The 142,525-nt window shown below is 53.0% G+C and overlaps 6 protein-coding genes and 1 non-coding gene across 16 annotated transcripts; 4 read left to right on the plus strand and 3 right to left on the minus strand.

Moving 5' to 3' along the window:
• Window positions 1-14,151: 14,151 nt before the first annotated feature.
• Window positions 14,152-27,199, minus strand: LOC133344740 (cyclic AMP-responsive element-binding protein 1-like). Of its 9 annotated transcripts, none has more exons than XM_061554854.1 (8): window positions 27,070-27,199; window positions 21,577-21,667; window positions 19,759-19,836; window positions 19,458-19,558; window positions 19,164-19,303; window positions 18,665-18,832; window positions 18,058-18,208; window positions 14,152-15,336 (listed from the first exon to the last, which is right to left on the minus strand). In XM_061554854.1, the coding sequence occupies exons 2-8, from the start codon at window positions 21,646-21,648 to the stop codon at window positions 15,180-15,182; spliced, it is 867 nt and encodes a 288-aa protein (XP_061410838.1). In that variant the 5' UTR covers window positions 21,649-21,667; window positions 27,070-27,199; the 3' UTR covers window positions 14,152-15,179. The 9 variants fall into 9 exon arrangements, with proteins under 9 accessions (XP_061410838.1, XP_061410839.1, XP_061410833.1 ...); XM_061554855.1 differs by having other exon boundaries at window positions 18,764-18,832; window positions 19,693-19,836; XM_061554849.1 differs by having other exon boundaries at window positions 19,693-19,836.
• A 2,393-nt stretch (window positions 27,200-29,592) lies between these two features.
• On the plus strand, window positions 29,593-49,914 carry LOC133344741 (ankyrin repeat and SOCS box protein 4-like). Of its 2 annotated transcripts, none has more exons than XM_061554858.1 (6): window positions 29,593-30,049; window positions 32,152-32,451; window positions 45,963-46,174; window positions 46,605-46,883; window positions 47,064-47,177; window positions 47,929-49,914. In XM_061554858.1, the coding sequence occupies exons 1-6, from the start codon at window positions 29,869-29,871 to the stop codon at window positions 48,115-48,117; spliced, it is 1,275 nt and encodes a 424-aa protein (XP_061410842.1). In that variant the 5' UTR covers window positions 29,593-29,868; the 3' UTR covers window positions 48,118-49,914. The 2 variants fall into 2 exon arrangements, with proteins under 2 accessions (XP_061410842.1, XP_061410843.1); XM_061554859.1 differs by having other exon boundaries at window positions 29,929-30,053.
• A 1,078-nt stretch (window positions 49,915-50,992) lies between these two features.
• On the plus strand, window positions 50,993-62,161 carry LOC133344742 (eIF5-mimic protein 1-like). The gene is made up of 12 exons (XM_061554860.1): window positions 50,993-51,148; window positions 53,850-53,922; window positions 54,555-54,731; window positions 55,071-55,180; window positions 55,580-55,645; window positions 55,787-55,922; window positions 56,098-56,207; window positions 56,625-56,795; window positions 56,921-57,067; window positions 58,658-58,796; window positions 60,431-60,553; window positions 61,126-62,161. The coding sequence occupies exons 2-12, from the start codon at window positions 53,859-53,861 to the stop codon at window positions 61,152-61,154; spliced, it is 1,272 nt and encodes a 423-aa protein (XP_061410844.1). The 5' UTR covers window positions 50,993-51,148; window positions 53,850-53,858; the 3' UTR covers window positions 61,155-62,161.
• A 1,694-nt stretch (window positions 62,162-63,855) lies between these two features.
• LOC133344743 (tetraspanin-31-like) lies at window positions 63,856-87,649 on the plus strand. The gene is made up of 6 exons (XM_061554861.1): window positions 63,856-64,165; window positions 77,262-77,429; window positions 78,929-79,009; window positions 80,685-80,801; window positions 81,279-81,371; window positions 84,205-87,649. The coding sequence occupies exons 1-6, from the start codon at window positions 64,094-64,096 to the stop codon at window positions 84,277-84,279; spliced, it is 606 nt and encodes a 201-aa protein (XP_061410845.1). The 5' UTR covers window positions 63,856-64,093; the 3' UTR covers window positions 84,280-87,649.
• Window positions 87,650-97,554: 9,905 nt separating this feature from the next.
• LOC133344744 (anterior gradient protein 3-like) lies at window positions 97,555-104,013 on the minus strand. The gene is made up of 8 exons (XM_061554862.1): window positions 103,863-104,013; window positions 102,894-103,101; window positions 102,209-102,272; window positions 101,652-101,704; window positions 100,447-100,523; window positions 99,788-99,851; window positions 99,012-99,095; window positions 97,555-98,255 (listed from the first exon to the last, which is right to left on the minus strand). Exons 2-8 carry the CDS (start codon window positions 103,087-103,089, stop codon window positions 98,206-98,208), a joined length of 588 nt encoding a protein of 195 aa, XP_061410846.1. The 5' UTR covers window positions 103,090-103,101; window positions 103,863-104,013; the 3' UTR covers window positions 97,555-98,205.
• Window positions 104,014-109,292: 5,279 nt separating this feature from the next.
• LOC133344745 (anterior gradient protein 3-like) lies at window positions 109,293-119,085 on the minus strand. The gene is made up of 7 exons (XM_061554863.1): window positions 118,797-119,085; window positions 117,519-117,582; window positions 117,297-117,349; window positions 116,087-116,163; window positions 114,385-114,448; window positions 113,255-113,338; window positions 109,293-110,022 (listed from the first exon to the last, which is right to left on the minus strand). Exons 1-7 carry the CDS (start codon window positions 118,987-118,989, stop codon window positions 109,973-109,975), a joined length of 585 nt encoding a protein of 194 aa, XP_061410847.1. The 5' UTR covers window positions 118,990-119,085; the 3' UTR covers window positions 109,293-109,972.
• Window positions 118,496-118,567, plus strand: TRNAA-CGC (transfer RNA alanine (anticodon CGC)). Its single transcript has one exon. It is a non-coding gene; the product is annotated as a tRNA-Ala (tRNA).
• Window positions 119,086-142,525: the final 23,440 nt, after the last annotated feature.

Consider the following 142,525-nt stretch of genomic DNA (forward strand, 5'->3'; position numbering starts at 1 on the left):
TAAACCCTCCCCTCGCCATGCTCTCACTTCCGTGGTAGCAGACGCTTTGGCCCGGGTCGTCGTTAAAAAAATAGCTCCTTAGCCAAACGAGCCGGAACCGACGTGAAACCGACCGAGAATTGGAATCACGACGCTCAAAGGGAGTGTTCGGTCATGTTCACCTCGATTGGAAAGTCCTCTGCCAGTGGTGGGAATTACACATCGCCTTTGGCAGCAAGCAAGCGTGGTGGCCACACTGGGGACTACTCAGTTTAGCAGCAATGAAGAGATCGATTATGGGGCTGAATTAACCCAGGCTGGGATGTGAACTCGGTATCTTATGATTGAGTGTGAGCCCTGTTCCCAACGAGACCAGATTCATTCCGGCTACGGCACTGCAGAAATAAAATAGCTCAAATGCTTAATAATTTTAGCCGTGCGTGTTTGTTTGTCTGCGTACGTATGTGCTGTATTGTCATCTCGGTCATCTCAGTCAGTCGACCCGTGGCACCTGGGTCTGCCCCGTGACTTCCTGCCAGCGGGCGTTCGACACTTCACGTGGCCTCAAGGTGCACATGGCCTGGCACAAGCGTCGTGGTGACATCACCGCCACTTAGTGGCGAATGGCGGTTGTTGTTGTATTGTTTATTATGTGGGGTGTTGAAACCAAATTATGGTCTCATTACCGTCACATCTTCTCCTTCACTCACCTTAAACTCGTTACATTTCCAAAAACAGAGACGGATGCCGCAGTAACCGGAGGCAACGCTTAGAGCGGCGTTTTTTGGAGATCGGAGGGAGCGGGCAGGAGCGAGGCCTCTCTACCCTCACCAAACATTACGAAGCTGCAGCGTGCGTACAACATTATTTTGGCACGTGCCATGACGGGTACTGCAAGTTTCGATCATGTCACATCCAGTGCTCCCTGAGCGGCAATGGCTTCCGGTTTGCCAAACGAAAACATAAACTCGCAACGCATTACACACAAAGCGCTTGCCACAAAAGTAACCACACTACCTCGCTAATCTCGTCAAGGAGCATAAACCATCACGCGAACTCCGGTCCATCCTCGTAGCGGCCTTTGCATAGCCATCGAACACAGATGGTCACCACATCGCAAGACTGGCAGCTGAAGTTGAGTGGAGCGGATGTGCATTGCGGACACGTAATCGTTGCACTGCGCGCGTGTGTGTCAGGAGGAGTGCGTGTGGCCATAGGCGTGAGTGAAGCTCTGGCTTTACGCCTCATGCATGTGGCTTCATGGGTGGATCTCTCTGTGAACGGCAGTGCAGCGGTTAGCGCGCTGCGTTACGAACCTGGCGACCCGGGTCAATTCCCGCTCACGGCCAACACCAGCGACGATTTTCTGAACCGGTCCTGCGCCTCCCCTAGGTCGACTCACCCCTTCTTATGAGTACTTTGTGCGGTGTGCAAACATCGTCACTGGGGACAAAGGCAGCTGGGCGTGGTGTTGGCCACCCACCCCCTCGCGTGCCATGCCGGCCTTCATAGGTGCTCGCTAACAGCACTTGCCACAACAGCCTATTATGGCGATATGGGGGGTCTTTGTCTTTGTAGCTCTCTCTGGGGTGTGTGGCACCGTTTGAGCTTCTCCCCACATCTCCCTGTGTGTGAGTCCGTCACGTGTGTGCAGTTACAGCGGCATGACGCGAGACTTTTTTTCTTCCCTCAATTGTCTATTTGCTTCCAAAAATCCGGCCAACTTCATGGTTCACCGTGTGAACATTTGAAGGAAGTTCAATATAAGATCGATCACTCACAGAGTAAAGTTAAAGATGAAGTAAGACATCGGAATCCAGGGCCGCCCTCGGGAGGAAGGCTGTGCCTTGGGCGAGCGAGCGAGCCGCTTTGGCTGGAGCTCGACATCGCCACCCCAAGCCCCTCGCGACCACGCCAGCCGTCGCCGGCTCGGGCATAGGGGGGAGGGGAATCCTCAAAAGCCATAGACATCGGCGGGTTTTTAAAGCCAAAAATCACAAGTAACATTTGCCAGCAATGTGTAAATTGGGCCCAGTATCTAATGGGAAACTATGAATTTCAACTTTATTTACGGTTTCTAAGGCACTGCAATGTAAAGTGTGATAACCATAATTCCAATCGATTTAATTACATTTTCTGTTATAAGACAATGGTAATGATGAATGCAGTGTTTTTTGTTACCTGATGGTTGTACCCGTGACACAGATACAGCTGATAGTTTATGCAAATACATTGCTAATGACTTGCTGGGTGCGTATCGCTGATCTCACGACTGCTTCTGTGCTGCGTAAAGCTGGACTAACTCCGGTGACAAAAGACACAGCGGGACTTGAGCCAGTGGTTTTACACCATGTGCCACTGCTGTCATGCTCTATCCAGACATGCAAGACCAGTCAATAACACTTTGTTTATGTAACTTATTAGGTCAACTTCACAGATCCCGATAATAACTTGAGAATCAATGTTGAGTCTGTTGCTTGATTTTAAAACAAATATCTATCACGTTGTCATTTAATTCAACGGTGAACGTCAAACGTCCATTCAACCACAGTGGCGAGATAGGCGCCAGGGTGGCGAGATGTTAACTACCTCGCCTAGTATGCAGGAGGTCCTGGGTTCGATCCCAACCTTGACGCCTGCTGTATATTTGTAGATCGTATTTTCTCCCCGTGGTGGCGTGGATTTGTCTCCGGGTCCCTCCGGTTTTCCCCTCCAAATTTAGAAACATGCATTTAGAGTGTTTGGCTGCTATGCACTTCCACGTGTAAGACACTTCGTTGAACTATCATTTGTGAACAGGTCCCTTCTGAAAAAGAGCTATATAGCTCAGTGGGCCTTACCTGGTAAAGATAACAAGTTGTTACATGGCTGTTGATTCACGTATTTCCCCCCAAAAAACGGTGCAAACGACACCCCACATTGAGGAACCCAGATTGTGTGCTCGCGAACCCCGTGTTTGCGTTTTGTGTATGCACGCACGAGCCCACCCACCTGTGTGGCAGAGTTTCTTCACCGTACATTCACTCGAATAAAAAGAGCGCTTGATTATAACGCTTCGGACCAAATCACTCGGAAGACATCGTCAGATCTCGCCCGCTGAGCAGTGGTTGAGCCTGCGGAGTGCTCGGATGGGCGACCACCGTGCTTGCAATAACAGCGTGAGAGGCTGCAGCGATACGAGGTGGGGAGAAGATGGACACTCATCAGTGGATTGACAGAGGGCTGAGCATGCACACGATCAAGCAAATCTGCAATCCAGCTCAGGCACCACACACAGCCCCCCCTCCTCAACCCCTCACCATCCCTCTCCGTTTCTCTCCACTTCGGGCACGTTTCTAGGCCACGCGGTCTCTGCTCAGTGCGGTCCCTGGCTTTCAGAAAGGGTCGATGGTGCCTCCTGGTGGACGCGCGGCGGAATGACAGCGCGCGTGGCAGTGGAGTGGATGGTTTAGGGTGGAGTGCAGGGCGGAGTGCAGGGTGGAGCGCAGGGTGGAGTGTGGGCAAGCTGGAGACAATTGAGAGTCGTAGCATAACGTTTGCCACGGAGCAGGAGCAGAGCGGGAGATATGAAGAAGGGCGAGGTGTTAGGACAGGGGACTTTATTATGCGCGTAGAAGAGCCACCTCAACCTAAGCCGCATTCACCATCATCAGCCATGGTCGATCCACTGCTGGATGAAGGCCTCCCCGAGCCGCCGCCAATTCTCACGATCCTGCGACGTCGTCATCAGAGGGTCCAAGGGATTTCATTGCCGCCGTCGCTGTGGTGGTGGATGCCCTCTTGGACGTGTTCCGAGAGGCCGTCCACCCATTGCTTGGCTGCTGCCACTCGCTCGTGATTGTCGATCATCGCCCCTCGTCCCTTCTAAGCCACGACGCGCCCTTGCCCAAGCCTCCCGCACCTCCGACTAGTCCGATTATCACGGCTGGCTACGTGCGGTGCGAAAGAAGTTCAACATACATCCGCACACTCGTCGTCTTCGTAGTTTGAACGATGACGTCAACACGAGTAAAGCATATTATAAAACTGCTCTCAAGAGCGACTCTTTCGCGATAGCCGCGACAAGCGACACCGACACACAACGACGTTCTCGGCTCCGCGTGCTCCCCTCTCTCAGTGCTCAGTATCCACCGGCTCCATGAAACGAACGCACGCCCTGCCACGCTCGCACGCCACCCGTCACGGCTGCGTCCCGCGAGAGGTCCCCGGTGGACATTCCATCTCGTGGCAACATTCCATCTCGTGGCAACATTCCATCTCTTGCCAACATTCCATCTCGTGGCAACATTCCATCTCGTGGCAACAGCCGCGCGGGGCGGTGGTCGCTACGACGCGCGGCCTGTGAACGGCACCGTGGAGGCAGCAGCGAGGGTTGGCGGATCACGGCACTCGGCGTTGTGGAACTCCGTCGTGCGCGTCGGGGAGGTGCCATTCCCTGGCTCGCCACGAGGAAGGCAGCGCAGCAAGTGGGACAACCGCCGGCTGCTTACAGCTGGCCGAGTGTCGCGCCCTCGCGCAAGGCGTCGGCTGTCTCGGGCTGCTCCGCGTTCCTCCCCACGTGGTCAAATAATCATCATCACGACTCGTCATTAATTGGCCAAAATAAAAACCCAATGCAGGAGCCACCTGAAAAGGCGTCCTAGGACTCGGTGTGATTTTGCTGGGGTCTCCGATGAACGGGAACGCTGGAGAGCGCCTTCAAGTTGAGATGGTATTCGGCCTACTCTTCCACGCTCTCCCAGACGTCTCGGTCAGAGGAAATAATTTAATTTGGGTAAAAAAGTTTAACTCCGTTTACCGACTGCGCGCAGCCGCCAGATGGCGCCACGGGCCGTCACGCGCGGCCCGGGGCCTCTGGCGGCGTCCGCGCGCGCGTCCATCAGCGGTCGACTCCCGCACCACGCTCGGAATGTGATCATCATCAGCAGCAGCATCATCATCGACGTGCGTGTGTGTGTCCTCGAGCACACACAGGTGCTATAGGCTGCGGCTTGGCAATGTAATGAGCAGAGAGGTCAGTGCAGCAACATCAATTGTTGTACTGCACGATGACCCCCCCCCCACCACCACCACCGCGTCTATGCTCCCCTGGGCAGCGTGCTGGAGGTTGACAGGAGGGGCTCGACGCGGACTTGCAGCTGTCTCGACTGCGGGGAGGAGACCGCGGCGTGGGGGGCGCGGGAGGTCACTCGGTGTCGGCCCGCTCGTGTCCGCGTTGTCACCGCGAGTGAGAGTCACGGCACCGCGCGGCGGGCGCGAGGAGGCGTCTCCGTGAGTGAAGGTGGCCGAAGGCTCCGGCGCAGTGACAAAGGCAAAGAACGCCCGGACAGACACGGGCGCCGTTGTGGAAAGAGCACAGCGCCCTATTTATTGATCTATTTCGTTGGGTACAACGTATGGCGCTTTATGAGTGTAATATATTATTACGAGTAAATATTAAGGCCAGCACGTCGCACGAGGGTGTGGCGTGGCCAGCACCACGCACAGCCGCCTTTGTCTTCCTCCGGTGTCGGTGTTTTTACACGAAGCACCGGGTACTCGTTTGAGACTGCGTCGGCCTCGGGCAGGGCAGGCCGAGTTGAGGCACGCGCCACTGATGTTGGCCGTGAGCAGGAATCGCGCCTGAGCTGGGTGCGTGGCGCAGTGCCGCTCACCGCTGCGCCACCGCCACACACCGCGTGGAGGGCACCCGGAGGACCCGGAGCAACACCCCCACGCATCACGCTCACGAGCTCCACACGGATGGGTTTACGAACCCACGTGCTGTCGCTCCCGTCGCCTGATCATCTCACATCCCCGAGGGGCGTGAGAACGTCACGCAAATCACTACGTGACCCACCAACCCTCCTTACCAAGCTCTTTATCGCAGGCGCGAGCCACCAAGGCAGGCTAAAATAAACCCACACACGCGTGCGACACGAGGGGATGGTTTACATCGTGGCCGCGTCTCCCTCTCGCCCAAAACCTTCTGTCCCAGGTGAGCCCCAGGTGAGCCCCAGGTGAGCTCCAGGTGAGCCCCAGGTGAGCTCCAGGTGAGCCCCAGGTGAGCCCCAGGTGAAGCCGCAGGGCTCCGTGTCACTGTGACCCCCCACCCCCCCCCACGGGGGTTGCGAATCGCTCAGTGGCGACCCTCGGGGTCACGTGGCGGGGGACGCGGCTGGGGGTAATGAGTACAATCTTCTAGGTGAGCTGCACGCGAGAGATTTGTGTGTGGGGTGGGTGGGGGGCACGCCGGGGCTGCGTAGAGCTTGAACGCTCACAGGGCGCGGTGTGGACGCGCCCTGCTTGGCTTGCGTCTTCTCACGACGGCCTTCTCGTCCCACGGTCTTCTCGACAGCAAGTTGTACGTCAAGGCCGTCTCCCACCGGACAACTAACCAGGGTCAGACACGCTTTGTTCAGGGTCATTTGGCAATGGAGTGTGGGCAGACAATGCCGCAGTGCGCAGTCCTGTCCCAATCCACTGCTAGGTGAAGGCCTCCCCACGCCTTTGGGACAAGGCAGTTGTTGGGCTGCACTTCGTCTCGCTGTTCGGTACGGCTGCTTCTGGGGGCAGTGGGGGCTGCCAATAACCGGGTTTAGATGTCACTCGCCGTGGCTGGGAATCGAACTCGGGTGGCCGGGTCCACAGCGCCGTCGCGAGGGGCAATGGACTTGCGTCCAGCCTGAACGTCGCCGTTTGTTGCTGCCGGGCGGTCCCCGCGTCCACGGCGCGCGACTCGTCACGTGCTCGCACTCGGGCGCTCGAGTCACGGCCAACCCAAAGGAGCCCTTTGTCGATTCAGTTCTGCCCTCATTTCGTGAGCTCCGCGTGGTCCTCTAAGAGGCCGGCTCTGGGCTCTATTCTTGAGAGCAGCCGATGCACACACCCGGCATCACGGCACGTGAGTTACACCCCCCCCCCTCCTCCATACACTCTGGGGGCAAGTGCTGTTAGCGATCACCTATGAAGGCCGGCACGACACTCCAGAGGATGTGCGTGGCCAGCACCACGTCTTTGTCTCCCCAGTGGCGATGTTACACATCACCCCAGGTACTCATTTGAGGCCGAGTCGACCTAGGGGAGGCTCAAGACCGGTTCAGATAATCGTCACTGCTGTTGACTCGGGTCGCCGGGTTCGTAGCGCAGCGCCCTAACAGCCACACGACCGTCCCCCCACGTCGCACACGACTCACACGACTCGCGCACCAGCAACACCCATAACAGAAGCCATGAATGTTGATAATTATCACAACTACAAGAGCACGCCAATCAACACTCTCTCTCCACCCCCCATCCCTGCCTCCACCCCCCCCCCCACACCCCCGGGACGCTATTAGTCCGGCACTAATAAGAATCTAAGGCAGCGCGCCGGGCGCTCACGGGACGCGCCGTCGTCACGGCCAATCGCCGTGAGTGACAGCTTCCCGTCAGCAGCGCGCCTCCCAGAGAATCCGAAATCGCTTTTGAAATCGCGTGACGGGTTCGTCGATGTCTTTTATGGTCGCTGTTGTTGGTGTTTGTGTCCTACAGATCAGCTCTGACCTGCAGCGCGGCTACTGAGGCTGAGAGAAATTACAATCGCGAGGTCAAACGCGCGTGTAGGCTCTCAGTGAGAGGTCGCTACTTCTCCGCTGCTGCTCCTAAGGTCTGGAGATTCTCCATCCACTGCTCGTCCTTCTATTCAACAAAAAATTACTTCCCCCCCCCCCCCCCCCCCCCCCCACCAGGAGAGCCACACGGAGTCGTGGAACTCTTTTTCAGGACGGTCCTGTTTTATTCTAAGACGTTTTGAGTCGACTCAGGATGTGTATTATGCACGTGGGAGGAAAGCCATACAGATGGAAACAGATGGCGATGAGTCGACTTGTTGTACTGCGAGCCAGCACAGGGCACCTCCGCGACGGCCACGGGGAGTTTCACAACGAAAAAGAAGAAGAGGCTTTACCCTTTCTGGCAATAAATGTTGTGTTAAGATGTTCAAACACCACATAGATATTGGCATCAAGTCTACATTAACCACACGTACTGGTGGCAAAACATGCTGTGATAATCTACGGCGTTGTCTTTGAAACTGATTGGCCTACCCCAGAGACAGCCTTCTCTATGGCCTTGTCTCACTACCAGTGTTAGAGCAGAGAACGCCAAAAGGCGAACACCAGTGCAAAGGCAATGCAAGTGTAGGGGTGTTGTGGAAGAAGCACACATCTCTGACAGCCGTTAGGATGCTACGGGACGAACACGGCGGTTACAGCGACCACCCTGGGGGGCTGTGGGTTTCGGATCCCTCGCGCCCCTCCCAACAGGTGAGGGACTGCGGGGTGTGTTTCGATCCCTCCCGTGCATGGATTGTGAGGGTGTGGACGCATTGGTAACGGAACAACTTTTGGCGCTGGCTCAAGAGTTGAAAATTGTTGTCCTCGCGGCGGACGACGGGGACATGTGTTCCTTGCGGGCTGCAAGGAACGTCCACGCACACCTGCTGTTGCAACGGCGACCGCCTCTCGTCACTAGCGCGGCGGCTGCGGTGTACACCGGGACGTCGAACATCCCCTCATCGGAGGAGATCTTTGCTGCGGGCCGCCCTGCAGAGTGAAGGTCCGGGGGAAGACCGGCTCGGACCACGTCGAGCCACCGGGAGCAACCCAAGACGGCAGGGGCAGTCGTAACCTGCTACAACTGTGGCCTCCGGGGCCACGTAGCTTCGGGGTGCCGGGCTCCACGACAACGCACGTCGGGACCCCGGGCGGACGGCGCTCCATCTCACAAGTCTCCGCAGCAAACTCCGGAAAGTCGCGGCACCACACATGCTCGGCCTGCACATACACCTGTCACAATCTCACGCACTACAACGAACGGTTCTCGAGGTTCGGGCATCGGTTCGTCGAGTCGCGGATCTCCGACCGGGCCAGTGGTCCGAGTTGGCTCACCGAGTTGTTGCTGCGTCGGCGGGCTCGTCGGTCGTCACGGGCCACATCGATGGGGTTGAGGTGCGCATCTTGGTCGATACGGGGGCGTCAGCAACGATTGTATCTGACCTTGTTTATAATATCCTCCCCGTTCAGAGTCGCCCTTTGCTTCCGGTCGACATTCCGTGTTATGCAGCCAACGGGGGCCTGCTGGGTATAATTGGGCAGATTTGAGCCCAGATTTGCATTGGGGATATCTAGTTATCTCGGCCGATATTAGTCTCATCCTCTCTGGCGGTTGCGTGCTTGTTGGGGACAGACTTTTTGGCCAAAATGCCAATTAAAATATTGATCGACCAGGGATGCATTGAACTCCCTTCGGGCCGACGTATGGCGTTCTTGCCTTCCCCTACTATCTTGCGGACGGCCTGTGCGACGATGCAGGCGCTCGTTACTCGAACTGTGCGTGTCCCACCGGGCGCACAAATGCTCGTGCCCCTTCAGTTACGTCGACCCTTCGCCGCGGGTGTTTCGGACCACAGCGTCCTGTTGGAACCGTCAAAGGCCGTGGAAAATGGGTTGGATTTGGTAGCTGCCCAGTGAAATGGAGCGATGACCCATTCATCATGGTCCTTTATGTCAGGATTGCAGACGGCTGTGGTTTCCCAAGGGACCGTGCTTGCACACGCGACGCCGGTACCCTTGGAGGAAACAGTCAAAGGGCAGGTGGGTGCCGCTCCTCAAACGAAGCCACATTCGGACCATGGTGAAAGTTGGCTGGATGCGCTTTGTTCGGAGACAAATGATCTGTCCGACTCACAGCGTCCCAGGTTACGGAACCTTATGCTCGAATTTTACGACGTTTTTAGTAAACACAAATATAATATTGGATGCACCGGCTTGCTGCGCCACCACATTGACACTGGTGACAACGCCCCGATCCGTCAAAATCCTTTTCGGCTGAGTCCCGCCGAAAAGGATCATGTCAAATCGGCTGTAGATGACATGCTAGCTGCAGAAATTATATCTCCTTCCACCAGTCCGTGGGGTGCACCCATAGTGCTAGTGAAAAAGCACGATGGATCCTTGAGATTCTGTGTGGATTTTCTTCGCCTCAATAAAATCTCGGTGGCTGATGTATTCCCACTTCCTCGAATGGACGAATCTCTGGACGCTCTGGCAGGCGCACGATTCTTCTCCACATTGGACTTGCTGTCAGGGTTCTGGCAACTCCCTCTGGATGACGAATCCAGGCCAAAGACTGCGTTCCGTACACCGCATGGCCTATTTCAATTTAACCGGTTGCCTATGGGGCTCCACTCAGCTCCAACGACGTTTCAGCGCCTAATGGAGTTGGTTCTTGCTGACTTACAATGGGATGTTTGTTTGATCTACCTGGACGATGTTATCGTCTTTAGCAAAAACATTCAAGGAACACCTTCAAAGGTTGCGAGCCGTTTTCCTCAAAATGCGCGCCGCAAATTTAAAGTTCAAGCCACAAAAGTGCCACTTGCTCCGTGAATCTGTGTGGTATCTAGGACACATCGTCAGCCGATCAAGTATCTCTACCGATCCCGCCAAAATGCAGTGTGTCAGCTCCTGGCCGACTCCCACCTCGGTGGGTGAGGTCAGGAATTCTAGATTTGAAGCTTTCGTGACTGCAAGGATTCATACTCTTAGGTTTTTTCGGTAAAGTCGCGTAGGTAAAAATAATAATAATAAAATAATAATAATAATAAATTAATAACTCAATTAAATCACGACGTTTCGGAGGCAACACAAGTCTCCGTCTTCAGGTGGGCCCGTCACAGCCAAATTTACTGTATCAAGTGAAGAGAAATTCAGGAGACAAGATCTTAAATACTGGTTAAGGGGAGGGGGAGGAGCTTATCTAAATGTGGCAGTTATGGACTGGGAGGGTGGGGGGGAAGTGGGCGGGGCTAGAAGAGAAGGTACAGCTGATACACCTCGGCAAGAATTACGGCTGATGTTGGCTGCCAAAACCAAAAAAGCAGCACTGTTAAACGCTGGGGATGTCAACAGCTCGGTAAAATAGACGAGTACCTGTCAAATAAGATGGTACAAATTTGCGTAGTTGGTGGCGTGCTCTCGCATGTTGTCGGGGGAGTGGAGCGCGTTCTGGCCTACGGCAGTAGGGTCTTGTCTCCGGCGGAGCAACGATACTGTGTCGCCCGTCGTGAGCTGTTGGCCTTTGTTTTTTTCAAACAACAATATCGGCCATATCTGTACGGCCGGCATTTCACCGTCCGTACAGACCATGCGGCATTGTAATATGCCTTGAGCGTTGAACAGCCATCGGGACAATTGTCTCGATGGCTCTAGGTCCTTCAAGATTTCGATTTCACAACCACATATCGTGAAGGTGTTCGACACACAAATGTGGATGCTATCACGCCTGCTACCCACCGCGGAGTGCACCTGTCTCCTGGGGTCGGGGCGTTGTAAACTTCCTGGTGACAGCCCTGCTTTGGTTCTTGCTGCCGCCACCGAGGAACTTTCGGCCGGGGGCCCTATCGAACAGGAGGGGAAGGACTCTTTGCTTGGGATGTCCGTTGCGGAATGGGGCCGCCTCCAGATGGAGGACGCATCCCTCCTTGCGTTGCGGCGTCGCGCAGGGGGACCCGTTCAGGGGGTGGCGGGGATCGACTCGTTGGGGTTGTGTCAGTCTCATGCATTGGGATGGTAAGACCCGCCGCAACAAGCTGGTTGTACCTTCTATTCTGCGCGGTAAGGTATTGTGGGCTGCTCACGAGCGGCTCCTGCACCTGGGAACCCACAAAACCCTTGCCACGCTCCAGCTCGATTTCCTCCTGCGGGCATGTACCCAGTGCGCCCAACGGAAGCCGCCAGCGAGGGGGGCCTGTCCGCCCCTACAGTCTATTACGGTCACCCGGGTTAATGAGCTCGTTGCGCTCGATATTTTGGGCACATTCCCTGCAACACCTCGGGGTAACAAGTACCTACTGGTTGGCGTTGAATATTTTACTCGATGGCCTATGGCTTGGCCCCTCGCCAACCAGTCGGTAGCAGCCGTCACCGAGGCCTTTGTCCAGGGCTATGTCCTCGACAAAGGTGCTCCTGAATGGCTGCTGACCGACTAGGGAAAGAACTTCTCTAGCTCCCTTCTACGCGAGGTGTGTGAGCTCCTTGGTACGAAAAAAGTTCGTACCTCCCCGTATCACCCACAAACTGATGGAATGGTGGAACGTCTTCATAGGACTCTCACGTCCATGTTGTGTCACCAGGTGTGTGACTCCCAGACCGATTGGGACCTTAAAATTCCGGGGGTTTTGGCTGCCTACAGGATGGCTCATGCGGCTACCAGATCCTCACCCTTCTCTTTGATGTATGGGCGCGATGTTGATCCACCTATTGAGGCCCAGCTGTGGGTCTCCAAGTCACACGCTAAATCAAAACTGGCTGACCACGTCAAATTTTATATCTTAAAATTGTCCGAGGCGCGGGAAGCTGCCGTTCAAAACTCGAACTCTCGCCAAAAAGTGAACGAAAGGTTGCGAACGCGCCAGTCACATACGCATGGCATGGAGCCCGGGCGACAGACCCTGGTTACATTCCCCTCAAGTGCCGTTGGCGACCTCGTCAAAATTACTTTGGCCGTGGAGGGGTCCCGTGGAAATTGTACAGGTCATGCAGCCACAATGTGTCCGTATTAAGTGGGGAAAACGTCGTTGGTACGTGCACCCCTCGCGTCTAAAGCCGTTCGTTGCGCCACGCGCTTCGTCTCCACATAACAATGGCCGAGCATGTGATGTGTCCGCTGACTCCCAGACGGTGATTTCGGCGCCTGCTCCTGGCCTACCACTAACTGTTCCATCTTCAGGTGCCTAGGGAATGACGCCCTCCCGGGCGCCCACACCACCCAGCGGGGACAGCGACTGCGCATCCAGGAAGCCGGATTTTTGCACGCCAGAACGGAATGCATCCACCACCGGCCCAACCGGTTTCGTCCCCTATGATAGACGGCGGTTTTTGTAATGTTGCCTTCTTTGTTGCAATCGTTCCGTTGCCGCTGTAATCACTTACCTGTTATATTCCTTCTTGCTGCGGGCGACGGGCATGGCTGTGCTGACGGGTAAAGCCGGTTGAAATGGGGGAGGGGGGGGAAATGTATATTGTGTACATAGTGTTTTTTGTATAGGTGGTTTGAGTTATTTATTGGGGCGTTCGGTTGCTTTTCCTGTTATGAGGCACGCACGGTTCGGGTTCTTGTTTGCATCTTTATTGGAAAGTATTGTTGCAGCCGGGACGGCTGTACAGGGGGGGGGGGGGGGGGGGTGATGTAGGGGTGTTATGGTAGAAACACATCTGTTACAGCCGTTAGGATGCTACGGGACAAACACGGCGGTTACAGCGACCACCCTGGGGGGCTGTGGGTTTTGGATCCCTCGCGCCGCTCCCAACGGGGGGTGGGCTGCGGGGTGTGTTTCGATCCCTCAGAACCCCGCCACTCGGTGAGCAATTTGTATAAAAGATGGAGAGCCAGAGAGCTCGGGGGAGTGCTCGGGAGCCGAAGAACGAAGAGCCAGTTGAAGACTGAAGGCTGGCAAGATAGACCCTGGAACTCCTCTGACTCGCTGTCCTTCTCAGGGGCGGGCAGAGCAAGCCAGTGGTGCGGTCGCAGAGACTCAGAGCCGATGTCCTTCTAAGGGCCGGGTCTGTCTGGCTGGGTGTCATGACCTGTGCCTCGGCTGCGCCAGGTCAGGTAGCCTCCGCTAGTGCCTTTAGCGGAGGACCTGGGAGCATAGATATCTAGGCAGAGAGCCTAGGGGTGTATCCCAGTCTAGTACGGGTGAAGGAGCCGTTACCCCTTCTCAGTGTTACCCTGTTGAGTTATAATAGTGCTGCCTCGACTACACCATCTCTGTCGCTTGTGAACCCACTACACAAGTATCAAAACATGAATAGCACGAGTTGAGCAGTTATATCGATGGGACTTTTTTGCCAGTATCAAAATTACGGCAGCCAAGTCTGGCATTACTGGACAATAAGTTCCCAGTGAGCATCGTGACACACACCCCCCGAGACAAAGGACCCCTCAATCGAACACTCGAACGACACTCATTCACCGAGACTTTACCGCTCTCGTCACCTCTGGTCTCTCCAGTTACATATACACATACAAACTACAATCCTCTCACTCTCACAACATGATGAAACTGCTCACTTCCACATTCTAAGAAGACAACTGTTGTTTGCACACTCCAAGCACTAAACCCACCCGCATACCGCCAGCAGACTCCTCTCATCACAAAAAGGATTGTATTAAAAGCAATACGCGGTACAAAATGGGTACAAGTTAAGCCAGGTTACAAAATACAGCAAAAACCAGAAATCGAGAATAAAATAAATACGAGTCTTTAACGTAACAGGTCATACGTTCAGTTAGCTACTGACAAAGGGAGGAAATTTTTTACCAATTCCAGTGTTTGTCAACACTTAAAACGACACCAAATTTTAAAAGGTCACCGTGGACATGAAAGAATGCAGAGCAAGGGCAACATAGAACCAAGCATTATCCTCCCATTTCTATGCATGGCTTTGGCTCAACGGCCATAGTTTAGCCCCCCCCCCCCCCCCGCCAGGGAAAATCATGAGAATGTAGCCTAGAAATGGCTACTACACACAGGCCAGGCATATGAATGTCCAAAAACATCGCACATTGCAGCTACAATTGCCACCAACGATCGACTGAAATTATATCACTGCCCTTTTGGCCCTAAAAGACAATTTCCACCCTTTGCGCAAAAAGAGCTGTCAGATGTTTCAGGACTCATTTTTGGCATTCTGTAAATAGATGCTTTGGAAACTTTACATTTACACAAATAACACAAATTAAAATCAATTCATCGCAAATGCATTTTTTTTAATCTTTACTGGCTCTAAAATGTATACAAAAAATGTGCACGAAACAAAGTGTGCTACGGGTAAGCCTCACACGTAACCAATTCCTCAGAATAAAGCCAGGAAACCATAACGCAGCCGGCACCCCTGTATCCAAGCCGGGAATGTTTCTTATCCCACATTCTGATATCTGTACAAGAATTCCAGTCAATTATCAGGGCCAAACCACATCCATAGAACCCATAATACACACGTATATTGATTTTAGGCATTCAAAAATAATGATTGTAATATTTAGGGTCAGTTGTTTACTTATACGATATTTCTAATTAACTCAATAAATAAAGTTCACACTTGACAACTGGAAGCGTTGTTTTGGACTCCGGGTGATTGCGGGCTCGATGCGAGGCCGCGCAACTACGGACAACTTCACTGCCCAGCGCTGCCAGGATTCAAACGGAACTGGTTTTTGAGCCCCGACAGCTCATCCAGCAGCTGCTTGTTCTGGACCTCCAGCACTTCCACGCGGTTCTCCAAGGACCTCACATACTCTTTCTTACGCCGGCGGCATTCCTTGGCCGCATCCCTGGGTAGCAGGTGGCACGTGCGCGGACACACACGTACACAAACACGCACCACGGACATGCTGGGGCTTGGTGGACGCACAAACACAACGGCACGGGGCAAGGACAAATCGACATTGGGCCCGATGGACTCCAGGAAAATACACCAAAATATACATACATATATACATGCCATTGCAGCAGAGGCTTCCATTATGTGGCTTAGGTGCATCGTATCTACATCAACAAAAAAAACCACGTCGTAAGAACACATCTCCGTGAGCTAGGGAAGCCTTCCTTGGAAAAGCAAAGTGAACTGTCGCGCACACACAAGCCATGCGATCTAGCACTTTCCTTCCTCCCTGTCAATCACAGACGTGGGGACGTGCTGGGCACACTAACACCTTCCTGTAAACAACCATGCGGGATAGCACGGGCACGCAGAGCAAGCAGGGTCTTGGATGGTGCGCACTGGGACCCCGAGCTAAAAGCAACACGGCTACACGCTACTACAGGGAGAAAACAAAAAAGTATTCACATAATCAGTGCCATTGTCTACTGTGAACAAAGTTAACACTAGTTTTTTTTTTCTTTCTAAAAGCACACACGATTAAAGTCTTGAAATAACATTGCATGTTTAGACAAGGCAGAAAAATGGTATCCATATTTAGCAAATATTAACAACAATGAATAGCCGAATTGTTGCTAATATTTTTAATGCAGCTGATAAATATGCCTTAATTAAAACGTACAATATATTAGGTTATGCACAACTGATCACTAGGCTAAAGATTTATACGAGTTTTTGCCTCGCCAAGTACACCAATTTGTGTATATGATCATAATGCAGTAACAGAAAGATCATCGTTGCAATAACTACCATGTATTATTTACTCTGGATACAAAAAAGCGGGCTTCAGTGCCCATGATCGGATATAAAAAGAGCTCTGCCCCACGTTCCCCAGCTTCTCGGCCTAGCTACGGGCTACTCGGCTTTGTGGCAGTAAAGATCTTTGAGGGCTTTCAGCTCCTCGATCAGGGTTTTGTTTTGATTCTCGAGAACAGTCACGCGGTTCTCCAGGCACTTCACGTACTCCTTCTTCTTCCGGCGGCACTCACGTGCCGCCTCCCTGCGGACACAGAAAACCGGAAGTGCTGCGTCAGGCAGCACTCCTGTGCCGGCCGACACCACGATAGGGGCCCCCACCTTCGCCTTGAACCTACCGCCCACTGGTTTCGGATAAGCATGGCTGGCATTAGAGCGCAGTCAGGGATTAATTTCAGCCAGGTCAGCAAGCCGCGATATATTTCTGCGCCTGGCACACCACATCCAGAATACCTCTGGCTATGGCTACGAGCCACATGCCTGCACCTCCAATCTACTTGAAATATTCAGGGAGAAATTGAGCCCTGAGAACAATGACTTATCACCTATGGCAAGACTTCTAAATGTTAAAATACTGCGTCGCATAATAGTGTTAAACCAATCTTGATTTGAAGCTTTCATGACTGCAGGAATCCATACTCTTTGGTTCTTTCGGTAAAGTCACGCAGGTAGAACTAAAATAAAACATTTTACAATTTTTGTGATTGTTTCACCCAATTATCTTCTGATTGTGCTATGAGATAAATAATATCATATTCTTTGGGTCTTTTGGTAAAGTCATGTAGATAGGTTCAAAGAAAATAACAAAATAACAAAAGTAGTTTTGTAGTAGTTTTTTGTTATTTTCTTTGAACCCATCTACGTGACTTTACCGAAAGACCCAAATAATATGAATTCCTGCAGACATGAACGCTTTAAGTCAAGGAATAAATAATATCCATTTGGAACTCTCACAGAGCAGCGACCTTTAATGTCCACATAAGCTGACATTAGCGCTGCCTATGACATCCCTGTAAGTGGCATGGGTCCAGAGTCGGGTGCAGCAGCACTTGCCATGAGTACTTTTTGTCGCATGACAGTCAAACTGATAACTCAATTCAGTTCATGCTCAGACCATCAACTCACTACAAGTGAGAACCGGGTTTTATCAGTTATCCTTCTGAATTCAAACCCAGATCAGATCTCAGTGGTGCCAGCTCAATGCTCTGATGTCTGAGCGTCCCAGTCACTCCAATTATATTTGCCTTTTCATTCATTTACAAACTTTTTTGGTGAGTGGCCTCACGTTACCCGCAACATAATGGAATAAAATTACAGGAATGGAAGCGAATATTATACTATGCTCAGCCATACATTATCTTACGCCGCTTACAAGCAAGGGACAGACGCTTTCTGTGAGGCACATCAGGCTGCAAAGCGGCAACACACATTTCACAAATTTCAAGAAAAAAGGCATTAGAATGTTAAGTCAACAAGAATCACAAGAGGAAATTCCCAGCATGACAGTTTGGGGGTACTGCACACATTTAGTGGAAAATCAGTAACAAGACACAGATGACATGGACACACAGAGAGTTATGCACCTACCATCACAAGCAAATCATTTGCAACTTAATGTGAACATCTTAATGAACATTTTCTACGGTAAACGTAAAAGAGTTATTTTGTTTGTGTACACATTTAAGATGAACCTAAAAAGAATTCACAAATAAACTGCAAATATGACTGCAACGTTTCTCCAACCTGCTAATCACACAGTAGCGTTAAGAGGGGAAAAAGCACAATCACGAATGAGATGCAAGAGATCATTCGACAAAATGAATAATGAATTTCAGCGAAGCACTGCCCTTAGACGTACCTGTTTTTCATGAGCCTGACCTCCCGCTTGCGCGTCCCCTCCTCGGGCACACCCTGCGAGCTCTGGATGGAGGCTGGCGACGTTGCCACGACCATGCCCTGTGGGATGCCACCCGAAGGCGTGCGGATCTGGTACGTCTCTCCTGAGGCCGCTGCAAGTCATATGGCAGGCCACAAAAACAGGACAAAGTGAGACAACAGCCGGGAAATTCTGCCACAACAAATGCCTAGTTTGGTTGAGGTCGACTAAACATTTTAATTGAGTACTTTTTTGTGGTCGATTAATCGGGCCCCTTTAAAACTTGTGACCATCCCCACAGCTTGCCTCCCAAAGGCAGGAAACCACATGCCACAGTCAGCTTGACGCTGATGATGATGATACCAATTACATCACCTAGCCGTGCCCATCACCTCACGCTCAGCGGCACACGCGGGATAAGAGGTGAGAGTATTGTCAAATTATTCGATTTGTCGAGTGAACAAACTAATAAATGCTAAACGATTACTTCGAGAATCTGATATCCCAGCTCGACTTTCGTTGGCAACAAAAGTCTTGTTACCGTTCTCAGGTAAGCAAGGTGGCTGTGCCACGGTCGAGGGGTACGTACATTGCACCACGACCTGGCTGCCCGGCATGAAGAACTGCTGCCCGTCGGAGGTCTGCGCGTACTGCACAATGGTGGCGCCCGCCTGCTGCCCTCCCGTACCGGCCATGGTGAGCGCCTGAAGCCCCTCTGCCCCGTTGATCTGTATTGCACCACCGCCAGCAATGGCAACTGCAGGAAAACACACATGCACATGCTATAGATCAGCAATACCGGGTTGTTATCTCTACCTGACCAATTTATCTAAGCATAAGCAGGGTTTAATTTCCTACTGCATATTTTCCAGGTAACCGGTACACTGGAGGAGGTACGTGACTGACGACTAGCCACAGCCAATGAGATGTATACCGATTGTGGTGTGCTAAAAACAAAAGTATTTTCTGGGTCGCCTAACTAGAAAGACCTAGAGTTTTTCTTCTTCACACAAACACATAATTGCTATCGTCCATATACTGCAATGGTAACCTAATTTACATATTAGGGTGTTCTAACAATTACTTACAATACTGGCCAGTGCTGGTCTGGTAGATGGGTGTGGGCAGGGTCACAATGTTATTTGTGGTTGAGCCATCATCCTCTGCCTTCTCCTCGTCAATTTTCGGGACGGCCGCCGCATCAGAGGAGAGGTCGTTCAGGATCTTCCTGCATGGGGCAACCGAGAAATGAGGCAAATGCATAACTCCATGAACGCAAACGACACCACGAGAGATGGTCAAGAATTGTGCACCCCAAACTGCTAAACGAGAGCGCTTGACTGAGAATGTGGAACCGGAAGGCAGGAGTGAGGAATGCGCACCTGTACGAGGGCCGTCGAGAGAGGATCTCCCTGCGCTTCTGCGTGTCCGAGGAGCTATCTCCAGACTCCTGCGACGTCTCGCCATCTGAAATTGTGGCCACCTGCAAACAAGCAGACGGCCAGGGCGAAAGGCACACTTTGTCATTTTCAATCACAGAGAGAGAAATTCTCTTCCTATGACGAGTCACTCAAAAGATTGAGTGCTTAGAATAGGGTCCATGTTTACGCATGTCACCTGGATGGTTTGTATCTGTGGCGACTGGATGACAGAGGACTGTGCAGCCTGAATGACTGACTGCACCTGCACGGTCTGACCCCCGGGAAGCTGGACCAACGCCATTGTGGTGGTGCCTGCCTGTGCTACTTCCTCTGCTGACACCTGCGGACAGAGACAGACACCTCTTTCAACACAATACAGATGTATGGCGCATATGAATCAAACTGTGCTGAAAGGCTATGCACAAGAGATAATAAGCACATTAAGAGGCCATGCAGTAGAGCACTTTTTTCATTTTTTTTTAAGGCAAAGGATAAACTTTCGCACGTCTGCTATGTCAAATGTTGTTAAACGAGCACAAATTCAGATCTACAGAACGCAAATTAAGATCTACAGAGCACATCACATCACTGAGAGTGTTGACATATAACCTCGGTGACCCATATTGTGGAATGCTTCCTTGATGTCTGCTGGATGAGTTGCTTATCAAAAATAGCTTCGATGCCCAATGGACTTTGCTCGGGAAATAAACTTCTGATTCTTATTTTAAGCCGAATCGGCGAAAGCAAAGCAACAATCAGTGCAGAAATCAACTGTTGCAGATGTGTATGGTAAAGGAACTACTCAGGATAGCTATCAATGGAGCATCAACTTTTAGTTCCCAAAAATACTAATACGGGAACTTAATGCTCAACACTTTATGACTGCAGATACCACATGTTCAATCGTAGCCACTTAACTATTTATAAAGATTCAATTATTTTACAATGTGGTAAACGTAGTGGCTGCACGAGTCACACAAACCAATCCAATTTAATACAATGTATGTGAATTGAAAGTCATTATTTATTACAAGCGTGATTCCATGCTTGCATCCCGAGCATAATAATTTTAATCAATGTCTTGTTGCATGGTTAGTCAGTTGCCTAATAAAGCATACACACACTTGAAGTGTAACAGCATGTATGCTGTATATGGCATGTGTGTGTCATTTATGTTAGTATGTATGTTTGTGACTTTTGATGTATGAGCGCAAGTATGTTTGCCTGGACGTATGGTACAACTGCACAAGTGTAGATGTGCACATATTCCTTTTTCATGCACATATACAGTCTCTTCTCCTATAACGCGGTAGTTGCGATACTGAAGAACACCGCGTTATGGAAAAATCGCGTTATCTATAGAAATAAAAGGGAAATTTGTGAATGTGTGTCTGTTCGAAATGTTTAGCATACTTTCCAACATGCAACAAACTTGAAATTTGGCATGTGGGTAGCTTCCAGACTGTACACAATGCAAAAAGTATGAAAATAGACTTTTGTATTTTAGGGGGGGCGCAATAATGGATATATTTTGCACGGCAAGTGAGCGGTGACGTCACATCTGTGATGTCACCCGCATGCGGCAGCGTCACGCAGTGTGCCTGCTGACATCACGCATCCCCCCCCCCAACCCTCCGCGTAGGCCGTGTATTAATCCAAGAAAATAATCCAAGTCTCGGGCGAAGCTGGGTAGTAAAGCTAGTGATAAATATATATCGGGTAAAGCACATTCTGCGATAACACGTGAGATGCCTACACAGGCTGAACTAAGACTGAGGCACGTGGGTAGCATCTAGAAGCATCCAGCAGAATCCACTTGTGTCATGCAAAGCCGAGCCAGCCGTACAACCGCTTATTCCTACTCGCACAACGTAGTTTTGCTCGCTGAATCGCGTTACATCCAATTCGCATTAGTGTTATAAAAAATGTCTTCCCTCATATATTAATCGCGTAACATCCAATTCCTGTTATTAAAAATGTGTTATAGAACAGACTGGACTCTTGGAAGGAAAACCATTTGTTGACTCAAAAATGCTTCTGTAGGTTGCGCCACTGGTTGAGTGTCGCCACGTCCCCGTACCTGCGTGACTGTAACGAGCGTCTCTCCCTCACTTGTGCTCAATATCGCTGTCTCCTGCTGGCCTTCGGACATCTTAGGCTCCTTTCAATTCCTACTGGAACAGCAGCACAAAACATGTATTGTTCTTTTGCGCTATGATCATGGGTGTATCCGGGACACATTCATGTCTGACGGAATATTTTCTGGCCTGCATGTAGACTGGAGTAGGTATGCGACTCGTAACCACGAGAGGCATAATGGATGTTGGTGTACCAGGCGTGGAAATATTCTCTGATCAGGGCAGACCCTTCTGAAATTAAGCCCTGGCTGCAGCATTGCATTATGCCATATTTGAACTGATTATTATTAATATTATTTTGACGTATTTTAAATGTAAATTTATAAATGGCATACTTTACAGTTTACACTCAGCGGCACGCCCTTGGAAGTGAATTGCTCAAAACAGCTCCCCAATAATGGAGCCTTTGCATAACGATGTTTCTGCCGGCAGCTTCAGCTGCCTACTTGGTAAGAAACAAATAATTTGTATCATTTGGGGTCACATTTCGATGAAATAGTTGTCTGGCTGTTACCATCTCATTTGTATTGTTTCTCAATGTTTCTGTCTCATCTGCTTTGCTCCGACACCATCAACCAACATATAATTTGCACAAAATATAAAAAAACAATATTAACTAGTATATCAGTCGACTGCCTACATACTGCATCATTTTACATTGTTGTACCTTATCTATAAGAAAAATAAGCCACGTGCAAGTCAGACCATTAATAAGTGCTGTTACCTCACTCCTGTTACTTCCTGTAACTTGCCGAATTCCCCTTACTGGAAATCTGTGAAAAGGAGCTTTATAGCGCAAGGGATTCCTCCAGTTCAAATAATCTGATTCTGCAGTCTACAATAAGTAGCATTACAAATGAACTCCTGTTCAACGTGGTTACATAAGTAAATCGATACCATAACTTTCTAACCTGCAATATCTGACCATATCTTCGGATCAAGGTTTTATCGGGTCCAGTTGTTTCATCGCATTCCATTAGTCTTTAGCCTGACTCACCAAAATAGTGGCATTTCAGAAACTATTCAAAATAATAATTTAGTACCCCAGTGGGAAACTATTGTCCTTTTCCAATTCAGTTGTTTTGAAATGTTGTACTGTAGACATGCTCAGCCTTACATATGGGTACTTTAAATACAATGTATTACCAAAGTTTTGGAATGGCAGCTGAGAATTAATTATCCATACATGCTGTTAACGTGCCAGCGTCTGAGACAAAATGTTCGTGATGGCTTATTTCAGCCTGGTTAAACAACACCGCACAGTTTAACTGCAGTGCCAAGAAAATCTGCTACCTCTCCAAGAGAGCTATGGCGTTGTGCACTGGGCCATTTAATAGGCACAGCTTTAACCAAGCATTGGCTGCTACAAGACCGTTTTCAGAGCACCGGTATTTTGCAGCAACAATGGCAATAACGGCCGAGGTTTAAATAAAACAGCGGCACCACACTTATTTCACCGTCTTGTTTATTTTGACAAAGTGCCACCAAGTTATCAGTCCAGTTCCAGGGGTTGGCGCATGTCCTCCACGGCAGTTGTGAAGGCCATAAGTTAACCTTATGGCAGGACCCTGGGCTCCCATAAGCCCCTGGGGTCCCATAAGCCCTCGGCTCTCGCATAAATTGTGTTGCTTCTACATTTTATGTCTGTTGAAGGCGAACGATATGGCAATCTATTCCTATCGACGAGCTCTACACGATTGTGCTAATCAAAGTTTAAAAGTTTTGTTTCTTCTGCGCATTTATCCTCGCTGCGCTTGGACAACAGAATGATGTGCGCCAGGTAGGTCGCATTTGTGCGCGCGGCGGGACGGAGTCGGAAAAAAAAATTAAGATTTTAACTTCCATTTATTCGGGACCCCGGGGTCCCGCCATAAGGTTCATATGATGCGCTGGAGCATAACCTTCGGGCAATAGTTCATACCTGTCAACTCCTTATCAGTGCCTACCTTATTACAGAACAATTCAGACCTTACTGGTCACCCCGTGTCCTTATAAATCTCAACGTTCATCCTACAAAGTCCCATCAAAAGGGAGAAACACACAAAGACAATTTTAGTTTTTGCCCGTATTGAAACGGCTGTTGGCCGTATGGGCCTGAAAACTCATTTCCCTGTACAAGAATACGGGCTAAACCGTATGGGTTGACATGGTATGATGTCTTCTTGTCAACCTCTACCAGTCAGCAGTGTGGATGTGTGTAGCGAGATCCAATGCCCCCCCCCATCTCGAACTCCCCTCTCTCCCCCCCTATCTCTGCCCCCTTCCTCCCCCCCATTGTCTGCTCCTACATTAGCCCTGACTGACTGGCTGCCCTGCCCATGCTGTTTGCGAGGCACAAGCTCTCCTCCTCCCAACTCCCCCATTGTTCTGCTCCTGCATTTCCGTGTTGCTTGCGAAGATTTTCCCCGCCCACTTACTTTGGAACCCTTCTAAGCAGTTGCATTTGGAGGCTTGCCCCCTCTTTTCTCTTCGAAGACCGCTTGTGTTGCGATCGAAACGTCGTGGGTTTTGCTTTTATTATTTTCTATTTATTTTAATTTTTCATTTGATTTTACTATTTTTTTTGTGGGTTTTTAGCTTTTATTTTAAATTTATTATTTTTCTATTTGAATTTTATTTTTAGTTTTTCTATCTACGTGACTTTACCGAAAGAACCAAGAATATGGTATGATAGTTGTAGACAACAGTCACCAGCAATGGTTGTCCAAGCGTTTCCCATTGTAAAAAAAAATCCCAGTCGCTCAAAATCTAAACAAATATGATTGACGTTCCCCTGCGCGTGCATGACATCACGCTCTAAGTTTCAAAAACAAACAAAAAACAGCCTCATCCCCGCACGAGTGGCAAGCAATGGTGGAGTTATTGTGGTGGTGTGGAGAGATGTTGTGGTGGTGGTGTCACGTGTGTGGTTTGATGGTGAAGCGGTGATGTCGATGGCTTACGATGGGAATTTTTGTGCCTCTGTGCTATTAATGCATAATTTCAGCTACACACTGCTAGAGAAATCCGTTACAACAAGTTGCCACAACCGCTCAAGATTAGTAACGGATGCCTGCAACGATTTGCCATTGCAGATCATGGCCTGATGATTAACCACGCGGCCGTTGAGGGTAGCATTGATTACAGGGGGACACGAGCAGGTCGCTTTGTGGAGATAATCTGTCGTTACGAGAACACATGGCAAGGGGAACGTTCAAATGTTTTAAGTCTTTATTCCAAAACGGCGGCGCCTCGAGTCAATAGCTCCCGACTTACGGCGGCGTGAATGTGGACACTTAATAAGAAACCTCGGTCTCAATACATTTATTTTTTCTAAGGGTCCTCTTGCATGTGGGAAGATTGGCCAATTCCATTAGTATTTTATTCGATGCGAAAATCGTGAGTACTCGGTGAAATGCCACACGCTTACAATAGGGATGCGTTCCCCCAACAGCATCTTGGTTAGTTGTCTGGTAATTAATCCCACTTGCTCTACTACAATACCCTTCCACCTCGCTGCCCAGCGAGTTTCACATTAACCATAATGGGTGATCCCACCAAACCAGTCTTCGAAGTTGGATTTGGGGAAAAAGAAAGCATCGATATACACCGATACATTTTTTTTTGTTTCGGTACATCGATGCTGATCCTTCCAATGACATCGGAACATGGGGTGTTTTCAATTTAGTTTTTTCAACCAAAGTCAGAATTTGCTTTAAAGCTATTAAATAAAACCGTTCACACATTCTTCGCACTACTGCAGATCGGGGTTTAACATTAATAACCTGGGAACGGCAAGTGGACGTTAGTTTAGTGTTGACCCTGCAACAACAAATGTGTGCCATTGTACATGAAACATCTATTTTTACTTTCTCAAAAGTGGACTTAAAGATTGCGATTTACGATTGATCATTAAGCGACATCCTTGTAGCAATGTTTTTTTTCTTCTCTAAATTATGGATCCATCTTTTTCACGATATCACCTTCAAGTCTAAGTTTGTGTTGAGTGTCGACCAGGCACCAACAGGCGTATGATTGTTTCATGTTTTCCATTTCCAAACTATAAATGACGAGAAAACCCATCACAACAGTATAACAGGTTGGAAATAATACAATTTTGCATTAAGTGATGGCTACATTTTCTCAACGTTTGAGCTGGTGGTTTGGATAAGGCCTACACATTTTGAAAAACGTAAACTTTAGTGTTGTTAAATATTACTTTACTCAGGAAGAAACATTTGGAATATCTACATAATACTGTTTGCAGAAAACATGTAATCGAGGCGTTGTGGGCAATCGCCCTGGTCTCTAAAGCGCATTTAGGGCCACGTGCTATGAAAGGACATTGACCGAAACGTCGGCTCATTTTCTTCCAAGGCAGTTTTATTGACGAATGTGTTTACGTTTCATTTTACTTCCACGTTTTCATTATAAAACGATCTTAGTCTTCCAGACAGCGACACTTTTATTTCAATGTCCCATGCCTATTCCACAGCATTGAACATGCGAGCCACCACGCCAGCTTTAATCGTGTAAGAAATACTGCTTAACATCATCAGTTAACATATAAAAAACAAACCTCATACGGAACTGAAATATATATTACGGGAAATGTACCAATTTTGAGGGCCATGACCCGTAACCTTGGCCTACTGTAGGCTGTGTTGTGCAAAACTACCACGACTGGAACTACACGCTTATTAAGCCCATCTAGTTTGAATATCACTCCAAGTAGTTTATGCAACACGAGTAAACGTACGCAGCAATAAGAAAAAACGTATTTAAGAGACGACCTGCATAGTGGCAGACCAAAACATCGGCCCAATGTGCATAGTTTACAAATTACTCCGGAAAACGTAACGAAAATAAAATCCACGACTCTTACTTGAGCATGCGTGAACATTTTAAAGCAAACATTTCTTTTGTATTTTTTTGGAAAACTCGTAACACGAAACAAACCTCCGCACTCTCATCATCCCCCATTGCTTTAGGAGTGTCACAACAGGCGACAGCGAGAGATTTCGTTAACCGCGGGTTGACTTTTGTTTTGAAAACCCACAACAACGCGGCCGCCCTAACAGCACGAGGAAGACGAAAGCCAAGGTGGGCAGTGGGGGGGGAGAGTAGTGGGGGGGGGTAGTGGGGGGTGGGGGGAAGGGGGGGGGCAGCCGCCCTCGGGAGGGAGCCGTGCCCGGGCGAGCGAGGCCGCCATGACTGTAACGCGCCACCGCCGCCGCCCCAAAAGCCCCTCGCAACCGCAGCCGCCGCCGCCAGTGCAAGGCGGTGAGGGGGGGGGGTAGGAGGAGAAGAAGCAGAAAAAAATGTCGCGTGTTTATCCCGTCCAAACGCCCGCGATGGTGACGACCCCCTCCTCCTCCTCCTCACGAAGGAACCCCAGAAAATCATCGCGACGCCGATTCCGCCCCGAAGCCGAGCTCGTCGCGCCAACTACGTACCCGCCTCGTCAGAGCGACGCAGGGCGCCCACTGGCCGCCGCCGCCATACGTAGCCCAGACGTCAAGAGCCGCGTCGTCCCCGCGCGCGATCGCAGCCAACACGCCCCCTTTCCACCCCGACCACGCCCCCTTTCCACTCCTACCACGCCCCCTTTTCACTCCTACCACGCCCCCTTTTCACTCCTACCACGCCCCCTTCCCCCCCCCGCCCCCCCCTCTCTCCCCCCCGCCCTCGCGAGCGCCGCCTTCGAATTTTCAAGCTTGGGTCCCGCCCCCACGTTGTTCGTCGGTTGGTCGTCCCGAGTCACGTGCTCCGATCGCAGCCAATAGACGATAGGGCCGGTTTTGTCGGAGCAACGCCCCCCCCCTCTCTCGCATTCGCCGCCTCCCGCCCCTCCTACCCCGCCATCCCATTGGGCGGCTCGTGCACGTCACGCGGATTCCGCCAACGCGGCGAAGGGTCCACACACCCCCTCCTCCCCTCCAAATACATCCGCGACAAGCATTGAGGGATCGACTCGTCATTTTTGTACGATTTTGTTCCTCAATAAAAAAAAATCGTACGCATTCGGTCCCCGCACACACACTCGACGCGTATATTGTGAGCGTTTACGATAGATTTAAAATTCATATATCCGTTTATTCAATCCTGCTAACAAACCCCGCCCCCAATATCGGAGTGGTTCATTTGCCCCCCCCCCCCCACACAACATCACGTGATGCGATTATAGCCAATGGCCCAGGTCGCTTCGACAAATACCCCGCCGACCGACTCACCGCCCCCCTCCCCCCAATTTCTTCACCGCAGCCGCGTCACCTTCCCGCCGCGCGGATTAATCTCCGCGTTGAACGGCTGTTTTTTGGGGGCGCGCGCGCCGATTGGCTGGCCGGGCTTAAAACGAAACGAGCGCCGCCGCGTGATTGGTGGAGGCCGCGGACTGACCTCTCCGCGCACTACTTTCTGGGGAGATGGTGGAGACGCGAAGTTCATGGCGGCGCCCGAGGGGATAGTGGCGTTCGTGGAGGGACGTGCAGCGACCCCATCGAAACGTTTGCCTTCAAATGTTTTAACGAGGGCTCATTTTTTTTTAACACACGTATATCTCTTTTTAGCAGAATTCCCATTTCAGCAGAATTGTCCCCTTGCCGCCCCCCACCACAACTTCCCCACCAACCACCACATCGCTGACCATTGGTGATGGTTCAGGCCCAAAGTTGACCCAAGTCCACGTTTAATGTGGCACGCTTTAATATGTATATAATAACAACGCTTACTGAAATTGACGTATTCAAATGAAATATTTGATCTTCACATTTGAAAGCGCCCCCCACAACTGTACACGTTTCTATTCTACACAGGAACATTGCCCCCCACGAATGTGCCAGCTGATGTTCGACGCGGCGCGTTCGTGGCCAATTCGTCACCAATCTGGGCCAATTCGGGAGACCAAAATAGCAGACCCATTTATCCACGGGGTTATCGACGATTTTCCTCTCCCCCGCGGGGCTAACATCGGTGGATAACCAACACAATAGAATGTAATTGCCGTGCAATTGCTTTATCTACAATTTAAAACAATATCCCGAATTGCATGTTTGCAATTAAGTCGCGGATTACAGGAAGAGGGCTTGTGGATAACACGAGTTGTCGTTGATAATAGAGGCCGCATGTAAGCGTTTAATTATAATACTGGAATGTGAAAAAGTGAAATATGTTGCCTCTATTAATGGGGAGGAAACCTCAGCCTGCCAAGCTGCAGCACACACGATAACCTTTCCATACGCCAGTTTGGTTTGATAACACGACTGTTTTTAAAAATAAATTTCGATTTAAAGCTTTCGGAATATATTTTTAAAAAAATATATACTCTACCCCCCTTTACATCGGAATGAATCCCTTCATCTGGAATCTAGAATAAACCACGGCTTCTAAAGGGATACATTTCTGGTTGTAACTACTGTACTCACGACAGTGCTGTAATGTGTTGATATGTCCAATGGAAATACACTACGATTTTTTTAAAGTTTCATATTGAAGATGAAGTAACGTAGGAACAAAATGTAGATCACCAAGCCGTGTTAGTCATGGGTATACATTTCCTATACTTCACCACGCTGGTCAATGTGGTTTGAAGGATGAATTGGCCCGGTATCAGTTCAGATCTCACTTAATTGATGTTAGCCATGGCCAGAAATCAAACTCAGGCTGCCGAGTTCATCGTGCAGTGAAATTCTCACCTAAATATACACAGTATTGGCTGCATATATTGACTCCTATTTAAGCAGTCCTACAACTGAATGCATACAAGTTCAAGTTATTTGTTTAACCCGGTGAGAACTCGAGGGAGAGCAGGATACGTATCATTTGCAAGTGTGACCTGGGTCACCAAAGTGACGCACATAAACTTTACCGATCACCAGCTACGTGGCGATTTAGACAAACATCTTCAAGAGACCTGAGTAGAAAAACTACAAAACAGGGGTGAAGAACTCTGTCATTGTGTGGCATATGGCCCACGCAAAGCGGCCAAAATCGGCACCATGTTTATCCCCCCCCCGAGCCTTAAAGAAATCACAAAAATAGCCACACGTGACAGCGAGCTAAAGTTACTCCTCTCACCCACACATCACTGCTCACACGGCACCCACGGCCACACGCGTTCACACTGCATCTTTTGCGGATCAATCGACCGAACGCAGTGCTCGGAGGTCAACAGGTTACTACCTATTAATATAGCATCGCTGTGTATACGGCCTGATATCAATAACAATAACTCACAAATAAAGCAGAGTTGAGCAATGGACAACATCTTGCTTGCGCAAGAGGACATGTGCGGGGAGGGAAAGATCCGATTCTTGGAGGCGCTCAATGCCAACGAAGTGGCGCTGGTGGAAAATTATCTGCAGAGCGACATCGTCCACGTCGACCAAATCTTCTACGTGGAGGACGAGCACATGAAGCTGGCTGCCTACAAACCAGGCAGGTAGAGCCTTCCGCTATTCCCAGCAGAATTTCCCCGAAAAGGGTGTCGATAAAAGCACCCTTTTTTGTGGGAAGTTAATGGCAGTTGTCATATGAAGAGTCTGACAAAGGAATATGGGATTGCCACCACTGGTTCGGGCATGCCGTCTTCTCTGGCTGATGTTTATGCAGAGCAACAGCTGCAATTTTGCATTGAGGTGGTTGAATAAGATAATTGCGCCAGGAGTAGTGCGGTGGTACATCACTGTGATTGATGCGTCCTTTGTATTTGTAAATCGGGCAGTCGTGAAACATATGTATGCTCCATGGGCTGTTCTGGGTGACCACAGTCGCACACTGTATATATATATTTTTATCTTGGCACAAAGTGTCCAACATCTGCTGCCACGGTTTGTGGTGTGGGTAAGCCAATGGAGACGAATGCCACCTCGTGCTCGTGTGAGAATGGAGATGTTTTGAGTGATCGGTGCCATCTCGATAATTGGTCATTTTCATCACAATTTTGGAGGGGAAAAAATGCCAACTGTTGGTTATGAGGAGTGTGGAAGTTGTCAGATTGACCTTGAACGATTCCTCTGGCAGATGTTTTCCATTTCTCCCAGTCTAGACTGTGAGATCCCATGCCAAGAGGCCTCCCATACTGAATGTATGTATACGTGAACATTATAACGGGGTGAAACCCCAATTGTTGCAAAGAGACATGGTCCAATTTTCGTGACAAATGTAACAAAAATTACCATTTGTCAAGATGGGGCTTGAGAAATCATTAAATGTAATGTTCGTGTAGTGAGTCCAACTGAGTCGCAGACGTTGTTCTTTAGAGGCAACACATTTATTTGCAACAACACGTAACACAAAGGGGTAACTGCCCCTTCACCAGATACAGCCTAGGGTGGTGGCCACCCAGCTAACTACCCTATACGGAGGAGTTACAGCTACGAAGGGTCTGGCCCTCACTCGGGTCCCGACCACGTGTTGATGCCTGTAGAGCTTCCAGCTTGTAGGACGCAGAGCTTCAGCTTGTAGAATGCAGCCACCCCGGTTCCTCTCAGGGACCTACCTTATATTCCCCCACGGGTCGGGGCTGCTCCGCCCTTTGCCCCGCCCACCTTCTAGAGCCTTCGAGCTCCCTCTTGATCCCTCTCGATAGCTCTCCCCGGACACGTGATTACCCCCTCGTCCCCCCCCACCTGGAGGCCTCTCTGTGGACACTCCAGATCACATGTCTACGGGGTCAACCAGATTGCCATGGCCCGGGGCAAACACTCTCCTTCCCCCCTGTGGAAGCCCGCACTACACGCGATGCGTGGTGCCCGCGCTATCCCAGCGCACGCCAAGCCCCGCTAGGGCTGGTACTACACCCGGCTACGGGGTATACGCGATGACAGTGCATCGCGTGCCATGACCCTCTCAGGCCGGTACCATACAGTGACATCCCCGCTGTTGCTACATTAGTAATTGTATGCTACCTGCTCCTGATTGATGCTTACATCGAGTCTCAGCTGTCAATACTCTTACCCAACTGCCTATGCTCCAGAAGCAACTGCTGCCCCTTGTCTGTCTCACTACAATTCTGTGCCGCCATCGAGGACTCGTGATTGCTTTTCCCCCTTAGGCATGGGGACCCAGGAGGCTTGAGGGTGGCTGAACCCCATTACTTCCACAGGCAGGGTTCCTGCAAGATAAATAAGTGGCTTCCTTGGGTTCATATTGAAGTTCACTATTCAGCAACGTATATAAAACATTAAATAATACAGGAACACCAATCAATTGCTATTGTTGCTGGCCGCTTGGCATGTTGAGCCTTTTGTACTTGTGCTTGTAAATCATGAAAGAAAAATGTATCATTAACATTTACAGAGAACGTTAACATCGAAGTGAAATGCCCGTTAAAATTAGCTGCCAGGCATCATACATGCAGTGTGCGTATCAATAGTTCTAAATCTTAAAGGCCCCACATCTCTTTTGCCTGGCTTTCAAACGACACTGAGCTTAGCTCCAGCACTTCAGAGTCACGGTCATTTATGCCCATACAATATTCTGTGCGTTACAAATTGCATCACTATCATTATCATCACCTTGCTGTGTCCATCTCGCAGGCTTCTGGCTGCCTAACTACAAACTCCAGTCCTCGAGCGTCATGCCGCTGCACGTGGCTGCGGCACTGGGCCGGGAGGAGTGTACACGGGTGCTGCTCCGCCGAGGCGCAGACCCCAACGCCATGCCCAACGGCAAGACGCCGCTGCACGTGGCCTGCTTGCTGGAGCGGCCTGCCATTGTGTCTCTGCTGCTGGAGTACGGGGCCGATCCCGACAAGTACTCGACCGGCGGACTGGCCGCCATCCATTACTGCACCACTCCGCAGTCCTTAGAGTGCTCCCTGCTGCTACTGAGCGCAGGTAAGTGCAGCAGGTGTGTGTGTGCACAAAAGTGGAGGGCAGAGGAGTGATGCTTGCATTGCAACAATGAGCGGAGCGCCTGGGCGGATAAAATGCAGTGAGTTGTTGCAGTAGGGAGCACAGGTAGTGCATGTGCTAATCATCTCAGTCAATCATCCCATGGTACCTTGGGTCTGTCACGTGAACTCCTGCCAGCGAGCCTTCGACACTTCACATGGCCTCACGTGCATCTAGCCTGGCACAAGCGCTGTAGTGATGTCACTGCCAGTTATGGCGGCTGTTGTTGTTATGTACATGCGGGGTACATTTGTGAATGAGTTTAAGCTGGATTTAAAGAAGATGCTATTCAAAAAATTAAGTAGCTTTTGTGTTGTGGATACGTACTTGGGATGTGTGTCCCAGGCTATTCGACATCAGTTTTATGCATTCATCACAAAAACAACTCTCAAGTGAGGGAGTGCTAACGAGGAAATTCTCACGTGGATAGGAATACAGGAAGAAATATCTCTAAGATAGTGAGATGCAGTGACGAAGTGATGCTCATAATGATCCAAATAAAACCAGTCGATGCAACCATAATTCAACTAGTGAGGAAGAGGCGGGCAAGATCTACTACTATAAGAGGAAATTATTGCAGGAGAAAAGGGGATGTCCATCTGATGGTAATGGCAGATTGGAACACCACCATGGGAGCCGGATGGGAAAGAGGCTGGCAGCTTTAAGCTCAGAAGAAGGTATGACAAATGAGAGAAACTCGTGGACTTCTATAGAAGATTTAGGGTAGCAAATACACGTGTTTATGGATAAATATATATATAGCCCAGATTTACTTGAAAAAGGCTCTGAAATATGGAACATTACCAAAATCAAGGCTGGATTATGGACCGGGCCAGTGGGGCCAGTGCCCCGGGGCCTCGGACTGCCAGGGGGCCTCCAAGCCTCAGGCCACGTGCTGTGCGTGGCCCAAGACTTCCAAAGGAAGTTGAACGTCAGGGCCCTCAGTGCGCACAGCGCAAACTGACCACTAGGCCCCTGTGTGCTTATAGCGTGAGCTGACCACTCGGGCTCCCACACCCCTCAGTGCTTACAATGTGAGGGCCCCTTAGTGTTTAAAACGTGAGCTGACCACTAGGGCCCCTGGGCCCCTCAGCACTTACAGTGTGAGGGCCCCCAGACCCCTTGGTGTTTAAAGAGCTGACCACTAGAGTCCCTGGGACCCCTCGGCACCTATATTGTGAGGGTCCCTGGGCCCCTCTGCACTTAAAGCGTGAGCTGACCACTTAGGCCCCTGGGTGGTTACAGTGTGAGCTGATCACTATGGCCCCCAGGCCCCTCGGTGCATACATCGAGTGTAACACCTGGGGGCCCCTTGGTACATATAGTGCATGCTTAAAACGAGGGCCTCTCGGAGAGTATAGTGCTTCTGTACAACGAGCCACTGGTTGGCATGCTACAATATGCTGTGACATGATACAATATTCACCAACAAGTCAGTTCATTCTTCATAACATGACAGTTTGAAGTGCGTCATATTATGGCAAGCAGTTTGTTATTTGACTTACAGTAACTAGCTATCCCGTTATTTTAGATAGCTGCCCATTTTCCCTCGCTAGCTGCCCATATGATTCAGCTTGTTAACAGAAATTAGTTAGCAAGCTGCCATTTTTGACAGCTAGCTGCCCTTACAACCAAATTAGCTGCACTAAAAAGGCAGCTAGTGAGACCGAGGGCTTGTCGTTTGTTGAGAGCTTAGTTAGACAAATCAATTATTAAAAATACACCGTGGTTTTGTGAAATATTAAAAAAAGATGCCAAAAGCTATATTTTTTCATACACTAATGCATATATAAGAGACCCAATCCATACTTAAAGATTAAGGAAACCCCCATACATTTTTTCCATAGACCGTCTGTTTTTAGATCCACGGAAGTATATAATGCGAACGTTGACATGCAAATTGTCGACAGTTCTTATGAGGTCTTTTTTCCCCTCCTCATCGATGGGGTGTGGCCTATGTGCATAGTCTCCACCAAGTCATTTCACTGATGTATCAGAAATCCTTGTTGGTTGTTCAGTCATTGAAAAAAAAGTTATCTTTTGAATTTCAAGCAACATAATACTCTCTGTCAAGCAGTTATATAAGACATTTCTTGGTAGGAAAAGAGACTTTTTTCCATCTTTTGTATAAAAAAAACAGCCTTTTTAAAGGCCATTTCAACAATCCCTCCAAAGGGCAATTTTTTAACATCCTTTTTAAAGGGTTAGGGTTATTTTCTTTTATGTGCTTTTTTCTTTTATCTACTCAAAGCTGCCTTTAGGTACAAGTAGACTATAAAATACTACCACTTAATTGTATTTTCCAACAACAGTATTTGAAGGGTGTTGTCATTATTAATATATCAATGCAATTATTATTTAATAAGTATTGAGATATGCTATAAATATATTCATATAAATAGCTTACTAGTTCTGAAACATGGACCACAAACGTTGGAATAAAAGAGGCAAGAGAGACAGTTTCGCTTCAAAGTGTTCCACTCATTGCCAACTTCTTTCAAAAACCTTTGATAGTAATAATGATGACAGCAGCACTATTGTCAGCTGTGAGGAAGGAACTACCACTAGTTTAGTTTCCAGTAATGTTGTCACTCCCCCAGAGCCATCCTTTGAAGGCGAACCGTCAACAGCTAATGGTATACAAGAACCATCATTTCCACCTCAGGAGCAGTTTGGCAGTTCACAAGAATCAAATCAGCAACCAAGCCATTCCTGGTGCTATGAAGTCACTGACCCTGCATTATGGCAAAGCACTTCCAGTGACATTGTTACGTCAGTGCTTATTGACAAAGGAGCAGTCCCCTTCCAAAACTGCAGTGAAAAATACCTAGCTTCAGTCCGAGATAGAGTGCTTTGTGGAAAGACTAGAAGTTTCAACAATTAACTTCTGAACAGTATATTGCCAAATGGGCAGAAGGTTTCTAGACAATGGCTACTGTACTCACCCCCAACAGGTTGTGTGTGCACTGTTTTGCATGAAAACTGTTCTCCAGCAAGCTCGGTGGCTTTAGTCAGGAGTTTAGTGACTGGAATCACTCTGAAAGAATAGGGGAACACGAAAAGAGTGCAGAACACAGATCATGCATGCTTGCCTTGCACCAGCGGACAAAGGGCAGTGCTATAGATGCAGATCTCATGCAGCAACTTGATGGGGAACGTGAATACTGGAGGAACATTTTGAAAAGAGTTGTAGCAGTAATAAAGTTCTTGGGTGAAAGAGGACTTGCGTTTAGGGGAGATGATGAACGGTTTGGGTCAACCCATAATGGTAATTTCCTTGGCATCCTAGAATTGCTATCACAATTTGACCCATTCTTAGCTGAACATATTAAAAAGTTTGGCGGAAAAGGAAGAGGCACAGTGTCCTATTTGTCATCGACAATATGATAACTCATTCCGCTAATGCGTTAGAAAACTCGCCAATCAATAGCAGATGATATATTATGGATGCCAAATATTTTTCAATAATTGTTGACTCTACCCCAGACCTGTCACATGGGACCAATTGATGTTCATATTCCAGTTTGTTAACAGCAGCGGGGATGTGGTGGAGCGATTCCTGGGCTTTGAGCCAATTGAGAGCCACACTGGTAAAAGTTTAGCAGACTGTGTGACTTTGATGGTGGAGGGCATTGGGTTGGACCTCTCAAACTGTAGAGGTCAGTCATATGACAATGCAAGCAACATGTCAGGAAAATACAATAGGCTACGGGCCCACCTGAAACAAAAAAACCCTCTGATAGAATGTGCCTTGTGCACCGCATTCACTTAACTTAGTTGGTGTTAACACCTTAGACGGCAGTAGCCCAGAGGCTGACGAGTATTTTTTACATGTTGCAGTCACTGTACACATTTTGTTCTTCATCCACACACAGATGGGGGAAAGTCTTTTGGAAGACAGATGTCAGATGACATTAAAATCGTTGTCCAGTACTCAGTGGAGTGCTCGGGCAGAGTCATCCAAGGCACTGTGGAGAAATTACACCCACATTAGAGAGGCCTTCGGTGGTATGTGCAATGATGATAATGAGAAAAGAGATACTCGACTTGAGGCCACTGGACTATGTGCTAAATTGGGCACTTTAGGGATGGTGTTCATGGCACATTTCTGGGTTGTCATACTTAACCGGTTTCACGCGACAAGCATGCACCTACAGACAAGTGGCATTGACATCTCTGTAGCAGCACAGATTTTATCTTCGTTGAGGGATTTTGTGATGGGACAGCGAGACCAGTTTGAAGCTTTTGAAAGGGCAGCCTTAAATGTGACAGGTCTCTCAGTCAAATAAGCACGATCTTCAACGAAAGAGGAAACGCAAAACATTTGCAGATGAGAGCTCAGAGCCAGGTGTGACACTTTAGGGGAGGGAGAAGTTCAAAATAGAAACATTTTATGTGATCTTTGATAAGCTAGTAGCATGCCTTGAACATCGCTTGGACGCTTACAAGCGTTTGACCAGTCTCTTTGGAGTTGTGTTTATGTCAGATCAGGTGTCTAACAGTGATGTCATAGTGGAACTGCATATCCATCAGACCTGGACATGAACTTTGCCAACGAACTCATACAATTCAAGTCTTTCATGTCTGACTCTGAGGGTGAGAAGTGCCCAACTAAATTGCTTCAGACGTTGCAAGCACTTAATCTGCAGTCAGTCTTCCCCCAATGTTTTCGTGGCACTTTGGATTTTTCTAACTTTGCCAGTGACAACACTGCCAGGGTGAGTGAACATTTTCCCTTTTAGGCAGAATAAAAAATGAGCTGCGGAGTAGCATGTGCCAAACACGTCTCAGCTCATTGTCACTTACGTAAATAGAGTCAGACCTCGCCAGACAGCTATATTTGTACGATCTAGTGGATGATTTTGCGAGGAGGAAGGCAAGAAAGACACCAATATAGGAAAGCAGGGGAGGCGGTGGCCTCCAAAATACATGTGCCCAGGGGCCTCATGGGACCATGATCCGGCCCTGACATTGTGGTGAGACAAATATATTGCAAGTGTGAAAACTGCAGTATTTCTCGTGCAGATACAGACTCTGATGACCAGCTTGTGATAAAAACTACAGTATCTGAGTTCAGTTGCTGAAGAAGCTTGTGTGGGGGCCGTTGGCCCCCGGGGTCCCTCCCGCCTGCATCCCCTATTCCGTTTACGTTACCCCACCTCCCTATTACTCGCTACGGTTTCGCCGGCATTCGAATGCGACGCCCCTACTGTTACAGCCTCGCGCCGCGCTCCCACGCTGCGAGCATACGTGCGCACATCATCGTCAATCAAACGCCGTGCTCGCAGTATAGCCCTGTGCGGCACGTTACCAATGCGCATCCGTATCCGACATGTAACGAACGTATGCACACACACACACGCCACTCCGTGCACTCCAACTCCACACCAACTACGCAAGATATGATCGCGCACCTGTATCACACACGGAGTGAACACACGCGACACCCACTCTTGCGCCGCTCTGCGCAGCGCTCGCCGTCTGCTGGCCGCTTGCGTTATGATCGCGCACCTGGGGTACGCCTATTACGCACGCCGCGAGCTTACGCACACACAGTACCACACGCGTTCCCACACGCTCACACTGCACGACAAGATCACGCGAGACCACGCTTCGCTATTAATGATTTATTACCTGGTAACTGATGTTCAATCAGTGAGTCGACGAGGCGGGCCTATTCCACTAAACCGGCACCTATTCCCTATTTATCGGCTATGATTCTAATTCACCTTCTTACTCACTGTTAAGTGTCCACGGCGGTCCGCTGATCCTGGTGCTAACCGCGTGCCTCGGTGCGTCGCACGGACGTCCGGGTCGCTGGCTCGAGCTGCGTCTGGTCGCCTGGCACTGGAGTAAGAGAGCGATTTCCCCTCTGCGCTTCTCTATTTATCCTCCCTACCTCAAAGGGGATGCTGCGCTGAACAATGGGCTCGTGCACCCCAAGCCCGCGCACGGCGGTTCCCGGGCGCTGTTGATATGCTAATCAGTGAGCGACGTTGGCGGCGTACATCCTAATTACTCCCTTACCCTTCCTAACAATGGGGCCTGCGCGCTCAAGCGCAATTATCCCAACCCTCCATGACTATGCGCAACAGCCCCTGTGACCCCGCTATTCATGCTGTCCCGTGCTTCCCCTGCTTGCCCCGTCGACTCGTGGGGGTGTGTGTGGGGGGGAAATGCGCCTCAACCGCGGTGGCCGAATGCCCCACGCCGCGACCACACCATATTAAGGCCGGCAGCAGCGCCGCGGTACCACGTAGCACGGGGGAGGTCATCCAATTCCCTGATCGCCGGAAACCGTGAGAATTAATCCCGATAAGGGTCTCTCGGATAAAAACCGGTCGATCAGGTAACCTTCCCTTCCAGCTCTATGGGGGGGGGGGGGAATGCGTGCGGGTGTGTGCTTATGTGGGGCGGGTGATGGGGGGCAGTGCGGTGGGGGAAGCCGGGCGGCTCCCTGGCTCGGCAGAGCGGCCCCGTCGTTGTGGCACCACATAGCCCCCCGGGGTGCCAGTCCCCGTCCCGGGTTGACTGGAGCACCTCGCCTGGGTTGCCCCCACGAGGTATCGCCGCGGGGTCCGCGGGATTCGCCCGGCCCTTGTGGCTGGCCTCGGGGGTGGCGGCTCCGTCTCCTGGGGCTCCGGCGGTGGTCTCCTCCTCCATTCCAACGGCTCCCCTCGGCCTCTGGCACCTGCGGGCTGGGGAACAAACTCAGAGGCGGTGGGGTTTAAGGGTCGCCGTCCTCGTCGCCCCCGGCCCCGCCCGGGGCCCCTCGGAGCCCGGGGCTCCGTGGGGCCCATGTACTGCGCGAGGCCCCCGGGCACGGGGGGTGGGGGGACCCCGGGGTTTCGGGGTACTTGGACGGCGGGGCTCCCCCCCTCGGGGGCTGCTTGCCACGGCTTCAGTCGGCGGATGTTGACCACCATCTCCCGGCCCCTCTCTCCTCCCTGAATCAGCACCGTCCATGGTGAGATCTGCCGTCTCACAATCCAGGGTCCTCGCCAGTAGGTGGTCAGCTTCCCCACCTGTCCGGCACCGACGCGGGGAGTGTACAGCCACACCTCGGAGCCCGCAGTGTAGAAGGGGGGCTCCATACGGGGTCGGGCGCCCTGCTCTTGCCGCTGGTGCGCGGCCTCTCCGTGCGGGTAGGCTCGGCCCCTGGCCCCTCGCAGGGTCTCCAGCAAGTGCTCCACGGGGTGGCTCCCTTCCTCCCATTGCGGCGGAGGGACACCGAACAGCAGATCTGCGGGCAGGCGAGACTCGCGACCAAACATCATTAGGAACGGGGTCTGTCCTGTAGAGGTGTGAACGGCGGTGGTGTAGGCGAACAGGGCATAGGGAAGGTGTTCGTCCCAGTCCTGTTGATTCGCGGCCGCCATACGTTTAAGCTTCCCGGCCAGAGTCTGGTTCATCCTCTCTACCATCCCGTTCGCCTGGGGGTGATACGCCGTGGTTCGGTCCTTCTGGATCCCGAACTCTCGGCACAGCGCCTGAAATAGTTCGGCCTCGAATTCACTACCCTGGTCGGTAATGACTCGTTCGGGGATCCCGCACTTAAGTACGTAGTTTTCCACGAAGGCCCGGGCCACTACGAGGGCTGTTTTATCCGGGATAGCCACCGCCACGGGGTAGCGGGTGAAGTATTCCACCGCTACGAGAATATATCGGTTGCCCCGGTGGGATCGTGGAAAGGGCCCCTGCAGGTCGATTCCGACCAACTGATTCGTCCGACTGACTCGGAACGGCCTCAGGGGTACCTGGTACCTCGCCGGCTTTTGCCCACACTGCTGACAGGCCCGGCAGCCCTGCACCCAGGCGGCCACATCTTGTGCCAATTTGGGCCAGAGATACTGGCGACGCAGGGTCTCTCGAGTGCGTCGTTCCCCATCGTGGCCCCCGAGTGGGTGGTCATGCACCAGCCGTAGCAGCTGGGGTCGCACCTGGGCAGGAATACAGATGCACCCCGGCTGGCCGGCCTCGGTTAACTCCCGTACCACTCCGTTCTGCACACACAACCGGGCATACAAACCGCTCCAGGGTCCTGGTAGGGCGCTCTTTTCCTCCCGCAGTGCCGCCTCCACTGCCGCCAGATCCGGATCTCGCTGCTGGGTCTGTCTCAGCTGCTCGTCGTTTAGGCCCGGGAAGGCGCAGCCGACGTCCTCCTGGATCCGTCCGATCGGGTCCCGAGCCGCGGGTCCCGCGCTTGCCGGGCGGTCGACGGGATCCTCAGTGCCACCTGTGAGGGTCTCTGTGGCGCACACTGCACTCTCTCTCGCTGGGGGGGGGTCAGTGGCCGCGGCCTCTCGGGGGTCCGTTGCCTGCCGGCAGCGTCCCCCCGTGAAACACGGGCAGGCCTCCTCCGCCCTCGTCTCGGCGTACACCGTGGGTCGCCTCGACAAGGCGTCCGCGTTTGCATGCGTCCGGCCAGCCCGATACTCGATTTGCAGGTTGTACTCCTGCAACTGCGCCAACCACCGGGCCATCTGCCCCCGCGGCTCCTTGAATGTAAGAAGAAACTGCAGAGCATAATGGTCAGTGCGTACGCGACATCTCCTGCCGTACAAATACGGCCGGAACTGTTTGCATGCGAAAATCACGGCATACAACTCTTGGCGGGTCACGCAATAGTTCAGCTCGGCCCCACTCAAGGTCCGGCTGGCGTACGCGATGACTCGTTCCGTCCCATCCTGTACCTGTGACAACACCGCGCCCAGCCCGCTGCTGCAGGCGTCGGTGTCCAAAATAAAATCGGTGGTAAAATCGGGGAAAGCGAGGGTGGGGGCGTGGGTGAGGTGGTCTTTGAGAGTGGTGAAGGCCGTCTGGCAGGTCCCCGTCCACTGGTAGGGGTGCTTAGGGGAGGTGAGTTGGGTGAGAGGGCGTGCAATCTCGCTGAATCCCTTTACAAATCGACGATAATAGGTGGCGAGCCCCAAAAATGATCTGATCTCCGTCAGATTCCTTGGCCGTGGCCACTCCACTACGGCGCGTACCTTCTCCGGATCGGTGTGCACGCCTGCCTCGCTGACGCGATGCCCGAGGTACCCCACCTCGCGTTGTGCCATGTAACACTTACGTGGCTTGAGCTTGAGATGAGCCGCTCGCAGTCGCTGGAACACCTCTCGAAGCCTGGACCAATGCTCAGACAAAGATCTACTGAACACTATCACATCGTCCAAGTAAATCAGGCACTGTTCCCACTGCAAGCCCGCATCACCAACTCCATCAACCGCTGGAACGTCGCGGGCGCGTTAGTGAGTCCGAACGGCAACACTCGAAACTCAAATAGGCCCATCGGGGTGGTGAATGCTGTTTTTGGCCGATCCTCCTCCGTCATCTCCACCTGCCAGTAACCGGACGCCAGATCGAGGGTGGAAAAATACCGCGCTCCTGCGAGACTGTCGAAGGTGTCGTCGATGCGGGGTATGGGGAAGGCATCGCCGAGCGTGACTGCGTTTAGTTTACGGTAATCGACGCAGAACCGGGTTGACCCATCCTTTTTCGTTACTAGTACCACCGGGGCTGACCAGGGGCTCGCCGAGGGCTGAATTATGTTATCGCGAAGCATGTCCCCAACTGCCTCTTTGATTTGGGCGCGTTCGGGTGCGCCCACTCGGTACGCAGGGAGTTTGATGGGTCGGGCTGCACCGGTGTCAATTTGGTGCTTAACAAGATCGGTCCGACCCACGTCCGAGTCGTGTTCACTGAATACGTCGGCATACTCCCGCAGTAACTCGCGCAGCCGATCGGCCTCTCCCTTAGGTAAATCCGCCCATGGTACATGTAACGCGTCGAGCAGGGGAACGACCTCGGCTCGGGGAGTCGGGCCGACTCGCCAGGCCAGGTCCTGGTCACCCTCAGGACGCCCGGGGTCCTCAGCCCAGAGTGCGAACACCGAGTCGTTAGAGTGGCGTGCGTGCAGGGGGTGTACTGTGGCTATCGGGGTGCGCCGTCGCAGTATCGCTGGGGTATGGTGGGGGTTAAACATCCGCATAAACAATCGGTCCCCATCTGCGTTTACCAACGTGGCGGATCCCACAACCCCATACCGTTTTGCCAACTCCGGGTGAGGAGTTAGCATTACCTCCCCTGATGGTCGGAGCGCGGGGTCGGTGGGGGATGTTGCCACCGGCACCAGCATCTCGGTGAGCGGGCCGATGGTGACGGCCGTCGCCAGGATAGCGGCCACAGGTGCAAAGCGGCGGCGCGTTGGTTCTCGTCCCAGGAACGGTATCCGCTCGCCATTGCTCTCCATGGTGGCGCATCGCTGGCGGGGTTGCACGTTGAGTCCCAACCGTTCTAGGAGGTCGGTGCCTGCGATACACTCGTGACACAACGCACTCGACACGTAGAACTCCTGCGTGCACACCTGGCTGCCTATGCGGACCTCTAGGGTGGCTCTCCCCAGCAGCCCCATTCCGGCTCCGCTCGCCGTGTGCAGCGCGCGGTCCGGGGCCTGCAGGTGACGCACGTCGACCCCGATCGCGCTGCAGTGCGCTGCGCTCACGAGCGAGGCCACCGCCCCCGTGTCCAGCAGGATTCGGGTACGCACTCCGTTTACCTCCCCTTCCACCAGCGACGTGGCCCCCGTGATTCCCGCCACCAGCTCCCGCAGCCAGTCGCCAGGAGTCACCGTTTCTGTGGGCGTTGTTGCTGGAACCTGTGTGGAGATCACTCGCTCGCCATTATTCTCACAGCTTGTTTGTGTCGGGGCTACGTCGATTTCACCCCCCGGTGGTCCCCTCTCTAGGGGGGCCTTAGTGTTTGACCTTAGCTCTTGTCTAGCTCGGGCGACCTGAGGACAGTCCCTCACTAGATGCCCTCGGCGATCGCACATATAACATGCCCGGGGAGGGGTGGCGGCTCCGTAATGGGCTCTCTGCCCACTCCCTCTCCCTCCTCCAGTACGCAGTTGTCCCAAATCGGACTCTAATTGGGACACCCTCCCGGCCAGCCCCCCTACGGTCGAGCGTAGTTCCCCCATCTCCGTCTCAATGGTAGACTGTAGCTTGGCCATATTTCGGCTCATTTTATCGTCTACTTGGGTTATCATATCTCCCATGCCAGCCTGTAACCCGGCTACCCATCCCGGGGTTGTCTCGCGGGACACTGGAGGCTCTCTTTCCCGGCCCCTTACCGTCCTCGCGAGCTCCTGTTCCTCCTCCTCGTCTTCCGAGAGCAGGCTCGCAATGGCGCGCTCTCGTCCCAGCCCCCGGAGCTGCGCGCGTTCGCTGTGAATTCTTTCACACTTACGTGCACGCTCGACAAGGGTGTTAAAGGGAAGACGTGGGCAGCTCATGTCTGGCTGCCACCACGCCGTGCGAGACAGGTACCGCTGGATTTTCTCGGCGGCCAGTTCCTCAATAACATCAGTTGCGTACCCCGGGCGTGCGATCTTTGTTAACTCGCGCACATCCTCGGCGTAATCACGTAGATCTTCGCCAGGTTGGCGACGGCGCGCCTCTAAGGCCGATTTTGCTTCCTCCTCGTCACGCGTGCCAAAACGCTGATCGAGTCGGCGCATCAGCTCCTCTAGCTGTGTCTGTGCGCTCGCGGGTAACGCTTCTACAAAATCGGCTGCCCGCCCATCAAGATTCATATTAAGTTGACGTACTGCCTGCGCGTCCGTCCATCCATTAATTTCCTTGGCCCCTAAGAGATTGCGGGCGAATGCCTTCCACGAAGGGGCCCCCCGGCCGGTAAATATTAGTCTTATTTTAGCGTGAGGTAACGCGGGGGTCCGTACCGCTTCCGACACCAATTTGTGGGGGCCGTTGGCCCCCGGGGTCCCTCCCGCCTGCATCCCCTATTCCGTTTACGTTACCCCACCTCCCTATTACTCGCTACGGTTTCGCCGGCATTCGAATGCGACGCCCCTACTGTTACAGCCTCGCGCCGCGCTCCCACGCTGCGAGCATACGTGCGCACATCATCGTCAATCAAACGCCGTGCTCGCAGTATAGCCCTGTGCGGCACGTTACCAATGCGCATCCGTATCCGACATGTAACGAACGTATGCACACACACACACGCCACTCCGTGCACTCCAACTCCACACCAACTACGCAAGATATGATCGCGCACCTGTATCACACACGGAGTGAACACACGCGACACCCACTCTTGCGCCGCTCTGCGCAGCGCTCGCCGTCTGCTGGCCGCTTGCGTTATGATCGCACACCTGGGGTACGCCTATTACGCACGCCGCGAGCTTACGCACACACAGTACCACACGCGTTCCCACACGCTCACACTGCACGACAAGATCACGCGAGACCACGCTTCGCTATTAATGATTTATTACCTGGTAACTGATGTTCAATCAGTGAGTCGACGAGGCGGGCCTATTCCACTAAACCGGCACCTATTCCCTATTTATCGGCTATGATTCTAATTCACCTTCTTACTCACTGTTAAGTGTCCACGGCGGTCCGCTGATCCTGGTGCTAACCGCGTGCCTCGGTGCGTCGCACGGACGTCCGGGTCGCTGGCTCGAGCTGCGTCTGGTCGCCTGGCACTGGAGTAAGAGAGCGATTTCCCCTCTGCGCTTCTCTATTTATCCTCCCTACCTCAAAGGGGATGCTGCGCTGAACAATGGGCTCGTGCACCCCAAGCCCGCGCACGGCGGTTCCCGGGCGCTGTTGATATGCTAATCAGTGAGCGACGTTGGCGGCGTACATCCTAATTACTCCCTTACCCTTCCTAACAATGGGGCCTGCGCGCTCAAGCGCAATTATCCCAACCCTCCATGACTATGCGCAACAGCCCCTGTGACCCCGCTATTCATGCTGTCCCGTGCTTCCCCTGCTTGCCCCGTCGACTCGTGGGGGTGTGTGTGGGGGGGAAATGCGCCTCAACCGCGGTGGCCGAATGCCCCACGCCGCGACCACACCATATTAAGGCCGGCAGCAGCGCCGCGGTACCACGTAGCACGGGGGAGGTCATCCAATTCCCTGATCGCCGGAAACCGTGAGAATTAATCCCGATAAGGGTCTCTCGGATAAAAACCGGTCGATCAGGTAACCTTCCCTTCCAGCTCTATGGGGGGGGGGGGGGAATGCGTGCGGGTGTGTGCTTATGTGGGGCGGGTGATGGGGGGCAGTGCGGTGGGGGAAGCCGGGCGGCTCCCTGGCTCGGCAGAGCGGCCCCGTCGTTGTGGCACCACACTTGCAGCACATGGAACAATCATGCCGCGGTACAAGCCGAGAACACGTCAAAGAGCTGATACAGCACAAGCACTAAAACCCATGCAGTAAATTGTAACCGAAGAACATGCCATGAATTGAGCATGTGAGAAGATATAACTTTAGAGCGAAATTTAGGGAACAAGTAGAGAAAGTGGCGAACAGAATCACCAGATTTGTAGTTGAAGCAGTGGATTAAAACTTGTTTCTGTCACGCCCCCACAACTTGTTGGTGGTTGGTTGGCACACGCGTGTACGCGCGCGTGCGTGCAGGAGCAGACGTGAATCTGGAGACGGGGAACGCAGCCGAGGAGATGCCCCTCCACACGGCGGCGCGCTGCGGCCTTCCCGAGCACGCGGCGCTCTACGTGTCACACGGCGCCGAGGTGGATGGCAGCGACGGCCATGACGAGACACCGCTGTGCACCGCCATCTTCTGGGCGCTCAGCATGAGGAACATGTGCGTGAGCCCCCAGCACCACAAGGTATGTGTGCCAACATGTGCCCTCCGTCGCCGGTCACGGTATGACCCTTAGAGCAGTGGTGTAGCCGTCGAGTGTGCAGGCGGTGCAGCTGCATTAGCGCCCATGTATCAGCTGACAAACTGCACTGTATTGATGATTTATTAGTGTATCCCCCTTGTGTGTATGCAGAATTTCTCCAGGCACCACGCTACTCCACTATGGAGTAGCGTGGTTACCAGGGCCCTGGTGTAAGTAATACAATAGGGCCACCCGTCCAATTTCTCCACTCCTCATGACTTGGCGCCTGGCCTCCTCTGGCCGATGGGCCCCAGTGAAGCTGCACTGCCTGCAAATTCGATAGCTACCCCACATGAGGGCACCTGCCTGGGCTCAGGTATTATGCCCCGCCACGAACTGCCGACGCTTGACAAGGGTTTGGCTCCGGCATCAGGTGTGCGAGCGGTTGCTAACGCTGGGCGCTGACCCCAACGGCGTGGACACGGACCGCAAGTCGGCGCTGCACCGTGCCGCCTGGAACGCGGACTGCACCCTGCTCGAGCTGCTGCTGTCGGCGGGCGCGCACGTGAACCAGCTCGACGGCCTGGGCTGCACGGCACTGCAGTACATCGTGCGCGTCGTGAGCGTCCGCCCCACGCTGCAGCCCGAGCGATGCATCCAGATGCTGCTCAATCACGGCTCCGTGAGCATCTACCCGCTGCAGTTCCACAAGGTGCCGTTTACACTGCTAACATGCCAATAGACTGATGCACACGCCGCTCACTCACTGAGTCATTGCTTTTCCTGGTCACACCTGACTCAACTGGTCCACCGACTCGCTCACTCAGCTGGTTACCACTGACTCATCTGGTTTCCCCTCGTCTGATCTTCCGTCACTCACGTGGCCGTGGAGGTTCTCGAGCTGTGCGGTGACAGCCCGGCCGCCGTAGAGATCCTCGTCAACTCCTACAAGCAGCTGCGGATCACACACGCCTGGGCGCCAGCTCTTTCGCAAGACGCCCGGGAGGTACGAGACACCAAGTCCCTACGACAGAATGATCTCCCATATAGCCGTAACATACTTTTGAGGCAAGTGCTGTTAGCGAGCACCTATGAAGGTCGGTCGACAGCACACCAGGGGGTCAGTGGCCAAAACCACACCCGGCCGCCTTTTTCTCCCGAGTAGCGATGTTAACACACTGCACCAGGTCCTCATATGAGGCTGAGTCGATCTCGTCCCTACACACACACTCGTATCTCACGCCATCCACACTCCGCATCCACACGTTTACCTTAAGGATGGGGAACCAACAGCTTGTGGACTGGATACAGCTCACGACTTAATTTCACACATTCCATGGCCACATGATGTCTCCCGCTTAGAAATGGCCTACAAATGATATTTATCCATCACTGTGACCTTCTTAGCCACACTGATCGAGTAATAGAGGGAAATATTTCTGACCTGGAAACACTTTGTTTCTAATCTGAGCATGTTTAGCCACTCCTGTCACTTTTAAGTGCCTCTTTATACTGGGTTGACATGTAAGTTCTTTTTGCATTATTGGATAACACGATGTGTGAGTTCACGTGTTGTTGCCTGCCAAAGCTATTTAAAAGTCATATTCGACTCATGCACAATGTGCAGTCGTATGCGGGGAGTGGTGACGCATTGGTTTGCACACTCCACCACGAGTTCGATTCCTGGCCATGAAACACCTTCCCATGCACCCCATGCCCCCTCATGTCCCCCTCGTGCTCTTTCATGCTCTTCACAGGCACACGGGGACTTCTACGCGTCACTGCTGCACTTCTGCAACGGAGTGCCGCGATCCTTACTGCACCTGTCCCGCTGTGCCATCCGCGGGGTCCTGGGCGAGCGTTGCCACTCCCAGATCCCACGCCTCCCACTGCCGGCGCGGCTCAGGGACTACCTGCTCCTGGATCCCGAGGGGATCATCTACTGAGGCTCTGCCATGAGCACCGGAAAGTCTAAGAGTGGTTGAAACCGAAAAGGCTAAATGTAGCGATGGAGAGAAGACGGTGTTTCGGGTGGAGTGTAACCATATATTTTGGGAGGCTTAATGGAGGGCCACATTGCGAGCTGCCATCCCCTCCCCACCTGAGGCCACGCCAACTTTTATACAGTCGTGCTCATAAGGCCCCACATGATCCTCTACCAATCACGCCCACTATTCAAGTACCGCTGACCCCATCACATATCATGCAGAAGTCGAGCGTGAAGCAAGAAAATGTTCAACCGGGACAAAAACGCAATTTTCACAGACACTTTCCGAAACTGAGATTGTCCAGGACATGTTGTAGCTTTTATGTACAGGCTAACAAAACACTTGCCTTTAACTCATAATCCGAGCAAGTTTCAAGTTAAAGTTGATCTTGTTTAACCAGGTGAGAACAACTAGACAACGAGCGCTCAATGCTATCCCCTATCTATGTAAATACTTCGAGTAAACCAGCCAACCAGCTCCTAGAATTTCGATAAGCATGGTTGGCTATATACAGTGCGAAAAAAGCTCAACATACATAATAGCATTGGCCCTGATTATATCCTTAACTGATCATCAACACACTATCCATTACCCGAATACATTGCTCAACCAATGTCTAGTAAGTACCTTCGGCACTTAACAGTTTGCTGAGGTCATTTGCAACGTTTGCACAAGTACTGTACATATTGATCCATCCCTAATACTTTCACGTAACACGCCAAACTCGAACGGTGACGTTTGCAATCCTAGATTTCCGTAAATGTGTTTGCGATGCTGCATTGGTAAGTGGTGCACAAACACAAATAACAAGAGCCCAACAATGTTTCACAGCAGGAAAACCTGCTTGAATTATGGGCCATTCACCGAAACGTTGCTTATTATATATTTCCATTTAGGGAAGTGTTATTGATGGTTGTGTGGAGTTTGTTAATTTTGAAATCGAGATTTTCGGATGACAATGCCAAAATCTGCATCTGTAAATTACGAGAAAATCCACCACATTTGCACAAATGTATTTGATGGTCACCTAAGGCAGTTCTTCAGGAACGGTTGATGGTTTTTGCATAATGCTTTTTGTACAAATTGTTTGTTTTTTAAAACTGATGACAATCCCACAGCTTACGAAAATCCGTGTCTTAAGCCTTATCAGTGGCTCACTACGTGCAATTAACTTGAATGTTCATTAAAGGTTAGTGTAATTAAAATGTAATTTAAATAAACGATTATAGTACAGTATAATGAAATGCATATCCACCACAAAAGGTATTCACATACATAAAATATAGTTTAATAATTATTTGAAGTCACAAGTATGCAATCTGTAATAAAAAGTTAAAGTATGTGTACTGTCACTTGATGTATGTGTAGTGTAATAGCGCCGGCTGGTGGACGGCAGCGGCAGCTGTGGTGGACAGACAGCACCCACGCCGGTGAGCGTGAGCACGGTGTGTTGGCGGAGCAGAGGAACTAGGGCAAGGGTCACGGAGGACCCCATCTGGAGGCCCCTGGAACCTGCTAGTGGGTTCGAGATGGGAGGCGTGGTCAGGGCGGAGCCAGGCCGCGCTGGTTGCAAAAAAGGAGCCGAGAGCGGGGGCTCGAGGCTGCCGGTTCTGGAAATAGACTCATCTCGTCATTGCTGTCGTATCGCCGTCGTCCGCTCGATATTGCATTATCTCAGTCAACACCGTCAGTGTTAGACGGCTCGTGTTGTGTACAGGCGAGGCTGAGCTACTGTGGAGAGTGTGCGGACGAGGCTGTGAAAGTTGTTAATAAAGTGCCTCCTAGAAACTCTGTCTCTGAATCGTTGACACTACATATTATACTGGTTGGAATCACCTGGTTCCACCAGCCCACAGGGGATTATTGTGTCCGTCCGTCGTGCATCAAAAATGGGAGGGGTGGGGCTGGGTGAAGAGGGGCTGGGTGGGGAGGGAGTGGCTGGGTGGGGAGGGCCTGGGTGGGGAGGGGCTGGGTGGGGAGGGTGGGGCTGGGTGGGGGGTGGGAGGGGTGGGGAGGGGCTGGTCACCCCGTGGTGCCCTTATAAAACTCAACGTTTAACCTACTCACTCCGGCTTGTGCCCGCCCTCACAGTCGGGCATATTTGCGGAATACACCACGCCGCCGTTGACCCTGGCCATTGACCGAGCAACCCAACGTTCCTACCAGCTCCCTCCGCAGGAATTGTGTTTGAAATGTAGTCACGAACACTAATTAAAGCACTTGCGGGCAGTGACAGCTGCGATAGAAGCGGCGTTCAGTGCCACCTGAACCGGCACCATTCACCAACCCGCACTGCAGGCCAGCGTGGTGAACCCATGTGACCAACAGCGTGGGGAAACCCTCATCTAGCAGTGGATTGACAAAAGATCTGTACAAGGGCAATATAGTCTCCTGGTCACATTCCAACCACCCCCCCCCCCCCAAACTGCATCCACTGCACAAATCATGGCAGATGCGGATACCTGATGCACAAATTGAAAATTAATAACTCTCCGTGTGCGACTGTGATCATCTAGAACAGACCGGTCCACACGTATAACGGACGCAATGTCCAATCCACAAATACGAATCAGACATCGCAGCGATGCCCTTACTCCGCTTGCTCCCGACGTCGTTATCTGGGCATGTAAATTGCAATGTGTTGCTCTGCGTCGACGTCAGCGGCCACGTGACGACGAACGCAAAGATAAGAGACGAAGATCGCCACGCGTGTGCCTTCCGCTCGTCGCCCTTTAAATCCCCCGCCACGTGGTCGAGCCGACGCAGCTGGCCCACGTGGACGGAGGAGGCGGCCACGTGACGTCCCCCGGCATGCCGCGCGCGCTCCCCGAGTCCTGCCCCCCCCCCCTCCTCGTCCATCGCTGGGGCAGCGCGGGGACGATTCTGACACCTGGCCACGAAATCAACAACATCAACAACAACAGACGAATTAACTCATCGCAAGCGACAACTACATCGAGCAGACGGCGGAAGGCGACCGTGGGACAGGGTGAATCTCCGCCTGCCGCTCGCTCCACTCTCTTTCTCGTGCGGCATCTCGCTTCTCCTCTCGCGTCGTGTTTGATGGCAGCAGCAGCAGCTGCAGCAGTAGCAGCAGCTGCAGCAGTAGCAGCAGCTGCAGCAGTAGCAGCAGCTGCAGCAGCAGCTGCAGCAGTAGCAGCAGCTGCAGCAGTAGCAGCAGCTGCAGCAGTAGCAGCAGCTGCAGCAGTAGCAGCAGCTGCAGCAGTAGCAGCAGCTGCAGCAGTAGCAGCAGCTGCAGCAGTAGCAGCAGCTGCAGCAGTAGCAGCAGCTGCAGCAGTAGCAGCAGCAGCATCGCCGTGGTCACGAGCTGCAGCTGCTGCAGCTGCGAAGCCACGGAGCTCGCGAGAGAGTCCGTGCCCCGTTTTGCTCTTCCTCCGTTGAAGGAACGCAGAGGATAACAGGGTGGTCCAGATGTCTCGTGACCCCCCCCCCCCCCATTTAATTATCTAAAAACGTATTGTGTTTTTTTAAAAAGCAAGGTTTATTTAAAACAAATGAATATTAAATTTAGGGGTCAATTAATTGTGGGTCACGAGACATCTGGACCGCCCTGTCGAGTGGCTTTACGAGACTGTCTCATATCGTGGAACCGGCGTTGATGCAGATTCGCTCATGTGGTGACTGCTGCTACTGCTACAGCTGCTGCTGCTGCTTCTGTTACTGCTGCTACAGCTGCTACAGCTGCTTATACGGATGCAGCTACTGATTTAGCTCGTACCGATGTCGCTTCATTCATTCATGGTGTAGTTACTGATGCACCGGATGCTCCAGTACATATACTGTTGCTTACTATTAGAGTAATTATTTATCTTCATATGTTCTAGATGCATTTGTATAAGTGGCATTGCATCAGCACGAATAGCTTTATTTTTAAAAAAGAGTATTCGTGCTGATGCAGCTCCGGCTGAGAGCTATTATACTATTGCTGATGCAGTTATTCTCATCCAGATTGCAGATGCTGCAAGTCGGTTCACACGATCGTGCTGATTCAATGGCTTGTTCAGTTGCCAACATCTAATGCTGATACTGATGCAGTTACACATGCAACGTTACGCTATTTCAAGTACATACTGTGGATATTATTGGCGATACTGCTGCCGTTACTGATGCAGTCACTGCTGCTATGGTTGCAGCACTGGAACAGATTTCGCCTCTACTGCTGCGCATTCTGCAGTTCCTGGTGATGCGGCAACTTCAATAACCTCTGCAGCATTAGCAGCCACGTCTGTAAATACATTGTACTGGTAGGAACCCACTGGTTCCACCAGCCCACAGGGGATTATTGTGTCCGTCCGTCGTGCAGGGAGGGGCTGGGTGGGGAGGGTGGGGCTGGGTGGGGATGGTGGGGAGGGGCTGGGTGGGGAGGGTGGGGAGGGGAGGGTGGGGCTGGGTGGGAGGGGTGGGGCTGGGTGGGGAGGGGCTGGGTGGGGAGGGTGGGGCTCGGTGGGAGGGGTGGGGCTGGGTGGGGAGGGGCTGGGTGGGGATGGTGGGGAGGGTGGGGAGGGGAGGGTGGGGCTGGGTGGGGAGGGTGGGGCTGGGTGGGAGGGGTGGGGCTGGGTGGGGAGGGGCTGGTCACCCCGTGGTGCCTTTAAACGTTTAACCTACTCACGCCGGCTTGTGCCCGCCCTCACAGTCGGGCATATTTGCGGAATACACCACGCCGCCGTTGACCCTGGCCATTGACCGAGCAACCCAACGTTCCTACCAGCTCCCTCCGCAGAAATGTGTTACTGCTGTAGTTCCATTGCTGATGTTGCTGTTGATACTGCATTTTTGGTACTATAATTTTCCTGCCGCAAACGTGTTACGACTGCCAAAAGCGAATTTACTGTTGCAATTGTATTACTACCGTTGCTATAGCTACAATCACAAGTGACTATGGTGTCGTTTTTCAATATACAATAAACTTGTCGTTTAATCATCCAGGAAAATCTCACCGACGATCGAGACTTGTTTGAAAAGGGTCTTAGCGTGGCACGTTTTAGCGAGTGGTTATCATGTCTGAGGCAAGTTAATTGGTTTGCACAGATGGGGTTCAAGAACACATTTTGGTGTACTGAACCCATTTGGTGTCCTGGCATGCATTGGCCACCTCGCACCCGTTTTAGGTTTGGAAGTTCACCAAGATGATGCCCCAACCCTTACCTATGGATCGCAGGTGCACGCTGCCATACCTGGGCCCATCATGCCGCGGCTTTGACTCGAGCCGCTGTTACTGCCACAGAGATTACCGCTGCTGCCATTAAAACCAATTTACAGTCCGTTCTCCGATAACGCAGCGTGTTGTTTTCGTAACACGAATTGGATATAACGCGATGAATGTATTTGGGAGCACTTTTTTTTTTATAACGCGGAAGCCAATTGGATATAACGCGATCGAGTTAACGGAACTTCCTCACGCGAGTAGGGATAAGCGGTCGTACGGCTGCCTCGGTGAAGCATCGCACAAGGTGGGATGCTGCTAGATGTTTCTAGATGCTACCCGCGCGTCCCAGTCTTTGTTCAGCCGGTGTACGCATTTCGCGTGTTATCGCGGACTGTGCTTGACACTACATTACATTTTATGAATTATAACGCCATTTTTCCATAACGCGGTGTTCTTCAGGAACGCAACTGCCACCGCGTATTAGGAGAACAGACTGTACACTCATGTGACCCTGTGTTCGCAGGAAGTGTTTATGAATAATTCAAAGCAGCCGAAGCCGACGCTAACGGGGCAGCGATTCAAGACCCGCAAGCGGGGTACGTGCTGACCCGTGCGTGACACTATCGCTGACCTAGTGTTTGGACTGTGCCCTCGGTGTCTGTGCCAAACACCTGCCACTGTATGTTCTCCTGCGGTTGCACAGAAGTGACACTTGACTGTGACCTGGCAGTCTGGTGCTGATGGGTCAAAGATCTAAAGTGTCAAGGTGTTCAGATGTTGGTATGCTAAATTGCCAAGGTGTGGAAAATGCACTTTTGTGGCCGTTTTTCTTACATGAAGGGTCTGCGCTTCTCTTCTAGAGAACGAAATGGATACATAATTGGGAAAAGACAATAATTATAGGAGGAATAAATGTTGTGTTGAGATCTGAATGTGATGATGGGCTCAGGTGCTCAGGTGCTGGTGTCGAGGTGTCAGACTATGGATGTGCCGATGTGTTGAAGGTGCTTGGTGGTTGTTGGTGCTGAGGTGTATCAACGTGTGCACTCGTTGTGTCTGCAGATGAGAAGGATGTGCTGATGTGTTGAAGGTGCTTGGTTGTTGCTGCTGAGGTGTATCAACGTGTGCACTCGTTGTGTCTGCAGATGAGAAGGATGTGCTGATGTGTTGAAGGTGCTTGGTTGTTGGTGCTGAGGTGTATCAACGTGTGCACTCGTTGTGTCTGCAGATGAGAAGGAGAAGTTCGAGCCGTCTCTCTTCCGAGATGCTGTAGTGCAGGGCCTGGATGAGACGGCCGGGGACCTGGAGGCCGTGTCCCGCTTCCTCGATGTCACCGGCTCCAAACTCGACTACCGCCGTTACGCAGACACGCTCTTCGACGTGCTGGTGGCAGGCGGCATGCTGGGTGAGACGACCTTACTGCGTCAATGAACGTGAATGCCCTTGACCGTAATAGTAGTTTTATTATTTTTTTCATAGTATATTTTTGTAGAAGGTGCACGCACATCCCTTGCTGGGTAGTCTCGCCTTGGCTCTGCCCACCATGTCGATGGCAAAAACTAGGATCGGTTAGACGGTTGATGCGTCGAATCTGCAACACTCGATTAGTGTGATTTAGTATCCAGCTATGATAGTTGTAGTGCTTTAGTAATGAATAAACTGTGTTATCCACCGGGGTTTCTATTAATAGCAATTATTCGAGTTATACATTACAAAAAAAGTAACATTGATGATTCCACCACAGCGCCGGGTGGCACGCTCGTGGACGATGGAGACAAGTCGAAGGTGACACGCACAGGCGTGTGCGTGTTCACGGCTGACGAGGACATTGAAAAGATGCGGGCCTTTGCTCAGGTACGTGGCGTGCATGTCTGTGTGGATCACAGATGTATAATGTCCTTTGCCCGTAGAAGTGTCACTCGGAAGGTGTGACTAACGTGTATCCAGGTCGGAATGCGTCAAGACAATGTATCCGTCTCTGTTAAGGAAGATGTGTGGAATATTGCTCACATATGGGTCCCAGACTTATCCTAACTGGCAGCAGGATTTGGCTCATTTCCATTAGCTCTGGTGTCACACGCCAAAGGAGCTTTCTAGCTCTCTGTGACAATTGTCTGTATGTATTATATTTAACCGATAGCTTTGTTATAAGACAACTATCGTGCAAAAACATGTATTGTTTTTAAGTGTTATCCTTCTGATAGTGCATGCCACCTATGCAAGCATTTATATTTAGCGCTGGTCACCTTGCAGGTCTTTTCGAAGCTCCTTCGACGATACAAATACCTGGAGAAATACCTGGAGGAGGAGTTCAAAAAGGTGAATTTAATTTATCCTGTTGACTTCAAGTGTTATGGTCTGGACGAATGGGCGCGGTATTCGCCCCATTTATTAACGCCCATGGCATGCCTGCTTGCCGTCATTCTCTCTCGTCTGACGGTCGTGCACCTCTCGCTCCAGCTGCTCATGTTCCTGAAGGGCTTCTCCGAGTCGGAGCAGAACAAGCTGGCCATGTTCACCGGCATCCTGCTGGCGGGCGGCGCCCTACCCGCCACCGTGCTCTCCAGCCTCTTCACGGACGCCATCGTCAAAGAGGGCGAGCAAATTTTATTTTTTTAACATAGCACCTCTTTATTCCCTAAATTATTCTGCCTTTCGCCACATCTCATCGGTATCGTTGGAAGTCTGTTTACGAGTGATATGGCGAGTGTTTTGCTAAGTATGCTGCTATTCTTGCTGTGATTTACAATGATTTTGCCTTCTTGCATCAGGAATCTCGGCAACGTTTGCCGTGAAGCTGTTCAAGACCTGGATAGCAGAGAAGGACATGAACTCCGTAACGTTTGCTCTGAAAAAGGCCAACATGGACAAGAGGCTTCTGGTGAATCAAATGCAAATATTCTATTCTGTGGGCATCAACGCAATTGCTACCAATCTAAAACAACTGCTCAAGTAACTTGCGAAGCCGTTCACTGTAAATTTACATTGTTTGGTGCAATCGATCAATCTATTATTTAACGTGCCAATATCGCCCTCGATAAAGTAGGCATGAGGGCACATTACAATGGAATGAGAACAGTACAGGGGGCATGGAGCAACGGCAATGAAAAATGAAACCCGTCACGCCCTCAGCGGCTAACACCAACTGAGCAAAGTAATTTGCAACCTCGCGCAACGAATAGCGTAAATAAAGTAAATATAGTAAATCAAAGTAAAGAGAACGGAAGGTGCACAAGCCAAAGTGGAATTGATGTTGTTTATATTGGTGTTCAGGGGTTTTTTCTCCCACAAATCACAGGAGCTGTTTCCTCCAAACAAGCAAAGTGTGGAACACTTCTCCGCGTACTTCACAGCCAACGGACTCACGGAGCTCGCCACCTTCCTGCGCGCTCAGCAGACGCTCGGCACGCGCAAAGAACTGCAGAAGGAGTTGACTGAGAAACTGGAGTTGGGGGAGCCGGTGAAGGAGGTGGGTGCGATATTGGAGAAGCATCGGGGAGCTCTGATAACCTTGCCTGTGTTTGGCGATCTCAGCTTTCCGATGTTATGCAGGGGTCGGCAGCGATGCCCTCCTTGTGTCGTGGCTGCACGTAGATCGCCGTGTACGTGAAGGAGGAGATGAGGAAGAACGACATCTCCGAGCAGGCGGTGGTGAGCCTCATGTGGACGTGCGTCATGAACAAGGTGGAGTGGAACAAGAAGGAGGAGTTGGTCACGGAGCAAGCGGTCAAGCACCTTAAGGTTTGCCCATCTCCTTACAGCACAATTGCAATTGTTGTACATATGCATGTTTAACTTCTTTTGCACCGTATGTAGCCAAACGCGCTAATCGGAGGTGTGGGGGAAGGACAACAAACTAAACACAATAAGTAATATTTAAAAATACTTTTTTTATTTTTTTATAGAATATAATATTGTTATCAGTATGACATAAGTGTACCAAGTTTGCAGTCGATACCACATTGGGAAGTGGGTTAAAATTGAGTTACAAGATTTGAGAATACGACAACGACGACAACAACAGACAGAGTAAATTAAAGCGTGTAAAAAGCAGTTCTAATGAAATTAGTTATTAATCAACATTTAAAAGTGCATAGCTCCAGTGGCTTTGTAATATCAGAAGGAAGAGTGTTCCGAACGACCGCAGAAGCGCACCCGAGAGCAGTGACCGTCTTTGTTCGATGGCTAGCCAAATGGGGGCCGCGAGGACGACCGGAGTTTGCGCCTGATGGTTTATGTTCCTTGATGAGAATTGTTGATGGGTCGGTATCAAGCTGAGCTTTTTTCTTCTTATTCCTGGCACTTTACGACTCGTGTGGGAGGGTCTGCATTCCTGGTCCTCTTTTTCCGCCCATTTCTGTCCTACGCCATGTCCACGTTCACTCCACAGTCCTTCATATCCAGGCTCGTAACTTCGAGTCTCCTCTTTCTCTCGGCTTGCCTGTCAGTTTCCGCCCCCCCTCCCCCCCCATGCTTCACCTTGTTCTTCACATTGCTTCTTCTGGTGTACAGTCCGTTCTCCTATAATACTGTAGTTGCGTTCCTGAAGAGCACAGCATTATGGAACAATCGCGTTGTAATAAATATATAATATAGGGTAAAGGCCAGTCCGCAGTAACACATGAGATGTGTATGCAGGCTGAACCAAAGACTGAGGCGTGTGGGTTGCATCTAGAAGCATCCAGCAGCATCCCGCCTTGTGTGATGCTGCAACGAGGCAGCTGTGCAACCACTTATTCTTAGTCGCATCACGTAGTTCCGTTCACTCGATTGCGTTCTATCCAATTCGCATCCGCGTTATAACAAAATGTGTTCTCTAATACCTTAATCGCGTTATATCCAGTTCGCATTATAATAACACCGTGCTATAGGAGAAAGGACTGTATTTATATACAGGCGATCCCCGTTTTTACGACGCGATGCGTTTCTGGAAACTTCGTCATCGTAAATTGCATCGTCGTAAATCGGAGCCTGTTTTCCCATAACCAGTGGAAACGGTAGAAACATCACGTAACGATGTGTTTTTCCTTTCATCGGCCGTATTTAAAAGGGTTTAAAAGGTAGAAATCCACAAAAACACTTGAGAAGAACGAAAGCTTCACGCCAAGTCACGTGGGAAGCCAGATCGACTCCGTTCAAATGTGTTCGGAGTCATGTCACAAAGATGCGTCGTAAATAAAGTTTCTGCATTGTAAATCGATCCACATTGGCGTTATATAAACGTCGAAATGTGGATCGTCATAAACCGGACACCGCCTGTATAATGTATTTTATGTATTTAATAGTAATTGAATATTTCTATTGTACCGAATCGTGTCCCTGTCGCTACAGCAATACACGCCGTTGTTGGCATCCTTCACCAGCCAGGGCCAGTCAGAGCTCACGCTCCTACTCAAAGTGCAGGAGTACTGCTACGACAACATACACTTCATGAAGACCTTCCAGAAGATAGTGGTGCTCTTCTACAAAGGTGAGACTCTTGTAGTCGCAATAACACGACCTCGAAAATGGGCATAAATTAGAGTTTGCAAGTTACTCTTGAAATGGCCTCTGCCAAGGCAAAAATCTGTTATAAAAGCCAAAAGCCCGGCGTTCTGTTTATTCATTTGTTCGTCAACTAAATGATAAGAGTCTTTCAGAAGGCCTGAATAAAAAAGTTATGGAAAGTGGATCCCCCCCATCCCCCAGATGTGGGGGTAAAAAGTTTATCCAACAGGGTTACAACAATTGTTGACCCCCCCCAAAAAAAAATTCCCCCCCCCCCCCAAAAAAAAGAAATGTATTTTGTAGCCAGATCTGCTTACACACCCTACATACAATAGAGTCTATAGTAGTATCTGCACACATTGGGGGGGGGAAGAAGAGGACATCAGTGGGGGCGATGGGTGAGGTGCGTAGCGCCAAGAAGCCCTCCTCCGCAGGAGCTGGAATAAGGCGGCCATAGGCTGGCGAAATTCAAGTTAAATAAAGGTGGAGCTATATTTAGTCATTTACGGCCTTTGGCCAGGAAAGTCACTAAAAAAATTGCACACGAACGACACATTCACTCAAGCACCCGATGATCCATTTTTAAGTTTAAAAATGAAACCTCTTTGAATTGTATTATGTTTTGAATTAGATATTTGTATTTCTTCATTAAAACTTATATCATTTTACATCTGGAAGTCTTAATTGAAAACGACATTCGTGTGAATTTTCTCTAGTCGTTAAGTAGATGGCCTTGCTGGGGGTCCGGTTCGATGCGGACTTTCACCTGTTTGGGATTGCGGGATCGAGATAAGGTGACATAGAGCTGGCCGTGCGAGAAGACCGCTGTCTGCAGATCGATTCCAACGTAATCGAATGTTTGTCCCTGCGCCTCCATCGTTCATGTAGGGGGCGCGTAGGTTTGCAGCGCCCCCTGCATGAAAACGACAGAAAGTGCAGTGTTCATCACAGATAGGTAAAGTTGTGCGCTTATATAAGAGTATGACAGCTTCAATGAATGTGAAGACTTTCAAGCATGTGTCGCATACCAAGAAACCCCACTCTCAAGGGCTCAATTATCTCCTGGCCACCTTACAGTTCAAACCTACGACACCATGTATTCACAGGCATTTCCCCCACCTAACCAAGTACTAAACCGGCTCGACTCTTCTTCGCTTGAGAAATCTAATGAGTTCGGGTGTGTTGAGGTTAAGGAAAAAATCACACAAAACATGTAGATTACTTTGACCTTTGGTGGCTAGAGCACCACATTCCCCGGCGTGTGTCTTGGGAGCCTTGCTAACCTTAATGTGCACTGGTTCCTTCTGTTGGTCATGGTCAGAGCCAGCCCCACTGGGATTTTTCACCTGTAGGGGATTTCCAAGGCTGGCTGTTATACATTGGTGTGCACGTCTGTGTCTTTGTCTTGTATGTTGGCACAGTGGGGAGCACAGCCAGTGACTCTGTGAGTCATGAGTTAACCCATAACACCGAGGTCTGTCCTGGGATCGACCGGCGAGCCTTCCACACTTCACGTGGCATCAGTGTATCTAGCCTGGCACAAGCACTGTGGTTGCATCACCTCCACTTAGTGGCGTATGGTGGCAGTTACTGTCGTTTTGTGTGATCACCCCGCAGCGGACGTGTTGAGTGAGGATGCCATCCTGAAGTGGTACCGTGAGGCTCACCTGGCCAAGGGCAAGAGCATCTTCCTGGAGCAGATGAAGAAGTTTGTGGAGTGGTTGCAGCATGCAGAGGAAGGTACAACCTGACCACCAACAGTCACAACACCTCTCCCATGGCGGATTATACCTCATGTCTTTGAACAAGAAGCTTTCGTTTAAATGCAAGGAGCCACAGGCAGGGTTGTGTGTTGTACGTTTCCTGGCCTATCATTTTGTTTCACTGTAATCCAAAACCAATACTCGCCATTCTCCACTCAGTGAGGGCGACGTCACCACGACACCTGTGCCAATCGTACGTGCACTTTGCAGTACGCTGTAATTCACACCCGTCAATGCAGACAACCAGTCCGCGATGGTTACATTCAAGGTAATGATTATTTTGGAATCTATATTCCAAGTTACATCACCGCTGGCTGTTACTTTTGGTTGGGGAAAAAAGTACTTTCATTGAAGAGGAAGGATCTCATTACCTCCTACTGCCCTTTTTTGGTCAACAGGGGTTTACTTAAATGACTTGAGACTACATGTTGCAATTTGAATAGGTTTTCTGTCTATGTAAATGGTCTACCATGCCAGTGTACGGTAAGCAAAGTTGCTCATGTGCCGTTGTCAGTGTTTAACAACCGGCTGAACACGTTTATGTTGCAGAGTCGGACTCTGGGGAGGAGGAGGATTAACGCGACCGTGCACTGATATGCACTCGTCACCCCCTCGCTGAGGCCGGGGGGTGGGGGGGGGGACACACCAGATTTCGCTCGTGCCCAAGCGTTCAGCCGCAGGAAGGGGGGGACCCTGTTGACAGACGACGACCCTCTTGCTTTTGGGAGCGCCAAAACCAAACGCTGCACCTGCACGCGGCAGCGTTGTGTGTTCAAGCCAGGGGTGCTCCACGGAGATGGAGCGATTTATTCCAAAAGGATGTGTATCATCTCTCGACACTGAGACTCGCCACGCGCACACTCGGCTACGTATGTGCACACATCGGTGAATGACAACGACCCCCTTGTATTCCAACTTGCGCATTGAGATTTTTTTCCCTTTTAAGATGTAAACATTGTGCTTGGTTTTGGCTGTGGAGTGGTAATCGATAGGTTCGTGGCTGCACCCTCCCCTGCCCGAGTGTGCTCGCTGGACAGTTTTGCCCGCACAGTCGCTATATAGTCGTGTGTGGCATTTTGCTTGGTTTCTGTGCGACCTTGAAGGCACGCTCGCCAGGCTTCTGAGCGAGTGCTGCTTACCGACATGGCAAAAGAACGCTGGGTATTTTTAAAACTTTACAATTAAAACCTGGTAAATCAACGCAACCAACACGCGTGTGCCTGATCTACATTGTGACGTGTTGCTGACTTTTGCTATTTTTGTTAGCTGACAATTTATATCCATAGCATTTAGAGGCATTGGTAATCTGATGCCTCTAAATGCTATGAATATTCGCATTGGTGATGCGTGGGTCTTCACCAGTCTCTCCCTCTTGACGGGTGTCCACGTATTTACAATAAGCCATGGTTTATTGGAACACTTCATTATCTCCATATATATAAAGCAAAGTTGTGAGTATGTGTGTCTGTTCAAAATGTTTAGCGTACTTCCTGACATGCAACAAACTTGAAATTTGCCATGTGGGTACTTTCCAGACTGTACACCATGCAAAAATTATAAAAATAAATGTTTTTGGGGGAGGGGAGCTCAATAATGCATATATTTTTTTCTCGGCAAGTGAGCTGTGACGTCCAAATCGGTCACGTGACCCGCTCATGTCGAAGCGTAACACGGTTAGCGCGCTGCGCTACGAACCCGGCGACGCGAGTTCGATTCTCGCTCACGGCCACCACCAGTGACGATTATTTGAACCGGTCCTGGGCCTCCCCTAGGTCGACTCGGCCTCAAACGAGTAACTGCTGTGGTGTGTGAACATTTCCACTGGGGAGACAAAGGCGGCCGGGCGTGCTGCTGTCACCCACCCCCTCGTATAATCTTCCCAAATGGCCATACAATGGATGTATAGTTCACTTTTTCCCCCATCCACTTATCTGCCTACTTTGACACACAAGCCAACTATCAAATGCTTTTTTCCCCCACAAACACCCTTCGAAAGTCAAGTGTCCATCTGTAAGCTGCTCAACACAGATGGGGCACAGCGTTCGCCGAGAAAGAGGCTGTGTGAGCCCGGCGGGTGACAGAAGATAGTGGCACGCGGTTTTTTTTGACTCGGAGAGGCTTGAAACTCACTGAGCACGCCCCCCGCTCACTCTTTGAAGTGTACTGTAAAGGCAGACTTCGCTTAGCGCTCAAGATGCGTCCCTGGAGAAGCGTGTGCGAATGGAATCGGAGATAAAAGGGGTCATACCATTGTGTATATATGGGGGGGGGGGTCTTTCCCAATGAGCGTTATTTCTTTTGTATGAGAAATATGTGAGAGGCTTCATTGGTGAATCGATAATTGCGTTAATACAGCTGGTAAACATTTCGTAAGTGAACAAAACGAGTGTGGGTATAACATCACGAAGTAGTTTTGTCTGTATTTAGTTGAACCAGGTGCGAATACGACTGTTAAGCTCCCGCCCGTTGCCCGTATCATGAGGTTGAGCATGAGCTCGGAAACAAAGTAAACCGGTGATATCCGATTATTCACGATCGCCTCGGGGCACGGTGGAATGGTGGTCGGCGGGGATATTCTCAATACCCCGGGGCTAACTTGGGGGGGGGACCCCAGGACATTTAAAATAATAAATAGCCGTCAACCCATATGGCTTACCCCGTATTCTTGTACAGGGGAATTGAGTTTCAGGTCTATGCGGCGTACATCCGTTTACATTACGGGCCAAAAACTTTTTTTTTTGTCTTTTGTGTTTCTCCCTTGTGATGGGATTTTGTAGGATGAACGTTGATATTTACAAGGGCACGGTGTGACCAGCTAGGTCTCAATTGGTCTGTAATAAGCTGGGCAGCACTGATATGGGCTTTACAGCGCTATGGTAATGTAGACACACTGACGGCGGTCTCGTGTCCGTCTCTCTGCACGTGACGCTTTTTCCACGTGCGCCTCGCGCACCTGAACCCCGCCGCCTGCTGCTGCGGGCGCGTGCCTCGAATTACCTGGCCTCGTTACATTATTCAGTCCTGTCGAGGCTCTCCGCACGGGGAGGGGTGGCAAGAGGTGAGGGTGACGCCGGGCTGAGTCACGAATCACGCGGTGGAGGGGTGGGGGCCAGCGATGGTGATGTCGATAGCAGCGGCGGTGGTGGTCGTGATGACATCAGCCCATGCGGGTCCCGTGAACTCGTAAGTGGTGGTGGGGGGGGTCCACGTGGGCGGACGCCGCCAATCGAGTCGGGTGGGCAGGCGACTTGGCCCGGGCCCTGCCTCGTAGCGTCTGGGCGGGGCCACGGGGCGACAGGGAAGCGAGAGAGGAGACACGGGCGCTCCCCATCCGCCTCGGCTACACACACACAGGGAGACACAGGGAGACACGCGGAGACGAGACAGACACACAGGGAGACACGCGGAGACGAGACAGACACACAGGGAGAGACGCGGAGACGAGACGGACACACAGAGACAGACACACAGAGAGACACGCGCGGCTACGCAGGCGGAGACGGCGCGGGCACCTGACATGGCCAACATGGGCTTCGGGGGGTTCGCGTGCGCCAAGAACGCGCTGTGCGTGCTCAACCTGCTGTACATGGTGAGTCGCGATACGGGGGAGCAGGGGGGCAGGGGGGGTACTCTGATCCCCCTCCTCTGCGACGCCCCCCCCCCTTCCCGCACCTCATTGTTCGCAATTCGCATCCCATCGGATCGTCTCCACCACCATCATCACCACCACCATCATCATCACCATCATCATCACCACCATCATCACCACCACCATCATCATCACCATCACCACCATCATCACCATCACCACCATCATCACCATCATCATCACCACCATCATCACCACCACCATCATCATCACCACCATCATCACCACCACCATCATCATCACCACCATCATCACCATCATCACCACCATCATCATCATCACCATCATCATTATCACCACCATCATCATCATTATCACCACCATCATCATCATCATCACCACCACCACCCCGCGGCATTCTAAGATCATCCCGATCCTGTCGACCCCCCCCACCGACAGGTTTTGGCGAGACCCCGTGGCCAAATGTCAGATGAGGTCCCTGTGAGCCCCCCCCACACACACCCTGCTGCTGTCTGTGAGACCCCGGGAGAAAATTGCCCCCCGTCTCTCAGCCCCCCCCCCCCCAGACCCCGTGTCGCCCCCCATCACCACCATCCCTCACCTCATCTCTCATCGTCCCCCGCATCGCTCACCCCCCCCCCCCCACTCGTCCGGGTGTTTCTGATTGTCAGAATGTGACCCCTACACGCTAGGCCCGAGTGTCACCACAGGATGGGGGTGGGGGGGTGCTGAAATGTGTTGTGTTGGGGTAGAGGGGGGGCTGGGGGGCTGGGTGGTTGGGGGTGGGGGTTGCTGAAATGTATTGTGTTGGGGTAGAGGGGGGGCAGGGGGGCTGGGTGGTTGGGGGTGGGGGTTGCTGAATGTATTGTGTTGGGGTAGAGGGGGGGCAGGAGGGCTGGGTGGTTGGGGGTGGGGGTTGCTGAATGTGTTGTGTTGGGGTAGAGGGGGGGCAGGGGGGCTGGGTGTTTGGGGTGGGGGTTGCTGAAATGTGTTGTGTTGGGGTAGAGGGGGGGGGCAGGGGGGCTGGGTGGTTGGGGGTGGGGGTTGCTGAAATGTGTTGTGTTGGGGTAGAGGGGGGGCAGGGGGGCTGGGTGGTTGGGGTGGGGGTTGCTGAAATGTATTGTGTTGGGGTAGAGGGGGGCAGGGGGGCTGGGTGGTTGGGGGTTGCTGAAATGTGTTGTGTTGGGGTAGAGGGGGGGCAGGGGGGCTGGGTGGTTGGGGGTTGCTGAAATGTGTTGTGTTGGGGTAGAGGGGGGGGCAGGGGGGCTGGGTGGTTGGGGTGGGGGTTGCTGAAATGTATTGTGTTGGGGTAGAGGGGGGCAGGGGGGCTGGGTGGTTGGGGGTTGCTGAAATGTGTTGTGTTGGGGTAGAGGGGGGGCAGGGGGGCTGGGTGGTTGGGGGTTGCTGAATGTATTGTGTTGGGGTAGAGGGGGGCAGGGGGGCTGGGTGGTTGGGGGTTGCTGAAATGTGTTGTGTTGGGGTAGAGGGGGGGCAGGGGGGCTGGGTGGTTGGGGGTTGCTGAATGTGTTGTGTTGGGGTAGAGGGGGGGCAGGGGGGCTGGGTGGTTGGGGGTGGGGGTTGCTGAAATGTGTTGTGTTGGGGTAGAGGGGGGGCAGGGGGGCTGGGTGGTTGGGGGTTGCTGAAATGTGTTGTGTTGGGGTAGAGGGGGGGCAGGGGGCTGGGTGGTTGGGGGTTGCTGAAATGTGTTGTGTTGGGGTAGAGGGGGGGCTGGGGGGGGGTTTCTCCGTGGACCCCAGGGGGGGGGTCTCGGCTCTCGCTACAAAGGGGGGCGGGGGGGGGTCGTCTCGCTTCTCGGGCGCACAAAGATAGCGGCCCTGTGACGTCACGGTCTGCGCATTCCCATGAACACAAACATCGAGACACACGCGCACGCCTTGATTCCAGTTCTGCTTTCGTCAGCTGCTGTTGTTGTGTTTGTTGGGTTGTTGTGTTTGTGGTTGTTGTTGTCGTCAGCCTTCGAAGCGGTTGTGGCTCTCAGCGTCGGGGTTCGTGTCGGTGGTGTTGTTTGTTGTTGTTGTTTGTTGTTGATGACGGTGGTGGGTTGTTGTTGTTGTTTACGGCCTCTTGCCGATTCAGCCCGGGGTTTGGCGAATTTAGGAGGCATCACGTGACGGGTGCGGACGGCTTGTGGAAGTGCTCGTCTAGCAGTGGACTGAGCATGGCTGATGATGATGATGAAGGCGTGGTCTGTTCGTGCCTCGAACGAAGCACTGCCACTGACCAAATTGAATAGAATCCATACCCCTTTGGGGCCGTCCATAAATGACGTCACGCACCTAGACATTTGTGACGAGGGGAGGGTTTTGAGAAATGTGACGTCACATCAAAATGCGCAACTTTAAATAAATGTAGACAACACGTTCTACTTAATGAAATAGCCTTTTTGATAAATATTTTCTCCTACAACATCAGAGTGCAGCAACACATTAAATACGCACTACAATGGCAATATTTTAAAGCGATTTGAAGCATGTTTTATTGTTTTGGGGGAGGGGGGCAGAGCTTTGTGACGTCATATTTGAGGAGGGGGGGGTCTGACTTTTTTGTGATGTCGTGTGACGAAGGAGGGGGGTCAAAAATCGTCCAAAATCGCGTGACGTCATTTATGGACGGCCCCTTTGTCAATGCATGCACTGCTGAATAAAGGGCTCTCGGTCACGTGTTGTCCGACCATACTTCACCGCGCTGGTCATTACGTGTTGTTGAAGGGGTGGGTTGGTGGGGGGTAGTCACACCGGCTCAGCTATCACTCGCCACTGATTGGAATCCATCTCGGGTCGCCAGGTTCATAGCGCAGTCCACCACCCGCTGAGCCACGGCCCCACCGCAGCATTCACTAAGGACAGCACAATAGTAATACAGTAAGCTGACGTTTCGATCAGGAGCTCCTTAATGCCCTCAACTTGATTATCCAACCGGTAGTCAATCTCTCTCCGCTATCGACTCTTAAAGAAGAGGGGTTTCTGGCGCCCGAAACGTCAGCCTATTGATGATGCTTGTTGAGGTGGTGGCCGTGGGTGATGGGAGAGAGAGGGATATTCATTGATCTCTTGTTCGCCAGGGCTGCCGACAGCGGCCGTGTGTTTTGTATTCGTATGGAGTCCGCGTGGCCAGTGGTTAGCGCCGCACTGCGCTGTGAACCCGGCGAAGCTCGGAGTCCCACTCACGGACACGGCTCACGTCGGTGGCGAGTGACATCTGAAAAAATAATGAGCGCTGTCACGAAGGCGCTATGTATAGCCAGCCTGTTGGCTTGGCTGTGGGGAAATGAATCTGATAACTCGACCCGAGCCGAGAGCCACCGCCACCGCGTGATGGACATTACGTGTTTACTGGTCAGGTAAACCAGCGACAGAGAGACGCCGTTCAGGTGTCGGCTTCATGATCAGGGACTCTATCGCTACCAAGCTTGCAAGCCTGCCAACTGGTCACTCTGACCGCATCATCTCAATGCGTCTACCACTTCGTGACCAACAACACGCAACGCTGCTCAGTGTGTACGCTCCAACTCTCCAGGCAGATCCCGCTGAAAAAGACAAGTTTTACTCCGACCTACGCAGCCTTCTGCAGGATATCCCAGCTGACGACAAGATTGTCATCCTTGGCGACTTCAACGCCAGAGTGGGCAGAGACTCGGAAACCTGGAAAGGCGTACTTGGAAGGCACGGCGTGGGCAGCTGCAACGACAATGGACGCTTGTTACTTGAACTCTGTGCGGAACAGCAGCTTTCCATTACCAACACCATCTTCCAGCAGAAAGACAGTCTGAAAACAACCTGGATGCACCCTCGGTCAAAACATTGGCATCTCATAGACTACATCCTTGTGCGCCAGCGTGACCTAAAAGATGTCTTTCACACCAGGGTAATGCCCAGCGCCGAGTGTCACACAGACCACCGTCTTGTCCGCTGCAAACTCAGCTTTCACTTTAAACCCAGACCAAGAAACGGTGGCGCCCCGAGGAAGAAGCTCAAAGTCTGCAGCCTTCAGTCTGCCGCGGTCAAAGCAGCTTTCCAGAAAAGCCTACGATCTAGGCTAGAGGAACCGAGCTGCCTAGGAGACTCGCCTCCAATTCCTGAAGTGCTGTGGGACCGCATCAAAACTGTTGTTCTGCAAACATCTGAAGATACCCTCGGATTCTCCACGAAGAAAAACAGAGATTGGTTCGATGAGAACAACTTAGAAGTCCAGGAGCTGCTGTCAAAGAAGAGATCAGCACACCAGGCCCACCTGGCACGACCATCCTGCCCGCACAAAAAAGCAGCCTTCCGCCTGGAATGCAGCACCATCCAGCGCAAGCTTCGAGAGATTCAGAACGAGTGGTGGACCAACCTCGCAGTAAAAACTCAGGTTTGCGCTGATACTGGCGACTACAGGGGATTCTACGAAGCCCTAAAAGCGGTATATGGCCCCTCGTACCAAATCCTGAGCCCCCTGCGGAGTGCAGACGGGAAAAACTGCTCACTGAAAAGGACTCAATCCTGAACCGCTGGTCTGAGCACTTCTACACGCTCTTCAATGCTAGCCGCTCAGTCCAAGAACCAGCGATTGACCGCATCCCACAACAACCAGTGAAAACCGAACTGGATGTGGCACCAACATTACAAGAGACTGAGGAAGCCATTAAACAGCTGAAGAGTGGTAAAGCTGCAGGAGTCGATGGCATCCCTCCTGAAGTATGGAAGAACGGAGGCCCAGCACTGCACACCAAACTCCATGAATTCTTCGTCTGCTGCTGGGAGCAGGGTAAACTCCCTCAAGATCTCAAACATGCAGTCATCATCACCCTGTACAAGAACAAAGGGGAGAAATCAGACTGTTCCAATTATCGTGGCATAACACTTCTGTCCGTCGCCGGCAAAATCCTCGCAAGAGTACTGCTGAATAGACTGGTACCCGCAATAGCTGAATATCACCTCCCAGAGACCCAGTGTGGCTTTAGAGCCAACCGGGGAACCACAGACATGGTGTTTGTCCTGAGGCAGATTCAGGAAAAGTGCCGGGAGCAAAACAAAGCACTGTACGTCACCTTTGTGGACCTGACAAAAGCGTTTGACACCGTGAGCAGGCAGGGACTTTGGAAAATCCTGGACAAGCTAGGCTGCCCACCGAAGTTCCTCACCATGATTGTCCAGCTTCATGAAGATCAGCTTGGACAAGTCAGAAATAGCAACAATCTCTCGCAGCCCTTCCCTATTGCAAACGGCGTGAAACAGGGCTGTGTTCTTGCTCCCACGCTGTTCACCATTTTGTTCAGCATGATGCTCCAGCAGGTCACAGAGGACCTCGACGACGCTGATGGCGTATACATCCGTTTTCGTCTCGATGGGAGCGTGTTCAACCTGAGGCGTTTGCAGGCCCACACAAAGACCATGGAGCAACTGATCAGGGAGCTGCTTTATGCTGACGATGCCGCCCTCCTTGCTCATACAGAGGCAGCTATGCAGCGAATTACGTCCTGTTTCGCGAAAACAGCTCAGATCTTCGGCCTTGAAGTCAGCCTGAGGAAGACTGAAGTTCTTCATCAGTCCGCACCCCATGAGGAGCACCATCCACGAAGCATCTTCATTGAACAAACATAACTGAAAGCTGTCCACCAGTTCAGCTACTTGGGGTGCGTCATCTCGTCTGACGCCAAGATCGACAACGAAGTCGACAACAGGCTGGCCAAGGCAAACAGTGCATTTGGCAGACTATACAAACGTGTCTGGAACAACAGAAACCTTAAAAGAGCCACGAAGGTCAACGTCTACAAAGCTGTTGTGCTGACCACTCTCCTGTATGGCGCTGAGTCCTGGGTCACGTACCGTCGTCACCTGAGTCTCCTCGAGCGTTTCCATCAGCGCTGCCTCCGCACAATCTTCCATATTCACTGGAGTGACTTCGTCGCCAACACTGAAGTCCTCAAGTCAGCGAAGGTCATCAGCATCGAGGCCATGGTCCTCAAGACACAGCTTCGTTGGGCAGGGCACATCGCCAGGATGGAGAACCACCGCTTGCCTAAGATCGTGCTGTATGGGGAACTGTCCTCTGGCCATCGCGACATAGGGGCACCACGAAAGCGATACAAAGACTCCCTGAAGAAGTCCCTCACTGCTTGCTGCATCGATCACCGTCAGTGGGCAACACAAGCAGCTGATCGCAACTCCTGGCGGCACACAGTCCACCAGGCCACCTCCTTCTTCGAAGATACCCGCAGGGCCCGTATGGAGGACAAAAGGAGAAGGAGGAAGAACCATGATCCCTCAGCACCCATCCCAGATGAGACCTATACTTGCAGCTGTTGTGGCAGAACCTGCTTGTCCCGCATAGGCCTCTTCAGCCACCAGCGTGCCTGCAGAAGATGTGGATGTCCTTCCTAGATCTTCGTTCGCGAAGCCAAGCCATGATGGGGTTGTTGTTGTCGTCAGCCTTCGAAGCGGTTGTGGCTCTCAGCGTCGGGGTTCGTGTCGGTGGTGTTGTTTGTTGTTGTTGTTTGTTGTTGATGACGGTGGTGGGTTGTTGTTGTTGTTTACGGCCTCTTGCCGATTCAGCCCGGGGTTTGGCGAATTTAGGAGGCATCACGTGACGGGTGCGGACGGCTTGTGGAAGTGCTCGTCTAGCAGTGGACTGAGCATGGCTGATGATGATGATGAAGGCGTGGTCTGTTCGTGCCTCGAACGAAGCACTGCCACTGACCAAATTGAATAGAATCCATACCCCTTTGGGGCCGTCCATAAATGACGTCACGCACCTAGACATTTGTGACGAGGGGAGGGTTTTGAGAAATGTGACGTCACATCAAAATGCGCAACTTTAAATAAATGTAGACAACACGTTCTACTTAACGAAATAGCCTTTTTGATAAATGTTTTCTCCTACAACATCAGAGTGCAGCAACACATTAAATACGCACTACAATGGCAATATTTTAAAGCGATTTGAAGCATGTTTTATTGTTTTGGGGGAGGGGGGCAGAGCTTTGTGACGTCATATTTGAGGAGGGGGGGGTCTGACTTTTTTGTGATGTCGTGTGACGAAGGAGGGGGGTCAAAAATCGTCCAAAATCGCGTGACGTCATTTATGGACGGCCCCTTTGTCAATACATGCACTGCTGAATAAAGGGCTCTCGGTCACGTGTTGTCCGACCATACTTCACCGCGCTGGTCATTGCGTGTTGTTGAAGGGGTGGGTGGGTGGGGGGTAGTCACACCGGCTCAGCTATCACTCGCCACTGATTGGAATCCATCTCGGGTCGCCAGGTTCATAGCGCAGTCCACCACCCGCTGAGCCACGGCCCCACCGCAGCATTCACTAAGGACAGCACAATAGTAATACAGTAAGCTGACGTTTCGATCAGGAGCTCCTTAATGCCCTCAACTTGATTATCCAACCGGTAGTCAATCTCTCTCCGCTATCGACTCTTAAAGAAGAGGGGTTTCTGGCGCCCGAAACGTCAGCCTATTGATGATGCTTGTTGAGGTGGTGGCCGTGGGTGATGGGAGAGAGAGGGATATTCATTGATCTCTTGTTCGCCAGGGCTGCCGACAGCGGCCGTGTGTTTTGTATTCGTTTGGAGTCCGCGTGGCCAGTGGTTAGCGCCGCACTGCGCTGTGAACCCGGCGAAGCTCGGAGTCCCACTCACGGACACGGCTCACGTCGGTGGCGAGTGACATCTGAAAAAATAATGAGCGCTGTCACGAAGGCGCTATGTATAGCCAGCCTGTTGGCTTGGCTGTGGGGAAATGAATCTGATAACTCGACCCGAGCCGAGAGCCACCGCCACCGCGTGATGGACATTACGAAGATTTGCAGCGGCAGCGAAAATCAATGCAGCAGCATGGGCATCACCGGGGGGGGGGGGCGGGGGGGGGGGGTCGAGTGTCCAGTGATATCACAAGCACGGCGTTGAGCCGCTTGCATGGTGAGGAGTGTTTGAACCCATCTGTGATATTCTCGGTGAACTCCATGTTCATCATTACACACTCCCCGGAGTTGATCATCATTTGTGTAATTAACTCTTTATAATTTGATGACTCACGGGCAGTAGAAGGCAGTGCAGAATACTACGTTGTTGTACTATACTTCGATGCGCCGACATCTATGCTCCCCGCCTTCACAAACCGGGACGGTGAAGTATGGTCAATAACCCAAACGACCCGCGGGCTACCTGGCCACATGATAAAATCTCATCGATGTGGCTTATCACACGCTGGAATTTATCGTAGCAGCCAAATAATCTAAACGCCTGTTGATTCTAAATGTGGAGGGGAAAAAAAGACCCCAAAGGGCCCAGAGACAAATCCACGTGACCACGGGCAGAGAGAACACTCAAGACTCCAAATATAGAATTGGTATCGTCAGGGTCTGGGGTCGAACCCATGGCCCTGCTTACTGGCCGAGGGAAATAACCAGCGCCGGATTATCCTAGTTGCAAAAGTAGCTACATATGCTACGGGCCCCGCACTTTCAAGGGCCCTGCGCTAAATGCTTTCAAGCTATCAATTCCGGTTCAGTGATTCTGCACTTGCTCTATTACTAGAGTACTATACCGCCTTCAATGTTTATGAACGACTGGGTGTTTAAGGTTAGCGATTTATCGTATTATCTGACTGTATAGCAAATGAAAACATAGTTATGTTAATGTAACGTTCTAATTTTTCACATTAACATCACTATCCCCGCCCAGTTCGTTGATGACCCTTGGGCTACACACATTTTGATGACGAACGCTTGTGTTGCGATCGAAACGTCGTAGTTTTTATTATTTTCTGTTATTTTCTTTGAACCTATCTACGTGACTTTACGGAAAGACCCAAAGAATATGATTTCCTGCAGCCACGAAAGCTTTAAGTCAAGATTTCTGGGTGATTATCGTAGGTAACGCTACAGGGCCCGCATGAGCTTAATCCGGCACTGGAAATAACATCGCGTCACCGCGGCGCCCCTGGTCTGACAGAATGTAGCATTACAGCCGCGTCTCCGGGTGTCCGTGTTTTGGTTTGTTGTCAAACTCTGCGTAAAAAAAATGCTAAGAACACAAATTCAGTTTTCGTTCCCATCAGCCTTGGGGCCTCGTTTTGCAGCATCACGTGTTTAAGCAGCGGACCCTGGACCGGTTTTGACCTTTCTTGAGTCTCATCAGCAGTCTCATAAGCTGGCAAAAACTGATGGAATATAATGTTATTTTAGCAAATGCAAGGGTGCCTCGATTGGATTCATTAAAAATCAATGCCTCCGCTCGAGTCGTGTGTACGATTATATCCGACACGCGTTTGGGGCGGGTTAGCTATGAGGGCACCACGGTGGCGAGATGTTGCCGGTCTCGCCTGCTATGCAGGAGGCTATGGGTTTGACCCCGACCCAGACGCCTGTATATTTGAAGTTGCATATTCTCCCAGTGGTCATGTCGATTTCTCTCCGGGTCCTCCGATTTTTCTCTTCACATTTAGAGACACGCGCTTAGAGTATTTGGCTGCTGTGCATGTCCACGTGATAAGCCACTATCGTTGAGCTATCATTTGTGGCAAAGGTCGCTTCTGATAAAGAGCTATATAGCTTAGTGGGCCTTACCTGGTGAAATAAAAAAAATAGTTTATAGTTTTTACACTGCGTTACAAACCTGTTGACCTGGGTTCGATTCACGACCACAGCTAACATCGGTGTTGAGCAATTTCGGAACCGATACTGGGCACCCTCCACCCCGTTTCACCAACCCACGCTGATGAGAGTGGTGAAGTATGTTCAAACAACCTCCTTGAGACTGACAGGGTGTGGACACGTGCTGTCAGATCGGTGCAGCGATACATTCGGCACAAGCGGCACAATGAAAGGATCGACGATTGAATGGAATCGCAATGATTCATCGACTAACATTGTTGTCGCTCGCTTTGTTGCTGTTACGTAATGGAGGGGAGACCTCTTCCTTGTCTGTCCGTTCATCAAGAGCTCGCTCGCGAGGGGGCTTTCTGTACGAGTCACGGCTCTCGGAGACGGGGGAAGGGCGTGCACGCGGTAGCAGAGATTGCAGCATGTCACGAGTTAAGGTTGGAGCAAGGTTGGCTTGTAAAGCTACCTTACCTACCTACTACCTGTCTTCCTGCAATAAACACACGGGGCATGCAGGCGTTGTCGGAATGCCAAGACGTTTGCCTGCAGCGGCGGCGCATTCGCCGACAGTGTACGTGTACAACCCCTGTTGCCAATCTGCTGCTGGATGAAGAGAGCCTCCCCGATGCCATGCGGGGCTGTGGGCCTTATCTGGCCATACTTCACCACCGCCGGCCAGTGCGGAGCTGGGCGAAGGTTTCGCTGCAGTGCCCTCTGCCGCCCGCAAAGACACAGATCCCAAATCCCCCCCTCTCCCCCTGTAGCCTGGACGTACTGTTGGGTCAAGTGCTGTTCGTGAGCACCTATTGAAGAAGCGTGGGACACGGTGGGGGGGTCCACTACCATAGCTGACGCCTTTGCCTCATCAGTGCTGATGTTTAAACTGCGACAGGCACTCATTTAGGGCCGAGTCGACCTAGGAGAGGTGCGGGACCGGTTCAGATGTGCACACGAATCTGCGACGCAGAATCGACAACAGGGTATCAGTTAACCACTGTCCACACACACACAAAGACAAATATCCCCATATCGTGTGAACAGACTGTTGGGGCAAGTGCTGTTTAGCGAGCACACATGAAGGTCGGCATGGCACACGAAGCGGTGGGTGGTCAACACCACGCCCAGTCGTCTTTGTCGTCCCAGTGCTGATGTCTAGATTACACACCACTCCAGGTTCTTTGCTCATTTAGGGCTGAATCGACCTAGGGAACACACAGGACCACTGTTATTGGTCGTGAACAAGAATCGTACTTGGGTAGCCCGATTCGTAGCGCAGCACTGCACTAACTACTATGCCACCGCTCCTCGCACATCCACACACGCCGTGCACGAATCAACCTGCATGATCCAGCACAACAGCGCATATTTGCCTTGTTGTGCAATGTGGTTGTACTGCACCTGATGGCGACACGGCAGTCATGTGGCTTTCTTGCATTCAACGCCAGGCAACCACACAACAACAACAACATACGTTTACATGCCGACACTCTACTGATGAGACTCGGGCAAGTCGAAATCATGTCCTGCTCCGTGTGTTATGTCCTGTAATGCGGGGCGCCGCGGTGGCTATGAGATATTAACTCCCTCGCCTGGTATACAGGAGGTCGTGGGTTCGATCCCGACCCTGATGCCTGTTGTATATTTGGAGTTTTAATGTTCTCCCCGTGGACGTGTGGATTTTTCTCCTGGTCCTCCGGATTTTGAGCTATCATTTGTATCCAAGTCGCTTCTGAAAGAGAGGTATTTATAGTTCAGTTGGCCTTACCTGGCAAAATAAAAAAATATTTCAGTTGTAAGAGTTTAGTTTGTAGTTCTCTGTGTACGCAGTCAGCTCAAAGCCATGACGCATGTTTTTCCCTATTGCAGGTGATTATGCAATAGCTCGAATGAATTAAGGAATATCTCACAGTAGAATTTGTTTACGCAAACAAACGCTTCACAGTTGCTCCATAATAGTTTCACTAAGGATGCAAGCACCCCTTGCTTAGCTGGAATCGTCTCACTAAGTCGCTAATTCACAGAAACAAATCCCCGTCGTCTCGTGCACTCGGGCGCCAGGCGGGACAAGGTGTCTCCCAACGTCGATGGACATTGGGTGGTGTGATACATTTTTTGGAGGCTCTGAATCAGTGGTAGAAATTCCACGTTCCTATCGTAGGTTTTGGGGGGAGGGGGGGCAGTTAATCCATCATCGAGTTTCCGTTAAGCGGTACTCGCTTTCTCGGACTTGGGAGGGATGATGTGCTGAGTCGACTACCAATCGATATTTGAATTCATGACCTGATTTTTAGTCGAGCAATCTCTTCACCGTGCCTTTAACATATTCGTTACGGATGCTCCGACACTTTCCCAACCCCATGAACCACCATGTTTATTATCATCCATTTCTGCTCAGATGCGCTTCTGCGGCCGTCTGGAACGCTCTTCCTTTTGATGTTAGGAAACCACTGGAACAATCCACTTTCAAATCTAGATAGAAAATCATTTCTTTAGAATGGCTTTTTGTTGTTTATTTTAGTTTCTTGTGCTTCTCCCGCACCTCCGATTAGCGCGGTCGGCTACGTACAGCTTGAAAGAAGTTCAACTTGCACGCATGCTCCGTTCCCTCCGGCCACTCACTTCGTTCCGTCCAAAAACAACCTAAAAAAAATTACTTCTCCTTCACTGTACAAGCCTCCCACGTGGTGCTCGTGGCTTCTTCCCTGTGTCCTACAGTGTAGCGGTTAGCGTGCTGCACTACGAACCCTGCGACCCGAGTTCGATTCCCGCTCACGGCCACCTACACCAGTGACGATTATTTTAACCGGTACTGGGTCTCCCCTAGGTCGACTCAGCCTCAAACGAGTACCTGGTGCGGTGTGTAAAATCATTCCCATTGGGGAGACAAAGGCGCTCGGGCGTCGGGCTCACCACCCACTCTCTCGTGTACCCTTGCGGGCCTTCATAGGGGCTACTCACTACAGCACTTGCCCCAACAGTCTGTTATGGGCTATATGGGAGATCTTTGTCTTTGTACAGTATATAAATACTGTAATGAAGAAGACTGATGCTCTGAACCACTGTGTACCCATAGCCTCCCACCAAATATCACTCCTACACTTTACTCACCCGCAGTGACCCAGCGTGGTGAAGTATGGTATAAAAACACACACGACCTCGCACGGCGTGGCGCGGGGGAAGCCCTCATCCAGCAGTGGATCGGCAAAAAGTGCCGCACGTGCACGAGATGAGACACGGGTGACGGTGTACCTTGGCGGGTTTTCGCCTGGGTAAAAAAAAATCGGGCAGGATGGGCGTACGGGAGATGGAGCGTTGGGACCGGCCGATGTGCGGGGGCTGGGCGGTCTGTCGCATCGCCGCGGCCGTGAAGGATGGCGCGACGGCTTTGGGGAGGGCCTTCCTCCAGCAGCGGATCGATCGCGGCTCGCGGCCGACGTTGATGAGCCGGTGGGTGGACTGTGCGCAGGTGGTGGGGCTGCTTCTCATCTGCGTGGCCGCATACGCCAAGGGGATCGGAGTGGTGTCCAGCATCCAGATCATCGGTGGAGTCATCGCCGTGGGCTCCTTCCTCTTCCTCATCTCCATCCTGGGCCTCGTGGCGGCGGTGCGGCACCACCAGGTCCTGCTCTTCTTCGTATCCTTTCCACGGCCCCCTCCCCACTAACAACTACCTCGCCTGGTATACAGGAGGCTGTGGGTTCGATCCTGACCTCGATGCCTGTATATTTGGAGTTTTCACGTTCTCCCCGTGGTCATGTGGATTTTTCCCTGGGTCCTCTGGTTTTTAACTCAACATTTAGAAACATGCATTTATTTGTCCACACGATAAACCACTTCATTGGGATATCATTTGTGGCCAGGTCGTTTCTGAAAAAGATCTGTATAGCTCAGTGGGCCTTACCTGGTAAAATAAAAAAAAAAATGTTTTTTTGTACCTCCCTGACAAGCTACTAGACCACTGAACCAAACACCACATCACTCACCCATTCATCAACTCAAACACTCATCTGCACCTCCGATTAGCACGGTTGGCTACATACGGTGCGAAAGAAATTCAACATACACACTCACCCAAACACTCACAGACCCACCCGACCACTCAACCACCCAGCCACTCAAAAACACTCACTCAACCACCCACCCAAATATGAGACCACTTCACCATACACACACACACACACGACTGCACACCAAACCACTCATCCAATCACCCACTCAACCACCCGTCCACCAGTCTATCCAGCAGAGACGCACGCGAACTGTGGTCAACAGCCAACAGCAAAAGTCTGCGTACCTCGCTTCGCTGTTGCCACCGACATCTTGGAAGATGGAACGGCAACGACTGCAACTACCATGCATCTCACTGGCCTGGCCACTAGGGTTGCTACGAACCATTGATTTAGCACCACCGATTCTGAGGCTCAGGGGGAGTCCGCACCCTTGTTAGGTCAGCACGCTGACCTTGCAATCTAGAGGTCGTCGGTTCGATTGCAACTCGGGGGCCAGGGCAGGCAATTGAGACGGCGATTCACGTTTCTTAAATCCAGAATCAGAATATTTTTTTCAGAATCAGAATCTTTTATTTCTTTATTTTCACAGATGTCCAGTAGTGGCGGGGTAGCAAGTTACAACAAAAATACACAAAAACAATAAGAGTGCAAAATAGAGGAAAAGGTAAGAAAGTCATGGAAAAGAAACAAATAAATAAAGTGTATAAGTTTTATATGAGTTTTCTAAAATAAAGTAGAAAAATGCCCCCCCAACACTCACCGCCTCTGTCCACCCAGCAGGTCACGTGTGGTGGGGTAAAGTGTGGGTACTGCCACATCTTCCAGGATGTGTATCCATCGTGGAAGAGTAGACCAAAACACCCCGTAACGAGAGCGTCCTCGAGCCGAGGAGGCCTCTCCGCCACCGGTGAGCAAAACATTGCGGGGCTCCAATAATCCCTCCAGCCACTCGTGGCCGCTATGTTTCTCCACAATCGATTTTAAATGCGTCAATCGATGCCCTGCCAGAGTGAGGCCATGTGTCCTCGCCGTGTGTGTGCGCGTGGTCACGGCCTGGACAAAGAAGCTGTGTCAGCCACCCTTAACTCCTCCTCCACCTCCTCGTCTTCGTCCTCCTCATCAGTACATGCTCATCCTCATCGTGCTCTTCCTCGTGCAGCTGAGCGTCTCCTGCGCCTGCCTGGCTCTCGACCGCATCCACCAGGTGGGTGAGAGAACAACCACGGGGTCTGGAAGAGCGACACGCTCCGGAGAGTAAGACGCACCCCAAACTTGTGCCCGGCGTCAATAGCGTTATACACATCTGGTCACACACACACGCGCTTGCGCGTGGGCAGCTACCGGACTTTAAGATGCACCCCTAGCTATCGGCTTACATACAGAGAGGGGAGGAGGTGCCTCTTGTCGTCCAGAGAATAATGGTATTAGATGACGCATCAGGTGAGAGTTGTGCTGAACCATATCCCATTCTGAGACGCGCAAGCGGTTAGCGTTAATTTTATTTAGAGAGGCCTAGCACCGTTGTTATTAAAGACATTGTATTCACCGCAGAGAACCGTAGCGACACGACCGCGCTCTATGAGACTGTGCCACGTGCACTCCCACATGGCCTTGTGGGAGCCTCGGTACCCATGAAGTTATTTGAGTTTTTCTTCCAATGCCTTTCCGATGGCGTATGTGTACGTCATCGGAATGGGAAAGGGTTAATATCACGAAGCTATTTTCAACCCTGAAAACTCTATGGGGATGGTAACATGAGTTAGATATGACCAAAGCACCAATGAGATTAACGCGCAGAAAACAACATTTCGGTCACTGTTGTTTTTGGACGAGGTCAGTGGTTATCGGTCGTGCAGAGCTCGTAATCCATACCAGGGCTCGCTGGCTGCTCTCTAACAGAAAGAGCCCTTTCTTTACCTCTGCATGACGAACGTTAGCCAAGCAAGTGCTGTGGCTGTCTGATTTATAGACGGGCAGATGAAGTTTATTTTTTGAAAGATTTGGATCAACATTGGGCTGGAGGAAATCCACCAGGCAGCGTGGCAGCGTGATCCATTCTGCTGGTCCGCGGCCCACCACAAAAGGCCGTGACCAACAAAGTGCCCGGATGAATTTAACCCCGTCATACACTCGATACGTAAAGTACTAGCGCCATCTCTTGTTAGACGTTATTGAGTATTTTTTTGCATGTCATACACTTGACACGTAAAGTACTAGCGCCATCTCTTGGTAGAAGGTTTTTTTTTGCGTGAATTTTTCATTGGCGATTTTTGCCATCGGCCGCAAAGAAAATTGCTGCACACTTGCGACGTCATTGTTTGTTGGAATTTCTCCTGCGATCCACCACAAAATGTATCTTTGCGATCATCCACACGTGGATCGTGATGGCCCCATTGAGAGTTAGATCGCACAGACTCCGATCAAAACACCCGGAACATGTCCAGCCTCGTCAGATCTCAAAAGCTAAGCAGGTTGGAGCCTGGATTACGCTGGGTTGGGCGACCACCTTGCAAAAACGGTGGCGAGATGTTAACTACCTCGTCTGGTGTACGGGAGGTCTTGAGTTCAATTCCAACCCCGACGCCTGCTGCTGTATATTTGGAATTTGCGTGTCTCTCTCCCCGTGGCGGCATGGATTTTTCTCCGGGTCCTCCGGTTTTTCCCTCCACATTTAAAAACACGTTTAGAGTATTTGGCTGCTATATATTTCCACGTGATAATCCACTTAGTTGAGTACTAATTTGTGACAGCTTGCTTCTGAAAGAGCGCTATATAGCTCAGCGGGGCCTTTCCTGGTAAAATATATTTATAAGAATAGTGAAATATAGTAGCACTGTGTCCTGTTGACTGTGTGGCGCGTGCCCTGTGGACCTCCGCAGATAAACCTGCTGCACATCGGCTGGAACAACGCGTCTCCCGCCACGCGCAACGACATCCAGACGCACTTCCACTGCTGCGGATTCAACGACACCGCGCAGGCCACTAACTGCACCAAGGTCGGGCGCGCTGATGACTCCTAACAGGGAGAAACCTCCTGGGTGGGGTTCGACTGGAATTAGGGGGTAGTCGGGGTTAGGGTTGCCACATATCTGGGGGTTTCACCTGGATTGTCCGGCGAATGGCATCTGTGTGTGGTGGCTAGCATCAGGATTTCATTTGTGCCGAGATCTGGTGCTGGTTATTGTGTTTTTGTATGGGCTGGAGAGCGGTGGCGCAGTGGTTAGCGCAGTGTGCAACGACTACAAGTCACCCGGGTTCGATTGCTGCTCACGACCTACCTAGTTCGACTTAAATGAGAACCTGGTGCGGTGTGTAGCAAACATCACTACTGGGGAGACAAAGGCAGCCAGGCGTAGTGTTGGCCACCCACCCCTTCGTGTGCCGTTCCGGCCTTCATAAGGTGTTGCTCGCTGACAGCACTTGCCCCAACAGTCTGTGGAAGGCTACATGGGGGATCTTTGTCTTTGGTACAGGGCTCTTCTCCATGCCTGGACGTCTTGCAGAGTTTCTCGGAGCAGGTGCTGCAGGTGGCGGGCGGCGTGGGCCTCTTCTTCTCCTTCACCGAGGTCAGCACCACCTCACCACTCACCACTCACCACCACTCACCACCGCCACTCACCACAGCCACTCACCCCCGCCACTCGCCACCACTACGCACCACTCGCCACCTCACCACTCACCACTCGCCCCCGCCACTCACCACTCACCACCGCCACTCACCACCACTACGCACCACCACCATTCACCACCACCACTCACCACCACCACTCACCCCCGCCGCTCACCACAGCCACTCACCCCCGCCACCCGCCACCACTACGCACCACTCGCCACCTCACCACTCACCACTCACCCCCGCCACTCACCACTCACCACCGCCACTCACCACCACTACGCACCACCACCATTCACCACCACCACTCACCCCCGCCACTCACCACCGCCGCTCACCACCGCCACTCACCCCCGCCACTCACCACCGCCGCTCACCACCGCCGCTCACCACCGCCGCTCACCACCGCCACTCGCCCCCGCCACTCACCCCCGCCACTCACCACCGCCGCTCACCACCGCCGCTCACCACCGCCACTCGCCCCCGCCACTCACCACCGCCGCTCACCACCGCCGCTCACCCCCGCCGCTCACCACCGCCACTCACCATCGCCGCTCACCACCGCCGCTCACCACCGCCGCTCACCACCGCCACTCACCCCCGCCACTCACCACCGCCACTCACCACCGCCACTCACCCCCGCCACTCACCCCCGCCACTCACCACCGCCGCTCACCCCCGCCACTCACCACCGCCACTCACCACCGCCGCCCACCACCGCCGCCCACCACCGCCGCTCACCACCGCCGCTCACCACCGCCACTCACCACCACCACTCACCACCGCCACTCACCACCGCCACTGATCATCAGCACTCAACCCCGCCACTCACCACAGCCACTCACCACCCCCACTCACCCCCGCCACTCACCACCGCCACTCACCCCCGCCACTCACCACCGCCGCTCACCACCGCCGCTCACCACCGCCACTCACCACCGCCACTCACCACCGCCACTGATCATCAGCACTCAACCCCGCCACTCACCACAGCCACTCACCACCACCACTCACCCCCGCCACTCACCACCGCCACTCACCCCCGCCACTCACCACCGCCGCTTACCACCGCCACTCACCCCCGCCTCTCACCCCCACCACTCACCACCGCCACTCACCACCGCCACTCACCACCCCGCTCACCACCGCCGCTCACCACCGCCACTCACCACCGCCGCTCACCACCGCCGCTCACCACCGCCGCTCACCACCGCCACTCACCACCGCCGCTCACCACCGCCACTCACCCCCGCCACTCACCACCGCCGCTCACCACCGCCATTTACCACCGCCGCTCACCCCCGCCACTCACCCCCGCCACTCACCACCGCCACTCACCACCGCCGCTCACCACCGCCACTCACCCCCACCAATCACCACCGCCACTCACCCCCGCCACTCACCACCGCCACTCACCACCGCCGCTCACCACCGCCATTTACCACCGCCGCTCACCCCCACCACTCACCACCGCCACTCACCCCCGCCACTCACCACCGCCGCTCATCACCGCCGCTCACCACCGCCGCTCACCACCGCCACTCACCCCCGCCACTTACCACCGCCACTCACCCCCGCCACTCACCACCGCCACTCACCACCGCCACTGATCATCAGCACTCAACCCCACACCCCAATTCTCACCCCCACCATCCTATCATGGTGACTCGTCCCATGATCTTCACTCGTTGGTTCCTCCACCCATGTTGAGTACTCAGTCTCATACACCACACTGTGTATAACCACCACCATCACAATGTGTTCAACCACCACCACCACCACACTGTTCAACCACCACCACCACACCGTGTTCAACCACCACCACCACACCGTGTTCAACCACCACCACACTGTTCAACCACCACCACCATGTGTTCAACCACCACCACCAGGTGTTCAACCACCACCACCACACCGTGTTCAACCACCACCACCACACTGTTCAACCACCAGCACACTGTGTTCAACAACCACCACCACCACACTGTTCAACCACCACCACAATGTGTTCAACCACCACCACCACCACCACACTGTTCAACCACCACCACACTGTTCAACCACCACCACCACACTGTTCAACCACCACCCTGTTCAACAAACACCACAACACTCCCCTGTTTCTTCCTTCTCCAAAGGTCGTATGACTTTGCTCACTTCAAGAAACGCGTCAAATCTTATCCATGACAACTTTAATCTTGGCTGTTTGTTTCTGGCCACTTGGCGTTTTTTGGCCCTTTGGGCCCTGTAACTTAACGTGAATCCCCGCTTACCGCCAGCGGGTGGCGCTGTCCTCCTGGGCTCGGTCAGCGTCCGATTGCCCCCACGTGACCTCTATTCACACGTCACAGGGCGCGCGCATGGCAGACCGATCGATTTTTTTAAATTCTCCATAATTTATTCTTTAGGTGAATCCGCGTCATTAGCAACCCTCCACCAACCTGACATATTTATAGTTGTGTTTTAATTCATCAGAGCCTGAAATGTAGCCAAATTAAGTGAAAATTCACATGATATGGAATGGGATTTTTTTGTTGTGACCGGTGCTGAGACCATCTACTCAATATATTGAGAAGCCGGTGTAATCAGCTGACCCTGGAAATATTTCTGCACCCGGCACACAGCATCCAGTATATCCCCTCGCTATGGCCGTAGCTAACGTAGTCACATCCGGTTCTTCTTGGCTCACTCCGGATCTACCAGCGACCCGGAAAAAAACATTTACTCAAAGAGCTGAATGCCTCACAAGGTCGTGACCTGCTGCGATCGTCTCTGTCTCCACGCAGATCGTCACCGTGTGGCTCACCTGGCGCTTCAGGAACATGAAGGACCCGCAGGCCGATCCCAACGCCTTCCTCTAGCCGAGCGTCGCCTCTCCAGTCCACACCCCGGCACTCCCCCTCTCCTCTCCTGCCCCCCTTCCCCCGGCCCCCCTCCCCCGCCTCCCCACCACGACTCGTATTTGCCAGCGCCGTGCCGCTAAACTGCCTTTGCTCGATGTCAACCGCGCACGCGCGTGCGAGGAGTTGTTTGGCGGCGCTCGGGGGAAGCCGATTCTCCGGCCTCGCCACTGCGCTGCCACTCCTCTCGCAACGCCCTCATCAAAAGTTGCTCGTGGCGCTCGCTCGAAGGACGAGCGAGTCATCACGAGCACGCGATAACACACGCGTGCGCACTCACATCCGCAGACAACCCAGTAATTCTGGAACGTTGGACCAACGTTGGCATATTTACTGGGAAGCGGACACACACACACTAACGCACACACACGCATATGCATGTATACATGCACGCACACAAGACAAAAATCCCCTGTATAGCCTTAACAGACTTGGGGCAAGTGCTGGTAGCGAGCACCTATGAAGGCCGACATGGCACATGAAGGCGATGGGTGGCCAGCACCACGCCCGGCCGCCTTTGTATCCCGAGTGGCAATGTTTACACACCACACCAGGTACTCATTTAAGGCGGAGTTCACATGGGGAAGGCCCAGGAACGGTTTAGATAATCGTCACTGATGTTGGCCACGAGCGGGAATCGAACTCGGGTCGCCAGGTTCGAAGCGCGGCGTGCTAACCACTGAGCCACCGCTCCTCATACGTGCACATGTACACACATACTAAAGGTCACTTTCCTGGTCCCATTGGTTCTCACCTTGTTAAACAAAATAAACTTCACTAAAGCACACACACGCAATGAATAGTACACACGCACACACACCTAACCACCACGCACGTACACACACATGCGCACATGCACATTGACCTCTCTCTGAGCTTGGTTCACACCTTCTTTCACCCCAATCAAGTCCTCTGAAGGCATCATGCAGATGGCACTATGCCCGGGCCGCCTTTGTCTCTCCAGCACGTCATGTTTATTCACTATAGCAGCTATTCATGTACTTATTTGCACACACTCTTACGCATTCACACGCTAAGCACACACACACATACACACTGAGTACACATGCACACACTAAGTATACACGCGCATGGGCCCAGACAAAAGGCAGGTCGGCAACTTTAGAAGTTCACATCCGTGATGTTGGGTGGGGGGGGGTGAGACAAATGCGAGTGTTGGGAGGAGGGCAGGAGGGGGAGGTAGGATGAGCCTCACCATCCCAGAGGGTGAGGGCAGTGGTGTAACTACATCATCAGCTCAGGGGGTGCTGCAAACCGGTTAGGTGGGGCCCCCAACAGCGTAAACAACATCTCGTGGTGGTTGTCAAGGGGGCCCCCAACTGGTACCTTTGGCCACCAGGAGGCGTGGGCAAGGCACCCCGTGCCCCCACGCTCGTTACGCTACCTGGGTGAGGGCACCGATGATCCCGGTAGCGTCTCGCCCACAATGATGTTGGCGAGCCAGGCTGCCGGGCAGAGTGTGGGGGCTGCCAGTCTCATTGTTACAGTGGGTGAGATGGGGAGCATTCGGAAGCTGTCCGTGACCACCGATAGTAAAGGAGTGAGAGTCGTTGAAGGAAATTAATCTGAGTCACGTGACCGATCCACAAATGATAGCGTTGTAGGGCGAGGATCCGTCGGACACGGTGGTTGGTGACCTCCACGTCACTTGGACTCGGGGCTGGGTGGAGCGATCTCGACACACGGGGTAGGGAGAGGGGTTACATAGAGACGGACACAGAAGGGTGCCGTGGTGGCGAGATGTTAACTACCTCGCCTGGTATACAGGAGGTCGTGGGCTCGATCCCGATCTTGACGTCTGTATATTTGGAGTTTGCATGGTCTCCCCGTCATCGTGTGGATTTTTCTCCGGATCATCCGGTTTTTCCCTTCCCACTTAGAAACGTGCGTTTAGAGTATTTGGCTGCTATAAATTCCCACGTGATAAGCCACTTGGTTGAGCTATCATTTGTGGCCAGGTCGCTTCTGAAAAAGAGCTACGTAGCTCGGTGGGCCTTTCCTGGTCAAATAAAAAAATAGAGACAGAGCGGGTGGACACACGAGACAGACAAAAAACGACATTAAGAGAGACGCAGATAGACGGGTACAGACACTTTTGGAGCTTCGTAAATGAGTGAACGCGCCATCCACACCTGTACAGACATCACTGGCCCAGAGGGGCCCTGAGTGACCCTGAGTGACCCCGATGGCGATGGGCCCTGAGGGGCCCTGAGGGGCTCTGGGGGCCGGAGGGAGCCGGGCCAGGCTCGGTGGCCCCTCGGTTCCATTCCTCAGCATTCCAACACCAGCTCCATCAACGGAATCCACATTCACCCCTCTCTGATCGTGACTGTCACCAACAGACGACATCATCTGCAGATCTCAGTTTTAACCTGTTTGGAGAATATTGTGATGATTTATTCTTGACGTTTTTTCTATAATACCGTAGTAATAATAATGATAATACTGTAACAATACGGTAACAATACTAGTTATACCGATACCGTAGTAGTGCTGATGATGGTAATAATAACTGTAATCCTTTAATTTAACAGATCTCCCCCCCCCCCGACCGCCCAGTGAACATGAAACGTTGGGCCGACGTTGATCCAACAATTCCAACCACGTGCCCACGCTGGCCGAACGTCGGCACGTCCACTGGGCACTAGCATGAAGCGTGGCTTTTGTTTTGTAACGGCCGGGCGTGCTGCCCGTAGCGACCCGACCGTGCTGGCGCTCGATCGCACGATTCGGAGGCCTCTTGCGGCGGTCGCCCTGGGCCTCGCGCTCTCACCACGGGGGGGGGGGGGCAGCCGGGACGGTGACGCGTGGCGCACGCGCACGTGAGGATCTGTGGTTTTGACGCGCACGTGAGGATCTGTGGTCTTCACGTAGCGGACAACTCGATCCACCCAACTCCGGCTTCCCCCCTCTCCCCTCCTTGTCTACCGGCTTGCTTCACGCCGTCCACTCGTCAATCTCAAGCCACTCATGACGGCCTTCGGTGCCCTCGAGTGAAGTTGTTTGAGTAAGTTCCCGAGTAGTGACTTTGGCAGCGTGTGTTGGCCGTCCGTTACCGAAAGGCCGCGTGCGCGTGCGTGCGCGTGCGTGCGTGCGCATCCCCCGAGGTAGCGACGCGGTTGCCGTCGAGTGCAAGTTCGAGCGCGCGTAGGGTGTCATCAGCAGCAGCAGCGCGTTTCGATTTGTGTTGTTGAGAACACGCCACGCATTTCAGGTGTCGCCGGTCGTGTTTATAGGCGTGTGTGTGTAAATACCGCTAGGAGTGTCGGCGCGTTTGTTAGTATTTATTAAATCCACTTATTTAAGGCAACGCGCGCTGTGTGATGCTCGTGTGTGGGTCCGACGCGCGGAGCTGCGGCAACCGGGGGGAGGGGGCGGGAGCGAACCGTCGGCACCAGGAGCGAGCGAGTGGTGGTGGTGACTCACGACCGAACGAACGGAATCGTACATACTGGTCAGGAGTTAAACTCGGCCCTTTCCACCTCTGCGGCGTCAATAAAACTGTCATCCCCTTCCCCAGCGGTCGTCACTATGCACGTGACACTCAGTTGTCACGTGCATAGATTCGTGCGTGCCATGGTAATGTGGAATTTCCAAACCCTGGATTGGGGGCTGTGCACGGGAAATGAGGACCCCGAACACCGCACTCGTTTGGACAGGAAGCCACTTTGAGTTTAATATTTTAATTTACAGAAGCAACGGCTGCCAGAGCCGCACCTTAAGGCACAAGGAGTCACACACCAGGAGATATATTGCAGATATAAAGCAGGGCTGGCATGGATTGCCACTCGAGGTTACATTCATTCACTCCAGCCGGGGCAAAGTCTATGCTTGTGTAAAATCACCACCACATAAAAACAAAGGCAAAGATCCCCCGTATAGCCTATAACAGACGGTTGGGGCAAGTGCTGTTAGCGAGCACCTACGGAAGGCCGGCACAGGACACGGGTGGGTGGGTGGCCAGCAACCACGCACGGCCGCCTTTGTCTCCCCAGTGGCGACGTTTACACACCGCACCAGGTACTCATTTGAGGCTGATGCGACCTATTATACTGGTAGAAACTTGGTTACACCAGCCCACAGGGGATTATTGTGTCCGTCCGTCCGTCGTGCAGGGAGGGGCTGGGTGGGAGGGAAGGGCTGGGTGGGGGGTGGAGCTGGGTAGGGAGGGGCTGGTCACCCCGTGGTGCCCTTATAAAACTCAACGTTTAACCTACTCACGCCTGCTTGTGCCCGCCCTCAGTCGGGCATATTTGCGGAATACACCACGCGGCCGTTGACCCTGTAGGCCATTGACCGAGCAACCCAACGCTCCTACCAGCTCCCTCCGCAGGAATGTGTTACAGAGTGGCAATGCAAGGGATGAGCTCCTGCCATCGCCTTTCCTTTGGCCCCAAGCTGTGGCACCGATCGACGCTTCCAGGTCTCCCCGGAAAGAGACTCGGAGCGTCTCGGAAGGGCTGAAAATCGTGCGGAGGAGCAGGCTTGGAATTACAGTGAGAGACGGCGAGAAAAGAGGAACGGATTGGAGAACTTAACGCAGGGTCACATGCATCGTGTGTATGTAGAACTTCTTTCGCACCGCACGTGGCCAACGACGCTCATCGGAGGTTGCATTTATACCCGAGATGGTTATCGGCCACAGAGATTTGAGCTACGAGGTCGTCTGGTGTGCGGGAAACTAAATTAGTTCATCCAGCAGTGGATATATCAAGGCTGATGATGAGCTTTCGGTCATTTAAATCATGAAGGTCCGGCACGCCATCTATTTCCACATTTGCAGCACTGCTCATTTTATTTTAAAAAAACCAACAGATCTCTATAGATTAATTATCTATATTCGCACGAGCTTAGCCTATCTCGACGAGCATCACAGAAGCCTGCATCATATCTGTCAACCCATACGGCTTACCCCGTATTCTTGTACAGAAAAATTAAGTTGTCAGGTCCATACGGCGTACAGCCGTTTCGATACGGGCAAAAAAATGTGTTTTGTCTATTTGTTTGTGTTTCTCGCTTGTGATGGGACTTTGTAGGATGAACGTTGACATTTATAAGGGGCGCGGGCTGACCAATAAGATCTGAATTGGTCCGTAAAAGTAACATTTGAAAACACTTTTTTTAAACACGCTTTAATGAAATGTACCGTACTAGTAATGGAAGAACTGCACGACTCCAGGAAGTGGCCCCGAAGCTTGCCATAATGTAAGGGGGCACGTGGTGATTTACAGCCAACGTTAGTTGAGCGTGGACAATTAGAGCCAAGCCGAAACATAACAAATAAAAGTAATGTTTTAAAATAAACGTTTATTTTTATTTTTTATGATAGAATATAGTATTGTCATCAGTATGACACATGTATACCAAGTTTGCAGTCGATACCACATTGGGAAGTGGGTTAAAATTGAGTGACAAGATTTGAACAACAGACTGAGTTAAATAAAAGCGTGAAATAATAAAAAGGTAGGCACCGACAAGGGGTTGACAGGTGCGCTGTAAACATATTTACCACGAAACTATATAGTTAATTAACACCACTCTAGTCAGTCTCACCACTGCAGATCACACGTCCTATCAACTCAGGGGTGCAGATACCTATTTACACTGGGGGAGCTCTGCAAGATCCGACTGTGGGCCCCCCTAATTTCTCCCGACTCACTTTCACTGAAATAGCTACCAATGATATGTTTAACCCCATAAACAATGTTAGGATATATAGTGTTGTGTCAGTTGCCCCGCGTATTGGGTTTAGAGGAAGACAGTCTCCCAGTGACAGTATTAATGAAACGTAAAGGCACAAGTCACAATGAAGTTATCGGGCGTTCTTGCTTTCATGCCGGGCACCATCGGTCTAGGGGCCGTCCATAAATGACGTCACGCGATTTTGGACGATTTTTGACCCCCCCCCCCCCCCCAATCGTCACACGGCGTCACAAAAAGTCAGACCCCCCCCTCAAATATGACATCACAAAGCTCTGCACCTGCCCCCCACAAAAACATGCTTCAAATCGCTTTAAACTATTGTCATTGCAGTGCGTATTTAATGTGGCGCTGCACTCTGATGTTGTAGGAGAAAACATTTATTAAAAAGTCTATTTCATTAAGTAGAACGAGTTGTCTATATTTATTTAAAGTTGATCATTTTGATGTGACGTCACATTTCTCAAACCCCCCCCCCCCTCGTCACCCATCGTCATAAATGTCTGACCCCCCCCCCCCCCAGGTGCGTGACGTAATTTATGGACGGTCCCCCTAGGATTTGCTCTGCTGCTGCTTCTATTGCTATCATAGCCAGGTGGCTTGATGGGGGGGGGGGGGCTTGGACCATGGTAGACCGCAGCTAATGTTTTATGTATCTACTAGCTGTACTACCCGGCTTCGCCCGGGACTTGGATCCACCACGCCCGGCCGCCTTTGTCTCCCCAGTGGCGATGTTAATATGCCACACCAGTTACTCGTTTTGAGGCTGAGTCCCTCCCTCACCACTCTCCCTCCCTCACCACTCTCCCTCCCTCACCACTCTCCCTCCCTCACCACTCTCCCTCCCTCACCACTCTCCCTCCCTCACCACTCTCCCTCCCTCAGCACTCTCCCTCCCTCAGCACTCTCCCTCCCTCACCACTCTCCCTCCCTCACCACTCTCCCTCCCTCACCACTCTCCCTCCCTCACCACTCTCCCTCCCTCACCACTCTCCCTCCCTCACCACTCTCTAGAGGACGTGAAACTTTGATGAATTTACCTCAGAGTCGCGTGGTGGGTGTCGAGGCCTAGCACCATGCAGAGCCTTCGGCCTCGCCTAAATTGCCCACCCGGCTGAGGCTGGGTACGGGTGCCGTTCCCCCCCCCCCCCCCCGCGCTACAATAATACTGTCTAATCGCTATAATTTTATAATCTACCGACCCTATAATAGTAATTGCACACATTGTGGTGGGGGGGGGGGGGAGTGAAGAGGACGTGAAACTTTGATGAATTTACCTCAGAGTCGCGTGTTAATGCGTGCGCCTATTTTTAACGGGAATTAAAAATGGCGTCCACCCCGCGGCGAAGGCGTCGCTACCCGTTGCCAGGGGCAACCGCCGTCTAATGAAACTGCGTATGGTCCGGCGACACACAGACACACACACAGACAGACAGATTCGCGATTTTATATATATAGATAGATATTTTTCTGAATGAACATTCTTCACATGTCGTTACTCTGTGTATGTTGATTCGGGGCCCCTTGTGGACCGACTGGGTCCCTGCACGTCGCAGAACGCTGCCTCACAGCCCCAACCAGAGTTGTGCCCCTGTACACTTACTGTACACACTATACTGTACACGACCCACTGTACGCATATACTGTACACGACCCACTGTACGCATCTACTGTACACGGTCTACTGTACACAACCCACTGTACAACCACTACTGTACACACCACTGCAATGGCACTGTACACAACCGACTGCACACCATCTACTGTATACAATTTCAGTTTTCAGTTTCATTTATTAGGTATAGCCCTGTGAGCCATTTGGCTCTTGAATCGGGTGCAACCGCAACAAACAAAAAACAAAAACATGAACAAGAAAACATCTTAAAGTGACTGTGACTATGCGCAAACAGAAAAATCCAGGTTAAAACAGCAAAATCTTCCAGAAAAACCACCATTACACCAACTCTCTGTGCAAAAATCCCAGTGGGATGCAAGTCAAACAACAACAACAAGACAACTTAGATTAAAGCCATCCGTTTAACTCCGTACTACAACAAACAAACATGGCCAAATCAAAAAACTTTTCGAAATCAAAATTAAGCCATAAAAGCAATGTAACAGTGATCATAGGAACTGTGACCGAAATTTCACAATCAACGACATAAACAAGCATGTACCACCAAACCCTGTAGCCATAGCTGGCTGCATGAGTCACTCCACAACAGCAGGAGCATCAGTGGGAGTATCAAAATGTTGCAATGCACCCTTAAGATCAGCACACTAAATCAAAACACAGATCATACTTTGCAGCGGTCATCCGGAGCGAAACATTGTATTTTAGGCCACTGAATTGCAGTTGCATCTAGGGGTGTACAACTCCTCTAGAGCAGTTGAGTGAAGATCTCACAGGTAGTGATTAAAGTTGCAGTCTATTGGCAATAGCATTCCAGACCCTGGGGGCATCAATAGCAAAGGCCCTTCAGTATTTGTACGGCAATAAGGAATGTGAAGCTGGTAAATGAGCGAAGACCTTAGGTCACATTTGTTCTTCGAAACAGAGAGGAGATCCAGCAGGTAGTGTGCGGATGTTTTTGTAAGTACATCGTGAATAAATAAGATCTGATGCACAAGCCGTCGAACATTAAGAGATGTTAAGTTTGACCCAATGTAGAGATCACAGTGGTGAGTCCTATATGGGCAGTTCAATGCAAATCTTAAGGTCGAGTGATAAATTGAGTCAAGCTTCTTCAGTACCGTACTGGGGGCTGATTTACACACGATGTCACAGTAATCAAGTAGAGGCAGTATGGTAGCTTTTATCAATTCCAAACCGAACATAGGGGGGAAGCAGTGCTTGTGTCGATACAGAAAACCAATTTTTATTCTTGTCTTTTTACCAATATAATCAATGTGTTCTTCAAAATTCATTTTTGAATCAAGGATGACCCCAATATACTTATAGATCTTGACTTGCTCTATTTGATAATTATTTACGGAACGTAATTGGGGAAAAATAACTTTCGGGGAAAAATAACTATTTGGGGAAACACACTGTACACAATCTACATGCAATCTACATACATCACGTGGATTAAAAACACACAAAACACACACAAAACACAGCTACATTCGTGAATCAAATAGGGAGTGACCGACCAAGCAACATTGGCTGGCGATCAACTCGTGAAGAAACCCCCCGGTGTAGGTTACGTTGCCGGCTGACCACCAGCCACGCGTGGCTGGGTGGCGTTCCCCGCTCGGCCCCATTCCACCCCCCTCCATAAACCCCCCAACCCAACCGAAGGCCCGATAGGAGGATTTAGTGGCCGAGCGAGATCCGTAGTCGCCCAGGTGCGTCTCGTCGAGATTGCGTGGCTCTCTCTCTCTGATCGTTATCACCCGGAGAGGTTCCAAGGTTCAATTCCCCCTCCCCAACCACACTCAGAAGCCCCCCCTCCCCCGATCCGCAGCCAAATTCGAGTGATGGGTGGAAATATTCTCGCTTTTAAAAATAAAACATTTAAATGCGCAGCCCCCTTCCCCCTGGCGAGAGCTTTGGTTTTGGTGGCTCGCAACCCCTGCTGTCAGAAGGGGGGCGCTCTGGAGTGCGTGTTTGGCCTACTCCTTCCACGCCGAGCAGAAGACGTCTTGGGAGGCGGTGAGCGTATCCACGCTTTAGGGGCCGTCCATAAATGACGTCACGCGATTTTGGACGATTTTTGATCCCCCCCCCCCCTCCATCGTCACACGGCGTCACGAAAAGTCAGACCCCCCCCTCAAATATGACGTCAAAAAGCTCTGCCCCCCACCCCAAAAATATAAAACATGCTTCAAATCGCTTTAAACTATTGTCATTGTAGTGCGTATTTAATGTGGCGTTGCATTCTGATGTTGTAGGAGAAAACATTTATTAAAAAATCTATTTATTTAAGTAGAACGTGGTGTCTATATATTTTAACTTCAGCTGGCACAGCGCAACAAGTAATGCGGCTCGTTTACGACTGAGTTGACCTAGGCGAGGCCCAGGACCCCCCACATTTTAACAAAGCAAAATCGCCGGCAAGCCAGCAACTACGCCCGGCCGACTTTGTCTCCCCAGTGACGGCGTTTACACACCGCCCCAGGTACTCGTTTTGATGCTGAGTCGACCTAGGCGAGGTTTCGGATCGATATTCGCCGGGTTAATATCGCAGTGCGCTAACCACTGCGCCACCACTCCCCACACACAAATATATGCGCGCGCACACACAAACATTCGCATAAATATCGGGTGTTTGGTTGGGCGTTTTGCCTCTTAGATCACCTCAATTTATAATGTGTGGACGTCGCGGGTGGCGGCTTCCAGCCGAGGCAGTGATAATTACCAAAGAGCCATTTGCAGAGACTTTCTTTAGGGCGGGATGGACGCGTAGCCGTCAACCCCCCTATCAGAGCCCCCCTCCCTGCCTTATTACAGACCAATTCAGACCCTACTGGTCACCCCGTGCCCCTTTTCAATCTCAAAGTTCATCCTACAAAGTCCCATCACAAGAGGGAAACAAAGACAAATAGACAATCACCACTATTACACTCACCACTAGTACACTCACCACTAGTACACTCACCACTAGTACACTCATCACTAGTACACTCACCACTAGTACACTCACCACTCAACTCACCACTAGTACACTCACCACTAGTACACTCACCACTAGTACACTCACCACTACACTCATCACGAGTGCACTTACCACTCAACTCACCACTAGTACACTCACCACTAGTACACTCACCACTACACTCACCACTAGTACACTCACCACTAGTACACTCACCACCACTACACTCACCACTAGTACACTCACCACTAGTACACTCACCACTAGTACACTCACCACTACACTCACCACTACACTCACCACTCAACTCACCACTAGTACACTCACCACTACACTCACCATTAGTATACTCACCACTACACTCACCACTCAACTCACCACGAGTACAGTCACCACTATATTCACCACTAGTACACTCACCTCTACACTCACCACTAGTACACTCACCACTACACTCACCACTAGTACACTCAGCACTAGTACACTCACCACTACTACACTAGCCACTACACTCACCACTAGTACACTCACCACTACACTCACCACTAGTACACTCACCACTAGTACACTCACCACTACTACAATCGCTACTAGTACACTCACCACCACTACACTCACCACTAGTACACTCACCACTAGTACACTCACCACTACTACAATCACCACTAGTACACTCACCACTCAACTCACCACTAGTACACTCACCACTAGTACACTCACCACTAGTACACTCACCACTACTACAATCACCACTAGTACACTCACCACTCAACTCACCACTAGTACACTCACCACTAGTACACTCACCACTAGTACACTCACCACTCAACTCACCACTAGTACACTCACCACTAGTACACTCACCACTAGTACACTCACCACTAGTACACTCACCACTAGTACACTCACCACTAGTACACTCACCACTCAACTCACCACTAGTACACTCACCACTAGTACACTCACCACTAGTACACTCACCACTAGTACACTCACCACTCAACTCACCACTAGTACACTCACCACTAGTACACTCACCACTACTACAATCACCACTAGTACACTCACCACTCAACTCACCACTAGTACACTCACCACTAGTACACTCACCACTAGTACACTCACCACTAGTACACTCACCACTAGTACACTCACCACTAGTACACTCACCACTAGTACACTCACCATCACATACCTGTCAATCCCTTATCAGTGCCCTCCCTATTACAGAGCAACTCAGACCTTATTGGTCACCCCGTGCCCTTACAAATCTCAACGTTTGTCCTACAAAGTCCCATCAAAAGGAAGAAACACAAACAAATAGACAAAACATTGCCCGCATGGAAACGGCTGCACGCCGTATGGACCTGAAAACTCAACTTGCCTGTTCAAGAATATAGGTAAACTGTACGGGTTGACAGGTATATGGACGAGGGGGGGGGGGGAGTGGTGGGTCGCTCTAAATGACTGACGGCGAGGAGAAGTGAGGATTCGCAAGGTCACGGGATGATGAATCGTCTCAAGTCAGGGTCAATAATTATAATTGTTGTTTGAAATAATAAGAATAGGTTTTAGCCTTTTTGGGAAAGCAACATGTGTTGTTAAGATGTTGAGACACCAAATCGCGGCCTTTAGCAAGGAACCAAGTCTGCATTAACCACACACACACACTACTTGTGATAATAATTGATGCTGTTTACACTTCGGTGAACATAACGGCTCTTGTAGCTGCGGGGGGGGGGGGGGGGTGATCACCCAATGTTATGTTCACGTTGTACATTGATTTCTTAATCTTGATTTGAAGCTTTCGTGACTGCAGGAATCCATACTCTTTGCTTCTTTTGGCAAAGTCACGTAAGTAGAAAAAATAATAGATCACGATGTATTGATTTCTTACACGATTGGTTCCATGTGTCGTGAGCCTAACCAATTTATTATCGATTGTAATCAACGCATTGTTAAATACCACGCCCGGACGCACCACGTAGACTGTCAAGGAAAGGCGAGTGGGCTTGGGCAGAAGATATCACTCGAAAGGGACGACGGGCGAGACTACGGACGGAGCGGCAGCCCAAGGACGGAGCACGCGCGAGATGACGCCCTCCGTGGGAGATGGAAGCGATGACTTCGGCTCGTGTGCTGCACGTGCATTGGTGTCTCGCAGGGCCATGAGAGACGAGAGAGAGATGTCGACAGGCCTTCATCCAGCAGTGGACAGAAAATAGCTGCTGCCGATGTTGGGAACATTTTAACAAATGTCAACCAGTCACGGCAATGACGCCACTGGGGCCGCTCCTACCAAGTCACTTGAAAGGATTTGATTTTCTGAAGAAGAAAACTTCAAATTCGCACGGCACAGCCCCTGGGACACGTAATAAGCCCATGTGTGGAGCTTCAAGAGAACAGCAGTTTGTGCTTTGTTTGGGGGGGGGGGGGGCGGCAGGGGGGGGGGGGGTAGTGAGTTTGAATCGATGTGCACCGCCACGCAACCGTGACCAGTGCGGTGAAGTATGGTCAAAGAACCGTCCACTGTGTGTATGCCCTGTCCCAGCAGTGGATGAGCGTAACTGTGCACGTGTTGATGTGGGTGAGTGGGTGTGAGTGTGGGGAGCGGTAGGGTAGCGCTCACGGCCAACACCAGTTACGATCATCTCAACCGGTCCTGGGCCTCCCTGCTAGGTCGACTTAGCCTCAAATGAGCACACAATGCAGTGTGTAAACATCACCACCAGGGAGACAAAGGCGGCCGGGCGTGGTGCTGGCCACCCATCCGCTCGCGTGCCGTGTCGGTCTTCATAGGTGCTCGCTAACACCACCACTTGCTCCAACAGCCTGTTACAGGCTATACGGGGGTTCTTTGTATGTTGTATGGATGTGAGTGCGGATGATGAACACCATGACACGTGCAGCAGCAGGCGTTGAACGCGTTCGCTTTATTTTACAGAAAGTTTCCCACTACTTTACACGTGACGACACTCGCTAAACACTCTCACTCTCAGCTCAACGTGTTGAGTGTAAACTGCACAGGAGTCGCGCCCAATCACCCTTCATGTTCACCAAGGTTTAAGAGAGAGAGACAGAGATAGAGAAGTGGGTGGGGGGGGGCACTACTTAGGTTTGTCGCGGCTCTACGCTGCGCCGCGTGTTCGGAGTTGACGCGCACGCGTGGCTGGGACGGCACTCGCCCCACACGTCTGTGAGAAGCTTTAAAAGAAGCTCCCCGGCACGTGGAGCGAAACGTCGGCCGACAGCATGCCGTACAACACGCGGTACGATCCGAAAACGGATCCAGTGGGGGGTTGTGGGGGGGGGGGGGGTGCACGGGTGGAGGAGGAACCACCGCGCGTTTTAAAAAAGGAAATAAAAAAACAGGTCACGGATTAAGGTCGAAGGCCCAAGGTTCATGGCTCTTGAAGTCGCGAGGGATCAGACCCCGATCAGGGGAAACGACCCTCAGCGAGGAGGGACGCTGACCCCCCCCCCCCCCCCGGGGCCGGGAGTCGAACGAGGGGGCCTCGGTTCCCCCGGGGGGGCACGACGAGAGGGACGAGATGGAGGCCTCCGCTCACAGCTCCGTGTGGAGCATCTTACGTGCCTTCCTCATGTTCTCTTCCACTGCGAGCGGAGTCGGAGGACACAGGGGCGGGACGTGTGGTTTAAATAACACCGGAAACAATAACAAGAATCATAGCAACAACAACAACACGTCTTGTACAGAGGATCAGATAACGCGTGGATTCGATCATTCAAACGCGCAGTAGCTATCGCTACGAGCAGTGCTCAGTGATAGCAGAAACAGTCCTGAACGACGATGTTGGGGGAATTGTTTTGGCACCAGGCGACATCCACCTCGCTTAAATGTCATACATTTTCTAAATAAATCTGTTAGTATGATTACATACATTTACGGTCTAAATAATATCGACAAGTAATTTTGGACAGGCGTGTTTTGTACTCTTAGTGGAAGCTCCTTCCGCCGATAATCCCTCGAAGCAAGACGAGCAGCATCACCCCCCGGCAAACATCGAGTGAGAGACGGAGCCAGCTCCCACAGAATTTCCAGCTGACGAATTTCTCATGGCAGATGGAGATCATGATGAGGATTGAGACGATTATCATCATGATCATCATGATGATGATCAAACCCTTGAGATTAATATCAAATTTCCAACGGCTCCTCCTGTTCGAGGAATTATTAACTTCCAAATAAATAAAAACATTTCACAACCAAGTAGTCACGTGCGATGTTTAAAGGCGTCCGAGTTTAATGGCCGAGTCGTGTTCCACGTGGGGACTCGGGGGAGAGTAGGAGATGGACGGGGAGGGGGGGGAGGGGGGGAGGGTGTGTGAAGGAACTCGATGGGTACTCACGGAGCTCGACGTCAATGGGCTCGTAGGCGTACAGGCGGTTGCTGTACTTGCCCGTGATGTCCGCACGCACCGTGAGAGATGGATCTGCAAGACGAAACAAGATCCCACGCTGAGCAAGCGGCGCTGTCTGCGAGCTTTATGTCAAAAAGTCCTGGGTGGCGCGCACGAGGCTGCAGAGCGCCGGGTGGCCCAGCGTCACGCCCGGCTGCCTTTGTCTGCCCAGCTCTGATGTTTTTACCCAGCGACACATGCGCTCGTTTAGAGCCGAGCTAACCAAGGGGGAAGCTTCTCATCTCACGGGATCCAACCCCAGGCCGCTGGCAAACCTCTGCGCCAACCACTGCGCCACCGCTCGCCCCCGCCCCCCCAACCATCCCGCACCAACACCCGTACACAGACGCACAAGCACGCGCGCACACGTAGACAAGCACAAAGACGCACATAGACAAAACCTATAGACAGTCACACACGTATAGACAGACACGCGCACACAGGCGGGTGCGGTGGGGGTGGAGAAAGCGAGTGAGGTGGAGAAAGGTCGGATCACGCGAGGAGGGGTGGGAGAAAGTGGGGGTTTCAGATGAAGGGGTTTTGCAGGTGGGGTTAGGTGGAATCAGGTGGAAGCAGGTATGAGCAGGTGATTGAAGGTGGTGGTGGGGGGGGTCAGGTAACAAAAGGTGAGAGGCAGTTGGGGCGGGTGGAGTTGTGTGGAGGAAAGCGGTAGGCGAGGGCAGGTGAGAGCAGGCGAGGGCAGGTGAGAGCAGGTGGAAACTCACCAACAAAGATGATCCTGGGCACGTAGTGGCCGTCTGGGGCGAGGTGTTTGTCTGTGGTCTCGTGCTGAGGGAGCAAGGCAGTAGCAGCAGCAACGCTTTCGTCAAGCACACGCCGAGTGCGAGCGGAAGGGCGGTCGAGGGAAACGGCGATCGACAGCGGCTGTCCGTTTCGAAATACACGTTGGGCCAAAGTGGATGACGGAGCGCGTTTTGAATGAACGAATCGTTGCTCGATTGAGTGAATGCATGAATGCATTGGTTAATGAGTGAACGCATGAATTAGTGTACGTGTGCGCAAATGAACAATACAACGATTATACTCTTTGGTTCTTTCGGTAAAGTCACGTAGGTATAAACAAAATTAATTACGACGTTTCGGGCGCAACACAAGCGTCCATCATCAGGTGGGAACGTCGTGATTCATTTTATTTTATACCGACGTGACTTTACCGAAAGAACCAAAGAGTATGGATTCCTGCAGTCATGGAAGCTTCAAATCAATACAACGATTGATTAAGTAAACGGATCAATTAGTCACCGACCGAATTCATCAATGAGTGAATGTTTGATTGACTCAATTAATGAGTAATTTAATGAATGAGCGAACGAGTTCATGAACGTTAGAAGTTGCGTGTGTCCTTCACGTTGTCGCGTCTCACCAGGAGGTTCAGCATAATGAAGTCTTCCTGGGCCATCCGCTGGATGTCCTTGGACTCCACGAAGACTTTCTTGAGGCCTGCGGCAGTGAAACGGGGGTGGGGACTTTTAACTTGAAGTCGCGACTCGGTTATCTGTGCGGAGAGTCGATGGGAGGCGCCCACAATCGCCAGGGGCAGCAGCCCGGGGTACACACACACACACGTACACAAAGACAAAGATCCCCCGTATAGCTTCAACAGACTGTTGAGGCAAGTGCTGAGCATCTATGAAGGCCAGAACGGCACACGAGGGGGTGGGTGACCAGCACCACGCTCAGTCGCCTTTGGCTGCCCAGTGGCGATAGCTTACGCACCGCACCAGGTACTCATTTAAGGCTGAGTCGACCTCGGAGAGGTCCAGGACCGGTTCAGATAATTGTCACTGTTGGCCGTGAGAGGGAATCAAACTCGGGTCGCCAGGTTCGTCGCGCAGCGCGTTAACCGCTACACTACCTATCCATACGTTCCATTTATTGGCTACCACATTCTGATGAGCTCCCCCCCCCCTCTCCTCCCCCCCCCCCCAACTCGCTTTTAAGGGATTACATCTTGAATCATTGCCTCACTTGATGCAGCTAATCTGGCTGTGACGGTCCCACCTGATGACGGAGACTTGTGTTGCCTCCGAAACGTCGTGATCTTTATTTTATTTTATTTTTATTAATTTTGATGTTTTACCTACGTGACTTTACCGAAAAAACCCAAGAATACTACCTATCCCCATACGTAAACACACAGACACGTACATACACGCACACGCGTACAGGTACACATGCACATGTACTTACACCGTTAGAGATGCCTATAGGGTGGTTAAAAGCGGATGAGAGCCCAATGGAAACTCACCACATTGGTCAATACCACTGTGGCCTTTAAAGCTAAATTAAACACGTTAATACTTGCAAGGCAGAGTTATTGACCGATGAGCAAACACGCGGACGGGCAATTAAAGAACAATTCCGTCTAGCCAGTTGACATTACGTGGGAAGAGGAGGGGCCTTCATCCAGCAGTGGACACACAATGGCTGATGACGATGGTGGCAATACACAGTAGTCGCCATCCGCTTCCACGCGAATCGCGCGGGTAACAATTGCTTTGATTGAATTGGACCCTGGTCCGGACCCGAACCCTGACTCTAACTGCGTGTCGGCAGCGCGGCACTCACTGTTGCTGTAGGGGCAGTCCTCCAGGTGGTGGATCACCATCAGCGGCTTCCGTCTGTGACACGCACACGCACAACGTGGATGCCTTAATCGGTGCTCGCTAACAGCGCTTGTACCCGGAGTCTATGCGGAGATTTTTACATTTGTCTTTGCATGTGTAGGTAAGTGTGTCGGTGTGTATATCTCTGTATACGTATCTACGTGTGTTCGTGTCTGTGTCTATGAACAGTTTGTTAAGGCTATACGCGGGGGGGGGGGGTCTTTGTCTTTGTGCATGTACAGATGTGAGAATATGTATGTGTAGGTATCTGTGTGTATGTATCTACGCATGTATCGGTGTGTATGTGTGTGCATGTGTGAGTACTTGTGTGTATATGTATATATCTGCATGCATGTCTGTACGTGATTACGTGTGTATGTATGTATGCTTGCGTTTCAGTGAGTATGTATTGTGTGTATGTGCGTCTGTGTGTGTGTGTGCGCCTGTATGTGTGTGTATGTGCGTCTGTATGTGTGTGTATGTGCGTCTGTGTGTGTGTGTGCGTGTCACTCTACTCACGTGTTTCTGGACTTGGCCAGCCCCTCCTCGTAAGTCTGGACCCATGTGATGTCATCTCCCCAACCTGGGGGGCGGGAGGGGGGTCAGCGTGACGAGGGAGGGGAGGGGTGGTGGTGGGGGTCAGAGAGACACAGCCACTTGATCGCACGAACTCTCCACCCGGGATAGTCTCGGGCGACTCGTCATCGCACCGGGCACCGCTCCGATTGGAACGTGAACCTCGAACTCCGTGGTCGCTAATCGCAGGGCGGAATCTGTGCTGTCGGATCCCTGCTCCTGTTCAAGCCCAAGTTCAAGACGTTCCCCGTGATCGTCTGTCTACGACTGACTGACTGGACCTCTCTATATCTCTGTTAAATTAATTCGACCGCTGCCTCTGCTGCGCAGCGTCTGAAACGCTCCACAAATCCACATGGCGGTGCATGGCACTCACCGCAGACTCATATTAAACCAGCATCTTTATTTAGCCTGGAGGAATCCGATGAGCTATGAAGCTTCTTTTCAATAGATGTCCAGTAAAACACAACTGACGAGCAAATCTGATGGCTCGTTGTATCCCGGGACCTCTCTCGAGACGAGTTTTTCAAAACTCAATGAACCTCAAATCGTCTTTCCGTTGGCCTCCTGCAGTGCTGCCACTTCAATAGTGCGCGAAGAACGAGGTGCAGCACGAATAATAACTCACCCCTCGAGAGGGTCTGGGGTCCCTTCCTCTTGGGGGGCGCCGTCGTCGCCTTATCAGCTGCGCCCCCCGCCGCCTTCTCCCCAGGGGCGCCCCCCGCCGCCTTGGAGGCCGGGCCGGGCTTCGCTTCCTTCGCCGATGCGGCCAGAGCCAGGCCGACGCACAGCGCCAGGAGCAGGGTGGTCGCGGTCTTCATCATCGCGGCGTTTGTCTGCGGGACACGAGACACGCGGGTCATGGACTTTGTCTCGGAGTCTATGAAAACATCAGCGGCGGGGAGACAAAGGCGGCCCGGCGTGGTTGCTGGCAATCAACCTCATCGTTCGCAATGCCTCCCTTAAAATATGTACTCGTGTACAGCACTTGCCCCCAACCGGTTGTGTTGGTTATCCGGGTGATCTTTGTCTTTGTGTGCGAGTGCGAGTTTGTGTGAGTGTGTATGCGTGCCTGAGTGTGTGTGTGGCGCACATAGGTGCTCGCTAACAGCACTTGCCCCTACAGTCTGTTAAGGCTATACGGGGGGTCTTTGTCTTTGTTTTGGCGCACTGGGAGAGGATGAGCATTGGTTAGCGCACTGTGCTACTGACACGACAACTTGAGTTCAATTCCCGACAACGGCTAACATCAGTGGCGAAGTGATACGCTGTATCTGAACCTGTCCTGTATCTGAACCTCCACTGGGTATACTGACTCAGCCTTAGACGAGTGCCCGCTCCCCTGTGCACAACATCAGCACTGGAGAGACAAAGGCGGCCGAGTGTGATTCTAGCCACAACACCCCCTCTCGTGCGCCGTGCAACACTTAAACAAAACCCCCAAGCAGGTGCTTGCTGACAGCGATCGCCACGCCAGTCTGCGTGGCCTACACGAGGCGAAATCTTTACAGCTTCGGCGCGTGAAGTACCCACGTCGATGTTAAAACCAGTCCAACTTCTAAACCTCGAGCGGAGCCGTGGCTGTCCCTGCGCTCACCTGGTCTGGGAGAGCCTGCAGGTGAGGTGGAGACGATGGGAGGTCGGATTGCACCAGGTGATCCGCAGCCTTGTGCCCCTGTCGCCGCCGTATTTAAGGCCCTCTCGACCCGGACGCACCTGCAGTCACCTGGGGAACGGTGACGTAGCCCCAGCGAAGCATGACGGCAGGTAAATGAGGGCGTGGGCGAGGGGGACTGTGGGGGGTAGGGGGAGGAGGGGTGCCATCGGGGTTGGTGGAGGGGGTAGGGAGGCGATGTCTTGGGATACGGAGCCTGGGAAAGCTGTCAAGAATCTAATCACCGAGTGTTTGTACTCTCTGGGCCAGGGGCGCCTGTGCACGTGCACTGGTGGGGGCTGCGTTTGTTGACTTCGAACGGCCACCGTGATTGCTGGCAGAGGCGAACCCAGGGGGAGCAATGAAGAAAAGGGGGAGGTCCCCCCCCCTCCTCGCCCCCCACTGCCCCCCTTCATCCGTGTTGTGTCATCATAACGAATTCTTGGATTTACAAAAGGACCGTGGTCAGTCATTACTCTTGGTGGGAGAATATTTTTCGACCCCGAGGTATTTATTTTGTGGGAGCGCCACTGATGGCTGTCATTGAGATCCCTGTTATTGGTGAGATCGCTGTTGTTGTTGAGATCTCTGTTGTTGGTGAGATTCCTGTCACATTTGGCAATCAAGGGGTGTGTACGGGCGGGGTGGGGGGCATTGGTATTTGTGCTTTTGACGCTTTATTTTCCATCATCGTAGTTTACAACCCCTTGTTAATCGACTGCTGGATGAGGCCCTCGTGTTTGACCATACTTCCACCACTGTGGTGAGTGCGGGTTGGTGAAGTCGGTGTGAGGGGACAGGAGGCGGTGTATATTTTTCTCGCCATCAGTGGTTTGTGTTAACCCTCGTCGGGAATCGAACTCAGCCGGGCCAGATTCAGAGTGCGGAGCGCGAACCACCTCTGGATTGTCTAAACAATTCCACCACGTCCCTTGCGCGCCACGGGCGCGTCGTGATTTTATCACTGGTAGAGAAGACACCGTTGGAATCTGGGCTCTACTCTAATTGCTTAATTTCCTTTCCACGTGATCGTTTGTGATTCATTGCTCAGACGCATCAGAGCAACGCGCGCCTTGTGCGTGCCCCCCCCACCCCCGCGCCTACCAGTGTGCCCCTCTCGTCATTCACCACCATCACCACCACCACTACGACCATCGACGTCGTCTCTCGTACCCGCGCAGCGCGGAGCCGCTCAGGTAAGACGCGAGCGAGGTGGTGTTTGAACTTCGCCTGCGGGTCACCGCCAACCTCCCCCCGCCATGACCACCGCCCCCCATCGCCCCCCACCGCCGCCGCCGCTCAAGATGATTCGTCGCTGCGCGATTGGCTTGCCGCGGCCAGGTGACACCGAGGCGCGGCGCTAAACGTGATGTGTCCCTGTGGGATTGGTCTCGCGGTGCGCCACGGACAGGGTCGACACTCCACGGAGTTTTCTCTCCCCCCCCTCTCCCCCCCTCTCTCTCCCCCCCCCCCCTCTCTCTCTCCTCCCCCCCCCCTCTCTCTCCCCCCCCTCTCTCTCTCCCCCCCTCTCTCTCTCTCCCCCCCCCCTCTCTCTCTCCCCCCCTCTCTCTCTCCCCCCTCTCTCTCTCCCCCCCCTCTCCCCCCCTCTCTCCCCCCTCTCTCTCCCCCCTCTCTCTCCCCCCCTCTCTCTCCCCCCCTCTCTTTCTCTCGCCCTCCCTCCCCCCTCTCTCTCCCCCCCCTCTCTCTCTCCCCCCCTCTCCCCCCCCCCCCTCTCTCGCGTGCCCGCGGATTTCGCCTCGAAGCGCATTTTTGACATTTCCATTGACAAGTTACACATCTCACTCGCACTCACAATGACCCACTTTGCAGATTGTTAGCGAGCATCTATTAAGGTCATACGCACGCGCAAAGACGAGCATCTCGCCCACTCTAGCCGTGCAGCCCGACAGATTCTGCCCGTGTGGTTTCGTTGTTTTTCTCGCGGCGTGATGTCCGACGTTTCGCACCACGTGCTGCAGCGAGACGTCGGGCACAGCGCGAAAACACAGCCGAGGGGCAACACGGCGCAGCCGGAAAAACCGGTGAAGTCGCCTCGCCCCGTCGCTTTTACCACCAACTCACACCCAGGTCGTCATCGCCCAGTAAACGTGGAACGTTGTGTTCAACGTTGGCGCAACGTTGGCACGATTATAGGGAGAGCAGCAGGTCTACGTGGCAGACTGCGGGGGGCAATGCAGCAACATCCATTGTTGGTATACACTTCTATGGCGCCTCGTGGATGCTCCCTGCCTTTACCAATCCGCGAACTGAACAGCGCGGGTGCTCCAGGAGGGCGCGTGGAAGCGCTCCTCATGCAGCAGTGGATTGACTAGAAAGCTGCACACGTACACATGTGCATGCTGTGGGGTACACACGCTACTGTTTACGTCGATCCTTCGCTATACGTACTATTGTGGTGCTCTGTATATGCTGTGGTGTACAGCATGCTACGGCATGTGCTTCTTCTGTAGCCCTGTGGCTCCAATGAGGGCTCTGTATAGCTGCACAACTCCTTCCACCATGTGTTGCGGTGTGTGTGATGGGGCGGTGGCAGGGAAAGGTTCAGGAGGAGACGCGTCTCATCATCAGGACAAACACGTGGATCGGGCGCGCGTTCACAGGCAGCGGTGAGAGGTCGACAGGGGAGGTTGTGGAAGGACGAGGCCAAGAGACCGAACACAAACATGAGTGAGTGGGAAGGGGTCGTAACAATGATAGAGGATTCATCTTCTTGGTTCTTTCGGTAAAGTCACGTAGAAGGGAAAGAATAAAATAATTAAAATTAAACATAATAAAATACAATTCTCACGACGTTTCGGCCACAACGCAAGCAGCCGTCCTCAGGTGAAGAACAGGGCTGTCGGAAAGACAGCGTCTGAATGAACACCACCAAACTTGGTTCATTCATATTTTATTATTTCCCTTCTACGTGACTTTACCGAAAGAACCAAGAAGATGAATCCCTGCAGCCACGAAAGCTTTAAATCAAAATTTAATGATAGAGGATGTAGAGGCAGGCTATGTTTGGGGTTACATCCTACAATTATTCATAGAATGTGATAAATTATTATGATATGATAATGTTTAAGATGTGCTGGGCTACTCTCAGGATATATTTTCAGCCGCTCCGCTCCCGTTCCGTGAGATTAAAGGGGCCCAGGAATATATTCTATCAGTAATAATGTCCTGGCTACTATGCCATGCTAGTGCACGCGCTCTGCTGGGTCACTATACCATGCTAGTGCACGCGCTCTGCTGGGTCTCTATGCCATGCTAGTGCACGCGCTCTGCTGGGTCTCTATACCATGCTAGTGCACGCGCTCTGCTGGGTCACTATACCATGCTAGTGCACGCGCTCTGCTGAGTCTCTATACCATGCTAGTGCACGCGCTCTGCTGGGTCACTATACCATGCTAGTGCACGCGCTCTGCTGGGTCTCTATGCCATGCTAGTGCACGCGCTCTGCTGAGTCACTATACCATGCTAGTGCACGCGCTCTGCTGAGTCTCTATACCATGCTAGTGCACGCGCTCTGCTGGGTCTCTATACCATGCTAGTGCACGCGCTCTGCTGGGTCTCTATGCCATGCTAGTGCACGCGCTCTGCTGGGTCACTATACCATGCTAGTGCACGCGCTCTGCTGGGTCTCTATACCATGCTAGTGCACGCGCTCTGCTGGGTCTCTATACCATGCTAGTGCACGCGCTCTGCTGGGTCTCTATACCATGCTAGTGCACGCGCTCTGCTGAGTCTCTATACCATGCTAGCGCACGTGCTCTGCTGGGTCTCTATACCATGCTAGTGCACGCGCTCTGCTGGGTCACTATACCATGCTAGTGCACGCGCTCTGCTGGGTCTCTATACCATGCTAGTGCACGCGCTCTGCTGGGTCTCTATACCATGCTAGTGCACGCGCTCTGCTGGGTCTCTATACCATGCTAGTGCACGCGCTCTGCTGAGTCTCTATACCATGCTAGCGCACGTGCTCTGCTGGGTCTCTATACCATGCTAGTGCACGCGCTCTGCTGGGTCACTATACCATGCTAGTGCACGCGCTCTGCTGAGTCTCTATACCATGCTAGTGCACGCGCTCTGCTGGGTCTCTATACCATGCTAGTGCACGCGCTCTGCTGGGTCTCTATACCATGCTAGTGCACGCGCTCTGCTGGGTCTCTATACCATGCTAGTGCACGTGCTCTGCTGGGTCTCTATACCATGCTAGTGCACGCGCTCTGCTGAGTCACTATACCATGCTAGTGTCCGCGCTACGTTGCCTTGTGCTGTGGCAACCCACGTGGGTAGTGGCGGCACAGGTGTTTCGCCTGTGCCTGTGCGAGGACACGTCTCCCTACAGCTACACCAGCACGTCGCGCCGACCCCGGCTTATCCCCATATCCTGGTCGGGGCAATCTGGCGGAATGTGGGGGGCGGTGGGGGGTGAGGTAAGCCCCCCCCCTCTCTCCCCACGTCTCAGGTTGTCTGCGCTTTGCGAGCCGCGAGGTCAATACATTTCTCCTGCAGCCTCGCCCGTCGCACGCACTGATTTCAGAGTAAGGCTGACGTGTACTTCGGCAGAAGCGATAAGCCCGTACTGTGATTTCTGGGTAAACGAGACGCATTCCTTGGCCCCCTCCCTCCCCCCGTAGCCGGAGGGAGGGAGGTGGGGGGAGAACAACGTGTGGGGTGCGGCGCTTCGGGCCTCTTCCACCGCCCCCGCCTCCCACGGGGTCTGGGGCGCGAGGGGCCTCCCAGTGCAGGGGACTTGGTGGCAAGGGTCGGTGGATCACGTCGAGATTTGTCCGAGTATCATTTGCAAACTCGACGGGCTATGGGGTAGTGGCTGTGATGGTGGCAAGTGCACAATGTGGGTCGGTGAAGCCGTCTGGTTCCCGGCCAATGTTATCGCTAATGCGATAACGCTAATGCGATAACATTAGCACGCTTGGCTACGTACGGCGTGAAAGAAGTTCAACATACATATTATACATATCCCCCGTCGTAATGGGGTGTGGGATTTTCCGAAATACCAGATCCCACCTTGACATATATAAGTGGACAAAAGAAATTGGTCAAAACATTCGAACGTAGCAGCAGACCCGGCGAGGCTCTCGTGGGTACCATGGACGCCCACGGAGGAGTTGATGCGGGTCGTGCGACCTCCACTCTCTCGAGGGAACCTCAACCCGTGCCGCTCTCCCGAGGGAACCTCAACCCGTGCCGCTCTCTCGAGGGAACCTCAACCCGTGCCGCGAGCGATGCCGATGTAGACGCCGCCACTGCCGCCGCCGTCGCTTTCACTGATAACAGCGAGAGCGTCGAGTGGTTTTCGTGCCCGTCCCGACACGAAACAAAAGAACGAATGGCGAGGGGGCGGACGAGGGATGCTCGTGAGGTCGTGCGTTTAATTGGGTGTCGGTAAACAGCGGCGCAGAGGACGCATCCGCGCGATCATCCGAGGTCGACGATTGGCAACGCGAACATTTTACATCTGTGCCCGGCGCGCTGTTTGCGACGCACCGACGCCGGCGAGTCGGTTGCTTCGCGACATCCACACCGCGACCCATCGGAACTCTTTCGCTGCGTTCGCGACCGAGCGCCCAGGGAGACGGAGACTGTGGCGGCTCTGGTGGCGAGGCGGCTCGGGGCGACGTACGGGTCAGGAGCGAGCTCCGTCAGCGGCCATCGGATGAGGCGACGTCGTCTGGACCCGCGCGCTCGGTCCGGTGCAAGGACCCCCGTCTCACTGCCCACCGAACACTCTCCGGCAGACACGTCGCGAGCAGCCACGGTCACAGCGAGGTGCATACTGGATGCGGTGTTCCGGGTGCGGAACTATTCTGTGTGGCCAGACCCCTTTTGAAATGAAGCCCCGGTCCAGTTACAAATCCTCGTCTCATTCTGGTCAAAATCACTTCGCCGTTTGTTAAAATCACAATACCCCCCCCCCTTCATTATCCCCCCCACCCCCATCCCCCCCCTCCCCCACAGTCTTCCCCGCCCCCCACCCCCTCGCTGTGTGGAGGTGCCGGGTCCTGGTCGCTCCTCGCTTGGCACTACAGCTCCGTCTTGAGGGGAACCTTCGCTTTCTTCATGGCGTCCACCACTGCGGGAAGCAATGGGAGGGCAGCAGCGTCAGCGGAGACGGCGGACACGTTCAGCCGTCTCGACCCCGGCTCCCGCTCACTCAACACCGACGCACACGGCACCCCCCACGCGCAGATCGCCGTTGTACAGCTGCTACACGATTAGTTGGCGCTGCGGTGGCGGCGAGATGTTATCTCCCTCGCCTGGCACACAGGAGGTCGTGGGTTCGATCCCGACACTGACGATGCCTGCTGTGTATTTGGAGTGTACGGTGTCTCTCTCTCATCATCATCATCACGGTGGCTAGGAGATGTTAACTACCTCGTCTGGTACGCAGGAGGTCGTCGGTACGATCCCGACACTGACGACGCCTGCTGTATAATGGGAGTTTGCGATGTCTCTCTCCCCGTGGTCGCGTGGATTTTTCTCCGGGTCCTCTGGGTTTAGAATATTTCACTACTGCGAAACATTTCCGCGCGAAGAGCCACTTCGTTGGGCTATCATTTGTGGCCAGGTGGCTTCTTAAAAAAGAGCTATACAGCTCAGTGGCCCTTACCTGGTAGAATACAAATAGTGTAGTTTCTTTGACCCATCATCAATAGCCAAATCTCCTAAAACTCATTCGTGTATAGTTGTCCCAAAACTCACTGACATTCATGCAAAATATATGTATTACTCATCGTTGCTAATCGAGCCCGTGTTTACGATGATTTATAACGAACACGTTAATTATTGCATAAGGTTACCCAAGCATCAAGACTCGTATCCTAGACAGACCTTGTAAATGCGCGTGCTCAGCCCTTTTGTCAATAAACTGCGGGATGAGAGCCTCCCCACGCTGGGCGGGTCGTTGAGAGTGGGGGAGGGGGGGGGGCTTATCTGACCATACTTCACCACACCGGTATAGTCAGAGCACATACGCGTGAGCATAGTACAGTCCAACAATTGATTTTGCCGCACGGCCCTCAAGCCTGACCGCCACGAAGCGCCGCGTCTACAGCAGCCCGTGTGTGTTCATGCCCGGCCACGCCACACAACCGTCTAAGCGCACGTCCAGGGCTCAAAGTCCCGCGTAGCTTTAGCTGGCGGGATGTTGATGACGAGATCCGGGAGCATTCCGGGGTGATTCTATCGCAGGGTCAACGCGGAGCTGTGAACCCAGCGCGTGGCTTAACTCGCCGTGGTGGAAAAACCAAAAATCCACGATAGGTGGAAGCGGGGATATGGCGAGGAGAACTGTGCTTGGCGCCACGTGAACAAACAATGGGGAGCGGTGGCGCAGTGGTTCGCGCACTGCGCCACCTGCATTCTGTTGTCGGCCACGGTGAAGATCGAAGGCGATTGATGTGACACGAACAGGTCCTTTAGTTTAGCCGTACAGCTCGTTTTCAGAAGCGACCTGGCCACAAATGATAGCTCAACGAAGTGGCTTATCACGTGGACATTTATAGCAGCCAAATACTCTAAAACGCACGTGGATTCGAAATGTGGAGGGGAGAAATCCACGCGACCACGAGGAGAGAGACACCGCAAACTCCAAATATACAGGCGTCATGGTCAGGATCGAACCCACGATTTCCTGTACACAAGGCGAGGTAGTTAACATCTCGCCACCGTGTGTACACGTGTGCGCGTAAAATATGTGTACACGTGATGCTATACGCTGTGTACACGTGTGAGTAGAGTATAATGTGTGATGGTATAATCTGACGACACGCATGCCGTGGTCGTCTGTGTATAGGTGTGAGTGCAGTTGGGAGCGGTATTGTAGCGGTTAGTGCACTGCGCTACGAACCCGGCGGACCGAGTTCAATTCCCGCTCACGGCCAACATCAGTGACGATTATCTGAACCGGTCATGAGCCTCCTCTCGGTCGACTCAGCCTCAAATAAGTACCTGGTGTTGTGTGTAAACATCATCACTGGGGAGACAAAGGCGGCCGGGCGTGGTGTTGGCCTCGTGTGCCGTGCTGTAAGTGCACGCTAACAGCAATGGCCCCAACAGTGTGTTCGGGCTATACGGGAGAGATCTTTGTCTTTGTACAGCACAGTATGTATACAGGCGTAAGCACAGAGCAAAGTCGCTCCGCCGTGAAGAGTCAAACTCGCTTTGTCGTTAGAAACCGGAGCGCGCTCACTGCTGCTGCGTTGTGAGCCCACCAGGGTTGGGATCTGTCCGGCTCAACCGGTTGGGAGGAACCGGCTGGGCCGACCTGCAGGGTGCGGTCACGGGGAGGGGTGGCGAGCAGTGACAGGCGACGGGAAATTGTGCCGATTCAGCGGAGATAGCCACAGCACCCTGGGCTCGTGAAATATATAAGAATAGGCTTTACCCTCGCCGGAAAAAAAAACAGGAGGTGTTAAGATGTGCAAACACCAAATAGACACATTTGGCAAGGAATCACGGACTGCATTAATCACTCAGTACTTGCGGTGAACATGCAAACGAACATGCTCTGAGAATATATGCACTGCCTTTGAAACGAATTTGCCGACACCAGGTGATGTCATCCCCCCCTGCCTCGTGTCGTTGTTGTGTCCCTAGTTGAAGTCCTCGTGTGTGATAATCGCAACGATACTACGAGCTGCCAGGGGACGATTATTCCATTCTAGGCGACTGTCGTGCGTGTGCATGCGCCTGAGAATAGAATTTTTTGCAATTCATGCAAATCACAGTGATCTACATCTGGCGGTCACGAGTAAGTGCCATTCATCGATCGTATGCAGTGCATAGTTATGCAAAACTAGTATACGTTTGATGAGTTACGGGAAGGAAGGAGATACATCTCACGATACGCAAGATACCTCCTGACTCAAGCATTGGATGGCACTCCACATTCCTCGGGGAGGAGGTCTGCTGATGCCGACTGCGCAAAGAAACACTGCCGTGACCTGGCAGCAGGAAGGAGGTGATGGTGAGCTGTAGTGGCATCTTCGGCATTGGCCGTGGGGATCGATTGCGCAGTGATGATGGTGATGATGAAGAAAACAATCTAAATCGTCTATCCAGGGAAGCCTCGAATGTATGTTGAACTTCTTTCGCACCGTACGTAGCCAACCGACTGATTTTTTGGAAATGAATCATCGCGTTATATGATGGTTCATTTATTGCGGGGTTGGAGGGGGGCATTAAAAGCCAATATTCCGGGCGTCCTGTGCTGCTCGGCACGGAGCCACGTGGCGCCGTGGCAAGGGGCGTGGACGCGGAGTTGCCGTGGAGGTGCGGTGCAGTGCGGTGCGGTGATCACTCACGACGGAACACCTCGTCCGAGTGGTAGGCGTAGAGGCTGTTCCTGTAGCCCGAGCCGATGTCAGCTCGCACCGTCATGGACGGGTCTGCCGACACACGGGACGCAGACAGAGATACGCGTACACGAGTGCAGATTCACGGACGCACTCTTTCGACGTACACACAAAGACACGGATCCCCTGTATAGCCTCGAACGGACTGTTTGGGGCAAGTGCTGTTAGCGAGCACCTATGGAGGCCGGCACGGCTCACGATGGGGTGGGTGGCCAGCACCACGCCCGGCCGCCTTTGTCACACCAGGTACTCATTTGAGGCTGGGTCGACCTAGAGGAGTCGGGGGGCGCCACGGTGGAGAAACGTTTACTACTTCGCCTGATATACAAGAATTCATGAGGAGTCCGACCCCGACCCTGACGCCTGTACATTTAGAGTTAGCATCCTCTCCCTGTGTTCCCGTGGATTATTCTCCGGGTCCTCCGGTTTCCCCCCTCCACATTTAGAATAATAAAATAAACGTTTAGGGCATTTGGGTGCGATACAATTCCACGTGGTAAGCCACTTAGTGGCGCTTTTATTTGTGGTCAGGCTTATGAAAAAGAGCTGTATAGCTCAGTGGGCCTTACCTGGTAAGATAAAACAAATAGTTTAGTTTTAGAATGCCCAGGACTGGTTCACATAATCGTCTGAACCAGTTGGCCGTCAGTGGGAATCGAACACCGGTGGTTAAGTTCGTAGCGCAATGCGCTAATCATCACACTACCACTATAAGTAGACACACACATGTACACGCACACACATGTACACGCACACACACATGTACACGCACACACGTACACGCACACACACACACACATGTACACGCACACACATACATGTACACGCACACACACACACATGTACACGCACACACACACACATGTACACGCACACTCACACATGTACACGCACACACACACATGTACACGCACACACATGTACACGCACACACACATGTACACGCACACACGTACACGCACACACACACATGTACACGCACACACACATGTACATACACACACATGCACACACACACATGTACACACACACATGGGCGCACGTGGAATCCCATTGGGACATCTGGGCGCGCCGCTTACCGACAAACATGATCCTGGGCACGTAGCGACCATCGGGAGCGAGGTTTTGATCCAAGGTCTCGGTCTTAAAGGACATCAAAGCGCTGCGTTAACGGTGCCCTTGTGCCCACACGCGTGTGCAGCACACAACACACACCCACGCGTGTGCACGCACTACACAATACACACACGTGTGCACGCACTACACAACACACACACACACGTGTGCACGCACTACACAACACACACCCACGCGTGTGCACGCACTACACAACACACACACACACGTGTGCAGCACACAACACACACACACGTGTGTGCAGCACACCACACACACACACGTGTGCACGCACTACACAACACACACGCGTAAAGAAGCAGGCGCAACACGGTAATCCTAGAGCGCAATTGGGACCTGGGGATTGATCGTTTCTTCCCATCATTCCTTGCTTGCCACGTGACATCACCACGCGAACTCTGGGTCATCCTCAGCGGCTCTTGGATGGCCATCGAACAAAGACTTTCACCGCATCGCGCGCTTTCAGATGCGTTTCTGCGGCCGTCTGGAACGCTCTTCCTTCCGATGTTAAGAAGCCACTGGAGCTATACACTTTGAAATCTAGAGTGAAAACGCATTTATTGAGAACTGCTTTTCATGTTTAGTTTGTTGTCCTTCGCCCGCACCTCCGATAAGCACGGTTGGCTATGTACGGTGCGAACGAAGTTCAACGTACACACCACGCTGCGTGTATGACGCAGACAGCCTCAATTGTTTTCGACCACCGACTCAAACGAGACAAAGTGCAGCCCTGTTCGTTTAGACAGCAGCAGTCGGAGGAGGAGGAAACAGCTGATTATCAGTTGCATCTTGCTATGAATGCTCGACACACTATAGCCATCATTGTCTCCTACTGCTGTGTACGAAATCAAATAAACCCTGACTCAAACTCACGCCACGGGAGGCTCACTGGATGCGGACAAGCCCAGCCTCCAGGGTTTAGCGCCGGCTATGGGCGGACAATACATCGATTCGAAGACTTTCTTCTGTAAATGAATGGGGAAAACTCATCAGGCAGAAGAGCGCAAAGTCGAGGCTGGAGACAACTAAGCGCTGACGGTAATTGAGACGCGAACTTAGCGGTGACATTGCAAGAGAGAAAGAGGCCCGCGTGCACATAGAGAAGGCGCGCGGTGTCAATGACTACGTCCACAATGTCTGCGACGAGCTCGTGGACTGGGACAGGAGGCGTCGTCGAGGAGGGACGGTGACCGAGGGCCACGGAGCGAGTGGCGGCCAAGACATGGAACGCGTCCGAGACGGAGCGACGAAGATCAGTCAGCGAGTGCGCGCGCCACGCGGATTACAACCGCGTCGCATTCAGCAGTGGATTGACCACGGCTGATGATGATGATGACGACGACGACGAAGCAAACAGCACTTTAAAGATTGATGATGGCTGTTGATTTTCATTCGTACGTAGCCAAGCAAGAGGTGATGATTCGGCAGACACGACCACCGCTCGCATTCAGCCACAGGGCACGGGGTGCCACCCACACGGAGCGCCTCCACGCACACGGAGCGCCTCGACGCACACGGAGCGCCTCCACGCACACGGAGCGCCTCGACGCACACGGAGCGCCTCCACGCACACGGAGCGCCTCCACGCACACGGAGCGCCTCCACAGGGCACACGACTCCCACCCAATTCCCCCTGCGCCGCACCTGCAGGTTGACGCTCACGAAGTCCTCTGCTGCCATCTTCTGAACCTCGCCGTGGTTCTTGAAGGCCTCGCGGAGGGCTGGGGACCCGTGCGTGTAAAAAAAGACAAAGGAAAAAATTAACCGTGTAGCCTTCACAGACTGTCGGGGCAAGTGCTGTTAGCGAGCACCCACGACGGCCGGCACGGACGCACGAGGGGGTGGGTGGCCAGCACCACGCCCGGCCGCCTTTGTTTCCCCAGTGGCGATGTTTACACATCGCACCAGGTACCCATGTGATGCTGAGTCGACCTAGGGGAGGCTCAGGACCGTTTCAGATCATCGTCATCGGTGTTGGCCGTGGGAGGGAATCTAAATTAGGATCGCCGGGTTCTGAGCGCAGCGCGCTAACCGCAGCACAACCGCGTGTAAAGACAACAACAATAACAGCTGCCGTACGCCACTAGGTGGCGCTTGTGCCAGGATAAGTGCTTTTTAAGGCCACGTGAAGTGTCGAACGCCCGCTGGCAAAAGGTCACGGGACAAACCCAGGTGGGTTGACTGACTGAGATGACTGGCCAATGTGTAAAGACGCACACGCAAGCGAAGATCAGACGTGTACGCCCGATGCACACTCTTGGGGGTCTTAGCGAGCACCAGCCAAAGCCGGCACGGTGCAAGACGGGGTGGTGGGTGGCCAACACCACGCCCGGCCACCTTTGTATCTCCCGTTCTGATGTTGACACAAAGTACTGAGCGCTGATCTTAGATCTGCATCTTGGATTGAATCCCCATCCCGAATTGTCACATTTTACAGTATCTGGTGTGGGTCGGTCAAAATGGCAAGGCGTAACGATGCATCGAACTCATCGATTCATATCGATTACTTTCGCTTACGATACGCACATCAATTCGCTTTGCAAGAATCTCTTGATCTTTCGCTTCGTACAAGTCGTGATGGAACCACCAGCCCGTAGATTTCGCTCGATTCCTAAATGCACAGCATCTCTTTGCACAAAGCCAGCTCGTAAGTCGAGCCATCGGTAACCAACTCGCCCAGGGGTTTCATTTCAAACAGTTCGGTGCATAGAATATTTCCTGCACCCGGTACACCACATCCAGTATACACGTGGCTTTGGCTGTCGCTATACTAGTCACGTTATTAGTCCTTCGATCTCCCAGCGAACCGCGCACAAAACAATTCTGTGAGAAAATCAATGCCTGAGTACTTTACCTATGCAGTAGGGGCACGCTTCGGACCAATGAATCACCATGAGCGGCTTCCCTCTGTAAGAGAAAAAAAGGCACGTGGTCAGGAGATGCAAACTCACCCAACACGGACCGAGATCAAACTCATGCGGCTCGAGAGAGAGAGAGATAGCAACAACAACAACAGCAACAACACCAACAACTGGCGTGGTTGGCTGTGAGCGCGGTGGCATCGCCGCTACTCAACTGCTCCGCTGCCATCTTCAGTCCCTCCTCGTACGTCTGGACCCACGGGATGGAGTCTCCCCATCCTGCAGCAGCAACAACAACAACAAACACGCGCGCACATCGCGCGGGTCACACCGGCTCAGCATGTGTGGAGCGCAACCCCATTTGGGAGTTTGCAGTGTCTCTCTTTCCCTGTGGTCGCGTGGCTTTTGCTCCGGGTCCTATGGTTTTCCCCTCATTTAGAATCAAAGTGCGGTCAGAGCAGTGGTCCTTTACCTGGGGCGCACACTGCATCCCTGGGGGGTGCGAGATGCCCTTTCTGGGGGCGCGAGACACGGACAGATTATTTTTGACGATAAATAATAGAAAACACTAATTACGGGCATCTAAGTACAACTAGTTTTTTTTTATCTAACCTAAGTATTTGTTATCATTATACATTTTTTGCAAGGCTGCAGTAAAGATTAAGAACCACTGGTTTAGAGTATTTGGCTGCTATACATTTCCAGCGTAAGTCACTATGTTGAGCGATCATCTGTGATAGCCAGGTCGCTTCTGAAAAAGAGCTGTATCGCTAAGTGGGCCTTACCTGGTAAAATAAAATATAAAAAAACATGCGTGTGTCTGTGTGTAGGTGCTCACGCGGGCATCTTGTGGGGAGCGGTGGCGCAGCGGTTATAGCATGCTGCGCTGCGCTGCAAACCCTGCAGAGACCTGAGTTCGACTCCCACTGGCGGTCGCCAGCACCAGGGACGATTATCTGAACCGGTACTGGGTCACCCCTAGGTCGACCAGCCTCAAATGAGTACCTGGTGCGGTGTGTGAACATCGCCACTCGGGAGACAAAGGCGGCCGGGCGTAGTGCTGGCCACCCACTCCCTCGGGTACCATACCGGCCTTCAGAGGTGCTCGCTCACAACACTTACCCCAAGTCTGTCAATGCTACATAGGGGATCTTTGTTATCTGTGCGACAGCGGCGAGTTGAAGAGACGGCCGGGGATGTAGCTCAGTGGTAGAGCGCACGCTTCGCATGTGTGAGGCCCCGGGTTCAATCCCCGGCATCTCCACACTCGGCTGGATTTTTTTTAAATTGAATTCCTCAATGAGAGGTTCGCTCAGTCTCCTCTCCCCTTCTCGTCTGGGTACTCCCTTCCCCCAGCCAGCCATGCTGTCCACTCCCTGCTTCTGTTCAAGTCCAGACTCGAGACGTGTTTGCGTTCCTCTGCCCGTGACCGACTGCCGTTGGGGATTTGTCGGCGAGATTGCGGTTTTGCTGGTGGTGGGATGTTCACGAACCTCCGTCGAGAGACTTGAAGGGGCGCGAGACCCTGTCCGCGGCCTCGTCGGCCCTGCCAAAGTCGCCCCCCTTCCCCACGGAGGCGCCCTTCGCGTCCTTCCTCACGCCGGCCACCTGACGCGCCGCTCGGCCGGAGGCCACGAGAGCCGTGGCGACCAGCGCCGCGAGCAGAAGCCTCGCCGACGTTGTCATGATGCTGCCGTACGGTGGGGTGAAACTCAACAAAGAGGCAAATAAAGATGTGGCTTGAACAAGCGGTGACGGCGAGTGCGTTGTGCCACCCCGGCCGCAACGAAGGCTATTTATGGGCCTCCACGGGGGCCCCGAGCAGCAGACCGCAAGGGGAACGGGGCCAATCAGGCGCTGCCCGGTGTATCAGGGCCCCCTCACGAGGTGGCCGAGGGCCTGGCCGTGTGGACCCAGCTGGCGGATGCGGTGGCTTTAGAGAGGGCTACCCCCCCGGGGTCCCGTGACCTTATCGCGACACTGGCCACGACTACCGACCGCCGGACGCTACCGCTCGCAAGGTCTACCGAGAAAAGCATCAGCAAGGGGGCATCATCCACCACGCCTCGCTTGGAATTTCCAAAGAGAGTTGAGATGTTTAGATGTTATTGTGATCGTGGTCAATGGGACGTGGGTCCAGAGAGGTTAACGTTTTAGCGCAACGCGCGTGTGTAAAATAATTTCGCGTGATTTTCATTCATTTTCTATTTTTTTTGTCCCTCGCAAAAATAAAGAAATAAATTAGAGAGCTCGGATTGATTTGAGTGGCGGCCTCTCGTGCGTGTTTGAGCAGCTGTCCCCGTGCCGGATCTTGGTCGTGCGCCCTCGCACGGACAGAGCGGGACAATCATCTCGGGCGCTACGCTGCTCGCGATGGTGATGAAGACGGTGCTGATGATGGATTGAGGATGATGATGATGATGAAATTATTAATTTCGGAGGGTTTACCCATCCAATGAACGAGTGTGAACTTTTGACACCATAATCGTGATGATGATCGTAACGATCATGATCATGGTTGATGACGCTGAATTAGATTTAATAAATGGGCCGTTCATTGGTAGCAGTGCAGATGAGTCTTGCTCCTCAGTGATGCATTCGTGGATACATAATTGACAACGTTGTCCAGAGTCCAGAGTGCGTTAGGCTACGACGGGGGCTGTCCTGCCAACAGTGGGCAGTGCAGCAGCAGTTGCACCCATTGTTGTACCGTACTACACACTTCTATGCGAGGTGGAGAGTGCTTAAACCACTGTCACCACCAGGGACATCTTTAGTGCGGAGGCCCTCATCCAGCAGTGGAATTGACCAGATGGCCGTACGTGAATGCAGACACATGGACACACGGAGGGCGGGGGGCGGGGGGTGGACGGGGGGGGGTCGCAGGAGGCAGAAGAGGAGGAGGAGACGGGGGTTGAGGCTGAGCTCTGAGCTGGAGCAGGGGAACTTCTCTCTGTTTGTTTACGGTGGGGGGCTCTTCCGGAGTGTGGATCAGCTGATGAATGAGATTGGCTGCGGGCTTCGAGGAGCCGAGAGATAAATTATTACGAGTACCAACGAATAATAAAACTTAAAAACCGGAGCAGAATTAACGGCCGTGTCATATCAGGGTCTGATTCATTGCGCGAGAAAAAAATCCGAACTGGCGTGAAATGGGAGGGGGTGGGGAGCAGGGGGCAGGCGGTGGGGGCAGCTGAGTTGGGACGAGGACTGCTGCCCGCGCTGCCAGCACAAACAGGGGCTCGCTCCGCCACGACACGGGGAGGGGGGGGGGCAGCTGTCTCAGTCTCCTGCCAAGGGCAATAGGAGACACTGGGGCAAGGGGCATTCACTCGCGCAGCCGTCGCCTGGGCACGTGTCATCACCGCGTGCGTCTCCCTGTGTGTGTGCGTGACTCGCGGGATGTGTGTACGCGCTGCATTGGAAGTCGCCGTGTCAGAGCCGATCCTAGGCTTTCCCCTTGGTCGACTCAGCATTAAATGAGTACCTGACCTGGTTGCGGCGTGTAAAAATCAGCGCTGGGGGACGCAAAGGTGGCCGGGCGTGGCATCGGCCGCCTTTTCTGTGCCGTGCAGTCCTTAAGAGGTGCTCGCTAACAGCACTTGACCAACTATTTTAACTATTTTTATTTTACGTGTAAGGTCCACTGAGCTACATAGCTCTTTTTCAAATGATAGCTCAACGAAGTCACTTATCACGGGTAAATATATATATCGACCAAATACTCGAAACGCGTGGTGATGTTGCCTCTTAATGTGGAGGGAAAAACCGGAGGACCCGGAGAAAAAAATCCACGCGACCACGGGGAGAACATCCACACTCGTAAAGATACAACACGCGTCAGGGTCGAGATCGAACCCACGACCACCCGTAGACGAGGCGAGGTAGTTAACATCTCGCCACCGTGGCGCTCCACACCGCCTGCCTATACGGCTGTCGTCGGCGTTATTTGATACGGAAGCTCATACGCGGAGCACGACGAGTTGACGGAATAGATTAATCAAAATCGACCCTCGCGCTCCGATTGAAACATCGATCGCTGCGTGCGCGAGGTCATCAATGCCACTGCTTCACGGGGTTGACACGCGAGCTCGTTCTCGCGCCCTCTCGTGAACACCACTCCCACTTCTGCTGCTGCCCCCCCCCCCCCCACACACACATCCCACCCCGTCCTTGCTTGCAGGCACCCTACGAACCCCGCACAGCTGCAACCGTGGCTCGGGGCCACACAGGAAATTCCTGCAGTAAAGCAGCGCTGAGTTTGTAAGGCGACGGCTGATGGGCGCGCTCTCTCCCGGGTGGGAGGGCCCCGATGTTACCACAGCGGGAGGATAGGGGGAGGAGGAGGAGAGGAGGAGGAGGGGATAAGATAAGGCTGAAGAAAGCCATGCACCCATCAGAATAAGTGGCTCGCCGAACGGGGCACTGCTCAGTGTCGGTGCCGCAGTGTTTGATTTATGACTCATTCGGTACGTGGTGAGACGTGGGGGAGCGGTGGCGCAACGGTTAGCGCACTGCGCTGTGACCTCGGTGACCTGATTACAATGTTCGGACACGGTTAACATCAGTGGCGATTGATGCCTGAACTGGTTCTAGATCCCACGCCCCCGCTATACCTCCCCCACGCGCCCCGATTCGCCAGCGTGGTGAAGTATAGTCACGCAATCCCTGACCGACGGTGAATGGGGAGATCTTCGTGTATATATAGCCGTGCGTGGGAACCTCACATCGATCGGAACCTTTAAATGTGAAGTCAATCCCTCACGTCCGCTCGCTGTTGACGACGACGGCGATGAACGGTCACGAGGCGCGCGAGACACTGCGTCCCACGGCACAATAAACGAGGCTGGCGAGCCGGTCGGTTCAAGAGAAGGGACCTCGGGGTTTTTTTATTTGGTGGTGGGAGGGAGGGGAAGGTTGGAGGTGGAGGAGATTCGACTGCCGCGAGGACAAATCCTCGCGCCCGCGGGAAGCGAGCGTCGTGAATCGCCGGCGCGTTTCTCCGGCTGGCAACCAACAACGCCTCCGTCGCTGTTCTCCATAAACGGGATAAAAAAAAAAGCTTTGTCAATCATGGCTACAAAAAATATAAATTGCACAGAACTGGGCATTGGTAGGCTGCCGTGTGGTGATTTTCCTGGGCAATTTGTAACCTTTCTTGGGGTTTGTCGGTTGCGTGAAGGCACGAGAAATGACGGACACACGCACGGAGACGACGTTTACCGGGCACAGCAACAACTAGTCCATCGGCTCTCTCAATACACTGGGGTCTGCTCTCGCTGCGAGACGACGGTGATGATGATGTGTGTGTCTGTACAGGGCGCTTCAAAACAATGTTAACACTTACATTGGACTAGAATTTTTCATGGAAAAGAACGGATAATACACAGTGGCATGATAACAAATGTACGTTAATAGCTTCAATAAATCAAAGAGTCTCCACTAGTCAACACACGCCTGGAATCTTCTCCTGGTGGTCTCCAGAACCCAGAGGTACATTTATTGTGGTGTTTGTTGCAAATTCTCAGAAGTGTTAAAACTTGTTGAAGCTCCCTGTATAGTTCAGTCTGCTTCCTGAGCGCATCCTACACGTGGTAGTAACCACGGGGGGATGTAGCTCGGTGGTAGGGGACACCCTTCGCATGTGTGGGTCCCCGGGTTCAATCCCTGGCGTCTCCACGGCTCATTTTATTTTTAATTGAAGCCCCCCATTTGGGAGGTTGCTCCTTTCCAATCCCCTGTAGTCTGGGAACTCCCTTGGCCTCCCAGCCATCCATGTTTGTCAACTCCCTGTCTCCGCTCAAGTCCAGGCTCAAGACGAGCTTGATTCTTCTGCCTTTGTGGATTTGTCGGTGAGATGGCAGCTGCTGGCTCGGTTGTGCACGAACCTCCCTCGAGAAACTTGAAGTGGGGCGGGGATGGGGGGACTGCTGATTATTTTCTTCCGTTCCTATATCCGCGTGATATCCTATATCCGCGTGATATCCTCGTCCCCAAGGCAGTCCCTGTAGTTGTCGCTGTGGTGATTTATTTTGGTTTCGAAAAAAAAAAACCCCAAAAAGTCGCTCTATCGACAAAATCTACCGAGTTGGCAACATTGTCTGCGAGATTCGAGTCCACCCGTCTCTTCGGACAATTTGGAGTTCCCTTCCTTGCTTGATTTGGAAAAGAGAACGAATTTCTGAGATTGAGCCCGTGGGAGCGAGGCGCGAGTCCTGATCATGCCATCGGGGAGCAGGAGGATGAGGAGGAGGATGAGGAGGAAGACCCGTTTATGCTTCCTCGCTTTGCAGACGTCCTGGAATTATTTTCTCAACTGTCATGACTAAATCGACGAGCGCGTCGGCAAGAACGAATCCAATTTGATAGCCTGACTCTGCCGATGAAACCCAGGGGGGTCTAAACCGGTCCAAAGTTCGCTTGCACAAACGAATGCTGCTGGATAAAATTGCTTGAAAAGCCAATAGGCCCGATTGACTGAACGACATTGGGGTTTATAGGCGGAGACACACTGGAGTTGTGGTCATGGTTGACATTTGTTAGGCCCTGCGTGATTTTTGACAAACTCGACCACTGCACGTGGAAGAACGGCGCTGCGAGGGATAGAGAGCGCACTGCGACGTGAACCCGGACCAACTGAGTTCGACTCCTGAACACGGTTAACATGACTCGTGAATGATACTGAAATTTTCCTGCCCACTGTCATTCTCCCACGACCCCCCCCCTTCCCCCCGAGGCTCCCTCCCGCACCGCTTACCGCCTTCACCAACACGCACCAACCCACTAACCCAGTAACCCACTAACCCACCAACCCACTAACCCAGTAACCCACTAACCCACCAACCCACTAACCCACTAACCCACAAACCCACTAACCCAGTAACCCACTAACCCACCAACCCACTAACCCAGTAACCCACCAACCCACTAACCCAGTAACCCACTAACCCACCAAGCCACTAACCCAGTAACCCACTAACCCACTAACCCACCAACCCAGTAACCCACCAACCCACTAACCCAGTAACCCACTAACCCACCAACCCACTAACCCAGTAACCCACTAACCCACCAACCCACTAACCCAGTAACCCACTAACCCACTAACCCACCAACTCACTAACCCAGTAACCCACTAACCCACTAACCCAGTAACCCACTAACCCACCAACCCACCAAGCCACTAACCCAGTAACCCACCAACCCACTAACCCAGTAACCCACTAACCCACCAACCCACTAACCCAGTAACCCACTAACCCACTAACCCACCAACCCACTAACCCAGTAACCCACCAACCCACCAACCCACTAACCCACCAACCCACCAACCCACTAACCCACTAACCCACAAACCCACTAACCCACTAACCCACTAACCCACCAACCCAGTAACCCACCAACCCACTAACCCAGTAACCCACTAACCCACCAACCCACCAACCCACTAACCCACCAACCCACTAACCCACTAACCCACTAACCCACCAACCCACTAACCCACCAACCCACTAACCCACCAACCCACCAACCCACCAACCCACTAACCCACTAACCCACCAACCACCAACCCACTAACCCACCAACCCACCAACCCACCAACCCACTAACCCACCAACCCACCAACCCACTAACCCACTAACCCACCAACCCACCAACCCACTAACCCAGTAACCCACCAACCCACCAACCCACCAACCTACTAACCCACCAACCCACTAACCCACCAACCCACTAACCCACCAACCCACCAACCCACTAACCCACCAACCCACCAACCCACTAACCCACCAACCCACCAACCCACTAACCCACCAACCCACCAACCCACCAACCCACTAACCCACCAACCCACTAACCCACTAACCCACCAACCCACTAACCCACTAACCCACCAACCCACCAACCCACTAACCCACTAATCCACCAACCCAACAACCCACCAACCCAGTAACCCACCAACCCACCAACCCACTAACCCACTAACCCACCAACCCACCAACCCACCAACCCACTAACCCACCAACCCACCAACCCACTAACCCACCAACCCACCAACCCACTAACCCACCAACCCACTAACCCAGTAACCCACCAACCCACCAACCCACTAACCCACTAACCCACCAACCCACTAACCCAGTAACCCACTAACCCACTAACCCACTAACCCAGCGTGGATGAGTCTGGTAGAGCAACCCCTCGTGCACGATCGACGTTGCGTGGGGAGGCCTTCGTCCGGCAGTGGATTGGCCAAGAGCTGGACATTATTTATGTTTATTACAACGTTTTACCGGGCGCGTCCATCCATATGAATGGCAACCGACGCTTTCCCGCAAAATGGGATTCGTTTTATCGACCGCTAAGTAGTCGGACAGGCTGCGTGGACTCGTGACAAAAATGCAACAACAACAAAAAGCCGCGCAAGTGTCAGATTAGCGAGGGGGGGGGGGGTGGCGCGTTTGACCGCAGTGCGAGCAAAAAATAAAAAAGTCACAACCCTTTTTCCTGAAATTATTTATGTAAATATTATTCCTGGAAAAGCAGTTGTGGAATTTCACGAACTGGAAGCAGCAGAAAAAAAACACCCCCGCCCCCCCGCCACGTGAGAGCAAAAGAGCGAGGAGGAGGAGGGGGGGGGGGGCAAGGGAGGAGGAGGAAGGAGGAAGAGGGAGGAGGAGGGAGGAGGTTTATGCTGCAGGGTTAACGACGGCGGCACAGGTGCGCGCGACTTGCGCATTCCTCTGGTAGCGGAGTCGTGTTTACACTTCAAACAAGCCGTGCCGTGCCGCCTACGCGGCTCCACCCGCGCGTTACGAGCAGCGTGGTAGCGTTGCAGCCTGCTTCAGTCTCGGTGTCGCAGTGTGAACTCTGCGCTCCTCCTCGTGTCCCCTGGATCCGCGCGACGCAAAAGTAGCAACGGCGCGCCTCTTTGAAGTTAATGGAAAAAGAAGAAGAACAACAAGCCGTGCCGTGTCGGCCATGCGTAGAAGGGCGGCATAGCCAGTCTGAGTTCACACTTTTAGTGTCTTGGCTATTTCTCTCTCTCTCTCTTGTTCGCAAGCACCAATAACGCGCCTCTTTGAAGCTGACTCGTCTCTTTGAAGCCACTTTATAAACAACCCGCGCCGTTGCCAGCATCACAGCAGCACAGCGGCATAGCAGCCTTCTTCAGGGTGACTTCTCTCCCTCCTCGTGGCCTCGATGCGCGCGACCCAAGCAACCAAGAGCGCGCCTCCGTGAAGTTCGTCACTCACGCGGTCGCGATCACGGCCCCGATGTGTTCATTGAATAGAGCGACCTGGTCGATCTAATAATAATAACAACAACGTATACTAATAATAATTCAATGCAGCCTTGATATTCTTGCATCTTTCGGTAAAGTCACGTAGAAGGGAAATAAGAAAAATATAGTATTTTAATATTGTATTATTTCTCTTCTACGTGACTTTACCGAAAGATCCAAGAATATGAATCCCTGCAGTCACGAAAGCTTTAAATCGAAAATGTGCAGCCTTTGTCAATGCACTGCTGGATGAACGCCTTCCCACACCGCGACGGGCACGTATTGGGGGGGGGGCGGGAGAAGAGTGGGGGGCTCTCTGCCCATTACTTCACGATGGTCAGAGCGGGTTGTTCAACGGCGATGAGTTCCGAGACCCGTTCAGATATCGCTCGACCATTGATGTCAGCCGCGGCCGGGGAATTGAACTCAAGGCGCCGGGTTCGTAGCGAACCACTCCGCCACCGCTCCCGACCGCACCGAAGGAATCTCAGCCAACAGTTGACACCCAGCGCCTTCTTGTCGGCTCGCGGCTGAAGGGTCTCTGAACTAGGATGATGATTTTTTCGCCATGAAGAAGGGCCACGCCCGAAACGTTGCCGATTCCAGACATATACATGCGTCTTCTTAGGGCAGTGCTCTTGACGAATCCGTCGAGGCTTAATACTATAACGGGATTAGCGTGGACTATCCTCGTGTCTGGTGTGAAAGGGGCCCCTTCTCACCGAGTACCGGATTGTCCCCCTGCCCACAAGCACAGCTGTAACAACACGGGACTCATGGCTCAGGGGGGGGGGGGGAGGGAGGGGGAACTCGGGACGAGGTGGTGGGGGAGGGAGGCGGGGGCGGATAGGGGGGAGGGGCGTCTCTCCCTGTCAGCCCTGGCCACCTCAATGTGCACGCACAAACCCGCGGCCAAACCAGTCGGAGCTGAGCCGGGAGAGCTGCGGGGGCGTGGGTGGAACGCGACGATTGACTTGTGCCCCATTTCGGAATGAGATGGGCACACGTCTCGGCCCTGTGTGCGGAGGGTGTGAGTTCGAGGGAGGGCGGTTCAAGTCTGGGCTGAGAGACACGTTGTCCGCTGCTCTTCCTCTGTTATCACTTCGTCTACTTAAAAAAAAAATTTCAGGAAATCTTGGGTGTACGTACGTGTATGTTGAACTTCTTTCGCGCCGTACGTAGCCAAACGAGGGGGGGGGGACAACACACTAAACACTAACAGCCGTTGTATAGAAATTAGTTTTCAACGTAGATTTTAAAGTGCGTATCTCCAGTGGCTTCCTTACATCGGAAAGCAGAACGCTCCAGACGGCCGCTGAAGCGCATCGGAAAGCGCGCGATGCAGCGCCCGGCGTCGTTGTTCGATGGCCATCGTGAGAACGCGCGTTGGTGTGTCTCCGTCAGGAGTCCTCGGCTGACGGCGGAGGCGTTTTCAATGCCAGTGCTGACTTGGGTGCACGGGGGCCATGACCGCGCCATTGGCGACTCGCGCCACGCGGCCGGCTCACGGCGCAGAGGCTCCAGCACGGCCACATTCATCATCCGAGGGCAGTCATGTCGATCTACGCGACCCGCCTCTACCAACCCACACTGACCGGTGTGGTGAAGTATGGTCAAGTAAACCCCCACAACCCTCACGGGGCGGGGGTGGGGGGCGGGGGGGGGGGCATTCATCCATTCGGCAGTAAAAATAATCACGGCTTGTGATGACGATGGCGTCGTGTGAACCCGTCATCCAGCAGCGGATAGCCAATGTCTTCTACTGCTGTTGCTGCTGCTGCTGATAATGATGGATAGATCCTACTGCACAGACCCGTTAGATGAGCGTCCAAGACATCGCACGCACTGACGTGACCTTTAACCCGTGCTCCCGTCTGATGGCGACCCTCCGGCCGATCGTCGCGCGCTGCACTCCCCCCTGCAGCTGCCATCGATCGTCACGCTCGCCCGCGCGGTGCATTGTGGGCGGGATCGATTTTGCTCCGGGGAGCGGCTTGCGCAAGCGGCAGACGGGACGCGCGCAACGGTACCCCCCCCCCCCGATATCCCTCCCCCTACCCGACCCCTCGATGTGCGCAGCAACGCGATCATCGCGAGGAACCGAGAAGGAGTTGGAAATCCGAATGCGCGGGTTGCGTTAGGACACCGGACCCAGCGCGATTTGATCGCGCGGGCGAAACACTCCGCCCGTTGGCCAACGGCGATGCGTTGCGTAACGCAACTTGTACAGCGCCTCGAGTTGAGCAGTGTCAAATGTAGTTTCAGCGTTCTGTTAACATTTAATAACTCCCAGCTGCACAGCAAATTTTACATGTCATTACGGATAAGGCAGAAACATTCCACGCACCGCGCTCCCCACCCCCGCACGCACCCCCCCACCACCGCCCACTGCCCCTCGTGCAGAAGCAATTAGCGCAGAGCGCGCTCGCTCCAAGCCATCCCACCACCACCACCAACCATTGCCACCACAATTAAGCAGTGGTCGTGATTGCGGTCATTATATGACGAGCTCCCAGCTCCTCTGTTGTGTTTCCCGTTCCGTGCCGTGGCGCACGGGATCGGGATTATGAGTCCGGTTTGGTTGTAATCCCCAGGCGGCCGGGTAGCAAGTGGCCACCTTTCTCCACAATCCCACTCAGTGGGTTCCTCTCTGAACAATTCCGCCAGCGAGCTGCCGCTTCCAGCTCTCGGCAGCGACCGACGGCTCGCGGCCATGCCGCGCCGCGCCTCTGATCCGTCACTCTGGAGGAGGCAAGGGGTTGGTAGATCACGCAGGCCACGGGATGTCAGCATTATCAAATGGGTTGGTAGACCGGTCCTGTATAATTGTTTTGGATATGCGAGTTGAATGGAGGGTTCCTCGGAGGACTCCAGTTTCCCCGCTCACGCATTTGGCAGAAAGAACCGGCCCTCCTGAAAATGAGTTGTGTGATTCACCGAGGCTTCCCTGGAGAAGTTTTATGATTTTAATGACGGTATTAGCAATAATTCGCCTCGGGTGCAAATATAATTCAAGCAGTCTTAGCTGCCGAATTTATAGTCTCCACGATTGCTGGTGACGAATCTTGGCTGCTGATGATGAACGTCAAACGATTACTTAGGTCTTCAATTGCTACACTCGGCCCTTTGCAAAGCCACTGCTGGATGAAGGCCTCGGCGCGCCGTGTCGGTCATGGCATCGTTTGCTCATACTTCACGTTGAGTTGAGACAGGAGGGGATTTATGGGTGACCAAAACAGGACCGACCATTCAGATACCAATGCGCCACTGATATTTAGCTGTGGCCGGGAATCGAACTCAGGTCACCATGGTCATAGTGTAGTGCGATCAATAATTGCGCCACCGCTCCAAGTTACAATTTTAGAACCCGCAACGTTGCAGGTTGTGGTGGTTGTGGTGCAGGATGGGGTAATGGGGGTGGGGAGCGGTAGTGTAGCGGTCAGCGCGCAGCGCTACGAACCCGGCCACCCAAGTTTGATTCCCGCTCACGGCCAACATCCAGTGGCGATTATCTGAACCGGTACTGGGCCTCCCTTAGGTTGACTCAGCCTCAAATGAGCGCCTGGTGCGGTGTGTAAAATATCGTCACTGGAGAGACAAAAGCGGTCGGGCGTGGTGTTGGCCACCCACCCCCTCGTGTACCGTTCTGGCAATCATAGGTGCTCGCAAACATCACTTGGCCCGAACAGTCTGTTCAGGCTATACGGGGGATCTTTGTCTTTGGTGGAGGATGGGGTCATGTGGGTGGGGAGGCGCGGAACGGCACCTGCCCGGGGCTCAGGTTACCGAGGTGTAGGCCTCCGTTTCCCGATTGTCTATCAGTGTCGCCCCCAACATGGGTTCGACTCCCGACTCCCGCGCGTGGCTCCCCGCAGTCTCCGGCGGCGGCGGTGTCCGCCAGGTTATCTCGGTGCAGGAGCTCGCGGAGCTTCTCGCTCGCCCGGCAACTGACGGCTCCGATTTCCCGTAATTACTTTTCCGCTGCTGCGAATTTCCTTCCTGGCCGAGCCCCGCAGCAGATGGGCCAATCAGGGAGCGCGCGACGCATCACGGCTGCGGGGAAGGGGACACACGAAACACGCGCCTCTTGCGAAGCGAATTGTCGGCCCAAGGACTCGACCCGAATGACGGCGCGGGCTGGTGGGAGGGGGTGCCGACAATCAAGCTCGTTTGACGCAGTCACCGCGCAGAGGACAATTAATATTTGGCATCGGGACGAATGGTCATTTTCCGAGAGGGTTGTTTCGTGAGTGGACACGGGGCCCCCACGGCGGCCGTTCGCCAAGGCGATTTGTTTTTGGCCCCGTTGGGTTCAAGATGAGAATCTTGCTAATGGCTCGTAGCGAAACTAACACGCGCTCGCGCACACGCGCGTGCACACGCACGCGTACACAAAGACAAAGATCCCCCGTATAGCCTTACTAGACTGTTTGGGCAAGTGTTGTTAGCGAGCAGCACCAATGCAGGCCGGCACGGCACACGAGGGGGTGGGTGGCCAGCACCACGCTCGACCGCCTTTGTTTCCCCAGGCACTGGTTGGAAACTGAGCCAACTTAGGAGAGGCCCAGAACCGATTCAGATAATCGCCACTGGTGTTGGTCGTGAGCGGGAATCGAACTCTGGTCGCCGGGTTCGCGTGCGAACCGTTGCCCCCCCCCCCCCCCACACACGCTGCGCCGTGTTCACAAACAATGCACTGCATGCACGGGCGCCTTGATGCATGGATGGATGGATGGGTGCATGCGCTCCGTTGTTTGTTGTCGTAGTTGTAGCGATCGTCTTTTCGCGGATGTGGAGGCATGAGGTCACGTAACTTGAATTAATCCTCAGCCCAACGCGTCACCGGGCGAGCCCCCCCCCCCAACCCACTTCTCCACCCTCCCCCCGCTCGCACTCCGTCTGGTTTTAATCAGAGTGATTGTACCAACGTTATCCCGAGCCGCTCTGTAACCCAACCTCCTCCCGACAGAGGCGAGGAAATCCGCTCAGCGACGCGGGGAGGCGCGCAGGCCGTGCGCTCGGGGCGGCGTGCGCGAGGTTCAACAGCGTCGAGGCGCAGCCGCGCAACCGCTCGTCCAGGCCACTGCCGGTGGAAAAGAGTCTCCACTCGCAGGAGCAGCTCGGGAGAACCTCCCCGCTCCTCTCGAGGGTGTTTTTATTTTTGCCTCTGAGCACGCTGGTCAGACGTCTTGGAAGAAGAAGAAGAAGAAAAACACAACAAACGAATATTTTAGCAGGTAAGGCCCACTGAGCTGTACAGCAATTTTTGTTCAGAAGCGACCTCGCCACAAATGATAGCTCAACGAAGTGGCTAACCACGTGGACATTTATAGCAGCCAAATACTCTACATGCGTGTTTATAAATGTGGAAGGAAAACCTGAAGGACCCGGAGCAATGTCTACGCAATATTTAGGGAGAGAGACACACAAACTCGGAATATACAGCAGCAGGCGTCATGGTCGGGATTGAACCCACAACCTCCTGTATACCAGGCGAGGGAGTTAACATCTCGCCGCCGTGGCGCCCTTAGTGGGGGGGTACCCACACTTAACCCCATCACACGCGACCTGCCGATGGTACGCTAACAGCGGTGAACGCATTTGGAAGTGACGCAGGTGGCGGCGGATGGAGGACGCGGGGATGAAAGAAACCTGCGCCGTTGTTTCAACTCCCGCAGCCGGGAGAACGAATGTATGACCCCCCCCCTCCCTCGTGACCTCTGCATCGCAAGTTCTCCGTGCTGACCGGTTCACTTCACGTCGGCACAGACGCAGCCAGCGGCCTCTGCGTCGCGGGCATGATGCTCCACGTGTCGAACTCGCTCGTCTGCCCTGCGCCACGGCACCTGCCTCTCTGCGCCGTGCGTCGCGCACCGTAACGGACTCCCAGAAGGACGTGCGGCTGACAGGATGTGTAAACACGTGCTCTTGTTGTCGTTGTTTTAATTACGTGGAGGCACAGATGTGGTGTACGGGAGGCGTGTTGTGTGCGTGTGTGCGGTTGTGCGGTTGTATCGCTGCGTGGTTGTATAGTTTGGTTTGCAGTATGGGCAACGGTTAGCGCTACGAACCCGGTGACGATTACATGAACCGGTGATGGGCCTCCCTTAGGTCGACTCAGCCTTAAATGAGTACCTGGTGCGATGCGTAAATATCGCCACTGGAGAGACAAAGGTGGCCGGGCGTGATGCTGGCCACCGCCTCCTTGTGTGCAGTGCCTGCCTTCATAGGTGCTCGCTAACAGCACTTGCCCCACAGAGGCATCTTTGTCTTTGTGTAACGACAATGTTGATCATGATTATGATTGCGGTGCTGCCGATTTTGCTCCTGATGATGGTGCTGTTGATGGTGATGATGCTTCTACTGACGACGCTACCTTTGAATATCGGGAGGGGTGGGGGGGGGGTGAGAGGAGGGTCTTCGTGTCCCAAGAGGGCGGTGGAGAGATGAGAGGATGGCAGAATGCAATAGTAGCACAATCATCATCATCATCAGCAGCAGTAGCAACAGGAGCAATTGCGGCATCAGCATCGAGCACACACACGCATCAGCAGCGGCAACGTCATCATCGTCATCAGCAGACTTTCATGGGTTTCAATAGCTGTATAAGTGTACTGCACAACGCAACGACAAAGACCCCCCCCCCGTAGCCTTAACAGACTGTTGGGGCAGGTGTTGAAGGGCGGCACGGCACACGAGGGGTGCAGCGTGCCGCCTTTGTCTCCCCAGTGGCGATGTTTTACACACCGATCCAGGTACTTATTTGAGGCTGAGTCGACACAGGGGAGGACCAGGACCGGTTCAGATGATCGTTACTGGTGTTGGTGACCGTGAGCGTGATTCGAACTCGGTTCGCCGGGTTCGTAGTGCAGCGCCCTAACCGCTGCGCCACCGCTCCCCAAAGCTCCGCTCTCTGCCACAGACGCTCATTCGTCATCATAATGACCACCACCATCATCATCAGTGTATCAACCTGGCTCGCGTCCCACGCGCGCGCGCGCGCACTTAGAGCACTCCTCTGTGGAGGAGGATGCAGAGCGATGAGGGAGGATGAGGAGGGATGCGTCTCGCCACTGACACAAACATTTGAGCTCCCAGTGAGTGCTGAACCCACGTGCTGCCACGCTCCAGCAAGCGGCCAACAGAGAGCGCTGTGCCAACCTCGCCATCCTCCTCCTCCTCTCCAGGGACGAGCGCGCGAGCCGCGTGCGTGGCTCAAACCGCACTCGCTCAAAGTCATCCACGACCCAGTGCTCATCCACTGCTGGATGAAAACCTCCACACGTCGCGTCTGTCACGAGGTTCGAGCTTATCTCGACGAAGTTCTGAATATCCGCTCTTATCTGCTCTCCAGCGGTGTGGTCTTCTTGGTAGTTCAACATCTGGGGGGCACGACCTACATGGGCTACATCGTCTGGATACAGGACGAGTTGTGCCAGCATCGGGGTTTGGTCATCGAGCTGAACATCTATACAATCTTAGCTTCGGTAACTTCGCGGGAGCAGAGTCGATGGGGATGAAAAAGAGATCGTCGACGAGAGCGTGGCCGTGCGCTCTGCATGTGTGCCTCGAATCATTGTCATCCGGGTGGAGGACCCACGTGCGCGTCCCACGACCACACAGGTAGCCGACCGACGTCGTGAGCGGTGCACGACGCGTCCGAGACGAGTCCGTGTTGCGTCTCGCCGAGGCCGGCTCCCGCGAGTGAGTGAGGGAGCTTGCGAGCGAGCGCGCGCACGTGGCAACCATCGCACGCGCGCCTTCCCTTCCTTCCCACGGCCCGTGCCAAGCAACTCCCAGCGCGGCGGCGCGGCTACCGCACGGCGTCTCCGCGGCGCGGGTTTGACACGGGGGCCGCGCTGACTCAGGTCTTCGCGAGGTGACGGATTGAGGGCGGTAAGCGCGCACACTCACGCAAAAAAAAACAACGATCCCCCGTGTAGCCTGAACGGAGTGTCGGGGCAAGTGCTGTTAGCGAGCACCTATGAAGGCGGCCACGGCTCGCGAGGGGGTGGGTGGGCAACACCACGCCCGGCCGCCTTTGTCTCCCTAGTTGCGATGCTTGTACATCGCACCAGGTACTAATTGTAGACTGAGTTGACCTAGGGGAGGCTCAGCCCTGGTGCAGATAATCGTCACTGGTGTTCGCCGTGAGCCGGAATCGAACTGGGGTCTCGCGGGTTTCATAGCGCAGCTGGCTAACCGCGACACGACCGCTCCCCAAACAAACACACGGGCAGGCACATCCACCCGCGCACACACATGCACTCATGCGCGCTCGCTCACACACCCACACACATACAAGTGCAGTGAGTCCAACTTAGTCGCAGGCGTTATCTTAGGAGCAACACTATTTATTTACACAACGGTACGTAACATAACACGATCTACACTCGGGTCTCGAATGCCCATCTAGTCACGCTACGGCAGAACTAGACACGGTTCGCTATCCCGGCCCGGACCACGAGCTGGGTCCCGGACCACGTGGCTCGAGGCTTCTTCTCCCCGACGTGGATCTTCTTCACCAGCAACACGCAGAACCCCGAGCTCCTCACGGGGCCCCCGTTATATGCCCCGGGCTGGGGCTGGCTCCGCCCCTCGCTCCGCCCACCTTCCAGGTCTCTCGAGCTCCTTCTCGAAGGTTCCCTCCCGAGAGCTCTTTTGGACCACGTGACTGCCCCGTCCACCGGTGGCCCCCCTCCAATAGAATCCGGTCACGTGTCAGCAGGTCAACCAGCGTATCGTGCCCCAAGGTCACCCTGGCTGGCTGACGCTCCCTCACCGGGAGCCCGCACCGCACACTGCTCGCGGTGCTTCCGCGCTCACCAGCGCTCACCCAGCCTCGCTAGGGCTGGTGGTACTACAGCCCGTAACCCGGGCTGCCCGTAATGACAACACATCACCCGCCGTGGCTTCGTAAGCCCCGGCACCACACAAGTGTAGTGACTGTGTAGTGACTGACTAAGAGACACTAAGAGTAGGAGGCACCCTGTTTATCCACACGGCCTGACAGTAAACACTTAGCGACTACGCTTCCCAGTCGGGGCAGCTGGTAGACTGCCTGAGTGGCGACGCCGAGACGGTGAAGACGGAGACGGCGGTGAAGACTCCGGCAGCAGCACGACGGGGACCCCACTCCACACGACAGCCCCGAGCTCCCCTCCCGGGGCCCCTCTTATACTGCCAGCGCGGCCTGGCTCCGCCCCCGACCACGCCCCCTTCTGGAACCTACCAGCAGGTTCTCGACGCGCCCCTTCCGAGACCCCTCCCCTAGATCCCTCTCGGGTCTATCACGTGGCCTGCTGTCAGTCAGGGCTGCTGTAAGCTGCAGATCCCCTTCCCTGCCAGCAGCCAACGCTATGCTGCCACGTGACCGATTCTATGTCACTACACAAGCATGCGCACCCACTGGCACACACACACACAATTATCTGTGGACTTGGTGTGTGGAGCCGGTGCGTGGGGCTGGTGCGTGGAGCCGGTGCGTGGGGCCAGTGCGTGGGGCTGGTGCGTGGAGCCGGTGCGTGGAGCCGGTGCGTGGGGCTGGTGCGTGGAGCCGGTGCATGGGGTCGGTGCGTGGAGCTGGTGCATGGAGCCGGTGTTTGTTCAGCTGGCTTCTCTAGGAGTCGAGGTCCGCGCCTGCATTCACTTTGCACTGTGGCGCTCGCCAAGGGGTCCTCATTACGGGTAATCGATTTAATCCACAGATCAGAGGTTCTGATCGTTCTCTGCAGGAGCGAGCGGCGGATTTGTCGCCTGCGCGCACCGCCGCCTCGCCCCTGTGGGGTCGGGACACCAGACGGGGAGGAGGAGCTGGATTTAATTAAATGATAAGAGTCTCGTCCTTTTCTATCAGCACAGTGGCGATGCTGATAGATTTTTAAAAATAATTTAGAGAACCTTTGACAGTCCACTGCTGGATGAAGCCCGCACCCTCTACCCGCCCCACGCCGTGTGGGTTGTTTGACCATACTTCACCACGATGGTTCGTGCGGCTTGGCGAAAGGATAGGTTTAGATATCAACTCGGCACTGACGTTTGCCGATCGATCACCAACCACGCGTGGAACCACACTCTTCGACTCCGCCGATTTCAACTTCACAGCCGCCACAGCCCCGAACCCTTCATTCCTCCGTGGTCGGTACAAAAAAACAAAACTGAATAGCGTTTGTTGTGGAAGTCAACCGGTGGTTGTTGTCCCGTGGGTATACGTGGCCCCGCCACGGCAATGTGGAATTTCGACCGCTAGCTCAGCTTCATGAAGAGGAGATGAGGGAGGAGCCGCTTTTAGGGAGAGAGAGAGAACGAGAGAGAGAGAGTGTGTGCGACCTCAGCTGCATGTGGCATGCGCATTTAATTTGACACATCATCATCATCACCAGCCGTGATATATCCACAGTTGGATGAAGGATTCCCCAGGTCGTTGTCATCGCAATACATCCAGTCCCTGCACATGAGCCAATTTCAAAGCTCAGCGACCAGTGGCGTTTCCCTCCTCTGGCTTGCCCGTCCATTATTCTGTGGTCCATCCCGACCCTGACGCCTGCTGCTGTATATTTTAGGAGTTTGCGGTGCCTCTCCTTCTCTCTCTCCCCGCGGTCGCGTGGATTTTTCTCCGGGTCCTCCAGGTTTTCCCCTACAAATTTAGAGTATTTGGCCATTATACATTTCCAAATTGATGAGCGACGTCGTTGAGCTATCATTTGTTATAGCCAGGTCGCTCAGTAGTGGGCCTTACCTGGCAAAAAATATGAAATAGTTTTTATTTATTTAGAAACGTTGCACTCTTTTCGCTTTTTTTAATCGGAAACCAAAGGCCACGCTTCGGGGTCGTTTCCATTCATGCGCAGGTGGCGGGGAGCGGATATGCGAGCCCCTGCCGGCCGGTCGCTTTCCTGCGGCCAGGGGGCGGACATAATTACCAATTCCTCTTCTTCTTCTCATTAGATTTAGAGCCTCGAATTAATCAGCCACCGCCACGTGGCCGAGCGAGTCACGTGCCCTGCTGCCCGACCCCCACCGCTGTCATCCCCCCCCCCCCCCCCCGCGGTCCCACCGCCGTCACGCGGCAATCTCAGGTGGAGGTCGCTTGCAGGAGACGCGAGTTGCAACCCCCCACTCGGGGGTCTCCCCCCCCCCCGCCCCCCTTCTGTCCGCCGCCTCTGGTTCCCAAGCCGCTAGGAAAGTGGACTGCTTGCGTGTGGTTTAGAAAAAAATTCAAGTAAACTCCATTGAAGTTTATCCAGTCAGGAGCCATCACGCTTTTCGGGGGGGGGGGGGGGGGGGGGAGATGGTAATGAATGGATTTTCCAGCATTAATCCCGAGCGCTCCCCCTTGGCCAAGTGCGAGCTGACGAGGGGGAGGGAGGGGGGGGCTGTGGGGAGAGAGAGGGAGCGAGAGAGAGCGTGCGACCACCGCTGAATCTGGCACGTGTGCCTGATTTGACACATCGTCGTCATCATCATCATCAGCCATGATCTATCCACAGTTGGATGGAAGATTCCCCAGGTCGTTGCTATTTCGATACATCCAGTTCCTGCACATGAGCCGATTTCAAATCTCAGCGGTGGAGTTCCCATCCTCTGGCTCGCCCCCCCCCATCATTAATCTTGACCATCGGCCATATATACGACTAGGTGCATGCAACTATGCATTTGTATGTAACCATGTGTATGTGTATGGGGAGCGGTAGTGTAGCGGTCAGCGTGCTGCGCTATGAACCCGGCGACCCGGGTTCGATTCTCGCTCACGGCCGACACCAGTGACGATTATCTGAACCGGTCCTTGGGGCCTACCGCAGGTTGACTCAGCCGCAAATGAGTACCTGGTGCTGTGTGTAAACATCGCCACTGGGGAGACAAAGGCGACTGGGCGTGGTCTTGACCACATACCCCTCCTGTGCCGTGCCTGTCTTCATAGGTGCTCGCTAACAGCACTTGCTCCAACATTCTGTGAAGACTATACGGGGGATCTTTGTCTTTGTGTCCGGCAAAAACAACTTCCAGCTCCTCGCTGTGGCTATGAGCAATGCAATGCGGGGAAGGCCGATTCCAATCGGAGTATCCCCCCTATGGCGCTTGTCGTCATCACAGCGGCAAACCACGACTGTGATCCAGACCTCCCCAGAGATCTTGGGAGGTGTCCCGGCTTGCTGAGAAAGAGCGACAGTCCCACTCCCACCGTCAACAGCATCCCACGTCGGAGAATGAGGAGGCTGATCGCAGCCTTCGCTCGAAGGTTTGGAGAGCCGTGCAGTTGCTGAGGTTTGCTGAGCGTTTCTGCATCTGTCAATCATTTCAGTCAGTCAACCCATGGGTCTGTCCCGTGACCTCCTGCCAGCGAGCCTTCGACACTTCAGGGAGCCTCAAAGTGGCACATAGCCTGTTACCGCCACTTAGTGGCGAATGGCGGTTGTTGTTATGTAATATAGGTGTGTGTGTAACGAGGTGTGTAACGAGGTGTGTAACGAGGTGTGTAACGAGGTGTGTAACGAGGTGTATGTGTAACTAGGTTTGTGTGGAACTAGTGGAGAGCGATAGTTCCGTGGTTAGTTCGCTGCGCTACGAACCCGGCGACCAGAATTCGATTCCCGCTTATGGCCCAACATCGGCGAGGAATATCTGAACCGGACTTGGGTTTTTTTTATCCTAAAAGCGAATGGCTCAACTCGGCTTTAAATTAGTACTTGGTGCGGTGTGTAAACATCACCACTCGGGCGTGGTACTGGCCACCCACACCCCGCGTGTGTCGTGCGGGCCTTCATATTTACTTTGACTATTTTTTTTTTGACCAGGTATGGCCCACTGAGCTATTCAGCTCTTTTAAAAAAACAACCTGCCCACAAATGACAGCTCAACGAAGTGGCTTATACTGGTAGGAACCACCTGGTTCCACCAGCCCACAGGAGATTATTGTGTCGGACGTCCGTCGTGCATCCAAAAATGGGAGGGGAAGGGCTGGGTGGAGAGGGGAAGGTGTGGAGGGGCTGGGTGGGGAGGGTGGGGAGGGTGGGGAGGGTCTGGGTGGGGAGGGTGGGGAGGGGCTTGGTGGCGGTGGGAGGGGTGGGGCTGGGTGGAGAGGGGCTGGTCACCCCGTGGTGCCCTTATAAAACTCAACGTTTAACCTACTCACGTCGGCTTGTGCCCGCCCTCACAGTCGGCTATATTTGTGGAATACACCACGCCGCCGTTGACCCTGGCCATTGACCGATCAACCCAACGTTCCTACCAGCTCCCTCCGCAGGAATGCGTTCACGTGGAAATGTACAACAGCCGGATACTCGAAACGCGCGTTTCTAAATGTGGAGTGAATACCAAGAGGAACCGGAGAAACATCCACGCGACCACAGGGAGAAAGTCCAAACTCAAAAAATACAGCAGGCGTCAGGGTCGGGATCGAACCCATCGACCTCCTGTATACCAGGCGAGGCAGTTAACATCTCGCCACCGGAGCACTTACCCCAAAAGTGTATTCAGGCTATAACGAGCGATATGTGTCTTTGCTATGTATACAAGTACACACGTTACTATGTCCATTTACATGGGTAAGCAGGAGTTCATTTCTCATCAAATAATTTCCAGAACCGTCCAACTGCCGACCTCCCGGACCCCCCCCCCCCCGCCCCGCCCACCCTTCCTAATGCCCCTCTCCCCCTCCTCCAACCCCTTCGTCGGTGGGGCAAAATGTTTGTTTTTCCGGAGCCAAGCCCCGGATAGCTCCAGCGGGTGCGTGCGCGTGTCACTGTGAGCGGGCTGGGGGTCGGCGGCGGTAGAGCGGCTCTGGCTCACAGAAGAGCCGTTGTGGTTGCGGCGCGCGCTCCCGGTGGGGGCGGTCCGTGTTTGCGTGACCCGGCGCGAGGGGCTGTGAACACTGACTCCCTTCTAAGCGGCCACTTTATTTGTAATAAGAAATCCCAAACCCGGCTCGAAGAGTTATGGGCATCTCGTGAGCGCGTGCGTGTGCTCATGCCACAGCAAAGGGTCGTTCGGGCGAAGAGTGAGTGGGGCTATGGTATTTGTTGTGTCACACACGCAAAAAACACCTCCCCCCCCCCACACACAGCAGTGAGCAGTGAATTTAATTTATAGGGCGATAGTTCGAGGCGGGTTTCTTTTTTTTTGTTCGGCTTAGCCGCGTCTCACAAAGCGAGGCAGTGTTGTGAGCGTTGGTGTCCGTTCCGTATTCAATCCGTCTATTGCTCCATGAGGATCGTGGATTGTTCCGGGCCGATGACAGAGGCCAACGTTTGTTTACGCGTTCATCTACGACTCACCCACTCACTCATCAACTCACACACTTCAAGACCCCCTCCCGTGTCGCCTTTAACAGACTGTTGGGGCGAGTGCTGTAAGCGAGCGCCTATCAAGACCGGAACGGCACACGAAGGTTGGGTGGCTAAGACCAGGTCCGGCCGCCTTTGTCTCCCCAGTTCTGATATATACACACCATACCACGAACTATTTAAATAATGAGTCAACGTCGGGAAGGCCCAGGACCGGTTTAGGTCTTCGCCACTGTTATTGATCGAACTCGGGTGGCTGGGTTGGTAATGCATTGCGCTAACCAATTAAGCACATACCCACCCACTCATCCATTCACTCGCCAACACATGCACTCATTCATCCACTCTAGCACTCACCTAACACGCGCACGCGTTCGCTCACTCATCCGCTCAAGCTACGAATTAACAACACTCGTCCACCCACTCATTTAACTCGTAAGCGCAACCTCTCACGCTCGACTCACTCGCGACTGTGTGTCCAAAGCGTGACGACGGCTCCCGTTGGCGAGAGCGAGGCGAGCAGTGGAACTCGTTGCGCTTCGCCCACTTCGTGGCGATGGGCGTCTCGGCCGGAATCTAGCATTTGACGCGGCGGAGAGAAAACGTGGCCGGGGCCCCAAGGTCAATCGCCGCATCGTCTCATGATCACAAATCACTGGCACCATCAGTCGGTGGTGGTGCCGGTGGTGGTGACCCCGGGAAGGGCACGGGCCGCTTCCCGGCTCGCGGGTTGGCGGCGTCAGTGGGCGCGCGGAGCTCGAGGGCGCGCGCGTGCGCGTGCGTGTCGTGGTGGTGTCGGTGGTGGGACAGCTGTTTCGTATATCGGGAATGCGCCCTTTGGGTCACTCGCTATTGGGAAATATCGCTGAAGTAGCGCTCTGAGTGAAAAATAATAACATCGCATTCCACAGCCCTCACCCACCAACACCCTCCCACCGCCACCCCATCGAGTGGCGTAAATCGATGCGTCAATGCGAGAACGCGTTGTGCTGTCGTGTCATCCCAAACGCGTGTCACCCTGAATACATGTGACCACCCACCAACACGTGTCACCCCAAGCACGCGTCACCACAACCACGTGTCACCCCAAGCACGCGTCACCCCGATTTTACAAGCGACGGATTCTCGAGTCGGATTCGCGTGTTGTTGGTTTGTGGATGCATGCGTGGAAACGTCCCGCGCCTCTATCGTCGACACCGACCTCGGGAGAGTCGCCCAGGCGGTGTCGATTGTGCGGTGAAGACGTGGATCCGACGAGCGGTGCTTACCGAGCCACGATCTCGTAACAAAGTAGCGAGAGAGTGGTGGCAGTGCTGTGCGATTCAGAATATTGGAACGCGATGATGCCAATTCACTAGATGATGGCACTTCAGGAGTTGATGGTAAAGCAGTACAGAGGCGAGCTGTGGCTCCTCCACTGGTTCGCCCCCCGTTCTCCGGCCACGTGGTGAACCCACGCGCCCCGCGCGGCGGAAACTCGAAGCGCGAGCCCTGACGCGTTCTGAAGGCCGCTCCGGGAGATGCCTCGCGCGGTTCTGCCTCCATAGTCCCGGCCCTCCTCCTCCCACTCCACCTCCCCTCACAGCTTCGACCAATACCTCCCTTTTCCATTCTCCCCCCCCCCCCTCATTCCTCTCCTCCCCGCTCCTACCCT

Source organism: Lethenteron reissneri, chromosome 20, assembly GCF_015708825.2.
Source record: "Lethenteron reissneri isolate LAM-NWPU_2019-01 chromosome 20, ASM1570882v1, whole genome shotgun sequence".
NCBI classification, from domain to species: Eukaryota; Metazoa; Chordata; class Hyperoartia; order Petromyzontiformes; family Petromyzontidae; genus Lethenteron; species Lethenteron reissneri.

Coding starts and splice junctions, on each gene's coding strand:
- LOC133344742 (XM_061554860.1), top strand. CDS start 53,859: ATGAATAATTCAAAGCAGCCGAAGCCGACGCTAACGGGGCAGCGATTC. Junction 55,181..55,579: donor AGATGCGGGCCTTTGCTCAG/GTACGTGGCGTG, acceptor GTCACCTTGCAG/GTCTTTTCGAAGCTCCTTCG. Junction 60,554..61,125: donor GTTGCAGCATGCAGAGGAAG/GTACAACCTGAC, acceptor TTTATGTTGCAG/AGTCGGACTCTGGGGAGGAG.
- LOC133344743 (XM_061554861.1), top strand. CDS start 64,094: ATGGCCAACATGGGCTTCGGGGGGTTCGCGTGCGCCAAGAACGCGCTG. Junction 64,166..77,261: donor TGCTCAACCTGCTGTACATG/GTGAGTCGCGAT, acceptor GACTGTGCGCAG/GTGGTGGGGCTGCTTCTCAT. Junction 79,010..80,684: donor CTCTCGACCGCATCCACCAG/GTGGGTGAGAGA, acceptor GGACCTCCGCAG/ATAAACCTGCTGCACATCGG.
- LOC133344741 (XM_061554858.1), top strand. CDS start 29,869: ATGGACAACATCTTGCTTGCGCAAGAGGACATGTGCGGGGAGGGAAAG. Junction 46,175..46,604: donor TGAGCCCCCAGCACCACAAG/GTATGTGTGCCA, acceptor CTCCGGCATCAG/GTGTGCGAGCGGTTGCTAAC. Junction 46,884..47,063: donor ACCCGCTGCAGTTCCACAAG/GTGCCGTTTACA, acceptor GTGGCCGTGGAG/GTTCTCGAGCTGTGCGGTGA.
- LOC133344740 (XM_061554849.1), bottom strand. CDS start 21,648: ATGTCCGAAGGCCAGCAGGAGACAGCGATATTGAGCACAAGTGAGGGA. Junction 19,559..19,692: donor CACAGATACAAACCATCCAG/GTGACATGCGTA, acceptor GCTTGTTTGCAG/GTGGCCACAATTTCAGATGG. Junction 19,304..19,457: donor TCTCGACGGCCCTCGTACAG/GTGCGCATTCCT, acceptor TGCCCCATGCAG/GAAGATCCTGAACGACCTCT.
- LOC133344745 (XM_061554863.1), bottom strand. CDS start 118,989: ATGACAACGTCGGCGAGGCTTCTGCTCGCGGCGCTGGTCGCCACGGCT. Junction 117,350..117,518: donor CTGAAGATGGCAGCGGAGCA/GTTGAGTAGCGG, acceptor TTTCTCTTACAG/AGGGAAGCCGCTCATGGTGA. Junction 113,339..114,384: donor GCCCAGGATCATGTTTGTCG/GTAAGCGGCGCG, acceptor GTGTGTCGGCAG/ACCCGTCCATGACGGTGCGA.
- LOC133344744 (XM_061554862.1), bottom strand. CDS start 103,089: ATGATGAAGACCGCGACCACCCTGCTCCTGGCGCTGTGCGTCGGCCTG. Junction 102,273..102,893: donor ACCCCAGACCCTCTCGAGGG/GTGAGTTATTAT, acceptor CCCGCCCCCCAG/GTTGGGGAGATGACATCACA. Junction 99,852..100,446: donor TCATTATGCTGAACCTCCTG/GTGAGACGCGAC, acceptor TTGCTCCCTCAG/CACGAGACCACAGACAAACA.